This window comes from Eptesicus fuscus, chromosome 6 (assembly GCF_027574615.1).
Source record: "Eptesicus fuscus isolate TK198812 chromosome 6, DD_ASM_mEF_20220401, whole genome shotgun sequence".
In the NCBI taxonomy this organism is placed as follows: domain Eukaryota; kingdom Metazoa; phylum Chordata; class Mammalia; order Chiroptera; family Vespertilionidae; genus Eptesicus; species Eptesicus fuscus.
The window spans coordinates 77,402,986-77,547,164 of NC_072478.1; the positions used below are offsets into that span (position 1 = coordinate 77,402,986).

Consider the following 144,179-nt stretch of genomic DNA (forward strand, 5'->3'; position numbering starts at 1 on the left):
CTACAAGACCTTGGGCCAATTAACCCCTGTGATCCTGTGAAGTGGGCATCCGCAGCCTCGCTGAGTTGCTGTGGGGATTAGCTGGAATGAAAGTGTCCAGCACAGGGCCTGGCACACAGTAAGTGCACATTAAGTGCTTATTAAAACAGTTGTAGCCTGAGCCCTCTTCTCAGGCTGAGTCTCATCTGGGTCTGCTCCACTCTCACTTATAGCACACGCTCAGATAAGTGAATTCATTTCTCTGGGCTTCCCCTCTCTCCAGAGCATGCAAATTCCTACCTGTCTGTCACTTGTGGGGCTGTTATGGGCCTCAGAGTCCTAAAAAGGCTGTGTTCTGTGGAAGCAAAGGGTAAGCGGCACCAGGCCTCTCACTCCCCATTCAGTGCAGTGCGTGGGGTGAAAGACCAGAGGCTATTGCAGGAGGCCGGCCCAGGGGAGCAGGGAGGAGGTGGAGGCGCTGGGAAGTGAAGACATCAGCACCTGACTCCTCCTTACAAGACTTTCTGCCTTCTCTGTAAATATTTCGAGAGGGTCCAAGTGCTGGGCACCATGGATGCAGAGTAATTCAGGCAGCCCACGCCCTTCAGGAGCTCACAATTTACTTTTCCAAGTGCGGGGAGGGATCTGGCCAAACAACTCCTTTCTTCCCTTGGGTCTCTCCAGCTTAAAGCTGTGCCTGACCCCTCTGTGCCGTCCACCTGTCACCTGGAACAGGGCAAAGCCACTGACATCTGGACAGAGACTGGAACTGTCCAGTCTGTTCATCAGAGCGGGAGCCTAGGATCTAAGCAGGCAGATTTGAGAAGCTGCCTTCACAAGAGGCTCACCTCCCACGAGGTGAGGCCTGACCTGACTCCCAGGAACCACAGGCAAGTGGGGGGATGGGAATGGCGGGGTGGGGGGGGGGGGGCGAGTCTGGAAAGGGGCGAGGCAGGGCAGCCAACAGGGAACATCCAGCTCCAAAGGGGCGGTGCCACCTCCCCAGGAGGCTATGGATTAAAGGCCAAGGTACACAGCATTAGCAGGATGTCTGGCACAAATAAGTACATAATCAATGAATGATGATAGTGGCTACTGCTACTATCATCACAGTAACAAATGATTATTTACCAGCAACAGAAGATGGGGACATTTTGGGTCTGAAAACTTGGGCTTCAGTGTTGTTGGTTTTTTCCACCATGTTTGCACTTCCCCGGGGCCCTTGGTGCCTTCCTCTCCTGGGTGCTCCTCAGCACACCCTTCTCCCCTCACCTCAAGGCTGAGTGACAGGATTAAACAGACTGGAGTGGCTCCATCCTTTTGCAGCCATTGCTACCTTAGGCAAGTTGGTTAACCTCTCCGCATTTCATATCTTCATCTGTAAAAAGATAATAGTAACTCAGTAGACTGTGATGGGAACTAAATGCATCGATAATAAGTAAAGCACTTGGAAAAATGCCTGGCACATAGTAAGTGCTCAATTAATTTAGCTATTATTATTATTATGTCATATGTGTTGATATCTTATAAACCAACATAGTTAATAAATAGTTGTATATTTTAATAAAATATATTTGTATATTTAATAATATTTGTATATTTAATAATAAAACATAATACTTATAAAAACCTCTAGGTATGATAACAAACTTTTAAAAATCAATGCTGATTGCTGAATCTCTGTCTCCTCCTCCCTGTGCCTGAGACCAGCACACCCATCTCACAATGATCAGCGGGCAGTTGCCCACACCACCAAGCACCTACTGGAGGGATGGGCCTCGCTGGGCCTGATTAAAGAAGGTCTTTGTGGGTCTGGCCCTGTTCTTGGGCCAGAGAACTGAGACCAAAGGAACCCGGACCCTATCCAGGAGATCTTAAAGAGAAAACACTTTTAATCTGAATACATGTAGGAATTAATCTATCTTTTCCACGTCTGAGACACAGACGAGAGGCTGGACTACAGAAATGAAATACAAGACGGAGAAAGGTTCTCACAGTTCAGCTTTTATTAAAATGAAAGTAACAAAGTGTGGGAAACTAGAACATGATTCCTGTTAAAATAACACATCCGAGGAACTGTTTCTTCGGAGAGCACTGTCACTGATCAAGCATGTGATGAGTGTTCTTTTACAACATAGACAGTCCCTAATGTCCGAGCAGAAAACACCAGACAAGGGTCTTTCCTATGCAATGTATTGGACGGTGTCCGTGGTCAAGTCTGCCTGCCTATGGACAATCACAGACAGAGTGCACCCACACAGACATACACATTCAGTGTCTTGAGTTTCCTTTCAAAGAAAGTATTTTACACATCATATACAAATTAAGTCCAATGAGGGTCCTTTATTGACACTGAAAAGGGAGGGAAATAATTTTAAATTCATAACCAAAGGCAAGAGCATAGCACTAGAGTGATTTGTTTCTCCAAATGCCACAGTCCCGTGTGCTCTTGCCGTGGCTGATCCATGTGAGTCCCATGACGAGGCTGCACAGGCTGCGAGGTGTGATCCTCCGTCGCAGGAAAAGCCTCTCCGTCCCCAGTGCTGGCAGTGCTGCCAGCTCCCCTGCTTGGTCAGTAGGTACCCAGCACAGCTGGGCGTGGGGGCTTAGAACTCTGAATAGTGCAAACACTTAAAGAAAATACATTCCAACCTCCTTGCTTCTCTAAGCAAACACTTGAAAACTCCAGCTGGCTGGAATGAGTTTGTTCAGCCTCCCAACTTGACCCAACAAGGTGCAAATGGGGAGCATGGAGGCAATTCAAATGGCACCTGTCCCAATAGTAATAAAAATAAAGTATTTTTAATGAGGCTAATGGCAGATAAATACACAAAAGAGACCTAGAGTGTAGACACAGCCCAAAAAACAAGTACTTTTATAAGTGTGGTGTGAGCAGCCAGGAAGCACATGCTTGGCTCATTCTTCCTGGGGTCATGAGAGTGACCCGCTGTAAAGTTCACAGGCAACAGGCTTCCAAAGGGGCATCACCTGGCTGCAAGGGCCTTAAGCTGCTGGAAGCTTCAGAGGACTAAGGAGACAGAAGAGAATGAGGATGGGTCTACTGGACCTAGGACACTCCTGGGAGCAGGCGCTGGGGGCAGGCCTTTTACCTGGGGCTTCCCCACGCCACAGTGACCAGGCTGTGCCAGGCAGGGAGAGCCAACCAGCCTCACCACTGCGGGAAGCAAACTCCAAAAGAGCAGACGCAGATGGGTGAGTGCTGAGGAGGCTTAACGTTAGTCCCAAGGGTTTCAGGAAACACCGGTGGTGATTGTGTTTTCTACCTGGAGCCAGAGAACAGAGACCAAAGGAACCCGGATCCTATCCAGGAGATCTTAAAAAGAAAACACTTTTAATCTGAAGACATATAAGAATTCATCTACTGAAAATCCATTTTGGGACATGAGAAACCAAGGGAAGATAGCTATAGGCATGGACTATGTTTAAGAGTGAATGACGGACAGAACGTAACATTTCATTATCGTGGACAACAAACAGCAATTCAAATATCCTGAAAAATTATCTTATAAAAATACCTACATTAAATTTTTGCCTGAAAGCTATAGCTTTGATTTTATAAAAAGGCAGTCTCTGAAAGGATCTGGCTCAGGAATATACGAACATCACACAACAAATATCAAAAGACAGCTCAAAAAGCATCTTAAGGGATGTTGCAACTGGTGTGCCATGAAACAAAATGGAGTATTCTTATTGCATAGAGAAAATGAGGTCACTTTCATTTGCATAATACTGCAACTTTTAGATGGAGAGATGCCATTGGGTATGTATGAGAAATTACTTTGGAATTCAGAGTCTGACTTCTGTGTAGTCCAAATCAGTATCCAAGTGGCATCTAAGCTGTTTCTAACCTTGGGCCACAATTCTATTTCATGGCTGTGATCGGATTTCAGACACACCACTGGCAAAAAGCTGCATTCACAAGTAGTTGTGGCCACCTGAACGGGGGTTGGAGGTTCACCTACCACGTGACCAGCATAGACTTGAAAATAAGTCTGCTTGTCCACAGTGGAGAGAGAATAGTACCTGGTGACAAAGAGGCATCTAGTTTTTATGGCATCTGTGGGCAGTTAGAGCAGTTTGGCTTTTTAGTGATGACATACCAGTGTCCCAGTCCCGAGGAGAAAGGGCACACGGAGAAAATGAACATGGCCTCAGCGGCACCACCAGTAGGGGCGGTGCTTCCTTGGAAGGGAGGCATGAGGGGGAACCAATAGCAAAAGCCCAAAAGCAGGAAAGATGGCTAGCTTTCAGGGAAGGGACCTCTGGGAAGATGACATACAAACAGCAACCTCTCCCACACAAGAGTGGAAGTCCAGCTGCTACGTGTAGGGGAGGGGATGGTATCTGAAACCAGCTGTGGGAACAGCACACATCAGACCCAATCTCACCCTCATTCCCACCACACACACACACACACACACACACACACCAAAACAAAGTCCAAAACCTTCCTCAGAGAGGGAGGAAGAACATTTGGAACAAAAAGCTCATTCCATCAGCTTCCAACCCAGAGCCAGCAGGGCTCTAAAACTAGCCATCTCCATGTCTCTGTGTCTCCATGTCTCTGTGTCTCCATGTCTCCATGTCTCCGTGTCTCCGTGCTGGTGAGAGCAAAGCACTGACTGGAAGTGCTCCCCGACTCCCCTGAAGGCATTTCTCCCGGTCCCACCAAAGCTGGTAGGTCCTCTGGCCTCTTCCCAAGTCTAGAAATTCTGGGTGCCTTGGTCCTCTCCAGATGTCTCATTGAAATGACATCTGCTCAAACATGAGAAGTTTCATCTTCAAGAGAGTCCAGTGTTTAGTGCACAATATACTGTAAATAGACAAAGTGGCCAACTAGCCGGGGAAGATCCTGGGTTTCCAACTGTGAGCATGAGGGGGAGGGAATGCTGGTCTCCTACAACATCTGCTTGGAAGGAGCCCAGATGTATCAGAAGTCCAGTATCAGGCTCATAAGCCCCTCGGCTCCCTCTGCGCGGACCCTGACATCATGGAAGGTTAAACCCCAGACACAAGACCTCCCCCTCCTTATGCCAGAAATCCCAACATTAGCAACTTGCTAATTTAGGAACAGCATAGCTTTAAGGTTCTTTTTAATGCAAATGACTCTGTGCACCCTCAAATACCTCCCTGCAGACTCTTGAAGTTCTGTCTTTAATAACTTTTACCTGTGAACTAGCAAAATTCTCTTTAGCTCCTCTCTTAAAATGCAGGTCCCCCTGAGAGAGATCACACATCCAGAGCCTACCATCTCCTTCTCCACAGGGGAAGTAAGGAGGAGGGGAGTGTTCTGAGGGCTGGAGAGAGGGTACAGAGCACAAGGAAAGGAAGACAAGGACCTGAGACAGACTTGACCACCATCATGAAGTGCCAACGAGCAGCCCAGCCGGTACACTCCTTCCATCATGATCGTCTGAAGCACATGCGACCCCATCCGGTGCAGGACAAACCAGGCTGCGGGTGGGAGGTAGGGTGACCTTTTACTTATCCTCCATATCAGAACACTTTCGATGGTAAAAAGGATGTTGGGAATAATTACTTCTGGATAAGAAATATAATGGGGACTTGCATATCCTGGAGAAATCCAGAAGTAGGCTTCTCTCTGAGACCTTTGTGGGCAGGGACTGAAGCCTTTCCACTTTGGTGTTTTTGTTTTTGCTTTTCATATATTTTTTCCTACTGTGTTACTTGGGGCTTCTCTGAAGAGCTAGCTGAAGAGACACAAACTTCCCAAACCTGGAACTCATGACATCAAAAACCAGTGGTCCAAAGACTGAGCAGCTCTTGTGTGCTTCCTGCAGGAGGGACCAAGGAAGAGCCGCTGAGGGCCAGGGCACCCGCGTGCTCCTAGCTCTAGCATAGAGAGGTCACAGGGCAGCTTTGAGAATGCTCATCTCCTCAGTGCCAGAGTCAAGCCAGCATGTGGGCATGGCCAGAGCACTGCCTCCCTTGCCAGTCATTTCTTGACATCCCTGTCCAACTGGACCTCCTGGAGGCAGAGGCGGTAGTAGTCTCAGGGTGCCCGCAGGAAGAGAGTTTCTGTGATTTGATTTTTAGCACAGCGGAAGGATCAGTAGTACAGAAATCCAGTAGACTGTCACACCCCGCCCCCAACTTAGTGAGATATCATGTTCTAAACACACACATACACAACACTCTCTCTGACGCACACACACATACATACACATTCTCATACACACGTTCTCCCTGTAGCCCAAAGCTATCAGAACCCACTGCTCGGGCAGAGTCCAAACACCCTCAGAGGTGCAGGAGGTGGGGCCCCAGTCTTCACTCCAGACTCCACTCTGCCAAGTCAGAGGAGGGCGGTTCTCACTCCGCTGCAGACTCTCCCAGTGAGTGTGATCCAGCTGACATGACCCCTCTCTTTTGAGTCCCAGGCAGCACCCCTCCCTTACCCCACGTCCTGGAAGTGGGAGTTAGGGGTCACAAGGGCTTGTGAATCACAGCAACACCTAAGATAAAAGGGGGAGAACGTTATCATCTCAGTCTCTCCAAAGAGTCCATGAATATAAAACATCCTAAGCCGCAGCAAGGGAAAACTAAATTGCAGTCCTACCTCTGCCACCGGGTCAAGCTACACTGTCACCTCCTGACCTCTTTAGACTCCATTCCAATATTATTCAGTGTCATCTAACTGAATCCCCCTGCCCCAGTGCTAAGTTCTATCCTCGGATAAACACTCCAGACATGTCTATATGTGGTGCAGTTTTAGCCAAGTTGAACCACACTCAACAGCAAACTTCGTAAATCCATGTATGACCCTGCACCCCTCTGCAATGGATGAAGCCACATAGCAGATACTGTGTAGGTTGGTTCAGCCAACATCCCCCCAAGTTTCTGTCCTCTATACAGAAACCAGCAAGTTAGGAGCCCAGCTTCCCAGACTCTTTCAGCTGGAAGGGCCATGTGACCCAGTCCTGGCCAACACGATTGTGAATGCAAGTCTGCCTGTGCTACGACCTTGGCTTTGTCCCTTGTCCTGCCTCGATTGCTCACCCAAGGCCCAAGGCTGCAGCAGAGGCTACTGATGAAGCTGGCAGGACAGAAAAGAGGAAAGCCTGGCTCTTCAATCACAGTCTGAGCCTCCAGACCTGCCCTTACCTTCTTTCTTCCCCCGAGACAAACATAATCCTTTCATACTTCAACGGGTATCTGTAAACTTTTCTGGTACTTGCAGCTGAACAAAGCCCTAACTTACGTGTAGGGTCTACAGAAATGATGGTACCTGGAGCCTTATTTTAATATATTCCCATGACTATAAAACCTCCCGGTTGAAGGTGAAATTAAGAGAGCATTGCTAAAAGAAACCCCAGTATACCCCAATGGTGAGATTCTGCTAAGAAATCCATTTCATGGTCATTTCTAGACAAAGGTACTGACATAAAAGCTTAGCTGTATCAGAACCAGAGTCCTAAGACCCGATGTGCTGCCTGACCTTGAGGACATCTCGCTGCACCTCATTCTCAATTCTCATTCACAAGGTAGCTTTTTTTTTTTTAAGCAGGGTCCTGTATTGTTTTTTAAATATAAACTTTCTCTTTTTATTATACAAGTAAAATATTCCCATTATGGATAATTTGGAAAGTACAGACGAATACAAAGTAAAAGAACTTTAGTCCCTTCATACAAAGAGAATCACCATTACCTTTTTGGAATATTTCCTGGCTTCTAATATAATCACAATAATTTTCTGAGTGGTTTCCATGTGCTAAGCACTTTCCAACTATAATCGCATTTCATTCTCACAACAGCCCTAAGAGGCTTGGTATAATTTTGTTCTCATTTTACAAATGAGGAAACAGAAGTTCAGTCAGATTGATTACCTTGCCCAGAGCCCCAGGGCAAGGTAGTTCTAAGCACTCACACCTGAGCCTTCCCCTCTGGTTAAGGCGTGCATGGAGCCAAGGAGTGTCCCTCGCGGGCCCCACTGCCTCCTACTAGAAAATGCCCTGCCTATCCCACTGCGACTTCGAGAAAAAATGACAGTCCTGGTTTTAATAATTAACCCTGGGAACAGAATCACTCTACAACAAAAACACCTCTAAAATCTCTTGTACTGAGTAGAGAAAAATCCTAAGTGAGTGGATGAAAGTAAAATAAGTTCACTGCAATTAAAGCCCTGTGTTGACAGACTGTGAGAGGTGAGCCTGCAAGGCCCAATCTTCCTTTGCCCTGAAATCCAAACAAGGAGTGAATGACCTTTCTAGCACAGAAAGGGAATGGGAATACCACCAGCATCGTCCTTAAGTGGACTAAATGAGATTAGGGTCTTCAGATACTTAGGATTATGCCTGGCACATTGTATGTGCTCAATAAGCACATGTTAGCTCTAATTATTCCAGTTTCTGGAGAACCAGATACAAGGCACTGGGCTACATGATGGAAATATGTTTGCTTGTCTACCTATTGACCCCTGACCTCAGCAACACCAACTCTGATCCTGCCCCTGCACCAAACCCATCACACACACTCCCCAGGAATAAGCCTCATGTATTCCTTCCCCCAGTCTTTTGCGTGGAGCTGGGGTCGTACAAGGGGCAAGGTTTGAATTCTGACTTTGCCATTTTTTAGCTGCGTGGTCTTGAGCAGGTTACTCAAACCCTCTAAATCAATTTCATCATCTGTAACATTTGGCCAGAGGGCTGTTGAAAACATCTACACTGCACTAACACACTGCCCGGGGGCACAGGGAGGAGGCACCAGCAAAGGGCTGCTTCCTTCGTGACTGTGATCTGCCCTCAAAGTTAAATCAGCCCCATCTGCTCAGCAGTTATTCCCTGACTCTGCCGTGTCCTAAAGCCTGTATAGTGCATTCCACTTGGAATTTATGTGTGCATCATCTTGTATGTCCTGTTTTGTGTAGGCAGATCTTAACTTCCAATTTCTGGAAAGCAAGAACTGCATCTTATTCCACCTAGAAGACCAGCACAAAACAAACCAGGAATGGCAATAAAATTCAAAAGCCTCTTATAATGACTTAGATCAATTGGAAGAGGCTCTCTGGAGCGCTATGTTAAGACTTCTGCGCAGCCGGTGAAATTCAGCGCCTGCCCAATCACGGCAGGTACTGGCCCAGGAGGCTGCCATAGAAACACTGACTCATGGGCCCTGATCGCCTCTGCTGGGCCTAGGGATAAGTTTGGTTACAGATACAAAAGGGAAAAAAAGAAAGAAAAAGAAAAGACTTCGGAGGATACATTCAGATTTGCTGGGGAAACAAGCGCTAATTATGGGCATCTGTAATGAGCACAGAATGAAGGCGTGGCCATCCCTGGAGGAGGCTCTCAGTTCTAAGTCAGCAAGCTTACCCCCTGCTCCCCAGTACCCCTAGCGTGGGGTGGGGTGGGGTGGGGCACACCGACCTGCGTAGCTCCGCCCCGTGCTCATGTTGGTTGGCAGCAGCGTCCATTTGTCAGTGGCAGGATTGTAGTACTCCACCGAAGCCAGGTTGCAGGATCCGTCATCCCCTCCAACCACATACAGGAGCCCATTCACCGCACAGACCCCTGGGCATCAAACAGAAGCCATGGGAAATACGACAGCAGGAGCACCAAGGAATCAAAATGCACAAGCGACAAATAAATCTGGATTGCCCTGGAGGCTCTTTTTCTCCACTTCATGGCAGCAAAAGGAGAGCTGGCTCCACAGGTCTAAGTTTGTTCAACAACAGTACATACTGAAAACAGCCACTGGCTCTGCGATCCCCTTTCTAACAGGTCACTTCTCTGACTAGGGAGCTTTCAGACTACATGGTCTTGCAATCGTTCCCTGTCCCCGACTCTATAAAGAGGTAGAGCACTAAGGGGACGGGCCCGTCTACTGGAGTGTTACCCACGGGTGCACCCACACCTCCCATGCCCAGCCTGAGCTGCAGGATGACAACTCAGGGGATTTCATGCACCTGCTCCCACTCTTCTTGGAAGCTTTTCCCTGATACACCCTATTAGATTCACACCGTGTGGAGCTCATGGTGGTGTCTCTGATCCCTTCACACTACTGGGGTCTAAGTCTCAGAGGGAGCTGGTTTGGGGGCAGGGTGTCATGAGCGGGAACTCAACATAGAACAATATAATTCTTGCTCATCAAGTCTTTAAAAGGCCATAGTCTAACATACTGTGTATTTTTAAAATTAGAATAAGAGATTGATGATGCTCAAAAAGTAGTAACTATCAGTATTGGTGAAGATCCTCTAAAATACTGCACCTTCTTCCCGGGTGGTGTCGAAAGCACACGTGCCCCCTCTGACTCAAAAATGCACTTCTGGCCTTTTATTCTAAAAAATAATTTTAGATGTATGCATTGATTAACTAGAAGGACAATTTATAATAACCAAATCATTACTTATAGAAAGGGTGGAAATAATCTAAAATGCCCCATAGTGAATTAGTTAAATTATTATATGGGCATTTAAGTAATTTCATGTCAATATATTTATAATAAGATATTCATGAAAGATTATAAAGTGAATTTAAAAGACAGGTTATCAAACACTATTAGAGTGATTCAATTTCTGTCATAAAAAATAGAAATATCTATACGTGAATGTGTGTACTATATACGTTTACATCTAAATTAATTCTCAGACTGCAGATACACTAGCTGTCTTGCGGGTTCTGTAATTCCTCACTCAGGTGGCTTAAAGGACAAGTTATATCACAGCAGGCTTAGACAATGAGCAAATTAATAAACTCTCTGTTTACAGTTTCAACAAGTCAGCTACAAATGGGTTTAACACACAGGTAATTTGAGTTAAAGGAAATAAACCTGCCTGGAAGTCACCTGTTTGTCTTTCTAACCTGGGAAGCTGGGCTAAGCCAACCTTTCATAGAGTAAGGAGGCTTAAAGCAGACATACCAACACAGGACATGGCTCAAAGGGCAAAGTTCTAAAATAAAAGTTTAATAGGGGTATTAGGCTCCAGGAAGAAAAACCTAAACACTCTAAGGAAAGTCATTTCTGTACGAAAGGAAAAGGGTAGGGAAGGGACAGGAAATACAAAGAAGGGAGTAAGGGAAGTGGTTCTATTGGAGAATGAATCATAAATCCTCTCACAGGTACCCCTGAAAGGAAGCAGACTGGTTTCAGGCGGGAAGTGGGAGGTTCTCAGAGCCAAGTCCTGGCAAAGGAAATATAAAACCAAGTGCTATTGTCCAGTATGTCCTCATAGCGTCGACGGCAACCAGAGGGCTCTTCTATGTCCATCTCTGTGCACTGAAAGTCAGCACCCTTCACTGAGAGGGAAGGCACCCTCTGCATCTCAGTGGGGACCCTGTGGCTAGCTTTTGGGGTTCCAAGCTCTCCCTCCCCTAGCCCAGAGCCTACCAGCAAGTGGACACTCCCTGTTCATGAGACAGCTCAGCCCCAGCCTGGGAGCCTTTTAGAGCCAAGGGTTTGCGGAGAAAAGACCCACAACCCCCGAGGGTGAAAGAGAGAGCAGTCGCATTACCTGCATTGCGCCGGCACATGTTCATGTCGGCCACCTGCTTCCAGGTGTTTGTTCCGGGATCATAAACCTCAACGCTCTTCCTCACCAAGGGCCCATCGTGCCCACCTGTGGCATACAGCTGTCCGCTGAGAACCCCAACCCCTGAAAGGCAGAGCACAGTGTCCCCGCCTCAGGCTGGCTGCAGTGACCAGAAACCAGGAGGCCTGGCGTCCAGTCCTGACAGCTAGCACCAGCAGGGTGACAAAACAAATACAATACCCTGCCGCCTCATATGATTGTCAGCCTTTAAACATCAAAATAAAAAGCAAATATGACCCCATTTCTACTTAACAAAACAAAAATATATTTTATATGTGCATATACATAATATGTGTATGCATGTGTAAATAAATGGAGGTTTATATACAAAAAGCGGGGGGGAGGGACTGAAAGAACTCCACAACAGTAAAAGTAGTTATTTCTGAGTGGTAAAACTGTATTCTTTCACCTAGTTTTCCTTCGTTGTTGTATTACTTTCATTACTCAGCCTCTTATCAGCCGTTGGACAGAAAGCGTTAAAGATGGAAACAGTCACACAGCAGGTGTGCTGAGGTCATTATTGCAGATCTCCAAGCTAGTCGGAAGCAGAAGCCCTTCTCCACTCCTCCCCCTCCCCACCCCCGTTCTCCTCTAGATGGCAGAGAAGGGCATCAAATCACTCACAGTGTTGATAGGCCTCAGCTGAGTGCTAGAATTGCATCATTCACAAGTTTTAATATAACCGTTAAAAATCATTTAATATAGCCCTGGCCAGTTTGGGTTAGTGGCTAGAGCAGTGGCCTGCAGACTGAAGGGTTCTGGGTTCAGTTCTGATCAGGCACATGTACCTTGGTTGCAGGCTTAACCCCCACTCCGCCCCGCGCCCCTCCCACCCCCACCCCCACCCCGGGGCCTGGTGCGGGCACGTGGGCACGTGGGCGAGGCAACCAATCCATGTGTCTCTCTCACATTGATGTTTCTGAATCTCCTTCTCCTTCCACTCTCTCTAAAACACAATGGGGGCGGGGGGAATCCTCAGGTGCGGATTATCAAAACAAAACAAAAATCTTTTAATACAAGAAAACCAAAGCCAGAGAGGAGGAGGGTGGCACAGTACTCTAGGAAAAACAACCTGGTGGCTAGGACACCTGGTCCTGGCCAGGTCTCTAACATCCCCTTCCTGGGCTGGGTATCCCATTGTAAGGGGGTTGGACTAGAGCAGTGGTCGGCAAACTCATTAGTCAACAGAGCCAAATATCAACAGTACAACGATTGAAATTTCTTTTGAGAGCCGAAAACCAACTTCTGCGCATGGGCCACGAAGTTTCAATCGCACTGTACGTGCGCACCCGCACGTGGTATTTTGTGGAAGAGCCACACTCAAGGGGGCAAAGAGCTGCATGTGGCTTGCGAGCCGCAGTTTGCCGACTACTGGGACTAGATCATGGTCTAGTGCAGTGGTCGGCAAACTGCGGCTCGCGAGCCACATGCGGCTCTTTGGCCCCTTGAGTTTTTAGCAAAGGCCAGCTTAGGAGTACCCTAATTAAGTTAATAACAATGTACCTACCTATATAGTTTAAGTTTTAAAAATTTGGCTCTCAAAATAAATTTCAATCATTGTACTGTTGATATTTGGCTCTGTTGACTAATGAGTTTGCCGACCACTGGTCTAGTGTCCCACAGACTCCTGCCGACAAGCTGCAGCTGAACCAGCGGACTGCAGGGCTTCACTCCCAGAGACCCTGGCCGGGAATCAGGAAAAGCACCTCACGTGATGGGGAGGTACAGCCAAGTTTTAGACCCACAGACCTAGGTCTTATCACATGTTTCCCTGTGCCTGAAGGTAGGTTTTTAACAAATATTGTTTGAATGACAAAATACATAAAATTTCCTTCAGCAATTATGCTGGTTGGCTAGTGGCTCCTTGCAGTTGCCCTAACCCAACAGCAGATGGTAGTGTTATATCAGCAATGACTATCTAATGGGCTTAGGACAGGGATTTTCAACTGGTGTGCCGCAATAATTTGAAAACACGCATTATTTGACTATTTAGTCAGGAATACTGACCTCTTTCCCCTTAGATTGTCAAATAAAAAATGACAAGAGCCAACACAACAATAGCCATCTAGTGTAAATGAATCAAAACTCTACCTATTTTTTTTGCTGATCAGCAAAAAATATATTTTTTGGTGTGCCATAGAATTTTAGTGATTAGTTTGTGTGTGGTGAGATGAAATGGTTGAAACTGGCTTAGGATAATAAAATTCAGTGTTCCAAAGCTACCTCGCCTTCCCCTCCACACGCAGCAGGAACTGGCACACGCCGGGACCAAAAATGGCCTTTTTCCCACAGCCATCTGCTGGCAGTTGCCCATGCCCGCTGAGGAAGCAGGCAGCCTTCCAGGCTCAGGGCACCACTGCCCTTTTGCCACCGCCTCTGTAAACATTCACGCAGAGCTCCTGGCACCACAAAGGGCCTCAGGCAACCAGAGGTCAGGGCCTCCCGATCCTCAGCCACCAAAGACTACCCACAACCACATGGTGGGTTCCCAACTCCAGAGGTGAGACCAGCGCCTAAGTCAAGGTCACTGCTTCCCCAGAACACAGGCAGCGGCGTTGTAACCATCCAGAGCTCCCAATCAGGTGAGAGGCAGGAGCGGCCCGAGTGACTGCCACTCAGCAGCAACCCTGAGCAGCCTGGCAGGCGGAGCAGTGTGGCCTCCAAGGCAGCTCTGTCCACAGCTGAGCCTGCACTCCTAAGGCAGGTCTGTGTCCACGGCTCCACACGGGCGGCCCTTCTTCACTTTCTGCTTGGGACGTTTCCAAAAGCAACCACACGTTTCAGTGGGTGCTGCTCACCCCTGCTGAGCTGTCCCTACTTCCTTGGGCTTAATTGCTCTCACCCTCAAGTCACTTACCAAGACTCTATAAACCAAAATTACTAAAGGAGCTCTATGAGGCAGAAGAACCATGGGACTGGTGAACTGATTTGGCCCCAATGGAACATGCACTACAGCCCACTCATTTCACATCTCAGGAACCGGAGGCCAGAAGAGAAAAGGACCTGGCCCGAGGTCCACAGCCAGCTGGAGCAGACAGGGCAGGCCCAGCCCAGGCCTCCTGACTTCCATCGTTTGCTGCATGTTCAGGAAGTGCCCGCCGTGGGGATCAGCAGAGAAAAGCTCCCTGAAAACTGCATGCCAGCCATAGCACATCCCGAGTGAAATCACACAGCTTTTCTTTGCTGACCAGCAAAAAAATATTAACATAGCATCATTTTTAAAGAATGCTGAGGAAGTGGTCATATGTTTAGTACTATAAAATGAGATCACAAATCAATCTTCATAAATTCAAAAAAGAGAAAGGCTTAACATTGTGGGGGAAATGCCCAATCATTGCTTCCCTTCCCAGAAGTCACACCACCTTCCCGCCAGGCCCAGGTTGGTCATCGGTCCCCATTCCCCACAGGAACTGGGACAGAAATCCAGTGCCCATGCTCCAGGCCTCTCAAGTCCTCTCCTTTGAGCCTCTCAGATGATGAGGTAGACAAAACAGGAAGAAGGGAATGTTGTTCCACTTCCTGAAAAATCCTGAAGGGCCACACAGCTCCTAGTCTTCCCACAGGAAGTGAAAGTGGGAAGTCCTCCTCCTCCCATGTGGGGGAGGCGTGAAGTAGGGAAAGTGAGCAAGGGCGACCTAAGTTTATCTCCAAGTATGAACTCTAACAGGTTGTTTTTCAGCCCTCAAGACAGACACTAGACAGGCAAGCTTTAGCTTTTCCATTGAAGACAGGATAGCTGTGCTTGTCCTACTACTTTGTAAGAATGAGATGCTAATAATTTGGAGGTCAAAAAAACTAACTTTGAAGTAAGATCGGTCTGAGTGGGAATCCTAACTCTGCCAGTTCCTAAGGATATAACCTTGAGCAAATTACTCAGTCCCCGGCTGGCTTACTTTCTTAATCTATTAAGTGAAATTAATATTGTGTCTACCTCATAGGGTTGTGGTGAGGATTAAATAAATTGAGTCATAGAAAGTGATTAGGACAGAGCCTGGCACATACCAAGCCTTACTTTCAGGGGAGGCAGGCATCCCAACAGAAATGGAAGGGATGAAGGGATGATGATGAAGAGAATATTATCTCATCCATTTTCTAGCAAAGTGATCCCCAGGGAAAGGTTAACTGGGGTTATGTACACTGAAAGGAAAGAAGAGGGAGGTTAAAAGATAGGATGTTAAGTTGCTGGTCTCCAGACCCACCTGTGAGCAGATCAGACAGAGCCTGCGCCCTGAGGCTCCCCCCGTACCTGCGCCACTGCGGCGGGTGCTCATGTCCGCCACGTATGTCCACTCATTGGTCGCTGGGTTGTACTGCTCCACGGTGCTCAGGCACTGGCGGGAAGCCCCATCGTAACCCCCAACAGCATAGAGCTTTCCTGGAACAGACAGAGTAGCTGAGGATGGTGCTTGGGACACTGGCATGAAACCAGAGGGCGACTGCAACTCCTGGGTACCCTCATCTGCATCAGAGCTCAGGACCCCTTCCCTCCATGGGACCAACTTACTCCCCATCCAGGATAAGCATCCTTCACACACATCTCAGACTTCTACTTCTTCATATGTACTGAGCTCCTCACAGCTCAAAGCTATGGCTCAGCACTGCTGGGGCCCAGCATATTCTTACTGGTGCACCATGTTAGGTATTCTCCAGAATGAGGTACTGGAGATGGAAAACAAGAGGGCCCCAGCTACAGGCAGGCAGGCTGGTTCTCTGGCTAAATGCTCACACTGGCAGACAGAACAAATATGGGAAAATATTCTTTGGTGAGAACCCAAACTCTGTCTTAGCCATGGTTTGTGCTCTGTCCACAACTCTCACAGGTGGAGCGTGTGAATGGAGGGCTCCATGTGCATGCTGGGCTGACATGGCTAGAATGAGTCTGCACATGCCTTGTGATCTCTGAGCCCTGAAGCAAAATCACCTACTTGTAAAATAAAAATACCATAAGCTGTTAGCTAAGAGCATCATTTCTGCCTGGGGTGGGGTTGAAGTTGGGAAAAGGAAATTATTTGACTTCTCCCAGAGCAGGGATTGAAACATTTTGGGGTGAACATGTAGTCTTAGAATAAAGTAGGAGGGTCTCGTGTGTGTGTGTGTGTGTGTGTGTGTGTGTGTGTGTGTGTGTGTGTGTGTGAGATGGGGAATTCTGGCTTACCTGGAATCCTAGCTTACCTGTAGACCCCAAACCTATGGGGGACCATGGAGTTGTAACAAAGATCTTAAACACTAACTATAGACTAAATAAACACCACCAGATGAAAATCTACTTAACAGAGTTACTTAAAATATTTTCGTCAATACGTGCTTTCTTAATAGAGAAATACCAAGAGTACAACTACTGAAGTGTGTGAAAATCTGCCATTATTTTATGTTAGAAAGAGATTCTCAGGCTCAAAACGATGCTCTAGCATCAGGACTCTTGCCATATCAGGATTCTACCACCAACTGCCCTGCAGGGACTCAAATATGTTCAATTGTTTTTTCTTCTATCCTTGAGCCTGGTTTTGTTTTCTGCCCCACAGTCCTCCCAACTGGCCCTTCTATAAAAAGGAACACCTCCTCCCCAGTTCTGCCTGAGAGAGAAAACTGACTCAGCAGCTCCTCCGGGGTCCAGGCCACTCTCTCAGTGTGTGCTGGCTCGGACACAACCACCTGCTCACCCAGCTGCCCGCCACTCGTCAAAGCCTAATCTCAGGGAGAGAAAGGCCTGGAGTGTGAGGGAGACGGGAAGCTCTGGAGGGCAACCCCAGGTGAGAGGCAGGAGTGGCCCAAGTGATCTCCTAGAGACCTATTTCTCCAAAACACGTGATCTCCGCTCTGTTGGAACGTTTGCCTAATCTCTGAGCCTCACTGTCCCTTTTCTTCTAAGCAGCCAGTAGCAAATGATCCTGATCTCCATTCTTTGTTTTTTTCTGGTGTCATTCAGCCTGTATAGCCATGGTTAGGGGATGATGAGAGGGAGGAGCCACGTGGAGACCATGTGGAGAGCTGCATTGACAAGGCCACAGTGAAGCCGAGTCCACTATAGATCCTCCCTTTAAGGACTCTGCTGCCCAGGATGACTCACAGCCAAAAGAGCTTCCGACTCAGGATGGACAAGGTGAACAAATGCCCACAGGGCATGAGACAAGACAGCTTTCTTCCACGTAATACAACGCGCTCCCAAAAGCCCTTGTCAAAGGGAGTATTTGAAATGACAGCCATGAAGGTACCTCCTCTAATCCCCATCAACCATTCCAACCCTGTGTCAGCTGAAAAATACCCACTCAAAGTTTCTCCTTGAATCTATTAACAGGGATATGCTATTTAAACCCGTACTCGATTGTTTGATACTCCTGGCTAAGGAACAAGGGGTGAAATGGGAAGGTGGCTAGACAAAGCACTTAGATTTGGCAGACAAATCAATTTCTGTTCCACTAGGAGGATGAGATTGCAAGAAATCATTTATCTTTGCAGAGGATAAAATCCTTGCGCTCGCTAAGATGACCTGTACAGGACTTAGAATAATATGAAAGTTTAAACTACACAATACTATACAGACTGAGAAATGCAATGAGAAAAGAGAATCCTTCTATTGATGTCTAATTCACTGCACATTACACTCTCCACAGAGCACTCTGTGGTTTTGTGTGTGCCTGTGAGAGAGAGAAAAAATGCACATATCTGAATGCCCAGATATTACAGCTCAATCCACCTCAGGACAGCTAATAAACCAGTGTTGTTCTGCAAAGTATAACATTTTAGCCCAAATAATATGCTATGCTTTAATTCACACAGATTTGTAAAACCCCCATTAGCATTTTATAATGGTCTGCAGGAGTAGCACAGTGGAAAGAGCTCTGGGTTAAGGAGTTAGACCTGAGTTCAAGGACTCACTGTGCTATTTATTCACAAGAGGCAAATCACTTACCCCTCTGGGACTCGGTTGGCCAGAATGAAGGGAATCTAAATCTTACCTATCTCCTTCAGAAGGGTTTGGGAGTGGGGGGGGGGGGGGCGGGAGTAATTGGATGTGAAAGCCATTTACAAATTTCAATGTGCTGTCTAACTAAGCTCCATACCTGCCCACTCCCTCCCACATCACCCCACACACCTTTCCTGACTACAGCAGGACTCTACCACCAACCTGCCCTGCAGGGACTAATCAGACCTGGGAAGAGGTGCCCACCTCACTCGGGCTCTGTTAATGTTCATCATGAGGACAAAATTAATTAAAGAGCTAACTCTCACCCCCTCTACATATTGACTCTGAATCCCCCACCCTTCCCCCCTTCCCAACATGTAACAGAGCTATTAACAAGTGGCCAAAGTGATAAGTAGGTATTTCCCTTCTAGGCTCCTCCTAGTTTATTTGCTTATTTGCTTGGGCCAGTAGCTTCACTTTTGAGTCTCCCTTTCCTCGTCTGTTAAATTAGGACTCCAGTACCTGACTCAAAGCAGTAGTGAAAGGATTAGAACCAGAGAACCAAGAGAAGGCCCAGGAAGGGCCAGGCCAGGCCATACCCACTGCTGCTCCTTACCCTCCACGACACCCACACCCACACTGCTCCGCCGTGTATTCATTGGGGCCACGAAGAACCACTCGTTGGTCTTGTAGCTGTAGGCTTCCACCGATGCTAGGCCTGGGAGATAAGAGATTTGTGAGATTTCTATGGTGCCAAGCCTCACCCTGCTGTGCTGGAAAACTGAGGTAGGGAAGAGTGCAGACCTAATTGTATGGCTCAGCACCGCCTCAGCCACACTCTGCGGCCCATGGCACCTGCCCAAAACACATCTGCAAGGTCAGGGATTATAGCTGAACTGCTTTTAAATTGTTAAATCTACAGAATGGAATAAATACCTGAGGCTGCTTCATTCAACACCTACCAATTCCCACACTCCTATTCCCTTTTCATCTACCTTAGAGGCTGAAAAGCTGAACACTTCCCAAACTCCCTTGCAACTAGGCGTAACCAAATCAATATGACCTACCCAGAAGTCTGATGGGGATTTCTGAAATAGCCCTCCTGCTTTTTTGTACCTGGAACACAAACATATTGGCTGTAATGCCCATCTTGTGATCATGAGGATAAGGCCAAGAGTCTCTTAGAGAACTTGGCCACAATATTTTTGAGCAACTGGACCAAGTCAGCCACTGCCAACCTCTAGACTTCTTGTTTCATGAGCAAAACAAAATCTCACAGCATGGATGGAACTGGAGAGCATTATGCTAAGTGAAATAAGCCAGTCAGAGAAACATAAATATCACATGATCTCATTCATTTATGGAATATAATGAACAATATAAACTGATGAACAAAAACAGATCCAGAGACAGAGAAGCATCGATCAGACTGTCAAACCTCAGGGAGAAGGTAGGGGAGGGTGGGGGTAAGGGGAAGAGATCAACCAAAAGACTTGTATGCATTCATATAAGCCTAACCAATGGACACAGACAACAGGGGGGTGAGGGCATGAGTGGGGGGCTGGGGGAGGGGATGGGGGGATAAGGACACATATGTAATACCTTAATCAATAAAGAAATTTTTAAAAATAAAAACAAAATCTCTCGTTTTTAAAACCACAGTTTACTCAGTTTTTCTAATTACAACCAAAAGAAAATCCTAAAAGAATTCTAAAAAACACACACACACAATGTTCTACACCCTTTTGTTCTCTTTATTCCCAGGTCCTGTTACTATGGGCATCCCCGGCAGCACTACAAACCCTGGAGTTACATGAGTGAGGCAAAGAGAAGGCTGGTAAAGGTCACCAACTTGTAAAGATACACATGAAAATTCAGAGAAGTGAAAAATATTGTTGGGGGCCAAAGGATATCATTTTATTTTAATAGAGATATTGCCTACAGAGACTCCACCTGGAGACATGAGGAGAAATGAGATAACTTCTCCAAGTCCGTGTCCACTAATAGTTTCTGATTCTACCTTTGAAGCTAGATAACAACCAGGAGCAAGGGGACATTCCTGCAGTGGCATAACTTGCAAAGACTCAGTGGGGCTTCAGACTGTGTCCTGAGCCAGGTCTCTTCCTATGGCTGAACCTTAGCTCCCTCAACTGTCCAAGAGTGGGTTCAGACTACAGTGCTGAGATGCCTTCTAGGTAAGCACGCTCTCTTTCTAAGTCTCATCTTCTGAATAAATGGTTCCCAGTCACTGGAAAGGAGAAAGGGCCCTCTTCTGTCTATGGGGTCCTTCCTGGAGCCCTAGAAATGACAGCACATGGGCAGTTATATGTTCTTTACATGTTCCAGACCTGGCTCTGGCACCCAAGCTGGGAGAAAGGACAGGTATGTTCTTGGGGAAGTAAGTATGGATGGACAGAAGGGTTGGCCCAAGAACTGGCTGAGCAAACCAGGGTTATGGAGGGTGTGTCCCAGGCTGGGACAGGTGGGGACCGTGTCCAGGACCTACCAGTACTGCCATCAAAGCCCCCCACGGCGTAGAGCAGGTCATTGAGCACGGCTGCCCCCAGTGTGCTCCGGCGTTCCTGCATGCTGGCAATGGACGTCCACTGGTCCTTCACACCGTCATACACATCCACTGTCCGCACACGCAGTGAGCCGTTAAACCCGCCCACAGCATACACGTGGCCAGCCATGAACACCACACCTGAGGCACGGGAAACCAAAACACACTAAGATCGTCTCAGGCATGTGAATAACTCGCCACAGAAGATGATCTCCAACCTTAGACATTTGGAAGTCATTATGGGACTCATTGGATTTCTTTTCATATTTGCTTTTTCTAATTTTGTTTGATTCAAGCAAATACTTGAATTTTAGCTGAAGTCCCTAAACACATAAGAACTGACCCCAGAAGGGCTAGCTAGAAACTGGGCAGGCGGGAAGGAAAAGAAAGAGAGTCTGTAATGCACAGATGTTTGGGGAAACAAAGAGCAAAGCAGGACTCAGGCACCAAGCAGAGGCACGCAGCGAAGGCAGCTGTGCACAGGGAGGTGGTGCTGCTCACCTGCTCTGCACCTCCTGGAAGGAAGCTCAGCAATCTGGTCCCATCGGTCCTCCTCGAAATCATAGCACTCCACGCTGCGGATCGCCTTAGGTGCCTGGCCACCGACCACAATCATGACCTCCAGAAAGACAGGTGAACATTAGCTGGGGCTCCCCAACATCAGATTCATGGGTGACCAATCCCTGGTGCTTCCACATGCTAACTGCCCAGGGTCCATGGGTGACCTGAGATGCCAGTTTACAGAGCCACATATGAAGATGCTGCCTCTAATCACCAACAGGCATGACTATTCAAAAAAGTCTAATAAGCATCTTCCCACAGAAACACAACCATAAGGTCTATGTTTCCCAGATGCCACTGGTAGAGCTATCTATGTTTAGAGTACACGTGGTCAGTAGCATCTTCTGCAATTTCAGTGCCCTCAAGGATTTGGGGCAGGGAGACTAAATCTTATATTAAAACAAAATATTCTAAAATGTATATCAAAGTTTGAGTATATTTTAGAATAGAGTGCAGAATTTGGGTGCATTTTTAAGACAAAATTATTTTTACAATATTTCTGAATGCATAGACTACAGAGAGTACTTATTCATTGCAGTATGGAAAATATTTGTGAAACACTGCTTTGTGGTGGTTAGCACAAAAATGTATGTAACTGATGATGATTTGAAAAACAGTGCTAACAGTACCATTTCAAAGTAAGGTGGTAGCTACCACTGCCAGCCATTGTATGAAATATGTTGTCATTCCCTTGTCACAACTCTGTGAGGTAGATATTATCAACTCCATTGACAGGTGAGAAAAGTAAAGCTCAGAGAACTAAATTGCCCAAGGTCACACAGCTAAGAGTGGCAGAACAGGGACTAAAAGTCAAGTCTACCTGATACAGAGGTGAGGCCAGACCCATCCCTCTCCTGCTCTAGAGACAGGGTCCATGCAAAGATAGCTCACCACATCCATGTTTTTCAAACTGCAAGTCATGTTTCAACAGTGGGCCATGGGATCAATTTAATGGATTGCAACAAGCATACTTTTAATAAACAGCACATAAAATATAGTAAGGGTATTATTGCATGAAGTATTTGTCCTGGTTATACACACATAGGTGTCTCTTGGAGAGCAATTCAAGCATATTTCTTAGTGTAGGGCAGGGGTGGGGAACCTGTTTTCTGCCAAGAGCCATTTGGATATTTATAACATCATTTGCGGGTCATTCAAAATTATCAACTTAAAAATCAGCCTGCTATATTTGGTCAAGCATTTCAATAACTCACCCCTAATGCCTGGGTAGGGCCAGACCAACTTATTTCTCTGGCCTTATGCAGCCCTTGGGCCAGAGGTTCCCCACCCCTGGTGTAAGGTATAATATAAATAAATAAATAAATAAATAAATAATAAATGCCATTCTTCTGACCACAGTAATAGAACTGCAGTACTTAACTGTGGTATCCCTGTTGTGACTTTTGTTACATGTTATAAGAAAAATTAAGGTATCGAAGTTAACAATATGTTAAATATTTTAATAAATTTGTGCATATTCATGACTGTCTTCATAATGACATCACTCTCACTCACAAGACACTATCTTTTTTTAAAAAACACATTTTTTATTGATTTTACAGAAGAGTAAGAGAGATAGAAACATCAATTGCCTCCTGCACGCCCCCTACTGGGATCGAGCCCACAATCCAAGCAGGTACCCTGATCTTAACAAACCAATAACCTACTAGTTCATGGGTTGATGTTTAACCACTGAGCCACACTAGCCGGGCTCCAAGACATTTTCTTAAGAGGAGAGAATGGGGTGGAAGTCATAAGCAACTAATCAATATAAGTCATAGGATTTTCTCATTACCTATAGCCTGTCTTATTTATTCCAGTGGTTCTCAAACTTCAAGGTCCATCAGAATCACCTTGAGGGTTTGTTAAAACACAAATTGCTGGGTCCTACCCAGAGTTTCTAACTCAGTAGGTCTGGAGTAAGACTGAGAATCTGCATTTCTAACAAGTTCCCATTGATGCTGCTGCTGTTCCAAGATTCATACTTTGATAACCATTGTTTTAACCCATAAACCACAGGGATTTCCTGGTGATGTGCCAGTAACAATTTTTGCCATTATGAATTATTGTACTGCTCTTTACTTCTCCACAATTTATTTTTGGGGAGAGAAGTATCACCAAAATCTGTGTGAGTTCACAGAAGTACATCCCTCAGGTGAACATTATCAGCAATATGAGGAGGCAGACAACCACTGCTCAAAATATCAAGCCTGTTTGCCCCAAGATTCCAGATTCAGGCTCACCCACTGCCTGTGTAGGCCATCACTGGTCATCAGAGTTAGTCCACAGCTGTCTGGGGCCAAATGGATGACCGAAGTTCAACAACTTGGAATTTAGTTCTGACTTCTGGAACATCCCAAAGGAACCCAGGACACAATTCAGGCTTAGATCTGCAGCTGCTTCTGGAAATAAACATTCTCCACTTGACTTTCCTTTGTGCCTAGGCACAGAGGGCCCATGCTCTGTGTCAAGAGCAGCCCTTTTTCAGAGGGAAGCTGAATTCTACACTGCTTCCCACCTGTAATTATTCTCTTAGAAAGGCATGTGTGAACAGTTTAAGGGGGTGTTAATGAACAAAGCCTCTCCACAAACTTCAGACGATGCCCAAGCCATCCAGGGCCAAATGACTTGCCCTGCATTCGTAAACATACCTAGAACTTGCGTTGTCCTTCTAGTTTTGAGTTGGTAAAGCTAAAATGAAGTCAAATTATTGCAAAGATTTTCTTTGAAATCTAATTTGGGGAGCTCAGTGAGAATCAGACCAGTGTTAAGGTTTTCCCCCCCAGTGACCTCAGGCACCCAACACACTCACATATGCTGTTCCCACTCTTTGAAACATTCCTACCCCTTCTGATCCCTCTGCTTTCACACGCTTCTTCCAGGTCTCAGTTTACATGTCACTTCTTCCAAAAGGGTCTCTCTGACCTCCAAATCTGAGTTATATGTCCCTTCTTTGAGATCACACATGCCCTGTGTTCTTCCATTAAAACTGCCCATCATTGTACTTTAACTGTCTGGCGACCTTGTCTTCCCTCCTAGACAGTGAGTCCTGCCAGGACAGGAAATTTATCACCTCAGTCACCAAGATAATCCTAGGGCCTTGTGGTGCTATGTCAAAGCAAGAACTCAAATATTTATTTAGAATAGAGAATGAATGAGTAGCAAATAGCACATGCAAAGAGTTTAACGAAAGACATACACAGTTAAAGGGGGAAAATACACAGGCCAGAAATTCATTTTCTTGGGTTAAGACATATTAGGCACCCGATTACAATTTTGGGGACGCTGAAGAAAAACAAAATAAAAAGAGAGAGTTTTTTCCATCTTTTGACTCAATTATCAGACGAAAGGTTTTATTCTTTATACAAGCTGTAAATTAAAAAGGCAAAGCTTTCAGGAAAGCTGACCATCCCCAGAAACCACCTTCCACCAGGGGTACCAGGTGGTACATTCACATTGAAGAGAATCCAGCACCCATCTCTGAGAGTTTTCATAGTACATAGAAACAGAATTATAGAAATACAAAAATTTCAATGTGCCAATCAAACATGAGTAGAAAGACAAAAATAATACAGGATAAGGTTTTCAAAATAAACTTGCCTTTGAGCCCATAAAACCATCCAAAACTTGTACAATGATCTGGAAAGAGTAATTATGAGGTTGTGTGGAATAGGCCATCAGTTTCTGAAAATGTGGAGGTAGCCCAAAGCAGAGAGAAGTATCTTTCTGCTTGTCTCCTAAGTATAAAAAAATCCAGTTTCTATGGCAGCTCTTGCAAAAAGCCATCATACAAGGAACACTACACTCATCATCAAGTAATTGTGCACAATAAAAAGAAAAAAATTCCTGTCTGGAATAATAACGAATGATTGTTTCCATAGATACCTGATCTTAGCAACCAATTAGACAAAAAAGAGTACTCACCAAGGTCTATATGCATTACATCTTGTAACTATAAACCTCTACTTATTTAAGACCACAAGATAGCAGGGCAAGAGAGCCCTGAACCATTCTCTAATTGCAAACCCTCATTTTACATTTTCAGAAAATCTCAGTCCCAAGGAGTTCAACAGACATGTTTGTTTCTTTCCCCAACACCCCTAAATCCCAATTTACTAAATATTTGTAATGCCTTTAATAGCAATTACTGAATCAAATCAGCCTATTTAATGATCCCTACTTTTAACATTTATCCTTCAAGGTAACCCTGAGTTAAGAACTACCAGTGGTCATATGGGAACCGCAATAAACTAAAGAACCGGTTCCAGGCTAATAATTATGATTTAATCATGCTCAAGAATTGCAATGTACGTGGGCGTTTCTCAGGGCACCCCACCCCACCCCTCAGCTGACACTGTGTTGAAGGCTGCAGAAGTTTTGGTGAATGGAGAGTTCTGGTTGACAGAATATGGGTAAGCAGACTCAACTGTGCATTGCGGGGGGGGGGGGGGGGGGCGCGGGGGGGGGGGGGGGGGGAGATGGCTACTGGACAATTCCCAAGGAAAACAAGCTCATTTTGGAAAGTCAAATGGCCATTTACTTTAGGGAGATTAGTGAGTGAGACCATTGAAAGACTACCTGATTCCTTAGGAAGGTCATTTCACTCCCAGCATAACACATTGGTTTTTAAATAAATATAAAATGCTCCCTTTCACATGGATGATTCTGACTTTACCAGTAAGACTGTGGGAGTGAAGGTATGTTGGTCCCTCCTCATGATATGACAGCGACTCTGTGTCTGAGAGCCATTAGTTACCAGAGACCAGTCAGGGAAAGGAGCATTAGGTAAACAGCAGAGCTTTCCAGCACATTGTGGACCAAGACCCTAACCCTAATCCCATAGTCATTAAACACTCCACTAAGATGAGCATAACAACCTGGGCTCTGCACACTTTTTTCATCAGGCAAGAGTAGAGTGTGTGTCCAAACTCTCTTCCATGACCGGTGAGCTGGGCAGAAGGCAGGCCCAGCCAGTCGGTCCCTCGGGCCAGGGCAGGAAATGAGACTCTCTCTTACCCTGGTGCGTGGGGCCGCAGGGCTAACACCAAAAATTCATCCGAAGGAGCATGTCGAGGTGGAGACAGAAGACTTGTCCCAGCAGGTTCCTGAGCAACAGGTGCTCCAGGCAAGGACTGACAGCCAAGGTGCAGAGACAGTCGGGGAGAGAACCAGCAATGGGAGAGAACAAGAGTGGGGAAGAGAGGATGGGAAATGGGCTTTGGAGTCAGACACATCTGGCGTCAAATATCAGCCCAATAGCCAAATAGCTGTGTGACCATGGGCAAGGCACTTACCCTTGCTGAGTCTCACTTTCATTACCTATAATATCAGGATAATAGAATGTCTCTCCTGTGAGTGTCAAAAGGCTTAAATGATATAAAGTACTTAGCACAGTGCTTGGTAAATAGCACACACTAAGTGTCAGCTTTATTACATCAACACCAAAATCATTACTGTTGCCGCTACTATTAAAGCAATTGCTAAAAAACAGACTCCCAATAAATGGTAAAAAGGACACATGATCTATGAATGGGAGAGTGAGCTTCACCACTGATTCCGGGGGTGATGATAGGGCTTTTTCAAGACCTCAGTGTGCTTTCCAGGTGTGGCCTGAGTCCATTTAAAGGGTCAATATGGAAGAGGAGCAGGGCCAACCCAGGGGCCTGGCCCAGGTGAGACGTCATCCTACCCACCATGCCAACAGCCTTGTTTCCAATGCCATTTACTGAAACCAAGACAGCCCACACCCACTTTCAGCCCACATGGCTTTTCGGTGTCTCTTTGGTTTTTTAATCCTCACCAGAGGATGTTTATTAATTTTTATTTATTTTATTATTATTTTTTTTTTAGAGAGAGAGAGGAAGGGGTAGGAAGGGAGGGAGAGAGAAAGAGAGAGACAGGGAGAGAGAGAAACATCAATTGGTTGTCTCTCATATATGCCCCACCCAGGGACCAAACCCACAAAAGTATGTGCCCTGACCAGGAATTGATCCCACAGCCTTTCGGTGTACCAGACAATGCTCTAACTGAGCCACACTGGCCAGAGCATGATGTCATTTTAAATAGAAATGTCAGCTGAACTGAAATTACAGTGAAAAGTGCCAGACTCAGTACATCTCTAAAGGGTACATTTGCATCTTCCTGGAACTTCATTTCTCCACTGCAATCTGTGGAACAAGGCAGAGTAGGAGTGTTTCAAGCAGCTGGGAGACAGCCTCTGGTTGTCCATAGCAACCTAGCCTCAGGGAAAATGCTGGGCAGTGAACGTGTGGGAGCCCAGATGATGCCATTAGCTGTTAGGTGTGAATGTGTCAGTATGATGGGGCATTTATGGTTCAGAAAAAAACATCCTTATTAGCCTCTGCCGCTATCTCAAGGCAGAATCCTTCTTCTTTAAGGGAGAGGGTTTGGCTGGCAAACAGGTTCACTGCTGAGAATTGCTGAGAACAATGCAATCTCTCTCCACCACCTTGTTTCTCAGTCAGCTCTGTCAGCAAACATATCTGGACTGAATTCAGGAAAGCCCAACCTAGGCTGCCCTTGGAATTCCTGTGGCTGTTCTGCCAACTAGCCCAATTATCTCCTAACTCCTCTTCTTTCTCCACTTATTTGGCTACTTATATATTTCTATCTTACTCTCTCAGAGGGACCTCTTAAAATTAAGTTCCCAGAGGACAGGAATTGGGTTTCTTTCCACACAGCATCCAGCTAAAATGCTTTTGTGAAATTTGGAGGTAATATAATAGTACAGTTAAAAAGCACAAGGTCTGTAGTCTGTCATCCTTAGCTTAAATCTCAGCTCAGCTATTTACCAGCTGTGCTTTAAAGATACATCACAAATTCTTTGATACTCCTCCATTCAAGACATATAACTTAATTCCCCTCCCCATGTGTGAGCTAGACTTAGTGACTCATATCTAGCAAATAAAATACAGCAGAAGTGATGGGACATCCCTTTGAGAGTAGGTTACAAAAAGACTACAGCTGCTGTCTCAGGCGTGCTCTCTCAACCTCTTCCTGTAGTAGAATTACTTCCTATGGGGGAAGCCAGCTACCATGTCAATAGGTCATGCAAGCAGCTTATTGAGAGGCCACAGGGTGAGGAACTAAGGCCTAAAAGCAACCACAAGAGTGAGCTTAGAGCCAGATCCTCCCCAAACAAGCCTGTAGGTAACTGCAGCGCTAACCAATAGCTCACTGCACCTTTATAAGAGGCCTTTGTCCAGGACAAACCCAGCTAAGCCACTCTGGGATTCCTGCCCACAGAAACTATGAGATAACAAACATTTGCTGTGTTAAGCCACCAAGGTTAGGGTAATTTGTGATGCAGAAATTGGTAACTAAAACATAATGAATAGGTGACATAACCCAAGATCCAATTTCCTCATGTGTAAATGAAGGTAATTACAATTTTGAAAATCCTATGAGATAATAAATGTAAATCACTTAGCCCAATGCTTGGCACATGCTAAGTGCTCAGCAACTGGGATCTGCTATTATCATCACTGGGCTCAAAAGCATAAGCTTTGAGTCAGCCAGACCTAGATCCAAGCCCTCATGCTGCCACTTAGCTGGGCAAACCATCCAATCTCACTGAATCTCGCTTTTCTCCAACATTAGAACTTCCAAAGTTGTTATCAAGATAAGATAATGTAGCCCTAGCTGGTTTGGCTCAGTGGGTAGAGCATCGGCCTTCGGACTGAAGGGTCCTGGGTTCAATTCCGGTCAAGGGCACATGCCCAGGCTGTGGGCTTGATCCCCAGTAGGAGATGTGTAGGAGGCAGCTGATCAATTATTCTTTCTCATCATTGATGTTTCTATCTGTCACCCTCTTCCTTCCCCTCTGAAATCAATAAAAATATATTAAATATTTAAAAAAAATTTTAAAGGCAAGATAATGTATATAAAGTGCTTTGTCTAAAATACAAGGAAGCTGGATTTAGACAATCCTGCTTATATCATCATTAATGCCTTTGGTGATAGTGACAATGACCCAGGGAAGCACAGTACAAATTACTCTAAGGGCCAACAGATGGTATGAGCCAGTTCTCTCCTGCAGTCATCTAAACCAGTTTCTGGATGTTCACTCCCATGGACAACTTGCATTTGACCTTGGAGACAGCTCAGGGCTCAGCTCCTGCAGAAAGCTTTCCCCAGCCCCTTACCCCTTTCCGTGTTCATAAAGTGTCTTGCCCATACCTCCATGTGGTACTTACAGAGTAACATCTAATGCCTCTCCACCTAGTATGAAGCACCTTGGGGAAGGGACCGGCTCATATTAGTCTTTGTGGCTCTAATACCTAACCCAGTGGCTGGCAATTAGTATGGAAGTGTGTTGGATGAGTGGATTAATAAATTAATGAGTTAATGCATGCATGATAGTTTATGGTTTAATACCAGTGTTGTTTTTTTAATCTAAGTGGTTTACAACATCTAACTCTCTAGAACGACAACTGGATTAATTCAATATTGGACTTGTGGGCTGAACTAAATGTTCTAGGGTCAATCTACATTAGTGATCAAAACAGGATATTGATGTAGGACATATCCTGATAACAATCATGCAAAACCACATGTATAAATGCTGAAAGCATTGGAAAACAACTATGGGTAATAGAAATGGTCAGTATTAAATCTCCACAAGGTTATTTCTTTTTTAAAAATCTCTCTCATTCATGAAAACTTTTCCACTCACCTAGTCTGTGCCACATACAGGCTCTGTGCCAAGGACACAGATGAAGAATGCCTGAAATCATGGAGCCAGTTTAGTGGAGAAGCTAACACCCTAGAGGGGAACCCTAAATACCTCCCTGAAGTGTCAGCCTGAGGCCCTCAGTCACCTTCTGCACATTTTCCAGAAAAGAACGATGCCATCATCAAGCTGACCTCTCTTTCTCCATTAAATAAGGTTTCTCGCCAATTATATTTCTACATATTAACAATAAACTATCAGAAATTTGAATTTTAAAAGAAAATCTTTACAGCATCAAAAAACTATGAAATACCTAGGGTTAAACCTAGCAAGACCTATACACTAAAAACTACAAAACATTGCTAAGAAATTAAAGAAGGCCTGAACAAATGGAGCTATATACTGTGTTCATGAATCAGATTTAGTATTGCTAATATATCAATTGCCCCAATTGATCTAAAAATTCAACACAATCCCTACCAGTCCCCACAAGCTTTTCTGTAGAAATAGACAAGCTGATTCTAAAACTTATATGGGCATGCAAATAACTTACAACAGCCAAAACAACATTGAAGAACAAAATTGGCGGACTCACACTACCTGATTTCAAGACTTACAGTAAAGTTAGTAATTCAGGCAACATGGTATTACTATAAAGATAGACAAACAGATACAAAGAACAGAATAGAGTACATAAATATACCAACACATATATTGTCAATTATTTACAATAAAGGTTTCAATGTAATTCAGTGGAGAAAGGAGAAAGTTTCCAGTAAATGCTATGGGAGAAAACTGGACATTCAAATGCAAAATAAATGAACCTTGACCCCTTCACATACCATTTTTTTATCTCAAAATAGATCATAGACCTAAATGTAAAACCTAAAACTTTGAAATTTCTAGAAGAAAGTATAGAAGAAAATCATTGTGATCTTAGATTACACAAAGATTTTTTTAGATAGAACACAAAATACATAAATTATAACATAAAAAACTTCATAAAATTATAAACTTCAGCTCTCCCAAAGATACTCTAAGAAAATGAAAAGACAAGACATATATTTGCAATACACACACACACACACACACACACACACACACAGAGTAGCCAGATTATTATGATCTCTGAACGCATAATAGTCTGGCCACTCAGTATATATATATATATATATATGAAGCCCAGTGCATGAATTCGTGCATGGGTGGGGTCCAGCCAGCCTGACCAGGGGGAGGGGACATGGGCAGTTGGCCGGCCTGCCTTCTGGTCGAGGGGACAATTTGCATATTAGCCTTTTATTATATAGGACAGTGATGGGCAACCTTTTGAGCTTGGTGTGTCAAACTTCGCCAAAAAACTGAGCATAACTCGGGTAGTATGTCACTTTGAGGAAAAAACATTATTTTGCAAATGTTTTATCCTCAGGAGCAGCAAATGTTTCATCCTCGGCATGCGGCCGCCTCAGCGGCCGCGTGTCATCAGAAATGGCTACGCGTGTCAGTGCTGACACGTGTGTCATAGGTTCGCCATCACTGATATAGGATCTACACTTAGTGGCCAGATTATTATGCGTTCAGAGATCATAATAATCTGGCCACTCAGTGTATATGATAAAAGACTTGTATCTATAATATATAAAGAATTCTTACAAATCAATAAGAATAACCCAATTTTTTAAAGGGGAAAGATCTGAACAGAGACTTTACTAAAGAAGATATACAGATGGCAAATAAGCACATGAAAAGATGCTCAATCTCATTAGTCATTAAAGAAATTCAAATTAAAACCACAGTGAGATATCACTACATATCTACTAGAATGGCTAAAATTTTTTAAAATAGATAATACAAGTAGTGGGGAAACTATAAATTAACTGGAACTCTCGACCATTGCTGATGGAAATACATAATAGTACAGCCATCTTTTAAAAAATGTTTAGCAATTTCTTATAAAGTTAAACATATACTTACCATACAACCTGGGCAATCCTACTCCTGGGTATTTTCCCAAGAGAAATTAAAATATATGTCCACACAAAGATCTATAAACAAATCTGAAAGTATGAGTTCAAAGCAGCTTTATTTGTAATAGCCAAAAACTGGACACCCAAATGTCCATCAACTGATGAATGGATAAATAAATTATAATACATCCATATAATGGAATATTACTTAGCAATAAAAAGGAATGAACTCTTGATAAATGCAACAACATGGATGAATATCACAGCATTATGCTGAGAGAAAGAAGGCAAGTTCAAAAGGCTATCTACAGCATGATTCCATTCATATGCCATTCTAGAAAAGCAAAAGTACAAGGACAGAAATCAGAAATAGTTGCCAGGGGGTTGGGGGTGGAAGAAAGGGCTTGACTACAAAATAGCACAAGGAAACTTTCTGGAGTGATTAAAATATTCTATGTTTTTATTAGAATGGTGATTACATGACTGTATGCATTTGTCAAAATTCATCAAATTGCACCCTTAAAAAGAGTGATTTTAAACATGCATAAAATTATTATTCCTCATAAATCTGAATTTAAAAGAGAATAATATGGGATGTTCAGAATAAGGGTAAGATATGCATGTATCAGGGCAGAGGTGCATGGAAAATCTCTGTACCTTCCCCTTAATCTTGCTGTGAACCTAAAACTGCTCGAAAAATAGACTTAATTTTTAAAAAGAAGCAAATGGCCCAAACCGGTTTGGCTCAGTGGATAGAGTGTCGGCCTGCGGACTGAAGGGTCCCGGGTTCGGTTCTGGTCAAGGGCATGTACCTTGGTTGCGGGCACATCCCCGGTAGGGGGTGTGCAGGAGGCAGCTGGTAGATGTTTCTCTCTCATCGATGTTTCTAGCTTTCTATCCCTCTCCCTTCCTCTCTGTAAAAAATCAATAAAATGAAAAAAATAAAAAGAAGCAAATGTATTGGCAATGCATCTATTAATTAGATTAATTAAATGTTTTAATTAAAGGAAATTTTTATAATTAAAGAGAAAGAATAGAAAGAATCCTTTTCATCTGCCACCAAAACCTGAAAACTTGTCCCTGGAAGGCAGTTTGGTACAAGAAAAAGCACACAGATTTTGGAGTGGAACAGATATTGGTTCAACCCCCAGCCCCGCAATTACTAGTACGTAACTGGGCAAATAACTTAATCTGGATATGCAGATTATTGTAATGATTTAATGACAATCCGAGAGTTTCTCTCACATACTCCATTCCTCAAACCCACAGTGGGGATCCCCCTCATTAATTTAAGAGCTCAAACAATGGTGACAGGAATAGAGTTTGAGAAGCAGGTTGAACAGTCTAACCTTAAATCATTCACGGATTAAAGTCAGGGAACAATGGAGCAAAGAGCAGCAATGCTTTTTTTTTTTTTTTTTTTAATTCCTTCAACAGATTCAAAGAAGTCCTGGTTCAAGTTGCTTGCAGAAGGCTATGTGCCCAGGAATCTAAACATTTTCATTCTGAAAATAAATGGTTCACAGTGGGGAGCACAGGCCACAGGCGGGAACACTGGCCTCATGAAACAAGGGGCAGACTCTTCTCAACTACAGATTCAATGTCTGGGAAGGTGAGGAGTGGGGAGGGGGGGCTCAGCTCGCTTAGTCCAGGTTCAGACACAAAATTGGCTTTGATTTTTTTTAATCCATCTTCTTATGAGTATTGTGGCAAAAGTTAGATGTGGGTCTAGGAAAGGAGAGGTCACTGGGTATGGCCTCCACTAAAAGAAACTGGACCAGCTCTGCAGCATTTCCTTAGCTCCAGAATACCCTACCCAGGAAAAGATGCCATTACACTGATAACAAAGTATGAGAACCTCAATTTCCAAAGAGAAACATCACAAACAAGGAACATCGCAACAAGGCCTGCTAAAAACCCAGGATGGAAAAACCCTCCTCCATGTAAAACAACAGTGCACCTTAGAATCAATAATCTCAAGACACAAAGCTGAGAAATTTACATCAAAATGAAGGTGGTATTCAAATCGATGGGAGAGAGGGAGATTGGTTAATTAAAATAACTTGGAGCATCTGGCTCATTATTTGCACTATAAAGAAAGTTGTATTCCTACCCTCACTCCTTAACACAAATAAACTGTAAGCGCATCGATCAAGTGCATCAAATATAAAACAAAAATCATAAAAGTACTTAAAGAAAACATGGGAATATTCATGTTAATCTCAGAGTAGAGAAAACATTCATAAGCATGATACAAAACCTAAGCTATAAAGTAAAAATTAGATCAATTTGACTGCTTAAAAACTGTTTTGGCCCTAGCCGGTTTGGCTCAGTGGATAGAGCATCGGCCTGCGGACTGAAGGGTCCCAGGTTCGATTCCAGTCAAGGGCACATGCCTGGGTTGCGGGCTCGGTCCAACATGCAGGAGGCAGCCAATCAATGATTCCCTCCTATCATTGATGTTTCTCTCTCTCTCTCTCTCTTCCTCTTCCTCCCTCTCTGAAATCAATAAAAATATATTTATTTTTTAAAAAACTGTTTTGGAGGATTAAAAAACATTATAAATAAGTTTAGAGGCAAACTCCATACTAAGAAAAAAATATGTTTAATATATACAAAGGCCTAACCTCTTTAACAAAAAAAGAGCCCTTAAACCCCTTGATAAAAAAAATACAGTCTAATAGGAAAATGGACAAAGGACATGAATAGAGAATTTAAAAAAAGAAAAGAAATACAAATGCCAATAATCATATGCAACCAAGATTAATCTTACCATTAAAGAAATGCAAACCAAAACAAGATGCCAGCTTTTAAAAGATGTTTGACACAGAAATGTTTATAATATTTAAAAATAGAAATATCTGCAAATTCATCAATACAGGACAGTTAAATAATGGTACATAAATATAATTAAATACCATGTACCTATCACAATTTAAATGCTGATTTTACCTCTACTGATAACACATTTAAAGCAGTCTGTAAAATATGGTTGAATAGGAGGAAAAAAAGATTTTAATCTATATAGCAAGATTCCATTTATCTAAAAGTGTACATTTTTATCTATTTGTGAATAAGTGCACAGAGATATGTCTGAAAGAAAATTCACCAAAATGATCACAATGATTGCCACTGAGTGGAGGGATTTCAGGAGATTTTTAAAATTTATTTCAAAAATTGCAGTATCCTTTTACTAATCTAAAATGAGCACATATTCCTATCATTAAAGAAAACTGTTATTTTCATTTTGAAAAATATGAAGAAGCCTGAGTGAGCTATTTCAACAAAATAAAACAAAAGATTGTCAATGTTCAGTAAGCCAAGTGGCCACTCAGACCAAGGCCCTTGCCCTGTGGCTGCCCCTTGTAACCAGCACTGGACAGCAGGAGGAAGACAGGTACATACATAATCTCAGGTTTACAATGGTGAACCAAGGTGCAGGTTGTCATGGGTTCAGAGAACAGCTTTGGAGGGTGAGAAAGACTCAAGTCAAACACTGGTTCCACCATATTAGCTGGTTTGCGACAGGCCAGTGGGCCAAACAAGTGGAACAGGGAAGCTGAGACAGCTGAACAAGCTGGCAGAGCACTTTACAGCAGATACAGGTCACCTCTCTAGAGAGAACATCTAGGCCTCAGTTGTAGTTCAGCTCCAGGCCCAGAAAAGCAGCAAAACCAGGTGGGCGACACCAGGACCAGCTGCAATGACTAAAGACCCCCTGCCCTGACCCTGACCAATCAGTGGAGACCATGACCCTAAGGGAGCACACCTAAAAAACTGATGAATATTCTGCTGAAGCCCTCCCCTGAAACCTCCCTTAACATTCCTGCCTACATAAGAGAGATAAAAGCCTCAAGACAAAGGACCCAGCTCTTGCTCTCCCTCTGGGGAGTAGCCCACACTATGCTCTTTCCCCTCTCTTCCCCACAGGCACATATCACCTAAATTCTAAGGGACCTCCTGGGCTGGCTGGAACCTTCCCACACTCAGCCGTATGTTAGGATCCTAGGAAGGCTACTCAATGCCAAGCCAGAAAGGATGTTAGAGACCATCTAGTGCAGCATCTTTCATTCAGCAAATAAGGAACCTGAGGACCAGAGAAGGGAGGAGACTTGCAGGGAGGCAAAGCATCCAGAACCCCGCACAGACTCTTGATCATGGGGTCCCCTCCTATGCTCACCCTTTCCTTCCTCTGGCTGCCCCCTCCTGCCCCTCACAATGTCTCATTTCCCATTTCTATTCCCTGCTTCATTACCTATCAGACTTCTTAAGCACCTTCTCCCCTCTGGCAGTCCTAACTGTCCTTTATGGCTCTGTGGTAATGGAAGGAACCAGACTAGAATTGTTCTGACTCAAAGAAGGGCCTAGAAAGAGGATTGTTCTGGCCATCACTAAGTCAAAACCAATACAGCATTCTTCTGCTTTCAAAAGCAACGTAGCCCAAACCGTGGTGTGAAACAAGAGAAGGGTAGAGGGAAGGGCTTTGCGGTATTCTCAATCCGCCCTGGTGACATTGGAGATTACCTTGAAACTCTTAAGAAAGGAAGAGCCCAAAAGAGAGAGGTACCAGCAGATTCAAGAGGAACCAGTAGACTCCATCTCTTTGATCCTAATACAACCAAGGTGCAGGGCAGCCACGGGTGAGGAAAGACTTGGAGGCAGGAACAGAAGGCCACCTTCCCTGGGCGCAGTCCCAACTCTTGGCAGTGACTGGGCTGGGGCTTACCTTGGGTAAACTGACTGGAGTCCTGGGCTTGGTCCTGGGGTTCTTAATCAAGAGTCTCTGATCCAGAGGGAGCAGATGATATTTCATGGCTTCGATGAGGAAGTCCTTACAGGTATTATTATTCTTTATCAAAGCTTCTTCTTCAACTGTCTAGAGGTAATAAACCACAGGTGATCCAGCAGCAGAGCCTGGCCACATCTACCATGCTGTCACCCCAGGCTGAGTCATTCTGTATTCCCACACTCATTCATTCTCACAGCACATCATCTCAGACCTCAAGAGAAAGGTCCACAGAGTTATAACTTGGTGGTCACCTCTTGCATTTCAAGAGTACTGTGGAAAAAAGTGATTAAACTCAGGCATCAAACCAACAAGGATAAAAATTCCAGCTCTACCACTTAATTCTTCTTATCCTCAGTTTTCTCATCTATAAAATCTGCATATTAAAATTACCCACAACCTAATTGTGTCTTCATTTGTTTGTTTTGAAGCTTAAAATGAGATTATGTAAAACAAAGACCATTAGTTGTCCTGAAAGCCTTTTTCCACATTCCACCTGGTTTGAATCTATCACAATGTTTATGCAAATGGTCAAACATTTGAGAGGAGGAAAGTGAGGAAGAGGAAGAGGGTGGGATCCACCAGCCAACCTTTGGAAGCATGAAATAAAACAATGTGACTATCAAGAAGAAGAATTCATATCCATATTCTTAAGAGAAATCCTAAGGATAAAACTGGCCAGTGAGGCACCCTCTAACGGAGCAGAGATATAAGAGTAGAAAAAATGTCCTGCACAAAAGTCCCACCTACTGACCTCACCTTGGACCCCATCTAAGCTGGGACAATAGCTTCTTCACCTCTTATTCCAGAGTTATGGGCGTAAGCAGGTGCTCAGCAAAAATAATCCTAAATGTTTCCTGAGCAAGACCAAGGATGAAATCAGCCTGGTGCTCTTTCAAACCTCTACCGTTTTGGTCCAGATCAGACTGCTATGTGGCATATCTGAAAGGGGCAGTGTGGTCTCCAGAGGCCACTTCATTTCTTTTTTCTTTCTTTCTTTTTTTTTTTTTTTTTTTTGCTGAAGTGCTTGGAATCTGTTGGAAAAGGTCAATTCCATTCAACAGCTAACTGACTGAATGATTCTAGTTGGGCAGCCCAGCACTAGACCCCAGGATGAACAACATAAGGTTTCTGACCCTGAGGTGCTCAAGTCCAGTTGGAGAATGAGAAGGGCCTCCCCACCTCAGTTATCTTCACCTCAAGCTGATCATGCACAAGGCCTGACTGAGCCTCTCCTAGGTGCCCACCTGTAACTAGGAGTGGAAATGTGGCCAGGGCCATCACCTGCTGGGCAGCATTGGATCTGGCAGGGAAAGAAGGATGGGTAAGACAGGGCCTCTGTCACATCTGGCAACTTCCTTCCTCAGAGATGAATCCCAAGAATACTTCCCAAAACACTGTCTTCTGGGAAGGTTTTTTCACCCTCCTGCTGAGGGACTGAACCAGGTTGAGACAGGTCATAAACTTTTAGGGTCAGTTAAAAAAAGTAAAAGGTTGAGAGAGGAGCTCTAAAAAACTTTGGGAGGAAAGAGAAATGCATAAATAGCATTTCTCCCAAAGAACTCATTCAGCTTGCATGAAAAGCTCCCCTAGAGAGTTAGTGCTTCATGGTACAGAGTTTCTTTTTTTTTTTTTTTTTTCTCATTACTGAATATTTATTTATTTATTTATTTATTTTTCTTTTTAAATTTCTTTTTTGATTAAGGTGTCACATATTTGTCCTCATCTCCCCATTCCCATCCCACCCCCCTCCCCACGCATGCCCCAACCCCCTGTTGAACTTAACCATTGGATAGGCTCATATGCATGCACACAAGTCCTTTGGTTGAACTCTCCCCCTCCCCCCACCCTCCCCTATCCTCCCTCTGAGGCCCGATAGTCCGATCGATGCCTCCTTGCTTCTGGTTCTGTTCTTGTTCCTCAGTCTATGTTGTTCATCATTTCCCCTAGATGAGCGAGATCATATGTCACTAGATATATACTTATGAGAACTGAATGTGAGACGAGCAATAATAGTTATGCTGACGGGCAAATGAATCAGTCTGTAGTGAGTTTCTTTCTGGACCAACAGTTCTTTTGAGACCCAATTTCAATGTCCACCAGTTCCTTATGTGTACATGTCAGCACTGACCCCTCAGCTCTGGATGGTGGACAAATGGTGGTAACGGAGGTCCGACTCCCTCTGGTTTGGTCTCGGCCGGACCCAGGGGCACGGCTTCACCCGGACCAAGGGTCACGTGGCCTCACCCATACCCAAGGGGCGCGTGGCCTCACCCGGGCCCGGGACCCAGCCTCACCCGGATGGATCCAGGGGCACACGGCCTCACCCGGACCCAGGATCCGGCTTCACCCGTACCCAGGGGCGCTAGGCCTCACCCGGACCCAGGGGCACATGGCCTCACCCGGACCTGGGGGCGCGTGACCTCTCCCAGACCCAGGGGCACGTGGCCTCACCCGGGCCAGGCGCGCGAGGCCTCACCCGGATCCAGGGACACATGGCCTCACCCGGACCCAGGGGCGCGTGGCCTCTCCCAGACCCAGGGGCACGTGGCCTCACCCGGGCCTAGGTGCGCGAGGCCTCACCCGGATCCAGGGACACATGGTCTCACCCGGACCCAGGGGCGTGTGGCCTCTCCCAGACCCAGGGGCGTGTGGCCTCACCCGGACCTAGGTGCACAAGGCCTCACCCGGATCCAGGGACACATGGTCTCACCCGGACCCAGGGGCGCGTGGCCTCTCCCAGACCCAGGGGCGTGTGGCCTCACCCGGGCCTAGGTGCACAAGGCCTCACCCGGATCCAGGGACACAGAGTTTCAATTTTGGATGATGAATAAGTTGTAGAAATGGATATGGTGATGGTTGTACGGCATGGTGAATGAAATTTATACCACTAAATGATCTACTTAAAATGGTTAAAATGATGAACTTTATGTTATATATTTTATCACAATAAAAACTTATTTTAGAGATATAGCATGTTACATACTTAGAACAGTATTTTTAAATATTTAATGAAAGCCTAATAAATGTTACCTATTGAAAACAAACAAACAAGGAAACACCTCCCCGAGAAGTCCGACAGTGTTGGTGCAGGTCTTCCCAGGGCTTTCCCTTTCTTTCTTTCTTTTTTTTTTTTTTAAATATATTTTATTGATTTTTTACAGAGAGGAAGAGAGAGGGATAGAGAGTTAGAAACATCGATGAGAGAGAAACAGCTGCCTCTTGCACACCCCCTACTGGGGATGTGCCCACAACCAAGGTACATGCCCTTGACCGGAATCGAACCTGGGACCCTTGAGTCCGCAGGCCGACGCTCTATCCACTGAGCCAAACCTGTTTCGGCCAGGGCTTTCCCTTTCTCCTTCTCCTCCTCAACAATCAGCCATCCCCAGTGGGAAACACCAGTTTGAAGTTTCAAGGTCAAATGAGTGTTACTGAAATATCCTCTTCCTCCAGATGTGTTCTGAAAAGAGCCCTTTTTAAAAGGAGGTCTTATACAACAGTTCTCTTGCCCATTGCCTCAGACCCATTCTTCTCCAGATCTGAACCCTACTCCGCCACAATAACCCGGGAACTATGTCCTAATGTCTTTGCTAAGTTTTGGTTGTGGACACTTACTGAAGGATGTGACTAGGGGTCTCTAAGGCCCCTTGAGCTTTCTCTGGAACTCAGGTCCACAGACTGTCCTTCCTCCCTGTGGAAGCAAGACTGTGCTGGAGGCCAAATGTCCACTTCTACCTTTGATAAGTTTCTCACAGGACACTGGGAGGTTTGATTGACACTGCAAGCTCTGGCAGGTTCAATCCCTCTGCTTAAGGGACCTTTTCTACTGGAAGGATATGCTGCCACCAGGTGGCAGTGGTACCATTCAAAGTGCAAAATACAGGGCTCAGCACCTGAGAAGAGGGCTGAGGTTAAGAGTTCAGACTGCAATTCCCTGACATGAGGCCTATGGACTACAGTGTCATGAGCTGAGGACTTTACAAGTGTTTGTGAGGACATATTTCAGCTGGATTCACTGAGCACGGCCGCAGGCTTCACATGGATGGTCTCATTCTATCCTCAAATAATCCTGCACAGGCAGGTGCCATTTTTACCAGAGGAGAGAACACTGAGGTTGAGAAAAGTTGAGTATTTCTCCGGCGTGAGACAGCTGAGAAGTGACAGAGCTAGGTTCCTGGGCTACTGAGCATCCTCTTATCTTTCCTTCACTCTTTCCATTCCTTCCAGAGACTTGTCAGGGATAGCTGAGGGCTGACTTAATGCCTTGGAGTTTCGTTTCATTCATATATTTAAGTTTTAAACTCTCCTACTTGTAAGAGTATGTAATGTTATTTGCTGTACAAAATAAGTCATGTAATAGATAAACAGAATAGAGAGCATTAAAGGTGGTGGCCTGCTTAGTGCAAGGTGTGTGTGATAGAGCCAGAATTTGTAACAAAGGGGGTTATAATCTCTGCTCAGGGGGTTATTATAAGGATTAAATGAAAAAACATATGGTACCCTATTTTCAGAGGAGGTAGATGCAATATGCATTCCAGGCACCTGTGAGAGTTGATTTATCAATCCCAAATTGGACCCCAAGTGGCCTAAAGCTAAGGCAAAAGGGAACAAAGCAACGTTATGGAAATGACCCTTCTGATTGGTCCTCTACAATAAAAGTGGCTAATTTATTGAACATTTGTTTGACCCTGCTCCATGCTAAACACCTAACTTACATATTTACAACTCCTTTGGTCCCACAACAACACTTTTGGGCTCTGTTATAATTTCCTTTCTATGGAAGAAGAAATCAAGACTTTAAGAGGTTAAATAAAAACTCTAAGCTAACAAATAGTAGAGCAGGGACTGATACCTAATTGTCTTCTTTTCAAACCAATGCTCTTATGCTACCACCCCTCACACTTAACTCAATGGGTTAATGCCCTCAACCAGTACAGAAGACCCAGAAAACTCCTCAACCACTCCAGACAACCAGGGTAACCCATGCTAACCCTAGAGGCTTATTCTTCACACAGGACTCACCTGGACTAGGTAATCCCTAGGTAGAAGAGGGAGACGGACATGTTCCATCAGCTTTGCCATGTGCTCTAAACGAGTTTCTTTCTCATAATTGATCCACGAAATCACAGCTTCAAATACCTATAAAGTCAACATAGATAACTTTACCAAAGAGACAATAGCTTTCAAACAACTTCCTCAACCTGAAAAAAGAAAAAAAAAGTTAAAAGTCATCCACAAATGTGTTTAACTTAAAGTTCAATAATTAAAATAAAACAAAAATAGGAAGTCTTTGTTTAGTAGCTGATGTAAGAGAATGATCACACATACACATGTAAGTTATTATAAACTTGTTATCCCAAATGTAGAATCATCAAGTTCACTGCAAAATAAAAATCAGTTCCAATCGTTATTTAAGAGTAGACATACAGAGCAGTCACTCTGAACCAAGTTTTATAAAGACTACTCAAGAGGACCAAAAGCCCTGGCGGCATTGTCATCCATCATCCCATTCACACACACCCTCCCCTCATTAACCTCTCCTCGGTTAAGACAGAATAAAAACAATAAGAAGACCCTCTGCCAAAAGTTGGTGGTAATGGTGAATGTGACATTGAATGACAGAGAATTTCTGACACTGAATAGCAAACATTTCTCCTTTGGTTTGACCTCTCCTTTGAAGAGAGATTTCATTTCTACACAAATCAAAACTGGACTTGGAACCAAAAAGGAGACTCTATGGTTTGGGTGTTTGCCTTACTCAAGGAGAAGTCCAAATTCAAACTCTGCACCACCATAAACACACAGACAGATAAAAATCAATGTTGGTAAGACTGCGGGAAAACCAGAACCGTTTGTGGAAACTTAATTAACAAGGCTCTTTAAAGGAAGGGAAGAATTTGACAGTATCAATAAAAAATTTAAATGTTCATACTCTTTGACCAAAAAAATAAAGCTCTAGCCTACAAAAACACAAAAGTGGTGCAAGAATGTGTTCCAAGATGTTTGCTGCACATTTTCTTAACAGGATAAAGAAGGGAATAACACAATGTTTACTAGTGGAGAAATTATTAAACTAGTAACCATGCCATGGGGTATTTTCAGCTGTTAGAAAGAATAAAACAAAACACGGTGTTGAAAGTGCTCGAAAGTTAAGGGGGACATGACAGATGGCCATAGACAACGCCTACTAGATGTGGTTTTCACTGCCAACATTTAGGGAAATTTAAACATAAAAGAGAATAATGAAGAAATCAGATCAGTGCTGCTTGGGCAAGAAGGGGGTGAAGGTGATGACTGGGAAGAGGCCAAAGGAAACTTTTTGTAGCGATAGATATGTTCTATATCTTGACAGGGTGGCAGTTACATGAACATGTGCATCTGTCAAAACTAATCAATTGTACACTTAATAGCTACACATTTTACTATGTGTAAATCATGCCTCAATTTAAAATATTCTTAGTTCAAACGATAGTAAATGGATGATAATGAATAAAGAAAGAATTCATGAGTCCATAAGAATGCTAAAAACAAAAAAATGTGGGAACGGCTCTTCTTCACAGAAAAATGCCAGCTAATAAAAGTAGGCGGAATGATAGAATTAGAAAAACATCATCTTGCAAACATCAGTGTGATATTTGATTCAGCAAAGATCATCCGTGGATGCTGAAATCATTGTGTGAAGAGTTGTTGGGGAACAAGATATATTCACAGTTCTCAAAGTAGCACCTTGAAAATTATTGATTAATCACATGGGGTGGAGGAGGAGGCCTCAAATGAGGAGATCTGACCAATACCACCTTTAACAAGAGATCAAAATTACCACTACCAATAGTAGGACAAACAAATTATATTCCTGATTGTGAATTATATTCCTGATTGTGATTTAATGGGAAGGACACAGTATCCCCTAAGTCCGTGGTTGTCAAACTGCGGCTCGTGAGCCACATGCGGCTCTTTGGCTCCTTGAGTGTGGCTCTTCCACAAAATACCACGGCCTGGGCGAGTCTATTTTGAAGAAGTGGCTTTAGAAGAAGTTTAAGTTTAAAAAATTTGGCTCTCAAAAGAAATTTCAATCGTTGTACTGTTGATATTTGGCTCTGTTGACTAATGAGTTTGCCAACCACTGCCCTAAGTCATATTCTCCCTAAAATGTTTAACCTGAATCTTATAGCAATCAAACAATTGGACAATTCTGTATTTGGAGCATTCTATAAGACAGCTGGCCTGGATTCTTCAAAACTGCTAATATTATGAAAGGGGGGAGGAAAAGAGTTCTAGATTAAGGAATTTAGTGACAGGAGAACTAAATGCAGTGTATGATCCTTGATTGGATCATGGATTTAAAAGAAACAGTCATAAAGAACTTTTTTGAGACTATAAGGAAATTTGAATACATACTACATATTAGATATTATGATGTATCAGTGTTAAGTTTCTTTAGTATGGTAACGGTTTTATGGCTAGAAAAGGAAGTTTCTATTTAGCATGTTCTTAGGAGGTGCATGCTAAAATATTTAGGGGTGAAGTGTCATGATGTCTGCAATTTATTGTCAAATGGTTCAGCAAAATAAAAAATTAAATATGTAGGGAGAGGAAAAGAAAGCAAATGAAATAGAATGTTAACAACTGGTGAATCCAGGTAAAGAGCATATGAATGTTCATTCTTTCAAACTTTACAATAGGTTTGAAATACTTTTTTTAAAGTGGATGGAAGAAGAAAAGAAATTCTAAGGGAAAGGGGAAAATACTGCAACAAAATTTACAATGTGACATGAAGTTGAAATGAAAACTATATTTCCCCGGGGTTGTGGGAGGAGGGGAGCAAGAGGGGACTCTACTTTTTCTTAACCTAACTATATTTTGTGTGTGTACTGATATGTTGATATTTCCCACATAATTACTTAAGTCAGGCTGGGCATACTTGAACTGATCAAGGAATCAGAATGGACAGGGAAGAGAAATGGAACAGAAGGAGCAGCATGTATGTACGTTTTGCTCCCAGATATGTATAAATAACCCACATATGCACAAACACACACAGATACACCCATGGGAATCCTCCTTGTCTAGTTCATTTTTTAAAATTATTAACCATCATAGAGCAATATTGCTCACCCCCATAGCATTATTTTATGAATAATTGTATTTCTCCAACTAATCCTTAAGATCTATGAGAACAGGGACCTTGTGTTATTTGCTGGCACATAATACGCACACAAATGCTTTGTTAATGAATGAATGGACAAATGAGTTCAGAATGTAAGGAGGCCGTGGAACCTGCCCAGGCTGAAGCAAAGGGCAGGACTGGGAGGTGGGGGCGGGAATCTTGGTGGAGAGGGCAGAGCCAGGACACAGACCAAAGAATGCTGGCGAAATCTGGCATTGCTGGGTTAGGTAGGGAGCAGCCACAGTCCCCCTCTGCCTATGTGGGGATTATCCTTCTACTCCCCTTTACTAGACTGTGAGCTCTTGCATGAGAGTGAGCCTAGCGCCCTGCCAGGCACAGAGCAGGTGGCTGTTTGAGAAAGCTTTGCTAAAGAATGAACCGCAAGTCCTTGAGTAGGTGGCATTTACTGGTCATGCCCTTCCCCATCAACCAGCTTAGTCTTTGTTATAAAAGCTGAAAAGCAAGCTGAGTCTAATGAAGTCGATATTTAACCTTATCTTTATTTTTGGCTTGACTTGTCCAACTCGTTCCACTTAGCTGCACTGTTTACCTACTCAGCTGTGAAAGCTACAGCACTGGGCAACACCAATGACCTTCTCAGCAGCTAGAGAAGGCCACATGTTTTTTTTCATTTAGACTTCATGCTAGAAAAATAAACAAGCAAATAAACTTCCAATTAGCATTAGTCTTCAATATGCCTAAAATTATTCCCAACATCCCCTTCCCGCACCCCCCCCCCCCCCCCCCCGCGCCAAAAAAAAAAAAAAAAAATCAGGGGACTAGCCAAGTCAAGGGGGAACAAGTTAGGGCAGCTGATATTCACCAAGTGCCACCCCTGTGCCCTATTCTTCAGAGACACCGTCTCCCTGGACTCTCATGAGAGCCCAATGAGCCAATACTCCTGCCCCTTATTAAGGGACTCACCCAAGTGCAAAGCCAGAAAGCAGCAGGCCTGGGGTCCGCACACACCCGGCTCCAGTGCTCATGCTCTCGCCATTGTTCTCGCTGCCTCTCCAACGTCTACAACAGCGGTTGGCAGACAAAAGCCAACAGGCCCATTCAGCCTGCCAGCCTGCCACCTGTTTGCGTAAATAAGATTTTGCTGGAACACAGCCACGCTCATTCGTTTGTGTTCTGTCTGTGGCTGCTTTCTCACTGCAACAGCAGAGCTAAATTGAGACTCTATGGCCCACAAAGCCTAAAATATCTACTCCCTGGCTCTTTATAGAAAAATCTGTGGCTTCAGTCATGGAACAGGGTGATAGGTGCTCAGATGAAAATACTTTCCATGGTCCCATGATGAAATAATAAGATGCTACAAGGCAAGCTGAGGGTTTCACTTTTAAACAATGAAATAGCATCATTTCCTCCCTGCTTCGTATTCAAAACCAATTAATTAAGTGTTACAAGACTGCATTGTGGGAAGAGATGGAGAAAATCGGATTTTATCATCCCCTGCTCACTACACCTCTGAGTAAGCACACAAGCCTGGCCAGAGAGCACCAGATGAACTAATCTTCCTACCACCCCCTCCCCCAGTCACACTGGACAGTACCCGCACCCTGCAAGTAAAGCAGGGAGCCTGGGGCACTTACCCCTGCTTTCAAAATGCGTTCTGAGAATCAAGAAGGGGAACTCAAGTTAAAATAGGCAGGGGAGTGACTTGGCAAAACACAAAACAGGGGGGAAAAAGCTAGTTGTGACAACATCACAGAAAAAACTAGGTTCTACACATGCACCTAATTTGTTACTCAAGATTTGAGAAGGACTAACTTGATCATTAGCAGGCACAGTGCTAGGCATTTTACAGGCATGATCACATTTAATCCACCAAAACCCAGTAACGTAGGTATCGTTGTTCACATTTTATAGATGAAGAAATAGCCTCAGAGAGGTTGGCAACTTGTCCAAGGTCACGCTGCCAGGAAGTAGTGAATCTGGGATGTGAATTCACCTCTAACTCCAAAATCCAAATTCTAACATTATACAGTATTGCATCTCAAAGGCACAATTAGTTAAAAAACCTAGGCAGACTGTTTGTTAAGTTGGGAAACTACATTCCTAAACCCATAATCCTAATCACACCCTCTCCACCCTCCCAGGACACCCCCTCTAGGTAATCTTTTCTTTCCTAGGCATTGAGCCAGTAGCATCTGCCACACCCACTGACATGATTTTAAATCAAGAAGGCAGCACTTCTAGACACAAGAATGATTCTGTCAGATTTCTGTTGTTGTTTCTTAAACTAAAGTTTAACAAGTTATGTTAACTACATTCCCACCCCCACCCCCCCACCCCCATCACACACAACACGGGGACAGCTGGCAGCAGCGATGTGCTGCGGCTGGAGCTCGTCCTGTGTGTTTCTTTCCAGCCCAGCATTTAGTGGCATCACACTGGTCGTTTGGAACCAGTCTTGGTGGAAATATTTACAACATGGAAATTAGCAAATGAATCCACAAACAAATCAGGGCTTTTAGAATTTTTCTGGAGAGGCAGTTGTTATTTACCAGCCCACCATTGGCTAGATTTCCTGGTCTGAAGGCTCCCGGATTCTAGAAAATCTAGCTAGTTGCACTCTTGGCTCTGACAGCATCAGCATCTGGAGTTTTTATAGGGCACCGAAGAGCTCTTTCTTATACTTGCTTCATTTCAGACTCACGAGGGCCCTGTGAAGCAGCCAGAGGCCCTCACAAAGGGCAAAGTGAGGCGGAGAGTGAGAAAGTGGTCTGCCCAGCGTTACCCAGCAAATGGGTGACAGGGCAGCAATTAGAACCACTGGCTTTCAGTCCACACTTTCACAGCACCCTGTACGCTTCCACCATAGTGCAATTCCCAGATTGTAGCTATTATTTATTTGTGTACATAGTTGATAAAATCTGTCTCCCTCATGAGACTATGAGTTCCACAAAGACAGGGACCTTGTGTTTATCTGTTTACCAATGTCTCTCCTGTGACTAACATACTATCTGCCACATAGAAAGCACTCAATAAATATTTATTGAGAGAATGAGTAAGTTAACCAAAGCAGGAATGTGCATGGTTCTCTTCCTACAATAGCACACTACCAATGTCTGACTGAACAGAAACAACAAAAACGATGACAGAACAAAAACAGCAGCATTGCCTTGCCTGGAAATTGCTCTTCAGGTTTCCACTGCTGCCTGTAGCCAGCACATGACCCTGAAGCGCTGGTTTGACAGAAATGCCCACAACCTGAGAGGTTACTTCAGGGCCACTAATCCTATAATGGCTGGAGCATGGCACCGGGATGGAGAATGCCTTCCAGTCAATCTGACAGAGGGAGCTGACGTGGAAGGAATCTTCCGCAAAGCTCCAAACACATGAAACTGGACTTCTTACCAAAAAATGAAGATTTGAGCCACACTCAAAAGCAAAAGAGAAATGCCCAAGTGCTTTAAATAAAAAGGAATTCAAGTCTGGGAGCTGAGTAGAAGCTGAGATCAAAATGGCTCACAGGCCCGTACAATGCAGATATGGCTTTGATGTCCGGAACTGGTGTGCCCCAGCTGTAACACTGGAACTGGATTTCCACCCATCTGCTATGGGAAGGGGAAGGAAGCTTGCCATCTCCTGTGGCCTTGGAGGTAAGAAATTTCATCTTCAAGAAATCAGAATCCCAGGCTCAAGCCACATAGAGATGTGGGATTTGAACTGACATTATTCGGTGGAAAAAGGGATACTCAAGACAAAAAAATAATACAAAAAAAATCAACAACATCTATTTCTAAACCAGTAAACCTGCACTATAGGGGCACTTCCACAGGCCAGAGCAACCCAGACTCCCATGGTTATAACACCCTCTGAAGGTGGCCTCACAATAAAAAATTATGGATCAGTAATGAAACAAACTGTCAAAAGGAAAATCAACAGGTGCAGTACATTGTAGAATATTTGGACAACCAAAGAAAGGCGACCTCAAGACTATTTATTCTTCATACGGTGTTCCTGAGAATACTAGGAACCCATTCTGCAGTAAAGGGGTCCTTGGACCAAATGAGCCTGGGGAACACTTCATACACATACATACATACCCCCAAATCCTCTTTAGAGATTACAAAGTTCCTTACCATATAAAAGTTCTGACAAGTCCTGCAGTTTCTTAACCTGGTTCTTCTGTTTAGCCACTGTCTGACGTATCTAACCTGAGAACTTTTTTAACCTCAACACCAATAAATATCTCACAGCAATGTAGTTTTGCAGCACATAGTTCAGTAAACACTGACCTAGAGAATAAAGTCCTCACTCCTAGCCCTCTCCACAGACCCCTACTTCATTCTCAGCCTCATCTTCCAACAGCCTCCCTCAAAGACCCTTGATTCTCATCACACAGGTTACTTTCCCCCAAAGTACAATGTTCTTCCAAACTTCCTACAATCCTTCAACCTGAATAGCTTTCCAAAATCCTACTCTCATTCTCCAAGGTTTGGCTCAAATATTCTCTTTTTTCTAAGTCCTTCCCCACACAATCATCTGGAATAACATACTCCAGGTGCTTTCCTAGAACTCTGATTACAGGCAACTACTTCTCTTAGCCACTTCTCTTAGCCATTATGGATATATGTCTTGGGTCTGTCTGACCACCAAACTCTTAAATAGTAATGGCTAAGTGTCACTCACCTCTGCCTCCCCATCGGGGTGAGTGTGCATTAATAAAGAGCTGGGACCTGGGAAGCAGACACAATCAGCTTCAATCCATGAAGTTATCTATTATTAACATGCCTTAGTTTCTCCTCTGCCTTGTGAGTTCTTGTAAGAATTAGAAATGACGTGTGAAACAGTATGCTGGGAAAAGAAGTCAGCACAAAAACATATACTAGTATACACCAGGGTTCCATTTGTATAAAGTTAAAAACTGCAAAACTAATATATGAGAAGTCAAAATAGTAGTTATGCTTCTTGGGGTGGGTAGTGACTGGGAGTTCTAAGGTTCTGTTTCTTGACCTGGGTGCTAGTTATGTAGTTTTGTAAAAAGTTGAGCTGTGCACTTTTTATTTGTTCACGTATATGTACTTACTTCAATACAAACGCCACATTTTTTTAATGATGTGTGAAATGTACCTGGAGAACAGTGAGCAGTCAAGGTAGCTTTTCAATCATAATGTTGTGGTATTCTACTCCTCAGTGCTTATTGAATTTCTCTCCCAAAAGGAGAAAAGGAAGAGTATTGCTAAGCCAGGCCAGTGTCGCTCAGTGGTTGAGCATTGACCCATGAACCAGGAGGCCACTGTTCGATTCCCAGTCAAAGCAAACAAATATTTGTGTGTGTGTGTGTGTGTGTATACTATGGACCCAATACCACTCTAGCAGTGACCTTAAGACAGACAAAATCCATGGCTAGACTATATTTGGTGCATACATTCTGGTGGGAGATAAAAAGCTTGCCCAAGGTCACTCAGCTTGTCAAAGCACTGGAGCCAGGACTCCAGCTCAGCCACTCTGACTGTAGAACCTATACTTCCAAACTCTCAAACTGCCTGGGGCCAGCGATTATCATTTCTAACCATCAATAACACTAAAATACCACATTTCCTCTATTTTAAGATACACAGTTACTTCACATTTTAATATCTGAAATATGGCTGTATTTTATAATAAACATTGAAAGAAACCATGCTGTAGACAAAGAGGAAAGTGATGGTACAGCTAATATTGCTGTTCAAGTGTGGATTTCGCTGAATACAGGTTATTTGATTACTGACTCAGCTGGGTTTTGCACAAATGGTAACATTAAATGCAGTTGAATTTTAGCTTAAATTAAGATCCCTGATATTACTTCAAATGCACTCCAATAGGTTCCTTATAATGCAATATTGAAAGAAAAAGCTACTGTGCATGCCAGAGATTGCCTATTGTATGCAATATAATGAAAGGGAGTAGAAATTAGCAAATCTCCTGGAACAGGTGACAGAATTTTCAAAGCCTAAAAGGCTAGCATCCAAATGATGAACATCTAATTGTCAAAGGCTTCCAGTCATTTAACTTCCAGCAACATGTGCTCAATTCAGGAGAAATAAAACTATAGGTTTTGCCAAAGAGAAAATGCAAGCCAAATCCCACTATACTTTGATAAGCCTCAAAATTATACTGCCAGCCTTAAAGGTATCAAAGGAATAAAGATCAGAGTAACCTACTTTCTGAAAAGCAGCACAAAACTCTGGAGTTACACAAAACTTCAGAGAACCCAGTAATGATACAAAACTTCATTAATGTGAACAATTCCTATACTCCAAACTCAGGTTATACAGAATGAAGAATTCATATGTAAGCATATGAATCAATAAGAGCTGCTACTGACAGACTTTAAGTGTGTAGATTGAATGTCATCCTTCTTTGTTTCTGGAAATATGCAATTAACTTCATGGCTTATTTTACCGTTCTCAATGGTGCCTCAAAATTATGGTAATCACAATGACAAATGCCACTTATTGAGCACCTGCCAAACACTGTATTTGCTATTTGCTATTTTATACCCATTATGTCTAATCCTCATGAAAACTTTATATTCCCATTTTCCATGTAAGGAAACTAAGGTTCAAAGAGACCAGTGACTTCTCAAGGTCAAAACCAGTGAGCATCAAGCCAAGCATGGAACCAGTTGCCTTTCCCTACTAGCAACCCTGCTCCACCCCTGCCCTGGTACAGCAAGCAGATAAGTCCTCACCTGAAAAAAACTTACTATGATCCCAGGGCAGGAGGAGCCAGCATGAATTCAAAGTAGCAGCGTCCCCCCTCTCAGCCCAAACAACCCCCAAGTTTATCCAAATCCTGCTGTTTTATGACTGCTTCCATTTTTTTCAAACTACGCTTGAGAATATGCTCAAGCAGGCCACAAACTGACCAATTGCCCCAACTTTCACACACCCAATCAATTAAGTAGTTCCTTCCTTCAACTATGACAATTTGGTAGCACAATCCAGAGAAGACATTAAACAGCAAGAAGAGAGGGAGTCAACTCTGTAGCTGAGGCTGGGGCAAGAAGGAGCCTTTGGCCTGGTAGGAGGCATTCTTTTCCTCCAAAGGTGCTATTTCACACCAGATAATGGAAGCAGAGGGCTCCTTGAACCTAAGAAAGAGTCTAGATTACTGTGCCAGCCACCTTCTCTGAAGTTCTGAACTCCTTTTCTTCTTGATCAAACTTCTGCAAGATGGCAGGCAGGGGCTTGTGAATTTCATCCCATTCTCTGGACATACGCTTTTGGACTCAGTCTTATCTCCAAAGTAAAATCCTTTTCGAGGGCTTTTCCTTAAATATTCCCTTGGAAAGGATCTCAAGTTTAGACACTAAGAGTGGACTAGGACAATTCAAGAGACATGTATTGCACATCTCTGAGGATATAGAGATGAATAAAATGTGGCCCCTACCATCAAAAAAACTCAGTTGAGGGAAGGAGGAAAGACCAGGTCAGAACTAAGTACAATGAAAAGCAGAACAAGGTGAGTGTTATCTTGGAACATAGAATAGAAAGGACTTAATTCCAGATGCAAGATCAATAATAAACTCAGCTAACACTGATGGAATACCTACTAGGTACCAGATATGATACCTGGCATTTTACAAACCTTATCCCATTTCCACAACCACCCTATGGAATACATTCTATTAGTATCTTTACTTTATAAATGAGGAAACAGATATAGAAACAACATATCTTACCCAAGGTAACACAAGTAATTTGAAAATACTAGAGATGAGATTTGAACCCAGGTGGCCAACATCAAAGCTTATGTTCCTTTCAGTGCAAAAGACTACATCTCCTGGAATAAAGAAATTCTTCCTGGTAATAGCAGAATCTGAACTGGTTTGGAATTTAACCAGGTGAAGATGGATGGGGAGAATACTCCAATCAGAGGGTCAGTGAGGGGCAAGGCCTTGAAGTAGGAATGATGAGCAGTCACAGGTGAGCTAGAGCAGTGGGCGAAGTCAAGCTTCCAACACAAAGGATGTGTGTGGTCAATGAGTCAGGGGATGGGGTGTCAAGAGCCCTGGGTTCTAGTCCTTGCATGGCCACTGACTAACTGTATGACCTTCAGCAATTCCTATCCCCTATCTTGGCTTCAGTTTCATCATCAGAGAGAATTCCAAACCCCTATTGGAACAGATATTCCCAAAAGGTCTGCTCTGGCATGAATGCTCAATGACATTCACAAGAGGCCATGTGGGACAGTGATTAAGACCAGGTAACAGGTAGATGCTAGCTCTGCAGTGACCTTGGATAAGCTAATTAATTCCAGAGTCTCACTCTTCCTCATCTGTAATGTGGGGACAATAGCAATGCCTGCTTCACAGGGCTGTGGTGAAGGATAGTGGAAAGAAGAACATAAAGCACTTAGCAAAGTGCTTGGCAAACTGTAAATGTTCGGCTGATGAAGGCAGCTTTGTGACCACCACCACTATTTCTTCTTTAACAAAGGGTCTAGAAAATGACGTTAGTGGTCAAGGATCAGAAGACCTTTTTTTAAAAAGTGACAAAAATAAGCTCTCAGAAAAGGTCTCACTAAACCATAAGTCCCTCACACATGAGACTCCTATTTCACCAAGGGGCCACATCATACCTTCTCTTCTGAAGAAACAGTCAGCTTGTCACTGGATATCAAGCTGCACACCTGGTCCAGACTTAGGCTAAGAAATTCTTCCCCCAGCATCACCTCTGGAAAGTGCTGCTCTGTTCCAAAAAAAGAAAAAGAAAAAGAAGGATAGCAGAAGTTCAGAAAACAAAGTTATAAAACACTCCTGCCCTTCCATGACAATATGTAGGATTCAGATTGGAGTCCTAGGGGCTCTGAGGGGAGGGTGGAAGCAGAGGGTGAGACAGAGAGGCAGAGAGAAAGACAGCACGTCCTGGCTGGAGGGAAACTAGCCTTTTAACTCAGCAGCAAAAGCATCCCCCTGTGATCCTCTGTCCAGAACACCGACAGAGATGAAAATGGGGCAGAGAGATATGAGGCTATATTTTTTCCATGCTCCATGAGATCAGTCCTGGTGTTGCAGAAAAGCCTCACTGGGACCTGCCTACTTAACTGAGCTCATTTCCCCTCAAGGCTCAAGCTGGCAGAATTGCAGACAGTGCCCCCAGCAGCTCAGCCAAACTAAAGTGGGTCAGAACTGCGGTGTGGCTGGAAGTCTCGGGGGTTCTGGTAGAAAGTCAACATTAGAAGGCTGGCCGAGGAAGTCATCCTTTGTTGTCCAAAGTCAAGTCTATTATAGTGAGCCTCTGGTTCACAGGGCGGCCCAGCTAAGAATCCGTTCCAGGGTGGTGGCAACACAGCTGGTCCCACTGCCACTGGGAACAATCCAGCACAGCCAGTCGGTGGAGGCCATTAAAATGGAGGGAAATTTGGGGACAGCTAGAACAAGTCAGGCCTAAGGTCCACACAAAGGAAATGCCAAGTACAACTCCTACCCTGGCACTTGCTGGGCCACTATCCTGCTATTACAGAGGCGGTAAAATGTCAGTGAAAGAACATCTATTTCAGAAAGAAGGAAGCTAGACTCAAATCCTGGCCTTGCCATTTACGAACTATTTTCTTGAGCCAATGGCATCACTTCCCTGGGCCTCACCATCCTCATCTGTGAAATGGGGATAAGACCACTTGTCTCGCCTCCCTCCCATGCTCTGGTGGGAAAGGAACTGTTATGAAAGTGGTTTTGCAAGCTATGACAAGGTGAACCGGCCTAAGGGTTGACAATTTCTGGTGCAGCAGGTCCTGGAGGTGGCAGGATCCTTTGTCATTTGGGTCCGTCTTTGCTCCTTTTTCAGCTCTGTCACAACCCTGCACCATCACCTTAAGGAGCATCTGTGCCCCTTGACCTCCAGGCTTCCCTATTTCCTTCTTTGGTGGTCTCTTTCTGGCCTGATAGCCTCTGGAGCGCTACACCTCCAAGTTCCCACTCAGGGCTACACACACTTGGTCTGGCCAGCCCCTCAAGTCAGATTCAGAGACCCTCCACCCTTGAGAGATGCTGAAATATCAAGACTGCTATAGCTGCATAATGAAAAGGAACATCAGACCATGTTAAGTCCCTTTCTCACATTCATTGGCCTCTTAAAAACCAAATATTTAAATCATTTCTTACAAAAAAATCTTCTAAATTTTATGTTGAAATAATTCAGACCCAAAGAATTCCCATATAGCCTTTATTCGGATTCCCTAAATCTTAATATTTTACTCTCAAAGATCAGGTTATAAACAACCTTTTCCATCTTTCACTGGACAAAAGAGTTCCCCACTTGCTCCCCACCAGCCTAATGATATCACTGAGCCCATAATTAAAGCTTGTCCATCCTGAGGTTTAAAAGTCAGATCCTTTATGAAGGGAAGCAACTGTTATAAAGTAAGAAGCTGGTCTTGCTTCTCTATATGTCAACAGAAAAAAGCCTTTAGTTCAAAGCTTAGATTTTAGGTGAGACATGCAAAAGATCTCTCTAACTATGGGAATTTTTAAGACTACATAGTATTACTTTTAAAGTGTCCATTCCTAAAGATTTTAAAATAAAAGCAAGTGAACAATCTTCTTTGGATGATAGGAATCCATTCTTGGCCTGGAGGCTTGGAAAGGTACAAGATTCTCCCCACATGCCTTTCTGGTCCTAGAGTCCTTCATTTGTCGGCAACACCCAAGAAATAGCAAAGAGAAAAGGCCCTCAGCACACCACAACCAAGTGCAGGACATAAAGGCTCAGCTCAGCAAGAGTGTCAGGTGAACCAGCACCAACACCTCTGTGGCCCAGAGCCCCACCCAACCTCTCCACCATTATCTTTGGTTGACCCAAAACCTAACATTTGGAAGAGAGAAGAGGGAAAAGAACAGGAGGTGAGAGAGTAAAATTCTGGGTTGTGAAAAATTCTTCCTTACAACTCATAAAGCTGAAAGTAGATGGCTGGATTTTGAAAAGAAAAAAAATGAAAGTGCAGTGATGCATAGTCCAGGTGGCATAGTGAACAAACCAAAAATTCTCAAAGATAAATCAAGGCAGAAAGCAGTCAGCCCCCACAACTTCCCATCTCTCACCCTCTCAGACACGCAGAATTTGAATCCAGGTACCTCTTTCTGATGCAGGCTGCTGCTTTGCCCATCTGGACCCTCCCACTGAAATCCCTTCAGAAAGCCTCCCAGGAAGCAGTTTTCAGTGGGTAGAGGCAACAGGGGAGTTAATGAGCAGCAGCTGCTGGCTCAGGGCTGGCCCCCAGAACCCAAGAGATTTGCAGGGCATGAGCAAGAAGAGGGGGAGCAAAGAGGGAAACTTCCCTACCTCCCCCCTCAGTCTGAGGAGACAGGGCTAAGCCCCCAGAGTTGGGGAACTAGAGTCCTCTTTCTGTTAGCAACACTCAAGAAACAACAAAATAGAAAAAACAAACAAACAAAAACAGGACAAGGATGCTCTGACCAACTCCCTCTCCTGGGAAACAGGAACTCCCCAGAAGACTTTGCACTCAAGTCAGCCCTCTTCCCAGCTGCTTCCCAGAAAGAACCCCCTCTGCTCCCAGAATATACACATCCCTGAGAATAAGCTTCTACCTTTCACACTGGTTGGTTGGTTGGTTTGGGGATTTTTGTTTGTTTGTTTTGCTTTGTTGTTAATGTATTAAAGGAGAATGTAGTGAAGAGCTTTGGCTAAGAGGCAGAAGACCTGGGCTCAAGTCCTAGCTCTACCTCTTACAGTTACTTCTTTCCAGACTTTGGCTTCATCGTGGATAAAATGGGACCATAATACCTGACCTAGGTCTCATGGTTGTTTTGAAGTCCAAAGATACTGCAGGCTAAGACCAGCAAGTAGTTAGCATAATTATGCAAGAAGTCTGTTAGAAGGTTGATGGACTTTGATATTCAGCAAGGGCTGAAAATCAGCATTGTATTACCCTGCTGCTGGCTGAATGGCTAAAGGCAATCCCCTAACCCAGTGGTCGGCAAACCGAGGCTCGCGAGCCACATGCAGCTCTTTGGCCCTTTGAGTGTGGCTCTTCCACAAAATACCTCGTGTGGGCGCGCACATACAATGAGATTGAAACTTCGTGGCCCATGCGCAGAAGTCAAGTCGGTTTTCGGCCTGGGCGAGTCTATTTTGAAGAAGTGGTTCTAACACCAAGCCACACTCAAGGGGCCAAAGAGCTGCAGGTGGCTCGCGAGCCGCGGTTTGCCAACCACTGCCCTAACCTGATAATCCTTTTATTGTTTGCCAAACTTTACCATTGATATACCTGTTTGCTTTGCTAAAGGGCAAATGTGTATTCTAGTAAATCTCTGAAAGCTGAAGGGTCCAGAGATTCAGGGAGTTTCTCCACTAGAGTGAATCCTCTGCCTGGCTCCCCCATGCCTTCTAGATTTATATTTCTTGTCTAGTATATCCTTTTGTACGCAGCCCCTTCTCCAGACCTTGAACCCTATCAGCAAATGGATGCGGCGTTCACATCTGGTGCCTCGAAACAGGGATCTGAAGAAAAAGATTCGCCAGAGCAGGGGAAAAAAAGGAAATTCACTGGAAAGGTGGGATCACCAGAAAGGTGGGGAGAGTCACTGTGCACAAAGCCTGTACCAGCTTCAGAAGTTGTGATCCATAAGTGGGGAGGAACATCTTTTTATTTCAAGCCAGGCTATAATGGGGAAGGATTCGAGTAAAAGGCAAGATATCATTGTAAATTTTTAGCTTGTATGCTCAAGGATAAAGAAATTAAAATGTCAAAAGGTACTCTCTTAAATCAGGCTCAAGAAAAAGGAGTGCCCTTGTCATCTTTAAATAGGTGGGCTCTTGTTCAAACTGCATTATGCCTAATTCATATTGGGGATCAACAGTCTATAATACCTAAGGCCCCGGATCCTCCGCCTCTAATGTGGGAAGGCTCAACAGCTAGAAAAAATGGGGCTATCAGTCCTCTCACAAAAGGACTCCTTAATGCTTTGTCTGAAAATTACCATATGATGCCTTGGGACTGGAAGATTTTAGCTAAAAATCTTTAGACACCAGTCAATGCTATGAAAAGCAGAATAGAGTAAGACCTGTAAACAACTGACTAACATCTAGGCTGCATTCTGGCTATAAGTGCCAGGCAAATGTAAAACATCTGAAAAAATTCATGAAAAGAACTCTGATTTATTAAGTCTTGTCTATATGTTACAGGTGGTTGTCTGTTGATTGTTGTTTTATCTGCCTTTGTTGTTTATTGTTAGTCTATTAAGCATGCCTTTAATTTAATTTAATAAGTAAAGATACCTAGGTGGCCAGGCCATTTACTGAATTTCCCCAGAGCAAACAGGATGTGGGAGTGGGGAGACACGTGGCCGATGGCACATGTCCTAGAAGACAAAGGGAGGTAGAGATAACTAAAAAGGCCCCAGCCCATTAATTACTAAGTCTTTTGGTGATCCTGTAAAATGGATACCCATTCTCGAGAGTGCTATTAAAAGTCTCATTTTCACCATGTTTTTATTTCCCAGTCCATCATTTGAAATTTGGATAGATGAGACATTTCTCACAATTTAAGGGATACGTCTGGGATTTCTGTACCCAGAAGAGAAAAAGGCTAGCTTAAGAGAAGGTGCGCCCCACCCAATTTTGGGTGGCCTCTTGAGCTCCATCTCTTTATGGATGCTATAGAATACATCCAAGACTGTTTTTCTTTAAAAGATGGCAAAAATGACACAAAGAAAATATACAGGCTGGGTTTAGGCAACAAGAGTAGTGTTTCCAAAATAAAGGGTCATTCTTAAGTAATAATGGACCGCATTCCAAGGTTAACATTAAAGCCACTGAAAGTCAGTAAGTTATCTCTGTTACAGAATTTGCCAAAGAAAATGCCTTGGATAATAATAATTGGCTTTAGAATCTCAAAATTGTTGAAACATGGATGGATGGATGTAGCTAAAATAAAGGATTTGTGGTGGAGCTTTTCAGTGATAATTATAGGTATATTGATGGTGGGGGTCCAGTGGCCCAAGGGGAGACTGGCTGTGCTCTCTGATGGAGGAGGGGGCCGGCCATGTTTCCCTCAGCAGCAACCTTAGATGTTATCTCCAAGGAAGAATGTGGCGGTTTTAAATTTCAAATGGCTACAGGCCTGCTTCCAAAGTCTTTGGCAACATAAAGCTTTGGAGTTTGCTAAATTAAATAATAAAAAATTATTAAATATCTAGGTAATTTAAAATGACAAAATACTGAAATATTAATCTGAGTTTGCCTCATATGAAAAATCTAGAGGATAGATTTGAATCTATTAATTAAATATGTCTTATATTTTATTTGAAATATATCCTTAAAAATGTGAAGGTATTACTAATCTAAGAATTGCTAAGTATTTAACTTGCCACCTAAAATTTAAGGCTTCTAAGAGATTAAAGTTTATAAGCAGGTAAAAGACCTATACGTGGAAAACTACAGGACACTAAAAAAAGAGATAGAGGAAGACATAAACAGATGGAAGAATATACCATGTTCATGGATTGGTAGAATCAACACCATTAAAATGTCCATACTACCCAAAGCAATCTATAGATTCAATGCACTCCCGATTAAAATACCAACGGCATATTTCACAGACCTAGAACGAACTTTCCAAAAATTCATCTGGAATAAAAAAAGCCCCAAATAGCTGCAGCAATCCTGAGAAAGAAGAACAAAGTAGGTGGGATCTCAATACCAGATATCAAGCTGTATTACAAAGCCACTGTTCTCAAAACAGCCTGGTACTGGCACAAGAACAGACATATAGATCAATGGAATAGAATAGAGAACCCAGAAATCGACCCAAGCCACTATGCCCAATTAATATTTGACAAAGGAGGCATGAACATATAATGGAGTCAAGATAGTCTCTTCAATAAATGGTGTTGGAAAAATTGGACAGACACATGAAAAAAAATGAAACTAGACCACCAACTTACACCATACACAAAAATAAACTCAAAATGGATAAAGCACTTAAACATAAGACGGGAAACCATAAAAATACTAGAGGAATCCACAGGCATTAAAATCTCAGACATATGCCGAAGCAATATCTTCACCTATACAGCTTCTAGGGCAATGGAAACTAAAGAGAAAATAAACAAATGGGACTACATCAAAATAAAAAGCTTCTGCACAGCAAAAGAAACCATCAACAAAACAACAAGAAAGCCCACTGCATGGGAGAACATATTTGCCAATGTTATCACCCATAAGGGCTTAATCGCCAACATATACAGGGAACTCATACAACTTAACAAAGGAAGAAAAACAACCCAATGGGCAACGGACCTAAATAGATACTTTTCGAAAGAAGACAGAAGGAAGGTCAAGAAGCATATGAAAACATGCTCAAAGTCACTAATCATCCGAGAGATGCAAATCAAAATGACAATGAGGTACCATCTCACATCTGTCAGAATGGCTATCATCAACAAATCAACAAATGACAAGTGCTGGCGAGGATGCGGAGAAAAAGGAACCCTCATGCGCTGCTGGTGGGAATGCAGACTGGTGCAGCCACTGTGGAGAACAATATGCAGTTTCCTCAAAAAACTAAACATGGAACTCCCATTTGAACCAGTGATCCCACTTCTAGGAATATATCCCAAGAAACTAGAAACACCAATCAGAAAGGATATATGTACCCCTATGTTCATAGCAGCACAATTTACAATAACTAAGATTTGGAAACAGCCTAAGTGCCCATCAGCAGATGAGTGGATTAAAAAACTGTGGTACATCTACACAATGGAATACTATGCTGTGGTAAAAAAGAAGGAATTCTTACCATTTGCAACAGCATGGATGGAACTGGAGAGCATTATGCTAAGTGAAATAAGCCAGTCAGAGAAAGATAAATATCACATGATCTCTCTCATTTATGGAATATAATGAACAACATAAACTGATGAACAAAAATAGATCCAGAGACAGAGAAACATGGATCAGACCATCAGACCTCAGAGGGAAGGTAGGGGAGGGTGGGGGTAAAGGGGAGAGATCAACCAAAGGACTTATATGCATGAATATAAGCCTAACCAATGGACACAGGCAACAGGGGGGTGAGGGCATGAGTGGAGGAGATGGGGGGGTAATGGGGGAATAAGGATACATATGTAACACCTTAATAAATAAAGAAATTTAAATAAATAAATAAATAAATAAAATATAATAAAGATACTGTCATTTTCTGCTCATAAAAAAAGTTTAAAGTTCAAATTAAGTTGGGAGAAATTATATAGTTGTGATAACAAAATGCATAAAGTATAGAAATTTATTTTTGAGAAAAATAATTCTTGTATGTTCTCTAGAGAAATTAGTAGTTCAAAATATATTATAGTCCTTATGTGTACTATGTGTGGTAAAATTTCAACCTAGAATATAATATTTTATATGGTCTAATTAAAAAAGAAGAATTAATTCTATGGTCTGAATCGAATTTTTAATATTAAAACCAGTTTAAATTTAATTAATATCTTTTAGAATAATTACAAAGAGTATATAATATAATCTTTGGGTTATGTATATTTGGTGGTCTTTCCAAGTTAAATGTCAAGACTTTAACCGAGAGATAGCCTTGGGACATTTCAAGGGCCCTGAAATGATTCGAGGATTTACTCTCTTCTTAAAAGAAATATTTTTTAACTAAATTAGGCTGATCTAATATACTTGAAATCATGTGGGAAGCTTTATCAAATAAAAATTAATAACTATATTTTATTTATATACATATATTTTAAATGTTATAAAGATTTCAACCTCTAAGCTTAGCAGGACAAAGTTGCTGAATACTTCTTAAGCAAAACCAGATTATTCAACAATGGAATTTTAAGACAAAAAGCCTCAGACAGCCTGCTCTTTAAATAGGCTAGGGGAGGGGGTGGCATCTGTACTTCATAGGTCAAATGTATAAGTTTGCTTATTTTACTTTTTCAATAAAGATGCCTACTTTAGTTACTTAATAAATTAGCTTTTTACAATATAATCAAGGTCTCATTTAAACTCAGTTATATGAGAAGCCAATATTTTTAAGTAATTGGATCTTAACAAAGGCCAAAGTAAAATATTTGCATACATATGCAAATGAGCACTAGCCAAAAAGAATGCTGTTTAAAAGTAAATTTTAAGCTTAATGAAAAGGAGAAATTTTAAAATCTCTTCCACTGCTATTTACAAAGTAAACTAAAAGTTATTATTCAAGCATTAAATCTCACCATTAATGAGACACCATAAGTAAAAAGAGAATTACTTTTACTTGATATGTCTGCATTACAATATTGGCCAGCTGCTGAAAAGCAATCAAGTTTGTTGCTCTGTTTAAAAGAAAGAAAAAGATTTTGAAAAGAAACTCTCTAAATGAGGCCTAGAAATTACTCTGGGAGAAAAAATAAAGGGAAATGCCCTTCAAATATCTAGAAAACTGTAAAAAAAAACAACAACAACAAAGTATTTGGCCTCAAAAAGAAAAGTAAATAATTTTCATTTTGCCTCCCCAACAAAGCTTATGTCAATATACTCAAAGACTGATAGCAGAAATCCAACTAGTGTCATTTACTGTCCACACCCAAGGACAAATAAAGTTAGAAAATAAGCCTTATTTCAGACTGATTTAAATTGGCAAATTGAAATAAGTGAATATTCAGGGGAACTTAGTTGTACCAGGCAGGAACCTATTCCTGGAGCATTAACTATTTTTTACTGATGGTTCATCTCATAGTAAAGCTGCTTATCATGTAATGAATTCAGACCAAGTCATCCAGACCAGTCATACTTCTGTGCAAAGAATTAAATTAAAAAGCTATCAAGGTTGCATTTCAGGATTTCCAAAAGCCAAAATATTGTACAGCAAGCAAAAAATGTCCTCCTTTCATGTTAAAACAAAAAAGGGGGAATAGTGGAGAAATATCCTGTAAGTAAACTACATCAAGCCTTAATTACTTTAAAATTTTTCACTTTACAAATTTTTTCACTTATAATGCTGATGGCAAGACACCCATGGAATTACACTAGTGTCAGAATAAGCCAAAGGAAAATGGTCTGGTTAAATGGATAGATCCTGAGTCTGGTTTATGGAAGGTTCCCTTTATTAACCTTTGGTCGAGGATATGCTTGTGTATTTCCAGAAAACTCCTCCAAGCCCATGTGGAAACTTCAACAATGGATCCGAGAGAGGTACTGACCAGGCTACTCCAACCACAGATAGCAGTGGCCCCAAGCAACATGCTGATGAGACAGAGGAGAAACAGTCCAGAGATGGGGGATGGTAAAGACGCCTTGCCATGCTAGCAGTCATCAGCTGTGCGTCAGTGCAGGTTGCCCTGGACAAAGCCAAAGAAGGTCGGACCTGCATTGTCATTTCCCACCGTTTGTCCACCATCCAGAACTCGAATATCATTGCTGTCATATCACAGGGGACAGTAACTGAGAAGGGAACCCATAAAGAACTGTTGGCCCAAAAAAAAAAAAAAAAAAAAAAAAAAAGAACTGTTGGCCCAGAAAGGAGCCTACTGCAAACTAGTTCAATAGATGCCTGACAATAATTTTAAAAGGACATGAAAGAACTCAATCCTTTTCATTGAATCTAAAAGTCTTAAAAGGACTCAAGCCCTTCAAATGGCATACATCTTTCTAAATTTATTAAGAAAACAAAAAAGGGGGAAATGCTGGAGGTTAAGACCAACAAGTAGTTAGCATAATTGTAGAGGGCTGCCTGGGAGGCACCTGGGCATTTCCTTAATTATCATCAGCTGAACTCAGGGCGTAGGCCGAGTCACACCCTGGGAACATGCTTCCCCAATCATAGCAGCCCAGGTGTAGGCAGGGGCGGGACTAGATATGTAAATCTAGGCCTTTAAAATAAACGCGCTGCGTGTTGGTCGGCATCATGCTACCTCTCCATCAGAGAGGATGGCAGCCCACCCAGCTCCCAGCTTCATGAATCTATTTCTGCCTCTTGGTCTCTTTCTTTCTTTAATTTCTTAATCCCCAGCTCCTCCACTCAGCAACCGGACCAGAACCTTTTCTGTGATGACGCGGAAAAGAGAGAAAGACCACTACACATAATTATGCAAGAAGTCCATTAGAATGCTGATGGACTTTGATATCCAGCAGGGGCTGAAAATCAGCTTTGTATTACCCTGCTGCTGGCTGAATGGCTGAAGGCAATCTCCTAACCTGATAATCCTTTTATTGTTTATCAAACTTTACCATTGATATGCCTGTGTGCTTTGCTAAAGGGCAAATGTGTATTCTAGTAAATAAAACGCTGAAGGGTCCAGAGATTCAGGGAGCTTCTCCACTAGAGGAAAGGCCTCTGCCTGGCTCCCCAGGCCTTCTAAATTTATATTTCTTGTCTAGTATATCTGTTTGTGCATCAGCCCCTTCTCCAGACCTTGAACCCTGACCGTAAATGGATACGACCGTTCACACAAAGATATTAGTCCATTTTAAAAGCTTTAAGAAACTCTTTAGAAATTAAGGATGAGTATGATCAGCCCCTGTCCCTGCTTTACAAAGTCCAGTCCTCTGGCAGCACTGCTCTCTAACAGTGAAGCAGTTCCTTTGGGTCCTGTGGACAAGCCTGTGGACTTCAAAGGTCTTAGAAACTCACTTTAATTCCACTGAGTTCAGAAAACTCTCTAGGGATATAAGTTATTTAATTTATTAAGGCTGCAGTTTTCTCATCTATTAAGTGAAGCTAACAATAGTACCTATCTCATAAAGGTGTGTGGTCATTAAGTAAGCAAATACAGGAAACTCACATTTACTGAGACCACTGCAAGTGCTCCATAACTGTTAGTGTATGATGTGCCAAATGCAGTGTTTCTTCAAAAATGAAGAAAGCAGAGCTGATGCCTTCATGAACCTTATAAGAGGGGTAAGACAAGGCACTAATAATTCCACCTCAAGTCCACAGAGCCATGACTGGAGGAGGCACTCCAAATACAAAGAACAGCATGGAAGCAGGAAAATTCAGAGCATGTCTAGAGAGTAGCAATAGCTCAGTCCAGCTATAGCCTAGGCAATGTCTTTATTCATTTAACAAATGTTTATTGAATAAACACTAAATATGGGGAGCTGTGCCAGGCCCCAGGAGATGCAATAGAGAGGTAGATGCAGCTAGATCTTGGGGGATAGGTGGGGTGTAGAGGGGGCATAGTATCTTCTAACCATGGACCAGCCCCTTGAAGGGGAACTCTCCAGTAATAACTCTAACTTTTCTGGTGTTTTTGCTTCTTTTTCCTTAAAGAGAAATGGAAACAGAGGGGGGAAAAAAACAAAGGTTCTGGTTAAGAGTCCTAATTAACCAGGCTTTACTATAGTACTGTTTAAGTTTCAAGTTTTGATTAATGAAACACAATGTGTCTGTTCCTGTCCATTGGATGAGAAATTACAGAGAAGAGGAGAGGCACCAGATAACATCAAGCAACAACACACATCTTCCCAATGTTGAAAGGATGACAAAACTTGGATGGTGCATTCCCATGAAAGGACTTGCTCTCAGAGCAGAGTTGGGTCTTTTCAGGAAAGCAGGCCTGGAAAAAGTTGAGAGCTTTACCTAATAGTAGCTAACGTTGTGCTACGCATTTCACATGTACTATATCGCTTCTCCCAAAAGCCCTGGTGAAGTGAATATCACTACCCCCATTTTACAGATGAAGAAATTGAGGCTCAAAAAGTTATTTAGTCATGTGCTTAGAATAACAAAGCATAAATGGTCAAGCTAGGTTTTGAAATCAAGGCTGTCTGATTGCAATAACAAACATGCTAATGACTATCTTAGGCACCAAGATAATATGAGCTTGTCCTAAGTAGGCCATTGGGGTAAAATTCAATATACACATCAGAGTACCCTAAGAATCCCTCTTAGGGGTGTTTCAGAGAGACAAAAAGAATAAATCTAATAACCTATCTTTAAAAAAATAACTTAGAATAGTGGTGTTCTAAACGTTTTAGCATTAGTCTTAACATTCAAATCTCCAACATACCCCTGAATTGATATCTTTCCCTAATCTCTCTGTCTACCAGTTTAGGTGAAGTGATACTGTTCTATGTTCTCAAAGCCCCTAAGACAGGAAATAAAAATTATCATAGCCCTATTCAACCTGTTTTATCCTCTGAGGCCTTTCTCTCACCCGGGGACGGTAGCCCCAGGAGGGCAGGGTCTGCCTTGTTTGAACCTCAATCCTCAGTGTCCAGCACATCTGCAAATACTGAGCTCTCAGATTTTTACTGCACTTCCTTCCATTCTTCAGTACTGCCTAGGGCTCAGGCAACCTCCTAAATTAATCCCAAATTTCTCCTGATGGGAGGAAATAAGCCTAAGCTTTTGATCAGGTTCATCTAAACTACAAGTCCTAAACAAATGGAACTGAAAACCCATCTATGACTTCCTTGACCTTCAGAAATAAAACAAACCCCATTATCCCTGTGGCCCCAGGGAACAGGTCTGAGGGCTCTGAATTAAACCACTGGTTATATGTCTCAGGAAAGATTGGCTGACACAGGTGAACACACAAACAAAATCAATACATTTTAGCAAGGTAAAAAAATAAAACAGAGATGCTTTAAAGCTCTCTCTCCTGCCCCCTATTGCCCTATTTGTGGAGGGCAGAGGTAAGCTTTCGTAGGTCAATATTTGGCTCTCAGGGCCCACAGTTTCCCTGCCCCAAGGAGAAGGCTCAGTTCCCACAGGGAAGTAACAGAGACCTACCTTGACCTCTTCCCACATGGGTCATGACCACCGACCCTCAGACTCTAAATATTACCACCTCCACCTTCCCTGGGGATGATGAGATATGAGCTCTTTACCATACTGACTTAATTCCAGAAATATATATATATATATGTGGTCCCTCCTCCTTTCCCTATAACTCACGTGTATACACGCAGAGAGAGAGAGAGAGAGAGAGAGAGAGAGCGCGCAAAGGACTGTATCAAAACTGCCTAGTCATCAGTGTTATTGATTCAACACCAGAGTTCCCTGTTACCCAGAGAATGGGAGGACTAAGGGAAGCTTCCTAAAATCCCAACAGGGAGACCATCTAACAACACAGACTACCTGTGTCTGCTCTAAGGCTTCATTTGCCACCTTCAAGTTAGAAGCAGAAAATCAGGGGGAGCAGGAATGAGGCTGAACTGGCCTGGTGGATATGAAAATAAGTAGTGCGCTTGGAGCACAGGCCCTGGTTCAGACAGCCTCATCATGAATCTTGCCATTGCCACTTACAAACTAGGTGATCTTGGACAAGTTACTAAACATTCTGGAGTTCCTGTTTCTTCATCTATAAATTGGGAAAATAATAACTACCTCTCATAGTTCTGTGCCTATTAACTGCACAGCACTTAATGACAACCTAGCCAAGTGTTCAGAAATGGCAGAAACTCCTACCATTATCATCATCATCATCATCATCATCATCATCATCATCATCATTTTATGATGCCAAGTTGAAGGCAGCAATTTCATTAAGACAACCCTCACTGAGTCAGAGGTTCGTGTTTTTTAAATGATTTGTCAAAGTTTTTTGCTGCCCTTAGTTTAATCACTTCATTCCATGATCTCAAAAGACTCAATCAATCGAAAAAAAGGCCATTTCTTTCCACAAACGCATTCAATCCCATGGCTGGAGGGTTTCAGCTCAGCTTTGGCAGACTGATGTAAACAACATGCCCAAGGAATTTTTATTGCCATTTCATTAATGGGGTCTCATTAACATCCCTCCCAACCAGCTCTGCTGATGGCCCAGTGCATGGCCGTCCAATTACCAAACAACAACATCCCCATAAACCTGTCCTGGCCTCTGAGGTTAAAGATTAAACTGTCCCTAGAAACAATAATGAGTTATAAGAAACAAGCTGTGCAAAATGCTCAGGTCCCTTTCCCAGCTCCTAGCTACCCAGGAGAACTCTGATACCATCAGCTGGGGACAAGAGTCTGGGTGGTCAGCTTCTAAATACAGGACACCTCCCCACCCCAGAATAATGTATCACAGCGAACACTTGGGAGCATAACCTTGAGGGGAAAACCAGACCCGGGAAAAGATAAGGCCATTCTAAACAGGAAAGCAAACAGGCAGCTGGGTGGACAGGTGGTGCTCCTGCCCCTCAGAGTCCTACTGTTGTCTGTCTCTCGGTGCCTTCATCTAGGAACTAAGGACTAACCATCAGAAGGCAAGAGCTGGCTTTAAAAATGGTTACATTTTTTTAGAGAGCAATTTGGCAATATCTATCAAAAAAATTAATGCATACTCCCTTTGAGCTACTTTATGCCACTAAGATGGTAAACTACAGGTATAATCTTACCATTACTTACATATTAGCAAATGAACTCCAGAATATTATGTAGAAAATTTATCACTCAATATTTTATATAAAAGAAAAAACAGTTAACATTAATGCCCATTAATCAAGGACTGGAGTTAAGTAAATTATAGTTCATCCATATGATACAACAGATAAAAAAGGCTCTATACCAGGTGCTGCCCATGGTTCTCTCTGGGTAGGATTGTGGTGCTTTTCCTGCTCTTTCTGCCTGTCTGCTTTTTCTGTAATAAGTATGGGTGATTTTTTTTATTAGCTAGCAATAACAATAGCAATAATAATTATAACAGCAAAAGAAAGTTTGTCTTGGAGAAGCAAAAGGAACAGAATTCCGAGGCAAAGCTGGGACCACGAACAAGTGAGGGCAGAGGCCAGCTAACCAGAGTCTAGGCAAGGTGGGAAAGCAGGATATACCTGTGCACCTGATACAGAGAAACCAAAATCAGAAGCTCTGGAAACGGTCCTCTCCCCAAAGTGCATGATGTCCACAGCAACAGCAGCGGCGATGACCCAGGGAGTCCCTCTCTCTGCCAAGACCCAGCTCTGAGGCTCTCTCACTGCGGATGGTGAGGCTGGCAGGGAGGCTCCAGAGCATGGCCTTGGGTGGTGCCTACTTCTGCAGGAGGCTCTCCTGCCCAATCCCCAAACCATCCTGAAAACAGCGCAGGATGTATTTCCCCATCATATGGAGAAAACAGGCCTAGGGGTTGCTCCAGTGTTGGCTGATCTGACCCCTACTTCTGATCTGGAGGGTCTCCATGTAGTTGGTTGGCTTAAACCCCCACTAATGTGAGGCAGGGGGCCAGAGAAGCCGGTGACTACAAGGGCCGACACTGCCCCTTTTATGTGACCCACACCTGCACCCTTTCAGTGGGACGAGGCGGCAGCTCTCGAGAGGCAGTGAGGGCAGAGAGTGCCAGATTCCACCTCAAGGGAGGAAGTGCAAGACCAAAGACACACAGCAGCCCACATCAGTGGGTGGATGCAAACCACTGAGGGAGTACACAAAGATAACCCTTATAACACTTCCTTCTCAAACACTGTACAATTTACCCTCACGCTGCTTCTTCTAATGTCTTTTCATCGTGGTCTTACCACCTCTGCATTTCCGTGATTCCCTGTGGGCTGCAAGGAAACCTGTACCAAGGACACGGTCACAGGCTCCAGGGAAGGCCTGTATGACAGGGAGAGGCTCTCAGCCTGAAGTCACACTGACCGAGCAGGGAAAATAGGAGGGCTCACACATGCAGTGAGGGGACCACCTCCCAACATGGAAGAGAAGACATCCACGTCTCACTTCCCCACACGAAGATGACTAAACAGCCCGTGTCTAGCAGAGACAGCTGGTCGTCTGTCTACACTGTCTGGGTGTTGGCATCTGACTATGTGGCACAGGCTTCCAGGCTCACACTTCTAATAGAAAATGCCAGCTCTAGCCACCTATACTCCTCAATTAGCGATCCACAGCGCTGCCTTATGTCCAAATAGGGCCTGCAAGCATAGTGTGCAGCAGTTATAATCACTGGCTCTGGAGTCGAAGTGTGGGGTTTGAAACCTGCCTCTGTCCTCACCAGCTGTGTGACTCCAACAAATAACTTCACCTGCCCATGCCTTAAGTCTCCTTAGCTGTTGTACGCACTAAATGAGATGACACATAAAATGGTGAAGATAGGGTGTGACCCAAAGTGAGAGCTCAATAAATACTAGCTAGAAATAATTCATCAGGATTTCTGCATTCACACGTGTGTGCACACCCTCCCACATACACACTCACACAATGCTGGCAGGTCCCAATCACTGTGACAACATGAGGACTATGGAGCACCAACACAACACTGTGCTCCCAAATGCATCCTCCCCACTCTCCTAGAGATGAGTCTCACCATCAGACGATGAAATGGGGCAAAGGGAGAAAACACAGAGTTTGAAAGTGGAGAAAATCCAGGCCAGAAGGGCGTGGGAGCCTTTGTTAAAGGTGAGGGTTCAGTACACTCCCCAAACCTGAGATGATCCTCTCAGCCAACTAAAATAGGCTGGGATATGTGCTGTGTGTGCAGGCATGCATGCACACACAGTATGGAAGGAGAGGGCTGGGGAGGGACACCAGGAAGGGAGTCAGGGATTCCTGGCATCTAAGTGCTCTTCCTTTGTCACTGCACCAGCAGATGTTCATGAGCTGACCTGGGTCTTGGCCAAGCTCTTGGCTCCTGCTGAAGCAAAGCCTCAAGAAAGTGATCTCTTCAAAGACTGGGCTGGGGAGCCCTCTCCACAGAGAGGAAAGGCTCCTGAGAAAAAGCAGCAAGGCATGGGGAATGTGTAGAGAAAAGAGGGCACAGGAAACACAGCAGAGAAACAGGTGAGTCGAGGTTCAGAGCCAGGAAGAATCAGCAGAATTCAGAATTGGGGCATCTGGAGAATGTCCTTCACAAAAATCATCATCATCAGGATCATCTTAACAACTGGTCCCATTTGTATCTCAGAAATAGTAACATAATTATTACTGCCTTTCTGATTTAAAAAAGTTTTCAGATTTAAAAAACTATGATTATAATACATAACTTAGTTCAGCTGTAGAAATAAGATTGTAGGAATAAAGAGAGGGGAAGGATGTATGTATAAGTGGGAAAAGTCTATGAAAGTTCAATCTTATTCTTCTGTGAGAAGTCAGCAGATAATATCTAAAACTATTCCAACCACAGTGATGTAAACATATTGTTTCGATAAGTGGAGGTAAAGAGTAGATGGAACAGCTTTTAGCTGACTCAGAGCCTGCATTTTCATTCTTTTTAGAATTGAAATGAGTGGCTCTAGAGAGCAAGACTTGTGGAAAGGCAGAGCCAGGGACTCTTCTTTATCATCACAGGCCTTACAGTAGTATTTGCCTGTTAAGCTCCTGTTTAGAGAACACTTTGATCAAAATAGAAATCATCTTGCCCTAACCAGTTTGGCTCAGTGGATAGAGTATTGGCCTGCAGACTGAAGGGTCCCAGGTTTGATTCTGGTCAAGGGCAGTGGGGGGGTGTGCAGGAGGCAGCTGATCGATGTTTCTAACTCTCTATCCCTCTCCCTTCCTCTCTGTAAAATAGTCAATAAAATATATTTTAAAAAATAGAAATCATCTTAAACAACAGAAACGATTTATTTCAAACCTAGCTCAAATTACTCTTAGCCCATGAAGTTTTCTCAGATCTCTTTCCTCTTCTCTCATGAAAATTACTGTCTGTGTCATCCATCTGACAATTAATCATATTATACTTGGCAATGAGCTGAACTCTTCTATTGCTAACGATCTTCCCACCTGTGTCTTGTGACCTTGACTGAATTATAGCTGCTTGACAGCAGAGTGCACTTCTCACAATCTTTGAGGTGTCCACAGCCGACCAGGTTATTCAATCCACAAGGTTGGAGGAGGTATGGCAGCCCAGTCCCCATTACCTGCATAAGCATTGGCCTGCTGCAGAAGGTCGGTGCAGGTGTGCACATCTGCAAACGCGCGGATGCCCAGGCAATTGGTGGGATGCAACTGAGACTGAAGGAAGTCACAGCAGTTCTGCCGAACATCCATGAGCTGCAGCAAGCTGGCTGCTGGGAGCAGCACCTGCAGGAGAAGGGGACATTCTGAGACACTGGATCCCTCCAGCAGGGCCTCTCCTCCCTACCACACTGTTCTAATCATACCACTCCCATGCTCAAGGTCCTGGCATGGCTCTCCACTGCCTGCTCAGGTCAGTCCAAACCACCTGGTCTGGCTGTCAGGGCAGCCCAAGCCTCATTTCCCCCGACTCCACACCTCATGGAGTCTCAGCACTAGCCTATTCTCTGTTTCCCTCAGCCTACAGCAGTGCTTTCCAATCGCTAATGTCTGTATGAATTGGGGGAATCTTATTAAAATGCAGATTCTGATGCAACAGGTCTAGGGTGGAACATGAGAGCCTGCATTTCTAACCGGCTGCACTTTGAGTATCAAGACCCTTAAGAGCCCTAGCTGGATTGGCTCAGTGGATAGAGCTTCGGCCTGCTGACTAAAGGGTCCCAGGTTCGATTCCCATCAAGGGCACATACTCAGTTGCGGGATCGATCCCCCAGTGGGAACATGCAGGAGGCAGCCAATCAATAATTTTCTCTCATCATTGATGTCTCTCTCTCCTGCGCCTCCTTCCTCTCTGAAATCAATAAAAATATATATATTTTTAAAAAGACCCTTAAGAACTGAATGTCTGTGCCCCACCCCCACAATTTATATGTCAAAATCCCAACCCCCAATGTGACTTATTTGGAGACTGGGCCTGTAAAGAAGTAACATGGTTAAATGAGGTCATAAGAGTGGGGCCCTAAGGTGTGCTTGTAAGAAGAGGAAGAAATTTCAGTGTTCTCTCTCTCTCTCTCTCTCTCTCTCTCTCTCTCTCTTTCTCTTTTCCCCCCTCCCCCCAATGTAAGGGCACAGGGAGAAGGTGGCCTTCTGCAAGCCAGGAACTGAATCAGCTAGAATCTCGATTTTGGAATCCTAACTCCCAAAACTGTGACTCCATAAATTTAAGCCACCCGATCTGCGGTGTTTTGTTATGGCAGCCCAAGCAGACTAAGATAGATTGATTCTTGGCTACACGTTAACACCACCTGGAGGATTTTTAAAATATTGATGCCTGGGTCTCACCCCCAAAGATTCTAACCTAAGAGGAATGAAGTGTGGCCTGGACAGTGAGGTGCTTCTACAGGTCCCCGGTTACCTCTAATGAACAGTCATGTTTGAGAATCACTGCCCTACAGCCTTTAGCACACTGTCTTCACACAGAAAGGTACTTACTGAATTGTTCACTAGCTGATTCACCACTTAATTACTGAATGTCTGTGTGCCGGGCTCTGGTCTAGGCTCTAAGATTCAGTGGTAAGCATGATAAGCCAGACCCCTGCTCTAATGAAGAATATAATCTACTGGAACAAGGGAGTCACCCCCAAGTCCCTCAGGGCTCAGATAAACACACTTTATTCTCCCATCCAACAAATAAAGAGAACGTCTTTAGCTACATTCTCAGAGAAAGGAGAGCCGAGTTCCCTTTTAAAAGGTCACAAGACACATGAGTATTCACACTATTTCCTGGAAGACAGAAAAATTTCCTGCTCAGGTGTGTTGCATGTGTTTTTCCTAAAAGCCAGGAAAAACTGGCTTGAGCAGGCCAGATGGGTGCTCAGACTGCCAACCCCTCTCAAGTTCCCTAGGCCTTTCCCACACTGCCCAGCCTGCCCTCTGGATCAAATATCCTGGACCCATGGCCAGAGTCCTACCTGACCCCAGCTCTGCTTCTCTTTCCCCCCTGCCCTGTGGAGGAGGTCAACAGTGTGAGCATGTCCTTCAAAAAAGAAATTAAGAAAAGAAAAAAAACAACAACACAGAACAATTTGATTTGAGGCTGCTTAGCTCAGGGCCCACGACATCTATTTCACCCCCAAACAACTGCCACGTCCTGGGCTTGCTCGCCCGGCTCGCAGGGAATGTCTGGACCAGCCAGGTTCCAGCTGTTCCCATCCACGAGGGTGTGCCCAGGAAGCCAAGGGCTGCAGATACATTTCTTTTCTTGACTCAGGCCTCTACAAAAGTCTTTTTCTTTCCCCCAGAGATTTAAATTCTGGACCCTGACCATCTCCCAAAATAGTTCTGAGCCTTAGCTCCAGCTCTCCTCACCAGCCAGTGCTCAGGCCCCACTCTGCCCATTGCCTTGGGCCTTGTCCCTACACTAGGGCACCCAGTCATCCAGGTTTGCCGAGGACCAAGGGGTTTCCAGGACACAAGGCTTTCTATGTTTACACTGGGACAGTGGGTCGCCCTTTCTCATCCCTGTCCACATACAGAAACCACCAAGAGCCTCCACCATCAGAGGCCCTACTCCCAAGCTACCTGCTTGCTCTCAACATGGAAAGCCCTTCCGACTACAAGCTTATTAACCTCCTCACAAGGCTGAATTCTAGAAAACATGCTCCTCTTCCCTTCCTCTCTCTTCCCCTCTCCTATGTCCCTAGCAGGACAGCAGTAAATTAGCATTGTGTCCTTAGTATTTTCCAAACCCTGATTCATTCCAGAGAAGGAAAAAGATAAAAATCACCCACTCCCAAGGGGGGAAAAACATCACTCACTCTTGAGTTTTAGATCATAAGTGGACACAGCCAAGCTCCAAATCTGACCACTTAAGCTCCATTCTCACTAGGCAGCCACTGTCCCCACTAAGCAACCATAAACTGAGAAACTCAATTAAGCTGTGAGCTTGCTCAGCCTAGCCAAACAGATTCCAAACCAGATTAGTCTCTGCCTGCTAGTTAAGGAGAGAACCATTAACCATTCTTGTTGAATACATACCAGGAATGGAAGGCTCTGCTCCAAATTCCCAAATGACCTCCATGACAACCCCTACCAGCACCAGCTGCCAACCCTACAGTTAGGGCCATAGGTTGACCAACCATCCTGGTTTGCTGTGAATGTGTCAGCTTTAGCACTAAAAGTCCTATGTCCCAGGGTCAGGTGTTCACCTCTGCAGGGGAACTTCTAACCAGTTACCCTAAGCAGCCCTGGTGGAGAGGAGCAATCAAATGCTGTGGCAAGCCTCAAGGGGTGACCAGAGGCAGGTATGGGATAGCAGCCCTTTAACTCCAAAGACAAGGATTTCTGAGAAGTGCTATCTGCCTCCAAGATTGCATTCCCAGCCAAACCAAAATGAGATCATGCCAGGGACACTCACCTCCTCCCCGCCACCCCCTTGCCCTCTTCTTCACCAAGAGGGCAGCAGCACAATTTGGTGCTTAAATTCTTAAGATCATGACAACCAGCCAAAAAAATAAGATAATAAATATTTCCTGAACACACTCCTTAGGTTATGAATTTCAGTTTTTAAAACTTCCCTGGACAGAGCTACCCACAAAGCTTTCAACTTCCCTACTGTTCACAAAACCCACATAGTAAGCAAAAATTATAAGGCTTTTCACCTCTCGATGTGCCTCTCCCCACGCCCCCACCCCCTATCCCCATCCTGTTTGGGTCCTCTCCTGCTGAAAAGCATTCCCAAACTGACTTCCTAAAATAAATGGGGCTGGTGGTTTCTCTAATTGCTCCTTCCCTCTCTTTGATGTTACACTGAGATTAGCTATGAGTCAAAGGCCCTTTTCTTCCCACTATTTGCTTTATACAGGAAGGCGTGAAGGAGAGGAAAGGAAGTCAGAATTCTGAGGGGGGTTGGAGACTGGGAGATGTATCACTGCTTAGCCTCTGAGTCTCAGGGATAAACTGGGCCCCAGTCCAATGGGGTTCTGGGGGTACACATGAGAACAAACATCCCCAGAGACTGTGAAAGAAAAGAGAGCATACATCCAGGAAGGGCTGTCTTCACCTCCCTCACCACATCAACAAGAGCTTTCAGAGGATTTCCTCTTCTCTTATCTTGCCTGCAACTCGACTCCCTCAAGTGGCAGCAGTAACAAGATTGTGAACAAGAGGCCAAGCCTGGGTCCTCAGCTTTGAAGCAAGACTGTCCTGGTGGAATCACTAGGGCAGTTCTGGTGGCCTCTGGACGGAGGAGGCCGAGACGGGAGGAGTGGCTGGCTGGAACCACCACAGGGATGGAAGATGACCCCAAGTTGAAAGCCTTAGTTTGTCTCTCTTTGACCTTCAGCAAAGAGTTTATAGTCTCCCCTCCAGCTTGCAAATGGCCTCCCTCCATTTTTCATGTGTAGGCCTGTTTTGTTTTTTCTCGCCCTCAGATAACATGAAAACACAGCAGAGGATATCCCGTCACAGAGTTTACTTCCTTTAACAAAAACAAAAGGAAATGCCCTGCCTCAGAAAGCACCTACTCCTGGAATTTCAGGGAGGCAGGGCCATGGGCAAAGGGAGGGCACCAGCCAGTGGGCCAGGTGATACTGTGGGTCTGTCCTCCTAGCACCAGGCATGAAACCTGGCAGAGAAACAGTGTTAAATTAAAAATCTGTTGAGAAAAAGAAGAAACGGGAAAGGGCAAAGAGGAAAAGAAAAGGGAGGTAGGGGGAGGGAGGGGAAATGGGTATAGGTGAACAAGAGAGCTAGCAGAATAGCACTGTGATTAAAAGTCTCGCTTGGATTTTGACTTCACTTACCAGTTATGTGGCTAAAGGCAAATTACTTAACCACTCTGTGTCTCTGTCTCAACAATAAAAGGAAGATAATAATGGTACTGTCTTAAAGACTTGTTATGAGGGTCAAATGAGATAGTACTTTTAAAGCGGTTAACAGTACTCAGTTAAATTAGTTTTTATAATTATTAATTCTGAGCTGAAGTCAAGATTCTGATCATTTAATAAGAAACTCAAGTTCACCACATCAACAAAGCACAATGAGTTGGAGAGAGCTGGTTTCAAATCCCAATTCTGTCCTTCACTACCTAATTGACCGTGGGTATGACTCATGTAACCCCTTTGGGCATCAGTTTCTTCAACTATAAAAGAAGGATCATAGATGAACGTCCCATTGGTGTTTACAAGAACTAAATGAAATAATGCATGTAAAATGATCAACACATGTTTGGCTTACTGTGAGCATTACTGTGCAAGTTATGACAATTGTTACCTCTACCCCAGGAGGGCAACTCAGTATCTTCAAAGTATGTGTGGCTGGGAAGAGATTAGGGAGATAGCTCTCCCAGCCATTTAACCAAGCCCCAAATTTCTGACCCTTGTTTCTAAGACTTTCAGGAAATCCCCAATGCCTCCATGCTCACCTTCTCAATGCACCAAATCTTCAAATACTGACGTCACAGACAGCTGTGAGCAACAGCCTCAGAAGACACATAACAGCATGAAGAAGCAGCCACATTTTGATCCAAACTTTCTCTTTTCAACCTTTTTTGTTTTGTTTTTCCCCAAGGTCAAACCACAATTTAAAGTGGAGAGGAAAAGGGAAAACAGTATATCTCATTGATTCCAAACAATGAAGTTCCCTGAAGGTTCCATATTGTCTTTCCCAGGGGAGCCCTTGCACAGGCTGGCCCCTCCTACTCTACACACAAGAGATGAATAGCAGGCCCATCTAGGACACACACACCAGTGAGGATGCAGACTGGTGGGCAGAGGCGGCAGGCCTGACCTCCCAGTTTTCCTTCAAGATCTGGCCCAAACAATGTTTCTTCAGTGAGGCCTACTCTAACCATCCTCATCAAGGTGGTGATGACCATTGCCTGCTTACTGGGTACCTCCGCCCTCACCCCTACCAGTATATAGGACACCCATGCTTAACCATGGTCCAGCTTCAGACCATGTGCTCCTTGGTAAAAGGGCTTCTATGCTCACAGTGCTCTCTGTGCCCATATTGTCTCCTGGCACACAGGGCAGCATATTCACTGACTCCTTTTTTCCAACTCCAGATGCTGAAGATGAGGGCAGGGCTGTGAAAGGAGGAAAAGGCAGAGGCAACACATATCACAGCCAACGCCCCTGCTGAGACTTGGGCCTGATGCTTGACACCCTACATGTGCAGAGGCATTCAATTGACTAACGTTGAAACAGGAAAACATTTTTAACAACCTTACAATCAAATACTCAAAATCCCTGCGATGAGATGATGACTGGGAAGAAGCAGAGTCACCCAGGCTTTTAATTCTTCCTTCACCCAGAGTTTGAACCAACAGGAGTTAAAGACTTTCTGCTCTGAGGTCTTATGGCCTCATGGTGAAGAATGTGGGTGCTGTGGTCAGGCAGGCATGAGTTTGAGGGTCGTTCATCCACCTACTGGTCTTGTGACTCAGGCAAATCGCCTAACCTCTTTGGAACTTTGGTTTCCTCTCCAGTTACCAACTAAGTTGTGAGGGTTAAATGAAAGGATGCTATAAAATGGTGGGCCCGGAGTGTGCCATACACTGAGCTAGTAGATGGGTCTGAGTTTACCTGGACGTTTTCTTCAGTCACCTCAATTTCAGCCGTATAGATATAGTCAATCAGCTTACTCAGTGTTTGCCCATCCACGTCCTTGATTTCAATTTTCTTGGCTTTACTCTCAGACATGTCACCTACAGTTCAAAACAAAACAAAATGAACATGAACTTGGCACCTAGAGTATGCTTAACTTTCTCACATGCCTCCTGCCCCATCTGGGTAACATAAAGCACTTGCCTGCGCTCTGGAAGGTCATCCAGCTGACATCAGGTCACGTCAACTTTGGGTCTGTGGTCATCCACAAACCCGACTTTAAGCATCCCCCACTCTATCTGTTGCCCATTTCCATTTTGAAGGCAAATCTGTGTGCAATAATTCATTCAACCACCATTTACTGTAAACTTCTACACAGTAGACCAGAAGAAGTGAAAAAAGTATGCACCTGTCCTCAAAGAACACATGTTCTAGTCTAGTAGAGCAGACTTATAAAAATACATCTAAGAGCAAGCAGAGGTTTAGCAAAGTAACCATAACAACAAAAACAACAATTTTAAAAAGTAATATTTACTGCTAACTATGGCCAAGCACTGTCTAAGGCACTTTTCCTATGATGTTTATTAATATTATCCCCATTTTACAGATGAAGAAACGGAGGCAAATCTAGAAAGGGGCCAGGCTGGGATTGAAACCAAGGATTCTGACTCTAGAGCCTATTCTTGTAATCAATATACTATACTAAATCCCAAGAATGCAGAAGATAGAACAAGAAACCCTGCCCAGGGAATCCAGGAAGGCATCCAAGTAGGTCACTCTTGAGCTGGGTATTAGAGAATAGTGTGTTCCACAGGCACCAAAGGTGAGAAAGATGAGCTGGATGCAGCAACCATAAGTGTAAAGATAGGAAAATGCCAAAGAAAAATATTGGGAGCAGTAAGAGGCTGGTATGGCTTGTACCTAGGGTAACAGTGAGGAAGGAAGCTGAAGAACTAGGTAGGAGCCAGGACTTGTAACTTACAGAACCCTGTAAGCAATGCAAATGAATTTTGACTTTATGCTAAGAGTAGTGCCATTAGAAGGTTTTAAGGAGGGGCATGACATCAATAGATGGATGTTTCTGAATGAAACTTGGGATGCATTGTTGAAGCTGGATCAGGGGCAGGGAGAACAGTTGGAAGACCCTCATAATAATCCACGAGAGAGAGCCTAGGCCTGTGAACTAGGGCAGCGGCAGCACCACATTTGCACAGTCCTGAGGCCCTTTACTTTGGCCTGCCCTCCATACAGCACAGAGCTCTGTCTAGAACCAGGGTCATCCCACAAGGGCTGCTGGTTTCAGAAAGAAAAAGCAGGCAAGACGTGTGTCTTTGTAGAATAAAATAAAGGGCAATCTGACTGCAAGAAACAGGGATTCAGAAGCCCTCATGAGAGTATGAAAACAGAGCTGGGAGGTTGTTTTTTCTCTGTGGAATTTGTACACTGGAGCCAAGACAATAAGTACAGTACAGCATTTGCGTATTGACACCTACCTCCATGCTGCATAGGCTGCACAGGAATCCTACCCCAATGCAGTTCCCACCCTGACAGAGTTCTAGATATGAATGACTTTGGAACAGGGAGGGAATGGGGAAACCATTCCAAAACCTGCCTGCTCCCTTCACTGCCAGATCAGGCAGACCGGAGACCCTCCACGTTGTTCTCTCTTCTCTCTGACTGCTTGTGGAAGCCAGTCAAAAGGCCTCAGCACCAAGAGCCCTGAGGCAGGGCAAAGAGACAAAGAGGAAATGGAAAAGATTATGGCTTTCTCCTCTACGCATAAGATAGGTGCTCACAATCTCTCTGGAGTTTACTCCTGCACAAGACTTGACTGGGGCAGGGATGAACCTGCACCCAAGATACGTGCCCTTGACTAGGAATCAAACCTCAACCCTTCGGTCCATGGGCTGATGCTCTAACCACTGAGCCAGTGCAAGAGCAACCTATTTTTAGACAAGACTACTGTACCCCTCATCCTCAAATCTGGGTCTCCTAAGCCAGAAGAGGATGCCTGGCTTTGATGTGATTTGTTAAGGACAGGAAAAAGAAACCCTATGTCACTGTAAGCTTCAGCCTAGAGGAAATGACTAAAAGACAGGTCACATGGAAGATAAGGCCATTCCTCCTTAATCCCAAGCAGCCTCTGATGCCTCCAATCTTTTTTTCTGAGCTATTCTACCTAATCCCTGACTCCTCAGGGGCAAAACCCTCAGGAACAGACCCTATCTACTACAACTACTACTACACTACTACTACTACTACTACTACTACTACTACTACTACTGCTCTACAACTTCACTCTAGTCTTCTTTGTCCAAGGGAAGGATTCAGTTCCCTAGTGCTCCCTCCCTCCTAGTCACACTGCCTTGGATTAAGTCTTGTTGAGCTGCATGTTACCATGAAGATCTTCAAAGGCATCAATACATCATGCAAACAGAACACCGACAAGGGTCAGGGCTGGCAGAGTCTGGCAGATGAAAGGATGGAAACAGAGGTTCTGTGGAATGTGTGCATGCCTGGGAGGTGAGTAAGGGAGCTGGGCCATCATTGTTCTGCTTTGTGATGGTCTGTGTCCACTCAAATTCTAAGCCCTTGCCTCTTACTCCAGCACATTCCTGTCTCTCCTCCCTATTTCTACTCACCAAAGACACTAGCTAAACATCAGCCTACATCTAGTAAAAACTGGATGGCAACTCTTCTTTAAAAAACAAAATCAGCCCAGCTGGTGTTGCTCAGTGGTTAAGCATGGGCCTATGAACCAGGAGGTCACGGTTTGATTCCCGGTCAGGGCACATGCCCAGGTTGGGGGCTCAATCCCCAGTATGGGGCGTGTGGGAGGCACCCAATCAATGATTCTCTCTCATAATTGATGTTTCTATCTCTTTCTCCCTCTTCCTTCCTCTCTAAAATCAATTAGAATATATATATAAAACAAAAATAATCTATAATCAGCCTCTGCATATAGAACCAGGACAGGACAGCTCACTCCACAAGCAGTCACTCCAGGGGCTTCGTTTGGGATGGGAGCCCAAATGTCTTGCAGCTGTGATGATGGGTGCAAGACCCTGAGCCCGAGGTCTTTAGATCTCAGGTCCTTTAACACCATAAAATGGAGTTGTTTTTAAAGTATTTAGATGATTATATGGAGTACAAATACCCATAGTCAATAGAACCCATAGTAAAGGGCATGATAAAAAGAGGGGGAAAAAACTAACTAGGCTGTTTTGGGGAAATGAGCTTCCCCTGGGATAGAGGTCCTAGATGGGGAGGTGGATGGAAGGACGCAGATCTTAAAGATTCCATACTCACAGGGAAAAGATGGGCAGAATACAGCACTACTGGCCTCTCCAATCACACTATTCAAAAGAAGTAGAGGACCATTAAGCTGCCCATCCCAGATCTTTCCACAGACGGGTTGCCTTTGGACACTTCTGTGGGCATTCAGACCTGTTTCACATTTATGCAAAACTAGAGGCCTGATACACGAAGATTCGTGCAAGAATGGGCCTTCCTTCCCCTGGCTGCCGGCACTGCCTTCGCTCCGCCTGAGCCTCATTTCCACCTTCCCACATTGCACAGAGACACGGAGCGGCTGGGGTGGTGCGGAATGCCTGCGTCATCGCCATGGCAAGCATCCCGCCCTGCCCCCTGCCACTGGGCACCTGTATATGCAAACTAACCTGCCATCTTTGTTGGATTAATTTGTATACTCGCTCCTGATTGGCTGGTGGGCATCGCAAAGGTATGGTCAATTTGCACATTTCACTTTTATTAGTGTAGATTATTGTGAGCAGGACATGGTCAAGGAGTAGAGTTGGTATTGGAACTATCACAGGACAGTTGGGCAATATAAACTCAGAGGACAAAAAATAAAATAAAAAAATTTTAAGCCTGAATAAAAGATTATAATCACATTAATCAAGTCAGAAGAAAGTCACACGTATTTTATTTTCTTTTTAGCCTTAAAGATGATGACAGAAATGGATTCTGCATGAGTCAGCTGGGCCTTTTCATTATTAATTTTATGCATTTTAAAGCTGAACCTAATAATTACAACAAAATTTTGCAATGTTACTTTTTTTGTACCTGTTTACCAAGCTTTAAGCAAAACCAGCCTCAAAAAAATACACAAATCTCATTTTTGCTGATGAAGCATAAGCTGGTTCAACTGTCCTAGAGTTGTAGAGTTGCAGAATGCCTCACAAGTCTTCCAAATGTGGATACCCTTCAACCAAATATTTCTTATTCTTGGGATATATTCTAAGGAAATAATCAGGAATACAAATAAACATTAAGATGCAAGGATACCCATTATGGTATTTACAGCAGCAAAACATTAGAAAGAACTATAATTTCCTACCAGTAAGGAAATGCATTTTCAATTAGGATACTTATGATGGAATCTTAAGATGCCATTAAAATTATGAGATAGATGTGATTTAACTAACATGAAAAGATATTCACAAAATTCTATTAAGTTCAATTAAGCAAAGTTTCATTGAGCACTTGCTATATAGAAGATTGTGCTAGGCAGTGAGGATATAGCAGTTAATTTAAAAGGTACAGTTCTTACCCTCATAAAACTTATAACTGAACTAGGAAGTCAAATATTGAAGAAATAATGAGATTAGTAATACTAAAGAGAAGCATAGGGTACCACAAGTAAACCAAAGGGATTTAACCTAATCCAAGGGGATCATGGGAGGCCTTCCTGAGGAAATGATGCTAAAGTGGTAATGAAGGATGAATAGGAGTTAGTCAGGCAAAGAGGCAGGGAAGAGGAACATTTCAGGAAGGTGAACACACATCAAGAAAGGCAATTCAACTCTGTATATATAAAATGAACTCATAAAATATATTTTGTATCTATGTATTCATAAATACATATATATATATATATATATATATATATATATATAAATACATATACATATATATATATATTTATAAATACAAAATCTGAAAGAATATAAATTACTAGAGGCCTAGTGCATGAAATTTGTGCATGGAGGGTGGGGGGTGTCCCTTAGCCCAGCCTGCACCCTCTCCAATCTGGGACCCCTCGAGGGATGTCTGACTGCCCATTTAGGCCCGATCAGGATCAGGCCTAAACGGGCAGTCGGACATCCCTCTCACAATCCAGGACTGCTGGCTCCCAACTGCTCACCTGCCTGCCTTCCTGATTGCCCCTAACCGCTTCTGCCTGCCAGCCTGATCACCCCCTAACCACTCCCCTGCCAGCCTGATTGATGCCTAACTGCTTCCCTGCCAGCCTGTTTGGCCCTAACTGCCCTCTCCTACAGGCCTGGTCACACCTAACTGCCCTCCCCTGCAGGCCTGGTCCCCCCAAACTGCTCTCCCCTGCAGGGGTCCCCCCAAACTGCTCTCCCTGCAGGTCTGGGTCCCCCCCAACTGCCCTTCCCTGCAGGCCCGGTCGCCCACAACTGCCCTCCCTTGCAGGCCTAACTGCCCTCCCCTGGGGCCATCTTGTGGTGGCCATCTTGTGTCCACATGGGGACAGCCATCTTGTGTGTTGGAGTGATGGTCAATTTGCATATTACTCTTATCAGGATAATAAGATAATTATCTTAGATAGGATAATCTTATCTAGATGTGGTATTACATGTAATATTTAATTATTCTACTTGCTCACATTTTCTAATTTTTTTTTCTTCAATGAACATATGTGATTATTAGGTGGATAGATAAATGGATAGATGGATGGCAATCAGATTCAATGAAAGGCTTTGACTGGCATTAGATTACTTTCTTCTCTTTGTTATTATTATTTTTAATCCCCACCCAAGGACATGCTTCCATTGATTTGAAAGAGAGAGGAAAAAAGAGGGAGGGAGGGAGGAAGAGAGGGAGAGAAAAAAAAGAGGGAGGGAGGGAGGGAGAGAGGGAGAGAGAGAGAGAGATGAAAGTGAAACATCGATTGACTGGTTGCCTCCTACACATACCCTGACCTAGAATTGAACCCGCAATCCTTCGGTGTATAGGACAACTCTCTAACCAACTGAGTCATACCAGCCAGGGCAATTGCTTTCTTCTCTGATTCTTTCCTCCCATTCAATTATTAGAATCTAAGACTACCCCAAAAGTATCTTTCCTGTCCATTTCTAAAATCATTTTCATTTTGCTTAGGCACTTTCACTACCCGAGAGCAAGTTCATTAGCAAAAAGTGGAGCCAACTTTAAAGTTATGCAATTCCCAAAAGATTCTTATCACAACACTGGACTTTCCAAACCACACACACACACAAAGAATGACTGACAGATATTTATTGAAATTTTGGCTAAATATTTATTGCAGACAAAATGAATTATATTTTAAAAAGGAGATTGATGAAAGAGAAGGGAAAAAATTATAACATTACTACTAGGGTTTAAGATTACTCTAAAAGGAATGTGGCTCAAAATGTCCAGGTAATGAAATTATCTGGTTTTGCAGGCTACACTGTGAAATTCATAGCCTAAGGTTCAAAGTGAGGTAAGAGTGGCTTGGCCCACTTAGCAGAGACATAGCTCTGAGCTGAGACCAGCTCCTTCACATGATGAGCCATGGGGGACACACATGTGAGGAACTCTCAAAATGTTAAGTGCCAAGTTTTCCCCAACAGGAACCACTCTTGCCCAGGAGAGGCTGTGTACTGTATTGGGGAAAGGTCAGAGCCTATTCAAGCAAAAATGTGCCTGCACGCACCCATTCTTAGCAAACCTTTCATTCTTTTGATCATTACTTATGAACTGTGTCAGGCCCTATGGTTGGCACTGAGGATTCAACAGTGACAAGACATGGTCCCCAGTGTACAAAGCTCACAATCAAATGTGAGAGACATTTCATTCATTCATTTAAAAAAACATGAGTCCTACTGTGTACCAGGTACTCAGGATATAGTAACAAGTCCAACAAGATCCCTAACTTTGTGGAGTTTATAGTCTACTGAGGAGAGAGCGGGGAAAAAACTATAAACAACTAACCAACATGATTTTCAGATAGTGATAAATGTTATAAAAAAAATAGAGTTAAGTTATGGGATAGAAAAGAGACTTAATGGGGAACTATAGCTAGGGTGGTCAGAGGAGACCTCCAGGAAGCAGAGACGTTTGAGCTGTAAACTGGAGGATGAGGAGCAGCCAACATACGAGATGCCAAAACACAGGCACTGCAGACACCAGGAAACAGATGCACTCAGAGGAAGCACAGAGTACTTGGCGAGCGTCGGGGAGGGACACTGATCCAGTCCCTGTCTCACCCAGCCCCATGGGCCTTCAGTCAGCAGTGATCTACAAAGCACTACACATACCTAGTTCAGGGAAGGTGCTGTGTGGCTCTACACACCAGAAGCTCGACACATGGGTTCAAGGAATTCTATTTCAGAAGTAACACATGTGAACAGTTGGGCAAGGCTACTTGGCATGCTCAGGGAAGAGGCACTCCCTGGAAAATTGGCAAAGATGCTGAGAATGAATGACCGATAGTGTATATTCCTGTCTTACTCTCCCCAGGCCCCACTATCACCTCTCGCAGAGAAGGCCCATGACAGCATTGGGCCAGCCATCAAGAAGCCAAGTTGCACTCATTCTCTGGGTAACCTTGGGCAAGTCCCTTCCCTTCTTCCCGCTTCAGTGTTCCCCATCTGCAAAATGAGAGGTCAGAAGGCCTAGAGATGAGCCCATAAGTTTATGTTTTTCACAAGCTTCCCACATGATTATGATTCATGCCAAAGTTTGAGAACTAATGGATTACAGGAATTCTACTCTTTGCCTCATGGTGGACAAGGGGCTGCATGTTCAACTGGCCTGGCTGAGATTATGTTTTCAACAAGTCCTCCATGGTGCAAAGCACAGTATCTGGCACACAGAAGTTCATGGTGGGTATCACAGCCTTCTCTTTCCTCCCTCCCCTCATGCCATCACCCTCAATTTTGTCCCAACTACTGTGGGTTATTGTTTCCCTTCACCATACCTGTGAACATTGCACAGAAGTAGGGGCTGCAGGCTGCCAGGACCACGCGGTGGGCTTCTATCTCGACATCTTCTGCCACAATCATCACATCACACAACAGCTTCTTACTGTAAGACACCAGTGAGGGGACAAGATGAATCGCAGCACCAACACCCACCCCTGTCATACAAGGGTATTTTTCCTCCCACCCATTTCCATGCTATCACCATATAAGGCTGTCATAGAGACCTGCCCTATCTTGAGTTAAGCAGCGGGATGGACTCATCGACTTTTCCAAGTCCCCGATAAGCCTGACATTCATGCGTTCCGAAGGCACACAGAGTGATCCAACTAGTCTGGGGCTGCAAATTCAGAGTTCTTTCATGTGTCTTCACTTCTCTGCTCCCCACTCCATCAGCCTGGACTGAGACAGGAGTACGGCAGCTCAGGGGGCAGTGGGAAAAGCCTGGGGCTGTCAGTCAAGTGACTGAGTGAATGCCGAGGGGCATAGCATGCCACTGTGGTGTGCCACCAGCGAGAACAAGTATTAACAATTCCCCAAGAAATCCACTGCCTGAGTAATACTGTTAAGAGGCCAGCCAGATCTGGAGGACTCGCATATTTCTCCTCCCACTCAGATTCAACACTATCACCAAGAAGACTCTGCCTGCATACTATGCTCCCTAAAGACCCTGCGCAAATGCTAATCATTGCAATTATTAAGAACTAGAGGCCCGGTGCACGAAATTCGTGCACGGAGGGGGGGTGTCCCTCAGCCCAGCCTGCACCCTCTCCAATCTGGGATCCCTCTCACAATCCAGGACTGCTGGCTCCCAACTGCTCTCCTGCCTGCCTTCCTGATTGCCCCTAAATCGCTTCTGACTGCCAGCCTGATCACCCCCTAACCACTCCCATGCCAGCCTGATTGATGTCTAACTGCTCCCCTGCCAGCCTGTTTGCCCCCAACTTCCCTCCTCTGCCAGCCTGGTCACCCCTAACTGCCATCCCCTGCAGGGTTGATTGCCTCCAACTGCCCTCCCTTGCAGGCCTGGTGCCTCCCAACTGTCCTCCCCTGCTGGCCATCTTGTGGTGGCCATCTTGTGTCCACATGGGGGCAGGATCTTTGACCACATAGGGGCAGCTATCTTGATCTTGTGTGTTGGAGTGATGGTCAATCTGCATATTACTCTTTTATTAGATAGGATACTGTAACTACCTTTTTACTTATTTGTCACTCCCACTACACTGTGGACTCTGAAAGGGACGTGTCTTAGTAACTCTTAGACACCTGGTTGCATGCCTAGCCCACAGTAGGCCCTAAATTTTTACCAAATAAATGAATGAATTTTGAAATGGGATCAATCCACATTCATAAATAGAATAGATGTTTGGCTACTTTGGAGGCTAAAAGGATACCACAAGGCCCTGTCAACTGAAGAATTTTTCCTCTACCAGTCTTCCAACTTCTTACCATGCCTATCTTACCTAATAATAGACAAACATGTAAATTGACCGTACCTCCACTATGCCCACAGCCAATCAGAATGAGTATGCAAATTAGAAGGCCAAAGATGGCAGCCGCCCAGCTGCTCCAGGTGCGGAGTGGCCAGGCAGGGCAGGACGCCTGTTATGAGAGGGAGGGCGGGGGGCAAAGGGATCTACAGGAGTGGAGTGCGGCAGCAAAGACAAGACTGCAGACTCTGGAGTCTGCAGGAAGATGAAGATGGCAGACTCCAGCTGGAGTCTGCAGCAAAGACTAAGAAGACAGACTCTGGCCAGAGCAAAGGCCTGGGTCCCGGGTGCCGGAGGAAACCCGGTGCTGGAAGCCAAGGGAAGGAAGGCCTATTGCACGAATCTCTTCGTGCAACGGGCCTCTAGTTATTAATATAATGGTTAACAATAATGGAGTTATAGGTGCCAGACACTGTTCTAAGCACTTTTTTAGATGTATTGCTTTATTTAGTCCTCTACAACCATATGAGGTAGGACTATTGTTATGCTCCACATTGTAAACAACAACACTGAGGCCCAGAGAAAGTAAGTAACTTTCCCAAATTCACACAGAAAGAGAGCAGTGGAGATATGAATGCAGGCAGCTGAGCCCCAGAACCCATGCTCCTAACGTCTATGGCATCTGTCACCACTAGTCCCTCCTTTACACTGAAGCACTATAGGTGGGAGGAAAGACAGGCAGGACAAACATATTTCAACTGTGATCCATTGGTCACAGTTAATTAGAACACTGTAGTGGATTGAGAAATCTGTCATGACTGGGTTCCATGTGAGAGTGATGAATGTAGTGAATTTGCCATGGTTGATAAATGGAAGAGAAGGCACATACTTGTCATCCCTGATGTATCATATTAAACCATTGACAACCTCTAGGATATTAGTCCAGGTTCACTTATCAGAGAAATAGAATCATAAAGCCTGAAAAGGTTGCAGCTGCAAATGGGCTTAGAGAAGTGGCCCAAAGCTACAAAAGCCCGAATCTTAAATCCAGATACAATACCACAATGTCTCATGACTGGGTGACACTTGTATGGAAAAAGATAGAAATAGGTTAACTCCAATAGGGAAAAGTGGTCAGGAAAGGTTTAACATATGAAATAGTGTATCAGTGAGGGGACTTCTGGGAAGGTTTAACATATGAAATAGTGTATTAGTGAGGGGACTTCTGGGAAGGTTTAACATATGAAATAGTGTATCAGTGAGCACCAAGAGGCAAAACCTGGGGGCAGGACCTCACCCTGAAGTGGTCAGCACACCTCTACCTCACACCACATGTAGAAATTAACTCATAATGGATCAAAGATCTAAATTTAAGAGCTAAAATATAAAACTCTTAGAAAACATAGGGATATTCATGACTTTGGATAAGACACCAAAAGCACAACGAAAAACAAACAGATAAATTAGACATCAAAATTTACAACTTTTGCTAAGTGAAATAAGCCAGTCCATGAAAGAAAAATACCACATGATCTCACTCATCTATGGACAATGAAGAAAATTATAAGCTGTTGAACAAAAAGGTAGATACAGAGACAGTAAAGCATCAAACAGAAGGTCAAATTACAGCGGGAAGGTTAGGGAGAGGTGGGGGAGATAAGAGATCAACCGAAGAACTTGTATGCATGCATATAAGCATAACCAATGGATGCAAAACTCTGGGGGGTGAGGGCATATATGGGAGTGGGGTGGGGGTTGGCAATGGTAAGATACGTACACATATAATTCCTTACATATAATTCCTTAATGAAAAAAATGAAAAAGAAAAAAAAATTACAACTTTTGTGCTCCAAAGGACACAAGTAAGACATCAAGAAAGTGAAAAGACAACCCACAGAATGAAAGAAAAATTTTTCAAATCATATATCGAATAAGAGGCTTGTATATAAAATATATAAAGAAGTTGAACACTATAACTCAATAACAAGTAAACATACAATTTTAAATGGGCAATGGATCTAAAGAGGCATTTCTCTAAATAAGATATAGCAATGCCAATGATCACATGAAAAGATGCTCAACATTAGTCATCAGAAAAATGCAAATCAAAACCACATTGAGATACTACCTCACACATACTGGATGGCTATAATCAAAATAACAAGTGTTAGTGAGGATATAGAGAAATTGAAACTTTCCTACAGAAAGTTTAGAATTGTAAAATGGTGCAATTGCTTTGGAAAACAGTCTGACAGTTCCTCAAAAGGTTATACATATAGTTATACGATCCAAAAATCTCACTCCTAGGTATATACCCAAGAGAAATGAAAACATACATCCACACAAAAACTTGTACATGAGCTTTCACAGCAGTATTATTCATAACTGCCAAAAGCCAAATGTGGTCTATCCATATTATCAAATCTTATGGAGCAATAAAAAGGAATGAAATACTAAGACATATGATAACATAATAAACCTTAAAAAGATTATGCTAAGTGAAAGAAGCCAGTCACCAAAACCCACATATTGTATGATTCCAAAATGGGCAAATCTATAAAGACAGAAAGTAGGTTAGCAATTGCCTAAGGTTGGGGGAGAGGGGAAGGAGAAAATGGGGATATTACACAGGATTTGAGGGGGTGATAAAAATGTTCTAAAATTGATTGTTAGATGCATGACCATGAATATACTAAAATCCATTAAATTGTGCACTTTAAATGTGTGAATTGTATGGCATATAAATTATATCTTGCTAAAACTGGTACCAAAAAGGAGAAAGAAATCAATGTGCTAAGATGGTTATTACAAATTCTAAAGGCATAGTGGCAGACCACACACACACACACACACACACACACACACACACACACACAAAGATGAGGACAGAGAACTGTTTGCAATGGTGAAATGAGAGATTAGAATTGTCAAGATGACCTAGATCTCCTTTTCAGATCTGGTCAGGGTGTGCTATTCCAAAAAAGACTACATCCCCTCTTGCTAGCTGGATGGTCAGGACCCAAAGAGCCATTAGTGCTCCAGAAGCAGCTGCTGGTCTGACCAGAACAGAGCTATGAAGGAGGAAGACTGGGGGGTTACTATGTAAAAAGTCCATTCTCCACTATGGAAGTAAAAAGAATAGGAAACTCATGAACTGTGTGATTCATAAATGGCAAAGAACATGTGTGCTTGAACTAAAATAACTTAAAATTGAGAGAGGGGAATGTGAAAACAATGCAGAAATAACCCTAGACCCCTGGAACATCGTGTAACATTTCCTTAGCTAAATCCCTGTATGGTGAGATGCTTTACCCAGGTTTTCATCAAAATAAAGTATGCCTCTCTTCAGTTCCCATTAAACTCACACAGATCAATAAAGTATCCAGGCCCTTCTGTCTGCCTCACCCATTCCACTCTAGTTTTTAAAATGAGCCATTTAAATACAAAGATTATTCACTTAAATTTCAGTAAAGCACTAGTGTTTTCCAAAACAAATTTCATGAAACAGTCAGTCTATACATAATAACAATCACCAAAGTGGGTTCCGTAGTCAAACACATGTGGGAAACCCTCACTTAGACAAATTTTTTGTAGGACTTCTCAGAGCCCGTATGCATTATGAATTTCAGAGTGGGGCACAGCAGTTTTATATCTCATTTTTCAAACTTATTTGAGTTCCGAGCTCTTTTTTTCCCACAGAGCATCTTGAGAAAATGTTCACTGGAAAATGCTAAAATATACAAGAGGAGAGGAAGCAGGACTGTTGGAGGATATTAAATCCAAGTAGATGCATTTAGGGAAAGATGCAAAAACGTGGTAACTTGCAAAAGAAGAAATAAGAACATAGCATGATGAGTTTCTTAAGTTATTTAAGAAATAAATTTTAAATACTAGTAATGAAAGGTGAGGGGGGAGTCTATGTACATATCTATTCCCTGAGCTCTACCTTTTAGCAGTGACTAGAGTTGGCTACACCTGGCAAAATAAGGTCTAATGAAAGACCTGGAATTTCTTTTTCTTTTTTTCAGTTTTATTGAGATACTAGTGGCCCAGTGCACAAAATTCATGCAGGGGCGAGGTGTGTTCCTCAGCCCAGCCTGCACCCTCTCCAATCTGGGACCCCTCGAACAATGTCCTACTGCTGGTTTACAGGGATCAGGCCTAAACTGGCAGTCGGACATCCCTCTCACAATCCGGGACTGCTGGCTCCAGCCACTCACCTGCCTGCCTGCCTGATTGCCCCTAACCACTCTGCCTGCTGGCCTGCTTGCCCCCAACTGCCCCCTGCCACTGGCCTGCTCGCCCCCAAATGCCCCCCTGCCAGCCTGCTCACCCCCAACTGCCCCCACTGCTGGCCTGCTCATCCCCACTTTCCCTCCCCACTGGCCTGCTCACCCCCAACTGGACCCCCTGCTGGTCTGCTTACCCCCAACAGCCCCTGCCATCCCATCCTGGCCTGATCACCCCCCCAGCGACCCAAGGTCCGAAGCCCCTCCCTTTTTTCTTTTTCTTTTTTTTTTTTTCAGCGCCTCCTTGAGCGGAGGCCAGGGCCAGCCAGGAAGCTTGGCTTCCTCCATCACCGGGGGCAACCCAAGCCTCCTGCTTGCTCCAGCTCCGTGGCCACCGCCATTTTTGTTGGGATTTATTTATCTTCTATAATTGAAACTTTGTAGCCTTGAGCAGAGGCTAGGGCCAGCCAGGGCGGGCGGGAAGCTTGGCTTCCTCCATTGCTGGGGCAACCCAAGCCTCCTGCTTGCTCCAGCTCTGTGGCCGGCTGCCATCTTGGTTGGGTTAATTTGCATACTTGCTCTTGATTGGCTGGTGGGCGTGGCTTGGCATAGCGGAGTGATGGTTAATTTGCATGTTTCTCTTTTATTAGTGTAGATAATTGACATATAAAACTGTATAAGTTTAAGATATACAATGTAATGATATAATATACATTTATATTCTAAAATGATTACCACAGTTAGGTTGTTAATACATATATACCTCACACAACACCTATTTTTTATGGTCAGAAGACTTAAGATCTACTCTCTATGCAACTTTCAAGCATACAGCACAGTATTGCTAACTATAGTCACCATGTTGTACATTAGATCCCCAGAACTTACTCATTTTATAACTGGAAGTTTGTACCTGTTGACAACATCTCTCCATTTCCCACCCTCAGCCCTCCCAGGACCCTGGCAAACACCAATCTACTCTCTGTCTCTATGAGTTCAGCTTGTTTAGATTCCACATACAACTGAGGTCATACAGTATTTGTCTTTCTCTGTCTGACTTATTTCATTAGCATAATGCCCTCAAGGTTCATCCATGTTGTTACAAATGGCAGTTTCCTTCTTTTTTTTTTCCCTTCAGATATATAACCAGAAGTAGGATTGCTAGATCATATGATAGTTAAATTTTTAATTAAAAAAAAAAATATATATATATATATATACACACACATGTATATATATATTATTGATTTCAGAGAGGAAGGGAGAGGAAGAGAAAGATAGAAATATCAATGATGAGAGAATCATTAATTGGCTGCCTCCTGTACATCCCCAATGGGGATTGGGCCCACAACCCTGGCACGTGCCCTTGACTGGAATCAAATCTGGGACCCTTCAGTCCTCAGGTCGATGTTTTATCCACTATGCCAAACCAGCCAGGGCTAAATTTTTAATTTTTTGAGGAACCAATACTGTTTTCATTAGTAGCTGTACAATTTACATTCTTAACAACAGTGCACAAGGGTTCTCTTTCTCCACATCCTTGCCATAATTTATTTCCTTATTTTTTTTATAATAGCCATTCTAATAGATATAAAATGCTATCTCATTACAGTTTTGATTTGCATTTCTCTGCTAATTAGTGATATTGAGCCCCTTTTCATGTATCTGTTGGCCACCTGGATGTCTTCTTTAAACAAATGTCTATTCATGTCCTTTGACTAGTTTATAATAGAGTATTTCGGTTTTTTTGCTATTGAATTGTATGAGTTCCGTATATATTTTGGATATTAGTCAAATATATGATCTCCCAATATTTTCTCCCATTCTGTAGTTTGCCTTTTCATTTGTTATAGTTTCCTTTGCTATGCAGAAGCTTTTCATTTTGATGTAGTGCCACTTGTCTATTTTGCTTTTGTTGCTTATGCTTCTGGTGAAAAAAATGTCAGTGCCAAAACTAATGACAAGGAGCTTCTTCCCTGTTTTTCTCTAGGAGTTGTATGGTATCAGGTCTTAACACTTAAGTATTTAATCCATTTTGAGTTAATTTTTGTGAGTGGGGTCCAATATCAATCATTTTCATGTCCAGTTTTCCTAACACCATTTATTGAAGAGACTACCCATTGAGTAGTCTTAGCTCCTTTGTCAAAAATTAGTTGACCATATATACCTGGGTTTATTTCTGGGCTCTCAATTCCATTCCATTGATCTATGTGTCTCTACCATACTGTTCTGATTACTGCAGCATTGCAATACAGTTTAAAATCAGGAAGTGCGATGTCTCTAGCTTTGCTCTTCTTTTACAAGACTGCTTTGGCTATTCAGGGTCTTTTGTGGTTCCATACAAGTTTTAGGATTATTTTTCTATTTCTGTGAAAAATGCCATTGGAATTTTGATAGAGATTACACTGAATCTATAGATGGTTTTGGGTCAAGGCATTATAACAATACTAATTCTTCCAATACATGAACACATAATATATTTCCATTTATGTGTCTTCCTCAATCTCTTTTATTGGTGTCTTATAGTTTTCAGTATACAGATCACTTACCTCCTTGGTAAAATTTATCCCTAAGTATTTTATTGGGGGTTTTTATGTTATTGTAAATAGGATTGTTTTCTTTCTTTCTTAGTTTGTTGTGAGTGTATAGAAATACAACTGACTTTGTATGTTGATTTTATATCCTACAACTTTACCAAATTTATTTATTAGTTCTAACACTTTTTGGTGGAGTCTTTGGGTTTTTCTATGTCATCTGCAAACAGAGACAATTTTATTACTTTGGTTTTTATTTCTTTTTCTTGCCTAATTGCTCTGTCTAGCACTTCTAGTACTATGTTCAATAGGATGGTGAGAGTGGTTACCCTTATCTTGTTCTTGACCTCAAAGGAAAAGCTTTCAACCATCCTATATAATAAAATCCTAATATGCAAATCAACCAAACAGCGTAACGACCAACGGAACGACCGGTTGCTATGACACGCACTAACCACCAGGGGGCCAGACACTCAATGTAGAAGCTGCCCCCTGGTGGTCAGTGCACTCCTATAGGGGGAGCGCCGCTCAGCCAGAAGCCAGGATCATGGCTAGCGAGTGCAGCGGCATTGGCTGGAGCCTCTTCCACCTCCATGGCAGCACTAAGGAGCAGCAAGCCGAGCAGTAAGGAACAGTCAGCAGGCAGGCAGTAAGGAGCGAGGGGTCCTGGACTGCAAGAGGGATCCCAGACTGTGAGAGGGTTGTCCTACTGCTGGCTTAGGCCCGATCCCCGTGGGGAGCAGGCATAAGACGGCAGGCAGACATCCCCAAGGGGTCCCAGACTGCGAGAAGGCACTCCCCACACCCAGTGCATGAATTTGAATTTCGTGCACCAGGCCTATAGTTGAGTATAATGTTAGCTATGGGTTTGTCATATATGGCTTTTATTATATTAAGGGATGTTCCTTCTATACCCAATTTGTTGGGATTTTTTATCATGAACAAGCATTGAGACATTTTTTCTGCATCTATTGAGAGAATCATATGATCTTTCTATTAATTTGGTTTCTCACATTTACTGACTTACATATCTTGAACCATCCTGTATCCTAAGGATAAACCCCACTTGATAATGGTATATGATCTTTTTAATGTGCTGTTGAAATCAGTTTGCTAGTAATTTTTTTTTATTCCTCACCTAAGGATTTTTTTTTCCATTGATTTTTTAGAGTGTGGAACGGAGGGAGGGAGGAAGAGAGAGAAACATTGATGTGAGAGAGACACATTGATTTGTTGCCTCCTGCATGCACCCCAACTGGGGCCAGGGATCAAACCTGCAATCAGGTGCCTGGGCTGAGGCTCTAACCACTCAGCACACCAACCAGGGCCAGTTTGCTAGTATTTTGTTGAGAATTTTTGCATCACTATTCATCAGGGATATTGACATGTACTTTTATTTTCTTGTAGTATCCTTATCTGGCTTTGGTATCAGGGTAATTCTGGTCTTGTTAAAAGAAATTTGAGAATGTTCCCTCCTCTTCAAGTTTTTGGAAAAGTTTGAGAAGGATTGGCATTAATACTTCTTTGACTGGTAGAATGCACCAGTGATATCATCTGGTCATGGGCTTTTCTTTGTTGGGAGATTTTTGATTACTGATTCAGTCTCCTTAATCATGACTGGTCTGTTAAGACTTTCTATTTCTTTTTTATTCAGTCTTGAAAGGTAGTATGTTTCAAACATTTATCCATTTATTCTAGGTTATCCAATTTATTGGCATATAATTATTCATTGTGGCCTCTTATGATCAAGTGTATTTTTGTAGTATCAGTTGTAATGTCTCTTATTTATAACTAGAGGTCCAGTACACAAATTCGTGTATGGGTGGGGTCTCTCGGCCTGGCCAGGGATCGGGACCAATCAGGGCCGATCAGGGCTGGCCGGCCGGGGGGAGGAATCATGGGAGGTTGGCCAGCCGCGGGAGGTTGACTGTGGGAGCACACTGACCACCAGGGGCAGCTCCTGTATTGAGCATCTGCCCCCTGGTGGTCAGTGTGCATCATAGCAACCGGTCAACCGGTCGTTCGGTCGCTTAGGCTTTTATATATAGAGATTTTGAGTCCTCTTTCTATTGTCTTGGTTAGTTTAGCTGGGTTTGTGAATTTTGTTGATCTTTTTTAACCCTTTGCACTCGCTTGCTTTTTTCTCGATTCCTTTATTCTAATGCTAACTGTGTCTAGTCACACTCGACATCTGAGTGCAAAAGGTTAAAAACCAACTCAGTTTTATTGATTTTTTTTCTATTATCTTTCTAGTCTCTATTTCATTTAGCTCTGCTCTATCTTTATTATTTCCTTCCTTCTGCTAACTTTAGGCTTAGTTTTTTCTTCTTTTTCTAATTCCATAGGATGTAAAGTTAGGTTGTTTATTTGGAAACCTGGAGTCTTAAATTAGCCAACTCTAGGGAACTACATGAAGAATTTCAATAGAGTCTAGGGAACACAACACAAATTCTTCAGTGACAAGAGAACCATACACATAGGCACAAACATCAGCATTGCCTACTGCCAAAGACAAATATGAACAGAGCTCCCAGGAAATTTGGCAGGAGTCCTAATAAAAATTGAGCAATAGGGCATAAGATAAATTTAATTCAACTTGGTTTTTATGCCAAAGACTGGACCCTGCAAAAAGGAAAAATGAGGAAATAAATATAGAATCAGATAGAACTTTTTTAAAAAGTAGTTCAACCCCTTACTCAACAAATATATCTTCAGCTATATATGCTTATGCTCATGACATTTTCTCTGCTTGGAAGACTTATTCCTATCCATTTATCATTCTTTAACTCTTACTTGTCCTTCAAAATTTACCTCAAGCATCATCCCTTTCAAGAAGTGTTCTCCAAATTTGCAGTTTGGCATACTTGCTTCCTTAGCACCTTCACAAAACACCTATTTCTACTACAGAATATAATTTTCATTGACCTATATATTTATTTAACTTTTTACCCCACTCACCCATCCCAGAGTCTAGCTACTGCCTCAGTTCCTACAAAGTACTAGGTGCTAGACATCAAAACAATTCAGAAGTTGCCCCTGCCTCAGGAAACTCATGAGCTACATAGAAAAGAGGAAATAAACAATTACAGCTCACAACAGGATGAATAATGGCATGGGCAAAAAAAAAAAAGCTTCTGAGTTCTCTAGAAAGGAAGAGATTGTGTGCACAAGCTTTGTACAGAAAAGCATGTTCAGTGTCCTGAACCTGTCTTGCAACAAGCTCATCAAACATGCACACTGGCTTTACAAATAGCCTGCACACCCATCACCATTTAGCTAAGTGAGGATGAGTGCATTTGCATTTCATTTATTTCTTTATGGAGTTAAATTGCATTTTAGAAGCTAGGTCTTTTTCCATTCATGTGGCTGTCTAACAAGCTAAGTTCAGACCAAAGAATGAGAGGGAGGCCAAAAGAAAATGCATGGCATCCACAATCTTTAATCTGCAATTGTGTGTAGGTGTTGTAATCATTCTATTATTGTACTTCAAACAGCTGGTTCAGTTGGAAACCAAGTCCATGAACAGAACTTCTGTAACCATACAGGATTTCTCCCCTGTGATTAAGTACTAAAATGATAGGTGTTAAATACAAAGGAAAGAGAGAGATTTCTGAAAGATATCTATCTCAATCAGAGTTTGAAAGGGGAAGCCACGTGACTGAGAGTGGGTGGGGAAGAGTCAGAATTCACTAGGAGGTAGTGTCCTGACTTAATAGAACCTGATAACGCTCACCAGGCAAGTTGCTTCCAAAAGGGCAAAGGCAAAATAGGAAATGTACCTCCTCAGTTCATTCATAACCTTGAACGCCTTCCCCATGTGGGCAGGATTGACAGTGATAGTCCTCTGGTTCTTCTCATCATCCCCAGCCTGTATCGGGGACTGGGAGCTCAGCTTGGTGCTGTGAACAGGAAGGGAGTGGGAGGGAGGAAAAAGAGGATCACATGTTGATAAACCCATTCACCCAACTGCACAAGTGCATGCATTTGCCCACCCACCAGGGGCATCCCTGTCAGCCTGTTCTCTTAACCACAAACCCAACAGGGAAGGAATGCATTGGGTCAGGCATTTCTGCAAAATCTCCCAATACAAAGTGCATTCCTCTGGTGGAAGATGGGTCCTATCTCAGCTTATTCCACCAAGCACTTTTGTGACTTTGTAGGAGTGCTTAACTTCCATCTCTCCAGATGGGGAAAGTGAGGGGAAACTAAGCACTATACCATTCAATTCATAGGGATGTTTGTTCATTCAACAAACATCTAATGGAGCCTACTGTGTGCCAGGCACTGTATTGAAATTTAAGGGAAACACAACAATAAACAAGGAACAGATCCTGCTCTCACAAAATTTTGAGTTCAGTGGAGGAGAAAGCCAAGTAAACATTTAACCATTGTGTCTTAAGTACTATAATTCAACTAGAGGCCGGGTGCATGAAATTCATGCACTTGTGGGGGGGGGGCCGTCCCTCAGCCCAGCCTGCACCCTCTTGAAGTCTGGGAGCCCTCGGGGGATGTCCAACTGACAGACATCCTTAGCGTTACTACGGAGGCAGGAGAGGCCCCCGCCATCGCCATTGCGCTTGCCAGCAATGAGCCCAGTTCAGGGCTTCTGGCTGAGCGGCATTCCCCCTGTGGGAGTGCACTGACCACCAGGAGGCAGCTCCTGCGTTGAGCATCTGCCCCCTGGTGGTCAGTGTGCTTCATAGCAACCAGTCGTTCCGCCATTTGGTCAATTTGCATATTAGCCTTTTATTACATGGGGTAAGAGTTACAGAAACACACAATTGGGGGAAAGGAGACATATGTAATTCTTTAAACAATAATAAAAAAAAAAAAGGTTAGAGAAACACAAAGGATAGGCAACTATCCCAATGCTGGTATGATGAGGGGAAAACTTCCTAGAAGCTGAGCAAGAGCATACATTAACCAGGTAAAAAAGAAAGATGGAAAGTATTCAGACAGAGGGCAGTATGCACAGAGACCTGGAGAAAAAATCAAGTGTGTTCAGTAAAACTAGAGGAGAGTATCAAGAAAAAAAGGCTATTAGACTGAACAATATGGTGTAATATAAGCAAAGCTGAAGAGTTTGGATTTCATTCTGAAACCATGAGAAGCCATCAAAAGGTTTTAAGCAGAGAAGTGGGGCAGGAAGCAGGTGAACACATTTGTGCTTCAGAAAGATCACATTGACTACAGTATAGAGAATGGTGACACAAGTGAAAGATTTTGGGAAACCATAATCCCAAACAAAGACAAGAGATTGTAATTTGTTATGAAAAGAAAGGCTGTCTATGTGAGCTAAATGAGCAGGTGGTTCTAGCAAGTCACTCATAATCTCAAAACCTCCTGTCCCAAAGACAAAACACTTAAATCCTTGTGAAATCCCACCCAGAATCCCAACTACTCCTAAGCAACATGTCTAAACTTTATGGGGGCTGAGAAAGAACCAAAAGAATGAGTAAGGAAAGCACTCTCTCCCTAGACTAATGAAACTACTTAGCTCCATGGTCAAGTCTGGAACCTTGGAGTTACCTCGGTTTGGACAAGGCTAAGCTTTGCTTTGCTAGTAGGGAAACAGTATCTTCTCCACTTGAGTAGATTTAGGGACCCACAGTTTACTCCAACTCTAGGACAACAGTACTTTCTTTTGCCTTTCCCTTTGCCTCTGTCCATGCTACTACCCAGCTCTGAAAACTCTTGAGAAAGGGAATGATGAATGTTAAGAGAATGTTCCAGAGACCTGAGAGTCTATAGATCTCACACTGGGATTTGTTAACATTTAAATACAATCAAACATGCCCCAGACCCTTAGTTCATCTGACTCCTCCTTTGGCTTCTTTCCCTACCTTCAGTTCAGCATGTAAATGTAAGCCACAGGCATCTGAACTGTGGGACTGTTTGGATTCTGAGTGCAAAGAAATTAACTGAGCTGAGCACAGGACAATAAATATAAAGAGATGCACAAAGGCAGATGATTAGAGTCATGTGTTTAAGGAGATAAAGAAAATCTCTAAACTGAAAATGTGATCAGGAAGAGGGAGTACCCAGTAAAGATGAAAAACTTCATGTAAGAAAACCCACAAGCATAGTTTATTGTTAGTGTCCTTCCTTCCCTACTCCAAGGCCAGAAAGATAGTTTTTATTTTCTACTAACATTTTTACTTTTGATATTTAATACCTTATATTATCTGATGTTGATTTTTGTGTCATGATGTGAAAAAGGGATCTAATTTTTCCCATAAGTTCCACTTATTGATTACTTCTTATATTTCCCACTCGCCTGTCATTGTCATGCCACCTTAGTTCCATATCAAAGTTCCAAACATACAAGGAACTATTTCTTGACACTATCCTATTCCGTTGGTCAGTTACCTGCCTCTGTACCCGTGATACATTATTTCTGTAGCTCCATAATAAGGCCTGATATCTGATAGAGCAAGTCCCCAATCTTATTATTATGTTTCAGATGTGTTTTGATCATTCCAGTCTCTTTACTTGTTCATACAAATTTTAGTATCAGTTTGTCAAGTTCTATGAAAGACTCTGGTGGGATTTTGATAGAAACTGCATTGAATTTATAGATCAATTTGAATAGAACTGACATCTTTCTGATATTGTATCTTCCAATCAATGAACATGAAATATCTCTCCATTTACTTAGGTCCTCTTTAATGTCATTCAAACTTTTATATTTTTCTGCATGTGGAACCTTATATCATTATATTTATTCACTTTATGATTTTTGTTGCTATTTTATAATGGAAATTGTGTCATTTTAAATTATATTTTCTGATTATTATGGTTTACAAAATGCAACTGATTTTTGCAAATTGATCTTATATCTAGCCACCTTACCAACTGTTTCTATTATTTCTAACTATTGGTCTGAAGATTTAATTAGGTGATCTTTATTAACAACCTCATTGCCTGCATATACTACAAGAGGTTTTTTTCCTCTTTTCCAATTCTGAGGGCTTTAGTTTCTTTTTGCAAGAAATTCTCCACTGGCTAGGATGGTCACATAATGTTGAACAGAAAGTGTGCTAATGAATATTTTTCTCATCCTCCTGATGTTAAAGATGCTTCTAATGTTTCCCTATTGTGTATGTTTGCTGTAGGATTTTTATAGATACCCTTTCTTAATCAAATTAAGAAAATTTCCATGTATATTACTGTTCTTTAATCATAAAGTATACTGGATTTTATAAAATGTTTTTGTAAATCTAATGAGATGATTATACGGATTTTTCTTTTTATTATTTTAATGTGGTAAATAATATTAATATATTTTCTAATACTAAACCATACTTGCATTCCTGGGATAAATTTAAAAACTATAAAACACTGCACAAGTATTCATTATAATTTTCAAATTGTAGAGAGACTTAAAAGCCAGGAAGAGAAATTATCATTTGGTATCGATCAGGGAACCATTGAAGGTTTTTAACAGGAACTAATAAAAGCCCAGTGGACAAACATTTTAGTTCTATTTCACATACATGGAGTGGGTGTAGACCAAATAGAGACAAGGATGGCTCGCTCTTCCTTGTTCTGTTGCTCTTTACACTTTCCAGCCTTCCAGAATGGCCTAATAATGATATATCCCTGTTAAAAATAATGTGTTTACCAAAGTTCTCAAACATAGATTGTCTATTATCAGAGGACTTAATTTCAACAAAATGCAATTCACACTGAAGCTTCCCTAAAAGAACAACTTGATGATTACAGGGCTGGCTAAGGAAATGACATCTGGTTTCCCCATTCTACCCTTGATGCCAAAGCAAGTCTTGACATCAGAAGGAACCAAATCATTCCTTGGTCTCTATCATCCCTTGCTCCCCTTGGGTGTGAAGACACAGGAAGTCTAGAGTGGTATCTCTCGTTTCTGGAAAATACTAGCTTCTTGGCAACTCACTGGTCTTCCAAAGAGTAGGAAGTTAAGTAACTTCTTAAGTAAAGAGATGATCTAAGGACTCAGAGGAGTTAAAAAATCTTGTACAAGATCACAGATAATAAGTGGCAGAGATGGGATCTGAGCTCAGGTGTCCTTGACTTGAATCAGTCCAAGTTATTTCCACCACAACCCACGCCCTCCAGCAATATAGTACATAAATATATACACACGCGTGCGTGCATGCACACGCACACGCACACACACACACACACACACACACATGTGCCTCAGCCTAGGATCACATGCTCAGAGTTGCTAGATCCCACCATTCCCTCCCTTATACCTTTCTCCCTCCATTCATACCAGATCTTAACTAATTAATCCCCAACAGACAGCCCAATTCCACTTTCTCAAGGCCCAATCTCCAGCATGCTCAGTTCTTGATACCAGACAAGTCTGGTGGATTCCCCCTCTCCACCAGTGAAACACAACCATACTGCGGTATATTCTCCTCTCTTGCCCATACTTTTCACCCTATCCAGACCCAGCCAAAATCACACACACTTCTTTGGGCAAACTCCGTCTACTCCTTACCTTCTCTCAAGCCTATTCTTCTTTCTGTGTTTTCTATCACCAAGGCATAACCAACAACCCACTCACCTACCCAAGGCAGAAACTGGGATGTCATCCTTGATATCTCCTCCCTCTCTCTCTCTCTCGCACACCCCTCACATACAGCCATAGTCCTATCAAATCTATGTCCTTTAATATCTTTCCACGCCATTCCCTTCTCACAGTCATTGTTACTACAACCTCCATCTAAGCCATCATGATCTCTTGTTTTATTACTATGATAACCTCCTCCCAGACTCCAGAGTGATATTCACAGAATGTCAGTGTAAGCATGGCATGTTCTATCTAGAACAAGTCTCAGAGACCTAGCCTGGCCCTTCATAATCCATCATTTCCCTGAAGACTTCTTGTTACTGTAGTACTAAAATACTTGCAACTGCCTAAATACTAGTATACCAGGCTCTTTTGCCCTATCCCCCTTCTCCCCGATGTCTAGCTCATTCCTTTCAGCCCTTCAAGCCTCTTGCTGGGATCTTCCTATCATCCTCCACTACCCACTAGATTGATTTCCCTTCCTATCTGTTCCCTTGGTACTCTGTGCCTCCCTCTATATAATAATGTAATTACCTCTTACTTCTCTATCTCCCCCGCACAGTATGTGCTGGAAATGTTTAACAGATGGTTTCAAGGAAGGGAGCCCTGGTTTTTAACATTTGCCAATTTCCATGGTGTAAATACTCCCACCACAGCATATTTCAATCTACCAACACAATGTCACTGAGTATATGGAGGTGGGAATAAATGTGCAGTAAGCACATCATTATATCACCATATAGTATTTCCACTATACAGATATAAGAGACATAGTCTAGGACAATGGTCGCCAATCTTTCGGACCTCATGGATCACCAGTGGTCCGCGGACCACTGGTTGGCGACCGCTGGTCTAGGAGACATAGATCATAGTAAAATAAATGGGAAGTGATGAGTTTTGAGTGTTTATTACACTTGTTTTTAATATAATTAAGTTACATAATTTAATTTTTAATGAAAGTTGTATTTAAAAATTGAGTCATAAAATTCCTAAAAATAAGCAGCTCTTGCAAGTGGATGATTGTTGGCTCAAGCACAACCCTGCTCACCCAACTTTAAGCTCCATGAAAAACAGGATGGTGTCTTATTTCCCTCTCTATTCTTAGCCTCTGGCACATGACAGGTGCTCAATAAATGATTATTTGAGTAAATGAAGGAATGGGTAAGTAAATGAGGTATAACTACCAACTATTCCATCTTTCTTCACTTCCCCTTATAAAAATAATTATGGCTTTATCCCTCTAACTTCCCCATGAGGAATTTGAGGAATTATTTCTTAGCTGTCTAGTTCCCTGCATTGGTGATACAGAATCAGGAGGATGGGGGGCAGAGAAAGCCAGCATCAACTAGAAAAAGGGAAGCAGCAAGAATGGTTGCTATTGCTGCTTACTGCATTCATTCTTAGGCTCTTTCCATCACTGAGGAAAATTCAGGCAATGAATGGAAAGGAAAAGGCACTGGATAGCATGTCAGCAAAGTAGGAAACAGGAAAGCCTCTGAGCAGCTGACTGTGCAGAGGTACTTGGGGGATCTGTCAGATGAGGAGCTCCAGAGCATGCAGGGTGTGAAAGAGGAGAGGAAAGGGTAGCCTTAGAAATGCTGCTGAAGCTAGGAACTACATAGCCTGTAAAAGGCTTCAAGAGGTGCAAATAAAGTTTAGGCAGAGTGGGTTGATACTGGGCAACATACACAGAGCCCAGGCACATTATATTCAAGCTACAGATGAGACAGAAAAAAGGCAAAGTCGCTTAAAGAAGGGGGGGAAATAGCCTGGCTGGTGTCACTAGTAGTTGAAAGTTGACCCATGAACCAGGAGGACATGATTCAATTCCCAGTCAGGGTACATGCATGGGTTATGGGCTCAATCCCCAGTAGGGGGCGTGCAGGAAGCAGCCAATCAATGATTTACTCTCATCATTGATGCTTCTTTCTCTTTCCCCTTCTCCCTTCCTCCCTATAAAATCAATAAAGACATGTTTTTTGAAAAAATAAAGCTGTGCCAAATCATTAAAATCCCTCATTTTAAAAAAATGTACACTTTAGAAACGGAAACCAAAAAATAAGAATCAGAGAGAGAAAGCCCTTGGTCCCACTCATCCCACACTATCCAGGAAAGAAAATGACTTAATTATCAGACATAGTCATTTGGTTCAGCCTCAGGTCAGATCCCTGTTGTGAAGCTTAAGTGCCATAACTTAGCTCCTAGTTTACGATGCAGCCTTTTGATCAAATTAGCCTCCCCCACGGTTCTCCTTCAGGAAGCAAGAAAAGTGGTGGCAGGCCCTCAAGAACTTCTTGCCCAGTAACTGTTTTCACAGCAAATTAACAAACTATTGTACGCCAGGTTCTTGTGAGTTCATCAGCTTGACTCTGCTTCTCCAAGTCTGGGCAGCAATAGAATGCTGACAAGATAGGATTTTGGAACCTACAGGGCTCTGGGCAAACTGCAGATCTAGCATGTTTCCCAATGCTAAAGTTCAAGGAATGTCCACTGACTTGGGATAATGTGCACAGCCTATAAGGCCAAGGGGGTTCATTTGTTATGTCCTACTCTCTGAGGTTCTTCACTGTGCGGCCAAACCAGCCCAAATGAAAAAAGACTGGATCCTCTAGGACCTGTGACACAGCGCTACTTCACCCCACGGGCTGCGGGAAACTGCAGCACTTACTGGAGTCAATATTATTCATTGTATTGAATTTGGAATTTTCACACAAGGCCATCATAATTCATCAAAGCCAACCAGCAGCTGTTGCCATTCTTATAATCAGGCTCAAGAACAGGTATGTTACTAATCACATTCCTAAGGGTCCAATTCACAGACCACTTCCTTCAAAACCCAGGGGTTAAAATCTCTTAAGTGGGCTGCGTAAAAATGTGAAACACAAGAGAAACGCTTGAATTCAGACAGAATTAGACAAGGAGCAAGAAAGACTAAAAGAAAGCACACCCCTTGTTATGTAGTATTCTGGAAGCCAAACTTCTGTTTGGTTTGAATAGGAAAACTGAGCTTTTCCATGTGTATAGTTTTGATAAAGGCTACAATAGATATTCATAAGTTAAAAAGAAAAGTCCAGGAAAATTGTGCTGAGACTCTAAAAATCCTTATAAATTATAAAAAGTTACAGATACCTAGCTTGAGAACCACTGAACTTATTTAATTGGGGGGGGGGGGGGGGGGCGTGCGGATCTGAGAACAAAGAATGTTCAAGTTATTTTTTATACAGCTTATTAATGTTCTTTTCAGGCTAACCTAGTTCTAGGGTTCACCTAGCAATTGAAAAAAAAGTAGGTCAGTTCTATAATGGCAAATTTCATCAAATAAAGAACTTGCTTTGGAAAAGCTATCCAACAATGTTTTTGTCTGGATCTGGAATAACAATCTAAAACCTAGCAAGCAAGATCCTAAAAACCCAAACCTGAGTATGGGGAAACTAAGTGGTTTCTGTCACTGATTATTTTTTTGTTTTGTTTTGTTTTTTGGGGGGGATTTTGCAGTTGAAAATCTTACTTCACCAAAAAGTTTTTCCAAAATGGAAAATTGTATTTCAATTATCATGGATGAAATGCACATCTGCTTCAGGCAACAGTGATGTCCAAACATTTCTTTAAAAGTTCCTACCCATGACTTCTGAGGCAGGAGAGGACTCAGCTATGTGCTGTGGGAAGAGAGAAAAAGCTAAAGCACTGCACTCAACACTTGTTCTTCCCTGGATCTTGACTGCATTTTTTACCTGGCATCGAAAAACCCAGCCTTTAGAAAGCATCAGTTCTCTAAGTTGTGTCTTCTCAGAAAATATGATCTATCTATTCCTGGATCAAGGGCAAAGAGATATGCTCCGTCTAGTTCCAAAGCTCCCCAAGGTCCAGGAGCAGGCTCTCCTCAGTAAAGATGAGCTATTCTCCCTCTGAGGACTGTTCACACAAATTCATGGCATAATCTTGGGTGCCTGGGGCCCACCTCAAACAGGGGCATCCTGATGCTTCTGATGAAGGAAACCACAATTTAAAGAAAAATGGACAACCAACTTCCCCTTTTTATGATGTTTCTTCCAAAAGTTGTGGTTCTCTGCAACTCTTGCAGATATGCCAGAGACTAGGCCTGAAAATAAATTTTTAATTATGGCAAAATATATGTAACATGAAATTTACTATTTTAACCATCTTTTACTGTACATTTCAGCAGCATTAAGTGCTGGGAACCAATTCCAGCATGTAATAATTACAAGAGTTTCACCAAAAGGTTGGTGAAGCTTGGGCGACTCAACAAGGGTGAGCCACATATGTAGTTTACCTGTTGAAACTTTCCCCAAACCTGAATAGAATTGTTAACTGCCAGACAGCTCAGGGCATTTTATTGCCTCCTGTTGGCCAAACACCTGAACAGCTGTAGGCTATTCCTCAAACTGACAATGCTTCTGTACCCTTTGATACCTTGCCCTTTGAAGTGGATATCTCCGCCTTGCCTTGGGACAAATTGTGTTGAATAAAAGCACAGGGTCCTTGGTCAAGGAGGGAGTCTTTAGCTCCTTCGGCTGAAGATCCTCTGACCCCCAATGCCTTTCAAACTTATCTTTTGTCTCCGGACTCCTTAATCATCTACGTGCAGCCCCTTTCTCCAGAATGCTGAACCCTCTGTAAGGCTGGGAAAAGAACCCCAGCAATTAAGTACATTTATGTTGTTGTGCAACCATCACCACCATCCATCTCCAGAACATTTTCATTTTCTCAAACTGAAACTCTACCCATTAAACAATAACTCCCCATTCCTCCCTCTCCCCAACCATTAGCAACCACCATTATACTTTCTGTCTCTATTAATTTGACTACTCTAGGTATCTCATATAAGTTAGAAATTTATTTTAATTCATCCATAAGTCTGATTTCCAGAACTGAAATAAAATCCCAATAGCAAGAGCAACTGCCATTTTCAATGTCCATCTGCTCTACGCACACACAAATACATACACACACACATGCTATCAATGTAGTAACTGAGAGCCTTTTCCTTTGCAAAATAGAAGACAGAATCATCTTCTCTGACAAACCAAGCCACAGCGATTCTTCACACAGAGAGATGGGAAACAGCTTCAGAAGGACATACAGCTGGAGATCTGGCAGGATACAACAAAAATGAGTGTAAATTCACAGGTTCTTCTTAATATTTTGGCCTGAACAAAGGTGTATTCGGTGGTTCCAAATCTCAGGGTGTCTATAAAAAAGAAGACTGAAGTAGGTCTTGTTGAAACCTAGAAGAAAAAATGCCAACCCCTGTATCTGACTACGAGAAGATAGTTTAGGTAAAAAATCCTGGCCTGATAAGCTCTCCCTCATTTTCTCATGGGAATGGTCCCACATAATCTGCTTTGGATGACAAATATAGGAAGGACCTAAAATAAGCGATGTTAGTGTCATGGGGTTCAGCAGGGCAATAAATGAATACCAATCATAACAGCAACTACCATTTCCTGAGTATTTCCTTTGTGCCAGAAAAACTTGACTAGGTGCTTTCTACATCTTTTCTCATTTGATCTTCACAACAACTCCATGAGGTATAAATACTAGTACTCCTTTTGCACCAAAAAGAAAAATTATTTCTGAAGAAATGTGACAAACTCAAGGTCACACAGTTTATGAAGTAGATTCACTGCAGGATCTCTGTTACTCCAAAGCCCATGCTTTCAATTAATGGCCTTTAAAGGTAGAAGTTATTTTCATACCCTTATGGCAAAGAAAGAAAATTGTTCATTAAAAATCTCTTGGCTGAAAATGTTTAATGCTTAAAAACAGCCCCAATTAAGCTTCATCAGGTTAAGTGTGGAACAAGCCCCACATTCAGGATTCCTCCAGTCTCTGGAGGTTTGACATGTGATACTAAGCCAGTCACTCAGCTTCTCTGACCCTGAGTTTCTCAGGGAACTTGTAAAACAAGACCAATTCCCCACTTCTCCCCTACCTCAAAGCATTCCATAGGGTCAATTACCCGTACTGAGATAATAAGGCCGATATCCAAGGATGAACCTATTGGCCAAAAGTTTTAAATCTCCTCTCTAACCAATTTGCTTTTTAATTATCAGAGCTTCCCACAAAAGTTATCAACTAATCATCAAATTATTATCCAGGACCTACTATGCACACAGTCACAGAGCAGTCACTGAGGACTATTCAGAGGTATAGACACCATCCTTGTCCTTGAGGACCTGTCTCCAAATTTGGGGAGTTATAAGATATAAAAAACAAAAGCACAAAAATTCTGGTGGCTGGATCTATTATTCAGTACCCAACTATGAGATACCTAGAGATAATGGAATTCAAAAGAGCATCAGATGGGACCAGAAAAGCTGAGGTTTCCCGGATAGAGTGGAATTTAAAAACTTTTGGGAAAAAGGAAGGGAAAAGTATTCCAGGCAAAAGGAACACCTGAAGGTAAGGACCTGAGTCTGGATGGAATACAGGATGAGCAATCACAAAAGACACCAATAGATCCCTTGGTGGGCATATGGGTGAGCAATAGAAATGGAGACTGGAGCCAGATTTCAGAAGACAAATGTCTGGTATGGTAAGTTGATCCTGGAGTAGAAACAAAATATAGTGAGCTGAGTGACCTGAAGAATGTTGGAAGATGCTCAGTTTGTATTTCTCGCTACTCTCTGTGTCCAATACGGGAAAAGCAGAAGAACATATGCAAAAACCAGGTGTTATAAAGCAAACGACATCAGCCATGCCAGCTGAAAGGCACCGAATACTGAAGTACAAGAGAGTTCCTTGAGGGCACGGACCCATTACATTTCTTAATACAATCCTGGGAACACATTAGGTGCCCAAAAATGCTTGGGAAGCAGTCCTGCAATCTGCTGCTGCTAGTCTCACATGGACCTTTCAGCCCATTATACCATGAGTCAAGAAAATAGGCCTGGTCCAGAACCTCTAACCTCCATTCACATCACCCCCTCTCTACTGCTAGATACCATACAATAGAAAGGTGAAGACACTGCCCACCTCAGCCCCAAGTCTAGGAAACAGGTTACATGGAGTCCAACACTATACTTCTGCTGCAAAGAGCATCCAAGGGACAGACTGCACCAGCAGCATACTCTGTCCAAAAAGTCCCAGACTCTTTAAGTCACATCAAGAAACACAGTCCTGCCCTGGCAGATGTGGCTCAGTGATTGGAACACTGGCCATGTACTGAAGGGTCATGGGTTCAATTCCCAGTCAAGGGCATGTACCTGGGTTGGAGGTTCAAATCCCAGCCCTGGTTGGGGCCTGTGCAAGAGGCAACCAATCAATGTATCTCTCTCATATTAATGTTTCTCCCTCCCTCCCTCTTCCTTCCTCCCTCCTTCTTCCTCCTCTCCCTCCCTCCCTTCCACTTTCTCCAAAAATCAATGGGAAAAATATTCTCAGGTGAGGATTAACAAAAAGAAAAAAAGAAAGAAACACAACCCCTGAGTCCTGTTCAGAAAAGAGGACTCCCAGCAATCATGTCAGGCCTGATGAGGTCTAGAGATGTTTAATGACATCACTCTGCACCATGAGGTACAAGAGTTGGGGCAATCTGTGCAAAGGGAGTGTTTATTGCGGTACTCACCAGACAGTGTGGATTTAATTAAACCTGTTATCATTTAACCAGCAGGTTACCATCTGCATCAAACTGGCAACTCAAAGCAGCAGCCCTCCCCTCAGTGGTGCACTTGTATGGCCTTACCCCTCCCTGCTGCCATCTCAACTAGAGGAAAATGACAAGCCTTCTCTACCAGCTGCAGATGCACAGAATGAAGAGGCTGGCACAACAAGATGTTTTGGCACACAGAGGAATGACCCGCCGTGCATTGCACTGGGCACCTTCACAGTGAAAGAATCAGATCCCCAGATAAGAGTTTAAAATTTATAAACATGTGCTCGCCAGGAAATAAACCCTTACTAGTTAGATCCTGCTCGACAAATTGCTGATTCCTATTTCATAAGAAACCCCTGGTGAAAGAAGCAAGAGTGCCTCTTAAGAACACACCTTCCAGTATCATTTATAAACTTTTCAATGCAAATGAAAGTCAGATCAGAGCGAGTGTCATCTGATAGGTTTCGCTCCTTACCTGAATTTGTGTGCGTATACAGGCACACAAGCAGGCACGCACGCACGCTCACACACACACACACACACACACACACACACACACACACACACACTTTTAGGAACGACATTACCATAACATGGTTGCTGAAGATTTGAGCACTTCAGTGTGAAAATACAATCACTCTATGCCTGGCCAGCCCTGCTATAACATTAAAAAAAAAAAACACCAAAGAAAAAACACCCGGGGGAAAGAAAGTATCCAGGAAAGGGAAATGCCTTGAGAAAGGCAATCCTGATTCAGCCCATGCTGAAACTATTCCCAAACACCAGCCAGGAAGTCCTCTCTCGGGGTGCTCCGCTGCCCAGCGAATCCAGACCTGCCTTTATGGAAGCTAATCTCTGGAGAAAGGGGCTTCCCTGCTCTATTCGGCCTCCCGCTGGGAGCCATCAATGGCCAGGTCTTCCTTCCGACCCTGCCTAGCTAATGCAAACACAAAAGCTGGTGGCTGCCGCAGGAGCACACATTCACTTACACACACACACAACACACTTGCACATACATACCTTTCAGCCTCCATTGTGCAAGGCCCAGCGGGGGTGGCAGCTGCTGAATTGTGCATGCACCCAGAGATCCTAGCTCTGTTCTCAGTTCTCTCAGCCAACCAGCAGATCTGATCAGCAACAGTGATTCAGCATGGCTGCAAATGAAGCCTCCTCCCTCTCGATCCTCCTTCCTCTGACTTACTAGCGGCAGCTTCTACCGCAGAAGCAGCAGCAACAGAAAATGTCTTACCCAGAGCTCCCTGCAGTCCTTTCAGCAGCTAAAAGCAGCAACCCACTTGCTCCCCCTCCCCCGCAAGCTTGCTGCTCCTCCGTCTCCTAGGAACAGCGCAGCTCCAGCAACCCAACTGCGGTGCCACCTTTCCAACTGCCTCCACATCTGCCCAGGCATCCCCAGCCCAGGCGACTCGCCCACCCCAAGGACTCGCGTCTTCTCTGCCTAGACTGCAATGACTCAGGCAGCTATTCACTAGCCCAAGAAATCCTGGCCCCCACCTCCTCCCCTGCCCCCATAAGCTCTGAGTCTGTCAGCCTGGCCAGATTGCTGGAATGAGGAGGCCCCTCCCTCTGAGGCTTGCAGTGGAGTTTATCCACCTGGGGAAATTGACTTGTAGGTCACAGCTCATGTTCCAATTCCTTCTCCTAAAATCTACAGTAGCTCTGGGAGTCTGATAGATAGGGAATAGTTAGGGGGAAAGAGCCTGATAGAACTGAGAAGAATGCACAGAGAAATTAGAAAAGAAAACTGGCAGATATAGGTGAAAATGAAACAAACCCCATTTTACTGCAAGAGGCCAAATTTCATAGCACAAACCTAAAATATCTTCCTAAAGTCTGTCGTATTGAAATTTGACTAAGCTGTGCTCTAACTACTAAGTCTCCCATCTCCAGCCTAAGTATCTCACACCCTGTTAACTCCAGCTGTTGAGACTCAGTTTAGACTAATTTAACTCTAAAACATAATCTTGGGGAGGCAGGAGGCCAGTCTGTGTCCTAGCCACAGCCCAGAGGCTTAGAGGTAACTAAGGCAATCAGCCACTGATGATTGACTCTGCACAAAAATGGGTTTAGAAGCTTCCCTGATGCCTCAGGAAATCACACATGGGCATCTCTATTCTGGGACACCCCCCCATGTCACACCTGTGCTTCTCAGGATCCGCACTACCACTAGCTATCTGAGTGACTTTCAGCAAGTCTTTTCTTCACTGTGGACCTCAGTCCCTCATCTCAGAATGAGACCAGACAATCTCAAGAGTCCCTTTCACCTCTAAAATCACAATGAGTGTAAAAAATGTCTTAATGTTCAATTTTTCTTCTCATTAGAGTAACCCATGAGATTGTTTTAAGGAGAAAATCTTACTGGACTCTAATTTTTTGTAGGATGCTTCAGGGAAAGTATGAGAGATGCTCAATAAATCTATTATTGTTATAATTTAGGCCTTTTTTCACTGCTACAAAGCTCTGAAACCAAGTGGGAAGGAGGGGCACTGAGGTAATACAAACTAAGAGTAACTTAAATTTAATTTAGTCTGTTGAACTCAAACTGGCTAGGATGTTATTCTCAAAGATTATCTCTGATATGTCAGGGCCTTCTTAGATTAGGCCATTACCCAAATTCATTCTTTCTCAAATAAGAAACCTAGGTGGTCTTATTTACACCCATCAGCCCTGTATCACCACTTCTTCTCACAATACTCCTCTCATCTTTTGCCCGTTCTGTCTCTTCCTCCTCTAATCAGTCTTATGGCTCTACTCCACATATTTCCTCTTGAAGTAAAGCACACAGACCAGGAGTAGCTAACATCACAAATAAGGAAACTGAATCCCAGAATCCGTGCCAAAGTGCAGACATCCACCAGGAAGACAACTGGGTGATTCATAAAAAAAGACATAAAAATAAGAGGAGTCTCTCTTTTACAACTTCATACCCTCATTCACAACTTCACCATTCAGGAAAAGAGGAAAACGTCACATCTAACAAACCAGAGAGAGAGAGAGAGAGAAGAGAGAGAGAGAAGGCCAGGAAAGGAAATATACAAGGGCTGAACATATTCTGGTTTCAATATTACAACTATTGAGGGGCAGTTTAAAACTTTACAGAATTTTCTTTGCAATCTACTTTTGCCATGCTAACTCACTACAATGTATGTGTTGAAACCATACTACTACCATCTACACTGCTCACTCTATCCACAAGAAGTACACAGGACAGAGACAATTCAGAGAAGGTAATCAAGAAAAAACTATCTAGTAAAACCAGGGCCAAAGCTAAGTCAAGAATTAGTCTCCAGACTGCTGGCACAAAGTTCCTGCCCTAATCGTCTCTAGTGTGGGCTCCAGGGTTTACATTTTCTACCTCATTATCCAAATGTTTTCTGGGCCACAACCTGAACCTGTTTGCTCTAGGGTAACCTTCCTGAATGGACTTCAGATTAAGAAAAGTTGCTAATGAATTCCTGCAATGGAGGAAAGTTAAAAGAACCAAAGTAGTGTCTGCCTAGAGGAAGAGGTCCCATCCTTGGAAGCCTAGCAATAGTGCCTTACCCCCTTCTTAGCTCACCTTCCCATACTCAAGCCTCCTCCCACGGCTTACCAATAGTGGCCTCACCTTTCCATCCAAAGCAACTTTGTTCAGGATCCTTCAGCTCTATGCAGCTCAGGAAGAACCATGTTAGAAGAAATTTTGTTGTTGTGGATTTGGTCTAGAAAGTTCTCTGCTATACACTCGATCTCGCCACAAGTAGTCAGTACAGCATAATTTATCTGGAGACAATTAGAAGACCCATCATTCTTAAATTTTTAATTGAATTTATTGGGGTGACATTGGTTAATAAAATTATATAGGTTTCGTGGGTACAATTCTATAACACATCATCTGCATTTGTATTGTGTGTCCACCACCCCGAGTCAAGTCTTTCCATCACTATTTATCCCCCCTTTACCCTCTTCTACCTCCCCACCCCATTCCCTCTGGTAATCACTATACTGTTGTTGTTTTTGAGGTTTTTGGTTTGTTTTTTGCTTAATCCCTTCACCTTTTCTACCCAGTCCTCCAACCCCTCCCCTCTGACAGCTGTCAGTTTGTTATCTATGAGTCTGTTTCTCTTTTGTTTCATTTTATTCATTAGATTCTACATATAAGTGAAATCATATGGTTATTTGTCTTTTTCTGGCTGGCTTGTTTCACTTAGCATAATACTCTCCTGGTCTCATTCTTCCTTTTAAGTATATTTTTTCTTCTTTTCTTGCTTTTATCCTCCTCCAGGACTTCAGTTCCCCACATGCGCAGGCACCTTAACACAGTACAGTGGTCCCACACCTAACTGTGCAGCAGAACGATCTGCCCAGCTGATAAATATTGTAGGCATCAGAGAATCAAAAGGCACAAGAGCCGAAACCTGTTTGGCTCAGTGGATGGAGCGTCGGCCTATGGACTGAAGGATCCCAGGTTTGATTCCAGTCAAGGGCATGTACCTTGGTTGTGGGCACATCCCCAGTGGGGAGTGTGCAGGAGGCAGCTGATCGATGTTTCTCTCTCATCGATGTTTCTAACTCTCTCTCCCTCTCTATAAAAAATCAATAAAATATTTTTTTTAAAAAAGGCACAAGAAACTCTTTTTTTTTAATTTAATAAATCTTTATTGTTCAGATTATTACAATTGTTCCTCTTTTTTCCCCTATAGCTCCCCTCCACCCGGTTCCCACCCCACCCTCTGCCCTTACCACGCCCCCCCCAATGTCCTCATCCATAAGTATACGATTTTTGTCCAGTCTCTTCCCGCACCCCCACACCCCTTTCCCCCGAGAATTGTCAGTCCACTCCCTTTCTATGCCCCTGATTCTATTATATTCACCAGTTTATTCTTGTTCATCAGATTTTTTTATTCACTTGATTTTTAGATTCACTTGTTGATAGATATGTATTTGTTGTTCATAATTTTTACCTTTACCTTTTTCTTCTTCTTCCTCTTCTTAAAGAATACCTTTCAGCATTTCATATAATACTGGTTTGGTGGTGATGAACTCCTTTAGCTTTTTCTTATCTGTGAAGCTCTTTATCTGACCTTCAATTTTGAATGATAGCTTTGCTGGGTAGAGTAATCTTTGTTGTAGGTTCTTGCTATTCATCACTCTGAATATTTCTTGCCATTCCCATCTGGCCTGCATAGTTTCTGTTGAGAAATCAGCTGACAGTCGTATAGGTGTTCCCTTGTAGGTAACTAACTGCTTTTCTCTTGCTGCTTTTAATATTCTCTCTTTGTCTTTTGCCCTTGGCATTTTAATTATGATGTGTCTTGGTGTGGTCCTCTTTGGATTCCTTTTGTTTGGGGTTCTGTGCGCTTCCTGAACTTGTAAGTCTATTTCTTTCACCAGGTGGGGTAAGTTTTTGGTCATTATTTCTTCAAATAGGTTTTCAGTATCTTGCTCTCTCTCTTCTTCTGGCACCCCCATAATTCTGATGTTGGTACGCTTGAAGTTGTCCAGAGGCTCCTTACACTATCTTCAACTTTTTTTATTCTTTTTTTTTTGCTTTTCTGGTTGAGTGTTTTTTGCTTCTTTGTATTTCAAATCTTTGACTTGATTCTTGCAATCCCTAGTCTGCTGTTAGATCTCTGTAGAATATTTTTTATTTCAGTCAGTGTATGCTTAATTTCTAGTTGGTCCTTTTTCATATCCTCGAGGGTCTTGCTAAATTTATTGGCCTTTTCTAGAAAATTCTTGAAAAACCTTATAACCGTGGTTTTGAACTCTATATCCAGTCGTTTGCTTTCCTCCATTTCTTTCATTTGTGATCTGTTCCTTTGTCTCTGCATTTTGGCTGCTTCCCTGAGTTGATAGAGTGGCTTGGTGTGCTAGGTGTCCTATAGGGCCCAGTGGCTCAGCCTCCCCAGTTACCTGAGGTGGACACTCTTGGTGCCCCCCTTTGTGGGCTGTGTGCACAGTCTTGTTGTAGTTAAGCCTTGATTGTTGTTGGTATCACTGGGAGGAATTGACCTCCAGGCCAATTGGCTGTGAGGATCAGCTGTGTCTACTCTGGGAGAACTTCTGTGCTGGAGACACCCTTATGAGACAGGACTTGCAAAAGCCTCTGTGCTCAGCTTGGATGGGGCGGAGTCTCAGGGCGGAGCAGACAGCAGTGGCTTCCCGTCAGCCCTGCCCTAAGAGGCCCCTGTGTCTCAGTGTCCTGTGGTAATCGCTGCAAGCACCTCTGAGAGAAAGCTGCCCTCGAGTTCCACCCACTGCCAGACAGTCCAGTTGCTCCCTCAATGAGTCTGGGTCCCCAGAGTCTTGACTGGAACTGGAGTTCAGAGCAGTCAGGAGCTTTTGTCTCCCTCCCGCTTGAGAAAGCCAGCTGCGCACTCAGTTGCCAGTCCTCTCCACGCGCATCTCAGTACCTCTGCCTCCTGCAGCTCCTCTGAGTCTCAGTGTGCTTTTCTCTTTCCTTCTAGTTGTAGAATTTCCACTCAGCCAGCCTTCCTGTGGTTCTGGATGATGTCTGTTTTATCTTTTAGTTGTAGTTTTGAAATTGTTGTGCGAGACAGCAGTTTAGGTGTTTACCTATGCCGCCATCTTGGATTCTTGGCACAAGAAACTCTTTACAGTTACGGAAAGGTTTCATATCCTGACTGTGCTGATACTTACACAATTATATACAACTATTACATTTCATCAAACTAGATGAATGGGCAGTTGGGGGTGACCAGACCGGCAGAGGGGGGTAGTTGGGGCAACCAGGCCAACAGGGGGGGCAGTAAGAGGTGACCAGGCTGGCGGGGGGCGGGGGAGGGCAGTTAGGAACAACCAGGCAGGCAGGCAGTGAGCAATTAGGAGCCAGTGGTCCAGGATTGTGAGATAGATGTCCAGATGTCCGACTGCCAGTTTAGGCCTGATTCCCAGAATCCCAAGGGGTCCCAGATTGGAGAGGGTGCAGGCTGAGCTGAGGGGACCACCCCCCCCCATGCATGAATTTTGTGCAACGGGCCTCTAGTATATCTGATAAGGGGCTAATAACTAAAATACATAAAGAATGCCTACAACTCAACAGCAGGAATACTAATACAATTAAGAAATGGGCAAAGACCTGAATAGACATTTTTCAAAAAAAGATATTCAAATGGCCAACAGGTACATAAAAAGATGCTCAACATCATTAATCATCAGGAAAATGCAAGTCAAAACCAGGAGATATCACCTAACACCTGCCAGAATGGCTATTAGCAAAAAATAAGTAACAGGTGTTAACGAGGATGCAGATTGTTGTTGGGAATGTAAATTGATGTAGCCACTATTGAAACATTGTGGAGGTTCCTCAAAATATCAAAAATAGAACTACTATGTTATCCAGCAACTCCACTTCTGGTATTTATGCGAAGAAAATGAAAACACTAACTTGAAAAGATATATGCACCCCCATGTTCATTGCAGCATTATTTACAATGGCCAAGTTATGGAAACAACTTAAGTGTCTGCCAATGGATGAATGGATAAAGAAATTAATACACACACACACACACACACACACACACAATGTAATATTATTCAGGCATAAAAAAAGAATGAAATCTTGCTATTTATAACAACATGAATGGAACTTGAGGGCATTATACTCAGACAGAGAAAAGGCAAATACCATATGATCTCTCTTATATGTGGAATCTTAAAAAAATAAAAAATTTTAAATACATTTTTTAATTGATTTCAGAGAGGAAGGGGAAGGAAGAGAGAGAAACATTAATAATGAGAGCGAATCATTGATCGGCTGCCTCCTGCCCTCCCCACACTGGGGATCGAGCCCACAGCCTGGGCATGTGCCCTGACCGGGAATCAAACTGTGACCTCCTGATTCATAGGTCAACGCTCATCCGTGGAGCCACACGGCTGGGCTAAAAAAATTTTAATTAGAAAGTAACACAAGACTGGTGAAGCTCCATCTGAACAAAAATAAATGTGAGAAAACTGAGGTTCTTAGAGTTAAATGACTTAACCATGGCCCCATAGGTTTGAAACCAGGTCCACTTGACCTCAGAGCCCACCATTAACTACCCCTATATTACTACCTTCATTTTAGAGATAAGCCAATGAGGTTGAAAGAGATGCCTAAACTAATGCCCTTCCCACCTTACCTGTAGCACCTTTAAAGATGTCCACACAGACTGTCACCCAAGACTTCCAAATACCTACTATTATAAAGTCCTTCTCCATGGTTCCTCTGGTCCCTTAGCTTACCAACCAGGCCTAGGCACAGATTGCTCTTAGAAAAAGCTGGAGACACACCACTGGACCCCAAGTGAATCAAAGAAAAGCCAGACCAACTATAGCAGCAAGCAGGGTGCTTTACAGAGGCCAACACATTGCAAAGTTCCTCTTCAAGGATCTTCATAAGAATTCCTTCCTCTGCCCTGGCCAGTGTTCTCAGTGGTTAGAACCTCGGCCTGTGCACCAGTGGGTCTCGGGTTCATCCTGGTCAAGAGCATGTGCCTGGATTGTGGGTTCAGTCCCCACACCCCCATATCCCCCCTCCACCTATCCTGTCCAGCATGCGCCGGAGGCAACCAATCCATGTGCCTCTCTCACATCAATGTTTCTCTCTCTCCCTCCCTCCCTGCTCCCTTCCACTCTCTCAGAGAATCAATACAAAAAACATTTTCACTCCTTGAGTGAGAATTAAATAAAAAAAAAATTCCTTCCACTCTCAAATCTTCGACCTGCAATTGGTGCCCTCTGCTGGTAAATATGTGCATCTCTTCATAATAAAAACAAAATCTAGTTTCACCTGTGGCTTAGGGAGGGGGGAAAATCTGCTTTCCCCATGAACAGAACATTCAAGAATGAGCATTAATTCTTACTTACAACTTTTCATAGGTACTTTCAACTTTAAATTGATCCTCTACCTGCTAGCCCTGTCTCACCTCTCTATTTCTTTCCTTTCTGGATACAAAGAAAACTGGACTATCCTATATAATAAAAGGCTAATATGCAAATCGAACCATGGACCGGCCAGTCGCTATGATGCACACTGACCACCAGCGGGTAGATGCTCAATGCAGGAGCTGCCCCCTGATGGTCAGTGTGCTCCCACAGGGGGAGCGCTGCTCAACCAGAAGCTGGGCTCACGGCTGGCGAGCAGCGCAGCGACTGTGGCAGGAGCCTCTCCTGCCTCTGTGGCAGTCGGACATCCCCCGAGGGCTCCTGGACTGCAAGAGGGCCAAGCTGAGGGACACCCCCCCCCAGTGCACAAATTTCGTGCACTGGGCCTCTAGTTTTATATAAAAAGGTAAAAAATAGATGAGACAGAGCCCCAAAGTCAAGAATACAATGCTGTGTGTGTGGGTGAGATCAGGTCTGCACATATAGCAGGTTCAAAGAATTGAGGCAGGCACATGATTAATGTAAAACTCATGAGCAAGAATGCCCAAACATTCTGTCACTCTCTACCTTCAAATAACTGCATGCTTATAATTCAGTCTCACTGAATATCATACTCTATGTAAAAGGCTATTCCAGGGAGCTACAACATACATCCTACATGAATAAAATGTCAACGAGCTTACAAAATTAGTTGGAGAAATTACACAGGGGCTCATATAAATAGTGATGAAAAACAAACAAAAAAATAAGAGTCTCAGAAGAAGTGCAGAAAAGTTACTATGGAAACTTAGTGAAGAAAGAGATACCTTTCAGTTTGGAGAACAAGGGAGTAGGACACAAGAAATAAAAATAAAGTTGCAAATTGGGTAAATAATTCTGTGAAGCTTTAAAAAGGGTATTCATAATTATAAGTAGTGGCAACTAGGTAATTTCAATGTCTCATGCTTCATTTACATAGAGGAGATAAATGGTGATATAAAATGGTTAAAAATAATTTAAAAGGCTTAATTGTTTACCTCCTCTACTTTAATACACTTACATGTTGTATTACATTAAATAATATATATTAAATACTTTAATATATATATATATATAATTTTTATTGTGGTAGAATATACATAAAATTTAATATTTTAATTATTTTTAAGTGCACAAAGAAGTGGCATTAAGTACACTAATAATGTTGTGCACCATCACCATATCCATCTCCAGAACATTTTCATCAGCCCCAAAGAAACTCTTTATCCATTAAATAGTAACTTTTCATTCTCCCCTCCTCCAAATCCCTGATAACCTCTAATTGTACTTTCTGTCTCTATGAACTTGCCTAGATACCTCATGTAAGTACAATCATACAATATTTGTCATTTTTTGGTGTCAGGTCTATTTCACTAAGCATAATGTTTTGTTTTTATTTTTTATTTCAGAGAGGAAAGGAGAGGGAGAGAGAGATTGAAACATCAATGATGTGAGAGAATCATTAATTGGCCGCCTCCTGCACACCCCCTACTGGGGATCAAGCCCGCCAAATGCCCATGACCGGAATCAAACCTGGGACCCTTCAGTCCACAGGCCAATGCTCTATCCCCTGAGCCAAACCGGCTAGGGCATAGCCTAATGTTTTTAAGGTTCATCCATGTGGTAGCAGGTATCAAAATTTCATTTTTTTTGGCTGGATATTCCATTGTATGCATATATCACACTTTGTTTATCCAGCCATCTGTTGATAAAAAACATTTTTTTTGTATTTTACCTTTTCACAGAGCACAATTTAGTAAACATTTCCCTGATGCATTTATAGTTTCCAATCTCTTGCTACAGATAATGTTATAATGACTGCCTTTGTGCAAACTCTGTTTTTCCGTTTATTGAATTGTTTTTTAGGTTAAATTCCTAGTACTAAAGTCCTAGAGTCAAAGGATATGAATACTTTATTGGTTCTTACTAAATAAATCCATATTTATCCTCCTCGTTCATCATCTTTCCCAGCCTGACGATGAAATTAGTATCTGCAATTTGATATAAAAATATAAAACTTTGATTAGAATCAATTGGCAGGTACAAACAGTTCCACCAATTGAAAATAAAAGCTTCAAGTTTATGGATATATGGACCCAGAAATTTGAGGGGAACTTTCTGTGACTCTGATGTTAGGAATAAAGAAATTGAGAAGAGATGTCAAATGGGCATTTTAGTCACAATCTCTCTTCTATGTGACCCAAGTCTCATCTTATCTGTATCAAACTCTTAATACAAGAGTTTGGCTCAGTGGATAGAGCATCAGCCGGAGGACCTCAGTTGCAGGCTCAATCCCCAGCCCCGGTCGGGGCATGTGTGGGAGACAACCAATGGATGTGGCTCTCTCACATCAATGTTTCTCTTTTGCAACAGCAAAGATGGACCTGAGGATTATTATGCTAAGTGAAATAAGCTGGTCAGAGAAATGCAAATATCATATGATTTCACTTGTATGTGGAATATAATGAACAAAATTAAAAAAAAAAAAAACACAGACTCATAGATACAGAGAAGAGACTGACAGCTGTCAGAGGGAAGGGGGATTAGGGACTAGCTAAAAAAGGTGAAGGGATTAAGAAAAAAACAATAAATCATAGATACAGACAACAGTATGGTGACTAGGAAAGGGAGGTAGAAGAGGGCCAAGGGGTATAAATGGTGATGGAAGGAGACTTGACTTTGGGTGGTGAACACACTACAATATACAGGTGATGTATTGTAGAATTGTACATTTGAAACAATGTCACCCCAATAAATTCATAATAAATAAGTAAGTATCAGCTCCATTGACGGCAGGGACTTTTTAAATATACATTTATATGTTTTATATATGTTTTTATATATGTTTTAAACTGTGTTTTTATTGACTTTAGAGAGAGAGGAAGGGAGAGGGAGAGAAAAACATTGATATAAGGGAGAAACATAAATCAGCTGCCTCCCATACACACCCCAACCAGGTGGCCAGGGCACTGCTCTATTTCCAGCTGAATCACCAAGCATAAGAGTCATAAATTTAACCTGACATCAGAGGAAAACAGGGAGACAATTTCAAATAATAAGAGAAAATTTATGATAGGTGAGGAGAGTAACATAGTGCAAATAAGTCTTCTTCAGATATGGTGGTGCCTGGGAGATCAAGTCATTAGAAAAATGTGGAGGGGATTAAAATTTTTTGCACTGAAGAGATTACAACTGTTGGCACATTCAAAAGAATTGCTGAAATCTTAATAGAAGTAACTATTTACAAGAGTGTGGGCACAGTCAAGGAAACAACACTGGAGAACCATCTGGGGGCCAGCAACAGGGAGCCTGAAGTAGCAATAGGATGGAGTAGTTAACAAAAGCCAGAAACGACATAGAGCTGTGAAAGCCACTGGAGCAAAAATGTGGCCACTGATAACCTGTTTGCTGAATATATTTGGGGACAGGAAACAAATATCTTGATGTCACCTTTCTCCCTCTCCAAATCTCCTGCCAGTTACTCCCACCTTCCAAACCCAAAATGAAGCCAGAGAAAATAGTGCCCAGTTCTTAACACAGAGTAAGGAATAGGAAGGTGGAGAGTGGCTCAGGAAGAAAAAAGACAATCTTCATCATAGAAACCACTTTGTAAAGCTATCTCCAAAAGAAATAATTCTTTGGACCTGGCTGGGTGACTCAGTTGGAGCATCATCCCATGAAACAAAAGGCGGCAGGTTCCATCCCGGTCAGGGCACAAACCTAGGTTTGGGTTCAATCCCCAGCTGGATCAATATTTCTCTCTCACATCCATGTTTCTCTCTCTCAAAATCAATAAACATATTCTTGGATGAGGATTTAAAGAAACAATGCTTCAATGTGCTTACCAGCATCGTCAACTATGTCCAAACTTTCCTTCTAAATCTCTTCTCATTCTCCATGGCATCACCACCCTTCTATTCACACAATAATTGATTCAACTCCTCCTCCTCCTTTATTCCCCACATATCCAATCATTTGCCAATTATACTTTCACAACTTCCCTCAAATTCCCTTTCAGTCTATTTCCAGTTCTGCCTGTTTGTACATGCTTTCATTTTCTTACCTGGTTAATATCAGTTGTTAGTTAACTTAGCCGCCTTGCCACCTAAAACATTCAAATGACACCTATTTTACTCAATGCTACGGGATTAATCTAAATTAGTTTCACTACCACTATTGTTGCTCAAAAACCTTTAGTGACACCTGGCTGGTATGGCTCAGTGGTTGAGTGTTGACCTATGAACCAGGAGGTTATGGTTCAATTGCCAGTCACTGCACATGCTCAGGTTGTGGGCTTGTTCTCCTGGGGTGAGGGTGGGGGCGGGGGGTGGGGTGGAGAAGCAGCCAACCATCGTTGATGTTTCTAACTCCCCCTCTCCCTTCTTCTCCAAAATCAATAAAAATATATTTAAAAAAGAAACTTGAAACCTTTAGTGATTTCCACTGCCTGCCAGATAAAATCCAAATTCCTTAGCATACTACTCAAAGACCTAAGTAAGCAGTTCCAGCTTTTCCCAATTTATTTCCCACAACTCTCCTTTATCTTTAGTACAGATTAGCCACTTGTATTTGGGAGCAAATGAAGGTTACTGGAAAGTGTACGACCATAGAAATTGGTCAGACTTGGATTCAACTCCCAGCTCAATCACTTCACCAACTGGTGGCCTTGGGAAAGTTACCTCCCCTTTCTGAGATAAGCTTTAGGTACCTAATCTGTGAAAAAGAGGATTATTGAATGGAACCAATGAGAACATTTGTAAATGTACTTAGTGTTTAGCACACAGGAGGCATACTTCTCTGTATAAGTTCCATGTCTCTGCCTTTTTGTCCATCTACTTGAAATTATCTCTTCCCCACCCCCCCTTTTAGTGGCCAATTTTTTTAGGTCAAATGCTCTTATCTATCCAGTGCTTCTCTTAATCTTTCTTACTACCTGGAAGTCACCTGTCCTCAACCTTCACATTATTTTTATCTTCCTTATAGTAGCAAGTACTTAAACACAGATAGCTAAAATGGTTGATATCTCCACTAAAGTTGAAGCAGCAGAGGTATGGGGGTCCCCACATCCAAGTTAACCCAGCAAGTCTTCAAGGGTAAAGCCTAGATTAAAAACCAAATCTAATTAATAATCTAGTTACTAAGACTGCTATATGGACTACATATGCTTATATCACTACTCTTTTCAAGTTATTCAAATACTATGTGATTGGGATGAGGATGAGGTGTGCTAGTCAATCACACCTCTTCTTATCAGAGGTTCTAATGTTAGCAATACTATGCATCAGTGACAATAGTATTTATATGCATTTTCACTGAATCTGTTCAACCCTGTGACACAGACATCACTAGTAGTCTCTCCTTTTTAAAGGAAAAAAACTGAGATTCAGGCCAATTTGTTCAAGATCATAGAGCTAGAAAGTGACAGGGTCAGGAATGGAACCTGATCCCTTTTTTTTAACATCAATCGGTAGCTTCCCATATGTGCCCCAACCAGGGATCAAACCCACAACCTAAGTATGTGCCCTGACTGGGAACCGAACCCATAACCTTTCCCTATATGGGATGACGCTCCAATTGAGCCACACCGCCACACCAGTCAAGGTGGAACCTGGTCTATTGATGCTAAAATGTATGTCCTTAAGGATTATAAAATATTAAATCAGGTGCCTACTCTGAGGCAAATTACTTTACAATATATGCATCAAAGAAAAAAATGCATCGTTCATGTTATCCGAACAAGTAACCAATGAACGAGTGAAGCCTTAATTTTAATCAGAAAAGTACACTAAATGACAAGACTAACTCTTAATTTGTTTGCATGATGTGACAATATGAGATGGTGCTACAACGCTGAAAAGGAACGGATACATAATTTCAAAAGAAATAGAATTCCAACCAGAATGCAAGCTATTTTAAGACAGGAACCCACTGCTATGTATTTCTGGATCCCAGATGTGTTTTGCACTAAGAAGATAATCAATACCTGATGAAATAGATGGTAACCACCGGGAAATAGGCATACTATTTAAATGGTACAAGTCCATATCAGAGAATTTTAGAGCAGGATATGGACACAAACCTATTTCAGGTAATTTTCTTTTTTTTTAAATATATTTTATTGATTTTTTACAGAGAGGAAGAGAGAGGGATAGAGAGAAACATAGATGATAGAGAAACATCGATCAGCTGCCTCCTGCACAACCCCCACTGGGGATGTGCCCGCAACCAAGGTACATGCCCCTGACTGGAATCGAACCCGGGACCCCTCAGTCCGCAGGCCGATGCTCTATTCACTGAGCCAAACCGGTTTCGGCTAATTTTCTTTTTTTAAGCAAACCATATAAAGTGGTAGAAAAATCAATGGAGCCAAAGAAAATCTGCTTGAGTAGAAAAGAAAGCACACAACTATGAATAGAATGCCTGGCAAGGTATCTTCTTAAATCCTTTCCCTCTCTGAATATTCAAATCTTCCAGGTCCAAGTGCAAGTAAAAAAGTAGGTGGTAACAGTACATAACTCAATTGCCCTTTCTAGCCTTCCAAGTTTGGGATTCCTATTTATTTATTTATTTATTATTTATTTATTGGGGGGGAGGGTCCTTTTTAAAAGCAGCTTTCAAGTATCTCCTTTTTAAGATAAATATTTTATCTGCAACATTTATATTATCATTTAGGGAGAACTCAAAGTTCACCCAAAGCCAGTTCCAATGCCAAAGACTAATTTTCCCAAACCAGTTGTGTGCTTCTCTTTGAAATGAGCAATAAATTATATTTCCCAAGTAAGACACTTCCACACATATTTAGTAAAAAACTAAATTTAAGCATCAAGAACATTCATGATGTGCTAAATTCAAATTCAACTTGAGGCTAATAATTCATGTCCACTAATTTTTCAAACTAACCCCACCTCCCCCAAAACTATACAACTGTTAACTTTATTATTTTTTAAATCCTCACCCAAGGATATTTTTCCATTGATTTCTTAGAGAATAGAAGAGAGAGGGAAAGACAGAAATACTGGTGTGAGAGAAACACATCAATGGGTTGCCTCCTGCACATGCCCTGACCAGGGCCTGGGCCAGGGAGGATCCTGCAACTGAGGTACATGACCTTGACCAGAATCGAACCGGGGACCCTTCGGTCCTTAGGGTGACTCCATCCACTGAGCCAAACCGGCTAGGGCTGTAAACTTTATTTTTAAAGTAAAATTTAGGACACATATAAATCTTTCAATTATAGCAAATGCAGTTACTTTTTCTTCAGAAACTGTGTTAATTACTGCAGAAGTTATTTTCTAACAAAACTGTATTTTAAGAAAAAAAAAAGTATTTTAAAATCAGCTAAGTCAAAATATAGCAAAGACATAAGACAATGCAAGGATGGTGAGCATAATGCTAATAGTGGCCTACTATATAATTAATATACTAGAGGCCCAGTACATGAAGTTTGTGCACAGGTAAGGTCCCTAGGCTGGCCGGCCTTCCTTCCCTGGCTGCTGGCTGGGGTCTTCCTTCCCCAGCTGCCAACTGGGGCCTTCCTTCATTCCACACTGCCTCCTGGTGTTCAGTGCACATGATAGGGAGCGATCAAACTCCTGGTCTCCTGGTCAAACTCCCAAGGGGACACTTTGCATATTAGCCTTTTATATATATAATGATTATCATTTTCCAACTTAAGATCTCAACTGATTAAGTTGTCTCCCTTAAGGTGATTTTGTTAATACTTACCAAAAATCATGAATCATAAAATAATGCAAAATAAAAATGGATGATGTGCTTTTAAAGGTCTTTGTGGTATACCAATTTAAAAAAAAATAAAGGAGCCCAATACATTATGCTATGAGCTTTGCCATAAGCTGTGGAATGAATGCCCTTCCATTCAAATTTCAAAGCTAGTCCAAATGTCTCTTTAACATTTTCCTTGATCCACATAGAAAGTCACCACTATGGCTCATACATCTCTGACTAAAATGCCCACTCTATCACAATTCCTTAAATTCCACCACAAACTAAATTGTGGGTACCTTGTGAGCAAGGGCTGTTCCTTATTTATTGTTTAGCTAAGTCATGCTCAATAAGTTTTCAAATATTCAAATCAGAACTAGTCTAAGGGTTCCTCTTAAATGCTTTTACTGAATAATAACCAAATATGATAAAAAGAATAACATTACAAGTGATTATAGTCTTCATTCACATCATAGGAAAATGAAATCCGAATAACTTAATTTACCAAGGTTAAATAGTAAGGTCTGAATTCACATTTCAATTGGATTATTGCCCAACTAGGACCCAGAGCAAAGCTTTCCCAGGATACCCTTTCCATTGTTATTTCTCCTCTTTAGCTTCTTGAGAAAGTATTTAGTAAATCATTTAAAATTCAACTAAAGTCAATTTCTATAGTAAAAATCCTCTATTAACACACAACTGAAATATGATGCTGCAAGTTTTAAGTAGGATAAACCAGAGAAGAGCAATAAATGGCGTATTTATTGCTACAAAATAATCCCAAAACTCAATGTATCTAGCACCTTCAGAATATAGTAAAGGGCACTTAGGCTTTTTGTTGTTTGATTGGTTGGTGTTTTGTTTTTGTTAATCCTCACCAGAGGATATTTTTCCAGTGATTTTTTAGGGAAAGTGGAAGAGAGAAGGAAAGACAGAAATATCAATGTGAGAGAAACACATCTATTGATTGCCTCCTACAGGAGCCCTGACCATGGTCCAGTCCAGGGAGGAGACTGCACGTGCCCTTGATAGGATCAAACCCTGGACCCTTTGGTTCGCAGGCTGACCAAACTGGCTAGGGCAGCCTTGTTTTTAATAGATGAATTACTTATTTTTTAACCAAGTCTTTCTCATAAGAAACTAAAACAAAAATCGGAAGAAAAAACCGACAAAGCAAAATTGGGATTTTAACTGTAAAATATCCAGCAAATCCTTGCAGGGCCCCAGCAGATTTCTTAAGAGGACTAGCTGGACATCTATATAACCAATGTCTTTAGCCAGGCTCCTATACTTTTGTTCCTCTTTGACATGTTATAAATGGCAAAACAAGACCTGCAGAAGTTGTTTTAAATTATGAGAAGAAAAACTGGAAATGTGTTATCAATTATGGTATTCATGCAAATAAAAAGATCTAGAAGTACCCAGAGATAACCTAATATAGGTTTATAGGGTACTGGGAGAAAACAAGGAAGAGGTTTTTTTGTTTTTTACCTTACAATGTGCCTTTTAAATGCAAGCAAAGATGCCCATTTCTTGTTCTCAACAGCTACATGATCTTACACAAATTATTTCAATTAGGTAAGCCTGTAGCTATTATGCAACATACAGACATTAGGATCTCATCATAGAATTATTCTGAGAACTAAGATAAATGAAATGATGCTTACAAAGTGCTTAACAGTGCAAAGCATATAGCCAACACAGTAAATAATGCTATCTAAGTCTTATGTGCAGACATCATATGGAAAAACTGGGAAATATCTCTGCAGTAAAGCTATTGGAGAATACAAAAAGGGAAGACAAAAGTCATTAACTGTGTTATATATAATCTAGCTTTGACAATTTTCAGTAAAATGTTTTAATTGAATTTACCCTAAAGCTTTAAAAAAGCCACCAATGAGTATGTTCCTTTTTCTACATGTATACTGAGAACTGAAAAATACTTACACCAGACAACTGCTGCATTATCTAGTACATTTAACCGAGGTAGCTATTTCATCAACCAAGTATATATTTGATGATAATCACTGCATTATTCCTAACAGCAATGGAAGAAAACTCATATTAATCAATAAAGGAATCTTCTAAGTTGTGGTATAGCTATATTATGCAACAGTATACAGACATATATGGGAGAATACACATAAACTGGACTACATAAACTTATTTTTTAAAAATTAACGTTAAGTGCACACAAAAATATCTAGCTGGCCTGGCCAGGTGGCCGGTTGCGGGTTAAATTCCTAGTCAGAACACATACCTAAGTTGTGGGTTCGAAGGGTATGTACGGGGACAACTGATCCATATTTTTCTCTCCCCCTTCCTCTCTAAAAAATAAAAACACATCCTTAGGTGAGGATTAAAAAAAAGATCTAGCTGAATATGTATACCTATTAACAAAAATTATCCTAGAGAAGTAGGTTTGCTCACATAGGTAGGATTTTTATTCACTTCTTTAATTTGGTTTATAAGCAATTAATTCTAAGTTATTTTCAAAAATACACCAGAGCCCCAAGATTCAGTAAGATTTTTGAATTTCCTATTTCCTTGTAATACTGGTATTTTCTGTGACTTAAAGTATAATCCAAATGTTATGCAACACTTATAGCATATAGCAGAATGTTTCTTAGCTTTATTATTTCAAGGGACTTTTTAATTGGAAAAAATGTACAATTTTTGTATATCTACTCTTAATAAAAAGTATGAGACAAAGGCACATTAAATTAACCTTTAGTAAAACACTAGGAAAAAGCAAAAAAAGCATTGTCCTCCCTTGGTTTAGAGGTGATCTTTGTTGCTTTTTCAGAAGAAAACAAAATAGGGCATTTGAAATTGAAATAGTAGCAATTTTTCCCAGTGATCAAAATCTTCACTGACTCAGAAAATTGGTTAAAATGGAAGAGACTTACCCTAAGTACAAATGTTGCTTTTTTAGGTAATATGCATAATGTCTAGATGCAGTTCTGTTCAAATCAACCCAACATCCAAACATCCATTTTCAATCAGCAAAAACACAGGCATTTTTAAATGCAAATTCCTAAATTTCAGAAAATTTAGCAGTTAAAAAGTAAATAAGGCTACAAAGCAAGTAACTAACACTGTCACTTCTGCTCTTGAGAGAAGTAATCATAAATACCAAATTCTCAAGTATCCTCAATCTTTTAACCTTGTTTAAAAACAAAAATGTATGGTGAAGTAGATTTAAATATGAAATCTTGGTCCAAATCACTAATTATTAGGAAACAATCCATTATCATCCTAATTTGATAGTTACCACTATGAATAATTACCACTTGCAAGCTTTAAATGTGAAATTACTACCGATTTTTAAAGACCCTTTTAAACCACTTTTAACTAATGATTACCACTGAATTTATACTAAAAATACTGTATATGCAAGTTTTTCACAATAGAGAAACAAATTGTATTCATAAATGAAAGAAATCAAAACATACAACTGGTTGCCCCCTCTCCCAATAAAAGTCCCACATGCCAAAAATGCTTGCATAAAAATTGACAAAAGGAATTCTGAAAAGAGGAAATACCAGTCCAAATTACAGAAATTTGTAAAGGTACACACATGACAATATAGCTAAGTATTAATATACCTTAAACAGAACATTAAGTCGCTTTTCTAGCAAACAGAAGTTACTTTTACATAATTTTAGAAGTCTCTATATTGGAATTCAAAATGACAATCTTATCCCTTTGAAAACCCTCCAAAAGATGGTCTATTCCCAGAAAAAAAAAAAGATCTTCCACTAAAACTGAGTTAAAGATGAACAATGACAATTATAACAAAAAAATTTAAGCATATCATTCTCTGTACCCTACAGAACCCCAAAACACTGGACCAAATTACTAAATAAAGCCCACATGTAGGATTTCACTAAAAGCGAAAAAAAATTAAGTAAACTGTAGAACCATTTGAGAGCAAAATACCTTGTGTTTACTCTATGTACAAAAACATCTATCCCATTTGCCATAAAAGTACACTTAGATATTTGTACCAAGCATCAGCTACCCTTTGTTAAAGTGACAACTGAACAGCCATAACCTAGCTTAGCAATCTTGACCTTTCTTCCCCTTGAGAGTAGAGCCCTAATAATTAAGGGGGGGAAAATTTGGCAAGCATCTTAAAAAATATAGTGACAAGAACTAAAAGAGAAAAGGGGTCAGATGTTAAAATATCCCTTTAAGTCCAATAATCTCCTTCAGAAAGCTTCTTAGCACGGCTTTCTGCAGCAAAATTGAAGCCAAATATTTTATAACATTCAATTAAATGTACTAGATTAACAGGTATTCTGAACCCACCCACCAGGTTATACATACTCTCACTCAATCGTGTAAAGAATTCTTTATTTGTTATTCCATAAACGTTGCTATTCTCTATTTCTATCCAGGAAGATAATTTTCACCTATATCGTTGTTTTGTTTTTTATAAACAACAACTTGAAATCTATTGCATGAAAGGGCTACAAATATACATTTGTTAACCAAGCAGAATACAGATATTTTGCTTTACAACTTGCATCTAAGATACCAGTACAGTAGCTGGTTCATTAGTTGTCATAGCAATTTGGGGCCATTGCCCAAGCTATGCATAGCAGTTTACATTTTCAAATCTCATGTAAAAAGGGCAATTGTGATATGGACTCATAACTACATTCCTGTAAAGCCCACCTTAGTTACAAGTAAATGTGTAACCAAGTCTGCACAGATTTTTGATGGCAAAACTAAATCTGATGCAATTGTCCTAAACTCAAATTTTTAAACAAATTTTGCCCATATAATGGCATCCTGCCAGTAGATGGCGCTACAAACACTGGGGGAAGGATTTCCATGAGGCCAGCAGCTACAGGAAAAAAACGTTTAAACCTGCTCTGAAAATACAAAAATGCATTTTTAGAGGGTAAAATATAACCCTTATTGTAACCATTCATTTACATACAAACCAATAAGAGGGATGAAACTAGGCCATCTGAAAATTTTTAAACAGTTTATATGAATGAAAACACATGCTTAACACAAAATATTTTAGAACTGCACAGTACATACTTTGAAGTAAATTCTCATAGAAAGAAGTAACCAATCATGTCAAGATGATATGCAAATCCTTTAAGTACAAGAGATGGATGCACAGAAATTTTAAAGATTCTAAAAAGCCGCATCCACCATTTCAAAAGTTTTGCCTGTAAAGGGATAAAATTCAACACGTCACTAGCAGGGCAACAGAAAAAAATAAAAACCACAGGACCTTTTAAAAGTTTGTCTAAGTACACATCAAAATTAAGAATTAACACGAAAAATTTTCAACTAATATCCCTTAAAACGGTACGGAATGGATCCTAGAAAAAAAAATGTTAGACATGTACGGTCAAACACAATGATTTATTAAAAATAAAACGTAAAAATGATTTTTGTACATATGCTTCCAAATTTCAGGCATGGGATCCAAGTAGATTTCATAGAAAACGCTGTAGCCAGGTATCAAGTCCTTACAACAAAGTAAACTAACCCCCCACCCCAACCCCCACCCAGGTGTTGCTACAGAATCAGCAAGTTCACTCCCTCCCTCCCCAAAAAACACAAATTAAAACAAGACATTTTGCTAGTATAAAAACGACCAAGGTCCAAGTAATAATAAAAAAATAGAGTCCATCAATAACTAACACAAAAATGTGTATGTGGGGCAGAGTCCATCTTCAAAGGGAGAGACGAGAGGTGGCAGGCAAATAGGGCAATACCCCTAAGGGTAAGCAGCCTTAGAAGCGGCTCCCCCAAGGGCAAAATGGGGAAGGCGGTGGGAGGGAAAGGAACTCAGGAGTTGACCCTAGGGTTGTTGAAAACAGCTACCCCTAAAGTCAATCCCAGACATTAAAATTTTTTTTAGAAGGAACTGCCTCCATAACCACCCCCACCGCCATAGCCACCTCTGTAAGGTCCACTGTTACTGCGACCGCCCCAGCTGCTGCCTCCGCCGCCGCCGCCGCCACTCTTCATGGGCCCATAGGAGGACTGATGCTGGCTGTAGCTGCCGAAGCCACCGAAGCCGTTACCGTAGTCGCTTCCACCGTAGGACGAGCCGCCGCCGCCGCCTCCGTAGGCATTGTAGCCGCCGCCGCCGCCGCCGTAACCACCGTAGCTGTTGTAACCGCCGCCGCCGCCCTTAGACAGGCCGTTCTGGTCACGACCACCGCCGCGACCCCGGCCGCCCCGGCCGCCTCGGCCCGACCGGGAGCCGCCTCCACCTCCACCGGAGTGGATATCCTCCTTGGGGACGGCCTTTTTCACCTCCACGCGATGGCCCTGGATCGGATGGAACTTGACCACTGCGGCCTTGTCTGCCGCGTCGTGATTCTGGAAATACACGAAGCCGAAGCCACGCTTTTTGCCAGACTGCTTGTCGGCAATAATCTCGGCTTTTTCCACGGTGCCAAACTGCGAGAAGTGCTCGATCAGGTCGCCCTCGGCCACGTCTCCTTTAAGGCCACCGACAAAGAGCTTCTTAACCTTGGCGTGGGCACCGGGCCGCGCCGAATCCTCCCGGGACACCGCCCGCTTCAGCTCCACCGTGTTGCCGTCTACGGCATGGGGAGAAGCGGCCATGGCGGCATCGGCCTCCTCCACATTGGAGTAGGTCACGAAGCCAAAGCAACGGGAGCGCTTGGTCTGGGGGTTCACTACCACCACGCAGTCCGTCAGGGTCCCAAAGGCCTCAAAGTGGCCGCGCAGGCCCGACTCACTCGTCTGCACATTGAGGCCGCCGATGAACAGCTTACACAACTGGGAATTCTCCATCTCCAAGGCCCGGGCCTTCCCCCCGCCCTGCGAGCTCCGAGGTTTCGCCGTCGCCGTTATCGTTGGCTAAGGCCTCTTCACAGACCGGGCCCAGCCGTTGCTGGTGCCGCCACCGCCGATCACCGACGGGGAAGGGAAGGAGGGAAGGGGAGGGAAGGAGGAAAAGAGGAAGGGGGAGGGAAGGGGAGAGATGCCGGCTAGAGGGCGAGCCGAGGAGACTGGAAGACAACAAGGCCGCAGCTACCGCCACAGGCACCGCCACCTCCGATCCCCTATCAGGGCACCACACAAAGAGGCCGCTGAACGCGCGCGCACCCTCCCCGAGACGTGCGTCACCGCCGACGTACGGCAGCCCAGGGCTACCCGCCAATCCCCGCCTTGTTCCCCTTAGTCCCGCCTACCGCGCCGCAGCGCCGCTCTTGGTCACAGACTCCCCGCCCTCCGCGGTCTAATCAAGCTCACGGCCTGCTCCGTTCCTGCCTTGCCTCTACCGTCCCGCTTTTACTTCCGAGCTCTCCAGTGTGCCCTGACGAGAGACAACCCTGCACTCCCCGCACCTCCGCGATTCATTTGCCCCCAGCACCGCGGCTGTTCCCAGTGATTTTACCCCTCCCCTTGCCGTGTCCCCTCGCCCAACTCCGCAGTGGCGTTCGCGCCAGCCCCTTGAGAGACATGTCAATTCAGCCAATCACCGTAATCCGCTCGCACCCACTTCCGTTTTCTGCAGCCGCTGGACGGGCGCGCACCCCGGAGCGCGCCGGCCCCGACGCCCCCGACGTGCGGAGCCTGCCAGCAACCTCACACCTCCTCCCGCCCTGGGCTCGCAGGGGGTTGGGAGGGGCGATGAGCGGAGGCACTCTGGGGGCCGTTCCCAACGGATGCGGCCTGGGGCGCCACGCGCGGGTTTTTTAAAACTTGACTGTTGGGACTGGGGGCCGGGATGTATTCGCGCTACACCTGGCGCCCTTGCCCCTCCCGTCCGCACAAAGATGGGAGGTAGAGGCCTGGCCGGGGAAGGCGGTTATTGGCCGTTTACAGTGGGCCCGATGCGCAATTAAACTAAACATTGGCACGTGGCCCTGCGCGGAAGCGAGCCCGAGGCGCTGTGAAGGAGAGCGATGTGCCAAAAGGGCTTCAGACTGTACAGCCGAGGCCACCCTTGGGCCGTCCGTGAAGCCCTCCCGCGACGCCCTTCTCTGCCTCCCTTCGCGCACTCCCACAGCAGACGTTTTCATTTTATTTAAGTGAAGACATTTTATATGTTTAGTTTACGTTATATATACATTGCTTTCTTCCTTTCTAAAACGTTACCTTCTTAAAGGTGTTTAATACCAGACTGGAAGCTGAGGTTGTTAAACACATGAACATTATATACAAATATCACGCACCCCTGATACTTGCCTTACAGATCCTCACTAAGGTGGGAATGCAAGAAAATTATAATGGCTTCTATTTATTGAACCTTTGTGTGCCAAACAAGATACATTGAGTGGGACATAAGCTGAAGCATTATGTGACCAAGAGCCCCCCCCCCCCTCAACCATGTGGTAAATACTGAAGAAGAGGAATGATTTGTGAAAGAGGTGGAAGTTGCATTGAATTTCAGAGTCAACGACTAAAGATTTCTATAGGGAGTTTATCTGAGCAAATGCCAGAGGAGACAAAGCTACATAAGTTTCAAGGGGACCAGTTTGGAGCAGGTTTTGATACAAGATAGAGGGCCCTTGATATTATGAATGTCTGGAATTTTATATTGAGTTTAAATATTATTCCAAGTGTATATAGAAAGGCTATCTACATTTGGAATAAGGTTTGGGGACAAAGAGCCCAGTACCTGCCTGGCACATAGTAAGGGCTCAGTTTATCTAACAAATACTATACCAGGTGTTGAGAATATTGCAGTAAACAATAGACAAAAATCTCTGCCATCAAGGAGTTTATGTTCTAGCAGGAAGAGCCAGACAATAAAGAATGGTATATAGCATGTTAGGAAAGTATAAGTGTCACTAGAAAAGAGAGAAGGACAATAGGAAACTATTACCTTGTTTTAAAAAAAAAAAAAAGTCAGATATATGTCAGGATTGCTAAATGATTAATGATAAAGAATGAGGGGAATAAAAAGCATTCCAGTGATTGGAATCTGGAAGCCTAAAATACAGCAACGGTACAACTAGAAAATCTAAGACAATAAACTATTTTGGAGGGAGTGGGGAAGATGATGAACATAGTTGTAAATGTTTAAGGGGACACTGATATTCATGGTGCAATGTTTTCTGGGATACCCAAGACTATTGCAAAGATGAGAGATTACATTTTAGAATCATCCAAAAAAATGTTAAAACAGTAAAAGATGAATTCTGAAGAAAAGAAAATAAGGCCATAACTTATTTTCCCATGTAATCTGTAAATTCTAAAGTAACAGCATTGGCCTGCTGACCTGAAGAGTCCCAGGTTTGATTCCAGTCAAGGGCACATGCCTGGATTGCTGTCTCAATCACCAGTAGGGGGCATGCAGGAGGCAGCCGATCAATGATTCACGTCATTGATGTCTATCTCTCCCTCTCCCTTTCTCTGAAATGAATAAAAAAAATATATAACAAATAAATAAAAATAAAGTAACAGTTTTCTCCTACATTGTTTAAAAATAATCCTCCATATCACCTAATTGGGGATCCATTATGGGTTAATTTATCTTGAGTAGGAAAGCTTCACAGAGGTGTATGTCTGGTATAAGCCTTACATATAGAAGAGATATTCAGGAAGCCAGGATAAATATAAGATAATTGAATGTTAGATTCTTTTCAGAGATTAGATTGGTAAAGGTAGGGACACTTAAATGATGAAGTCAGTTTTCTTCCCCTCAGATCACTCAGGGAGACAAACTTGTTTTTACCTACTTTACCTTTTAAATCATTGCCTGAGTTTGTTTCTTGACTTTACTTTGCTTATAGGTGTGTCAGCCTTCCAACACACACACACACACACACACACACACACACACACAAATGTAAAAATTAACTGACATTTAGACAACCTTTGGTTTTCATCCTTCCTGCAAGATTGATACAATTATTTTTTTAATCAATGTTTTAAACATCCAAGAATGTTTGTTTTGTTTTTGCATTTAGGGCCCTGCTATGGACTGAACTGTGTTTCCCTTCCCCCAAATTCTAATGAATGTAACTGTAATTGAAGATAAAGTATCTGAAGAGACCATTAGGGTATGACCTGAATCCAATAGGACTGGTGTCCTTGTAAGAAAAGGGTGAGACTAATACAATATAATATTGAATGTAAACTGCAACTGAAAAAAAAAATTTAAATAAACTCCCATGTAGAAGGAGAAGGAGGAGGGAGGAGGAGGGAGGAGGAGGGAGGAGGAGGGGGGAGGAGGGAGGAGGAGGAGGGAGGAGGGAGGAGGGAAGAGGAGGGGGGAGGAGGAGGGAGGAGGGAGGAGGGAGGAGGAGGGGGGGGAGGAGGGAGGAGGGAGGAGGAAGAAGGGGGGGAGGAGGAGGAGGAGGAAGAAGAGGAAGAAGAAGAAGAGGAAGAAGAAGAAGAAGAAGAAGAAGAAGAAGAAGAAGAAGAAGAGGAAGAAGAAGAAGAAGAAGAAGAAGAAGAAGAAGAAGAAGAAGAAGAAGAGGAAGAAGAAGAAGAAGAAGAAGAAGAAGAAGAAGAAGAAGAAGAAGAAGAAGAAGAAGAAGAAGAAGAAGAAGAGGAAGAAGAAGAAGAAGAAGAAGAAGAAGAAGAAGAAGAAGAAGAAGAAGAAGAAGAAGAAGAAGAAGAAGAAAAAGAAAAGAGGTTTGGCCATTTGCAGGCCAAGGACAGAGGTCTCAGAAGAATCCCTGCTGGCACTTTTTATCTTGAACTTTGAACCTCCAGAACGTTTAAGCCACCAGTCTGTGGTACTTTGTTATGACAGTGCTGGCAAGCTATTACATCCACCTAGAAAAGAAGTGCTTTCAGTATCCATATTCAGAGGTATGAGACCTCACTGGATTTCTTTAGGCAAGATTACACCAGATTTTATCTATGAATTTCATAACAGGGTGACAGAATTACATTCCTTAAAGTTACATAAATTAATGTAATACTTTAAACAATAATTTTTTAAAAATTTAAATTACATAAATTAACTTTTGGTTTGAATTTTATGGCTTTCATTTGTTTTTTGTTTGTTTTTAGTGCATTGTTTTTACTTAGTCCAATAAGAACTTCAAATTTTTTGAGTATTTTCTTCAGCAAATCAATGTGAAAATCAAGTTTTTCATCTTGTTTTACCTGTTAAGTCCATTTTCAATTTCTTGTTTCAGCCTATAGTTTAGTTGGGCATGTGAGTAACAATTTACAAAGCTTCTCTTCCTAACTTACAACAGAAAAGAGAAAAAAATCACATTGATTGAGATCAAATTTCCATCAACCTAAAAAATGGCAACTCAGAATGAGATTTAATTTGTGAAGTGTTCTATACTCCTATCTGTGAGTGAAGCAACATTCATACTACCATATACATCTTGAGTCCTCAGGAATCTGGTCCTTCCTCATTTCTAAGTACATACTGAACAGAGGAAAGAACAGGTTAGTCTTATTCAGTAAGCTTCAAGAGTAGTATTTAGTTGTAGTTGTTCAGTGAGTTCAGATTATGTATAAAGCCTTTCTGAATCACACAGGATCTAAACATTTTAAGTTAAATTATATTTACTATAATTTTAGCACATTAATGAGAAAGAAAATTATGCACATCTTTTTTCCAACTAAAAGTAGGAAAACAATAGAAAAAATAGCCAAGATTTATATGAGCAAGTATAATGATGAGATTATCAGCTACAAAACCAAGAATCACATGCTTTTTGAGAAACCTATTCTATATGATAATCACTGGCTGGAATCACTCAGTATATATAGAAGTGGTTTGGGATTGGCTATATACACACCCTAATTTACCTGAAATCTATTTTATTTTGCTGCCAGAATTCTGTACTATTAAACACTAGTACAAATAACTTTTTTTCCTGAAAAGTTGTAAGTAAATTGCCATCTGATGCCCCAGTGCCCATACTAAAACTTTAGTCAATAAGTGCTACAAGTAAGGACATAACCACAATACCACCATCACAAGCAGAAAATTGATCCATTACTATCAACTAATACACTAGTCCTATTCAAGTTTGATAATGGCCCCAAGAATGTAAAAGGATCTAGTTCAGGATAACATGTTACATTTAGTTGTCTTGTCTCTTTAGTTTTCTTAAACTATAATAGTATATCAATCTTTCCTTGACTCAGATGAACTTGACTCTTTTGAAGATTATAAAACCATAATCTCTCTCAATCTGTATACTTGATATCTCCTCATTAGATTAAGATTATGTGCTTTTGGCAGGAAAGTCACTAAAATGATATTACATTCTTTCAGATGACACATGATTTCTATTTGTTTCATTACTGTTTTGTCAGGAGGTATTTTGAGATTACATAATACCTCTTTCCTCATCAATCTTTCATCCACTAGTTTTTAGTATTCATTGATGTTTCTTGGCTGAATTAATTATTACTATTACGTTTTGAAATAGTAAAAGTTTCTAAATCAATCATTCCTTCCACCTTTATTAATTATCTTTCCCCCAATTATTTGTCCATTTTTTATATCAATATGGACTCATGGATTTCTACTTTTTAATGGGTTGTAATTTGCTATTATCGTTATTTTGATGCTGTAAGTAGCCCATATTTGGCCACTGGGAACTCATCCAAGCTGACTTCTCTGTTCTTTTGACATGTCCCTGTAATTCACTGAGCACTTTTTGCTTGCTGGCCTAACGAGATATTTCATGTTCATCTTGGACTTTCCCTGCCCTGGAATTAGCTATTTTTCCAAGGAGTCTTGGTTCCTTTTAGTGAATAATGGTACTTAGAAACCAATTTATGGGCACTAGATGTGTTCATTACTATTTGTTGCTGCTCCCAGTCAGAGAAAGAGAATATATGTATGTACACATATATACGGTACATTATGTATACATGTACATTACATGTATATAATCTACACATTTACATCTACATTTATTTTTACATCTATCTACCTATCAATCAATCAAACCACTGGTTCACACCACTACCTCCAATTCCAATCCAATACCACAGAATTCATTCTAGTTTGTATCCATTTCCATATTTATATCTTTTTTCTGACAGTCAAAAACCTGGTTGCCATTATTCTAAATATATTTACTTATTAGCTCAGTCCTGCCTGTGTGGAATCAATTTTCTGCCCTGCCCACCACCCTCTCACAAAGATGTCCTCCTTACTCTGCTCAGACATAATTATAGTGTTGGCCCATCATTATTGCTGGAGTTCCCTCTCATGTGGATACCTTTCTCATCCTGCTGAGCTTTAATAGCCCAGGCCAGGCCAGTACCACCCTTGTGTAGAGATTCCTTCCCCACCCCAATCAAGCTCTGACACCTGGTGCAAGGCCAGCAAGCACTCTCCTTCCTCCTCTTAGGCTCCAACATGTATCACTGAACTAGGACTCCACCCCAACTTAGATGCCCTCTTCACTTCATTCATGTTCCATCAACCTCGTGCCAGCCTTCTACTATCACCACAATCTTGTGCAGAAAACCTTCTCACCTCGCTCAAGCTCCCAAAGAACATATAGGCTGCTACCATCCTCCCCCTGATACATACCCTCTCACTCCACTCAGCTCTGATACCCCATGCCAGGCAGCCTTCCCACCCCTATCCTCCACATTCCAATGTAGTTGCTCAGCCCTACCTAATGGTTTTTTATTGCATTGTTTTGGGAGAAAGGGAGAGAGAGAGGAATGAGTCCAGTTTTATATTAAAAATGGCCATATGCAATTCCTGATCAAGATTTTTAATGATAATCTCTTCAATTTTTAACATTTACCATCCTCAAGAAATTTTATTCATGCTTAGGTGGATGAAAACTTAATATATTTTAATAATTTTAAAATAAATCACAATTGAATTTATACACTAAAAATATACCTCTGCCTTTTCTTTTCTTTTTTTTTTTTTTTAAATATATTTTATTGATTTTTTACAGAGAGAAAGAGAGAGGGATAGAGAAGTTAGAAACATTGATCAGCTGCTTCTTGCACACCCCCTACTGGGGATGTGCCCGCAACCAAGGTACATGCCCTTGACCGGAATCGAACCTGGGACCCTTGAGTCTGCAGGCCGACGCTCTATCCACTGAGCCAAATCGGTTTTGGCTCTGCCTTTTCTTTTACTGGTAATTTAACACATTCTAGGCAGAGGGAACAGCTAGTGTGAAGGTTCTAAGGAAGAAAGAAGTCCAGTGGGTGGAGATTACTGACAGAGGAGGAGAATGGTAAAAATTTCTTGTGTCAATACAAAGGGATTTCAAATTCAAAAAAATTTTTCATTATCAAGAATTTTAAAATAATGAAGAGGCTCTTATTTGCAGACTATCTACACTAATAAAAGAGAAACATGCAAATTGACCATCCCTCTGCTACGCCCACCAGCCAATCAGAGTGAGTATGCAAATTAACCCAACAAATATGGCAGTTAATTTGCATACGCAGACGCAGAAGACTGAAGACTGAAGCATAGAAGGAAGTCAAGCGCTGCAGAAGGGAGCGAAGCTGTGGAGATGGTAGGGGAGCGAGGCAACAGAGATGGGCCTCCCTTCTCTGCTTCGCTCCAGCCGCAGGAAGCCCTATTCTTGCAGGAATCTTCCTGCAACGGGCCTCTAGTCCTATATAATAAAGAGGTAATATGCAAATTTACCCTCATGCTGTCACAAGATGGATGTGCCCACAGTGGAGGCAGGGTTCCCATAACAAGCCATAATGAGCTATCAGCAGGGACCTGAGGCTGTGTGGCACTGGGCTGGGGTAGGGGACGTGAGGCCACACCCCCAGCCCTGGCACCAGGCCGGGGGACCGGAGGGTGCGCAGGGGGACCTGAGGCTGCACCCCCCACCCGGCTGGGTCTGGGTCTTGCGCAATTTTGAGGCACACGTGTGTGGGTGGGGACTTGACTTTGGGTCCCACAGCATGCCCCAGACTCTGACAGGAGAAAGATTTTCATATACATTTTACTAATTTTCTTTCATCTCTGACACTTCTATTATAGAGAAAGGGCAAATAGCAATATTAAAATATTTCCTCTAATTAATTCCCTTTTAATGTGCATGAATTTCGTGCACAGGACCGCAAGTACTATAATAGTTACCTTGTAATTATCCTTATATCCCACCAAAAGTGTCTCTCAGCTGCAGAGACAAAAGTACCTGATATACAGTAATTCAGGGCTATTGCCCCAAGCTGTTCCCACCAGGAACCTCTGCCAGCCTCTCTGCTTCATCTTCCAGACCAGGCATACACTATACCGTATTTTCCGGCGTATAAGACGACTGGGCATATAGAAGATTTTCCTGGGTTAAAAAGTCGTCTTATTCGCCGGAAAATACAGTACTTATGGTACTCTTGGATCATTATGTGTTCCATTGATTCCACTCTCCCTTGTCCTCAATAGGCAGCAGCTGACTCCTGATAGATGACTTACTTGGCCTACACTCAGCACCTTGCCTCAGAGCAGCAAATGCCAGCTATCCTTCAAAATATTTGCTATTTGCAGGGATGATGGGGCTTGTGGTCAGATACTGCTCCATTACGAATGCCCTCTGAGGAGTTCAGTACAGAGATGGTTGCTTGCGGTGTTGCTAGTTGAGGATATCAAGAACTGAGGGGAGCCGAAACCGGTTTGGCTCAGTGGATAGAGCATCGGCCTGCAGACTGAAGGGTTCAAGGTTCGATTCCGGTCAAGGGCATGCACCTTGGTTGTGGGCACATCCCCAGTAGGGGGTGTGCAGGAGGCAGCTGATCGATGTTTCTCTCTCATCGATGTTTCTAACTCTCTATTCCTCTCCCTTCCTCTCTGTAAAAAATCAATAAAATATATTTTAAAAAAGAAAGAAAAAGTCAATGTAGATATATAGACAACTGACAAAAGAATCCTAAAAAAAAAAAAAAAGAAGAACTGAGGGGATTAACATCTCCTGCATACCTATAATCCATTTGAAACACACTGATTGGATATTTCTGGCTCCTTTTTCTTCCTCTCATTGCCTAGATCAGTCTTATCCTGATTCAGAATTCTGTTTTGACATGAGTTCAAAATCATTCACTCATTCAATTAACAAATATTTAGAAAGAAATTAAAACAATCCCATTTAAAATTGCACCAAAAGAATAAAATACCTAGGAATAAATTTAACAAAGGAAGTAAATGATCTGTACATTGAAAACTATAAGCTATTTTTGAAAGAAACTGAAGCACAAATAAATGGAAAGATATTCTGTGCTCATGACTGGAAGAATTAGTATTATTAATATGCCCATAATGTCCATAGCAACCTATAGATTCAATGCAATCCCTATCAAAATTCCAATGATATTTTTAACAGAAGTAGAATAAACAATCCTAAAATGTGTATGAAACAAAAAAAGACCACCAATAACCAAAGCAATCTTAAGAAAGAAGAATAAAGCTGGAGACATCACAATTCCTGATTTCAAACTGTATCACAAAGCTACAGTGATCAAAACTGTATGATACTGGCATAAAAACAAATCCATAGATCAATGGAACAGAATAGAGAGTCCACAAATAAAGTCATGCATATTGTCAATTAATTTACAACAAAGAAACCAAGAATATACAATAGAAAAAGGACAATTTCTTCAGTAAATGGTATTGGGAAAACTGGATAGCCATCTACAAAAGAATGAAACTGGACCTAAATGCCTTCTGAAATTTTAAGTATAATGTGACTCCATAGTACAATAAACATGTATTTGAAAACTTAAAGAAAAAAGAAAAGAAACTGGACTACTTACTATCTTACACCATACACAAAAAAATAACTCAAAATGGATTAAAGACTTGAATGTAAGACCTGAAACCATAAAACTCCAAGGAGAAAGCATACTGAGTAAGCTCCCTGACACCTATCTTGACAATGAATT

At 42.7% G+C, this 144,179-nt stretch overlaps 2 protein-coding genes and 2 non-coding genes across 4 annotated transcripts; 1 reads left to right on the plus strand and 3 right to left on the minus strand.

Annotated features, from left to right (window-relative positions):
* Positions 1-1,340: 1,340 nt before the first annotated feature.
* Positions 1,341-112,019, minus strand: KLHL3 (kelch like family member 3). Its single transcript, XM_054717881.1, has 17 exons — positions 111,750-112,019; positions 98,337-98,456; positions 86,364-86,470; positions 78,371-78,492; positions 71,909-72,071; positions 70,045-70,047; positions 53,763-53,872; positions 42,041-42,157; positions 36,956-37,105; positions 21,514-21,631; positions 20,956-21,153; positions 19,066-19,167; positions 15,792-15,920; positions 11,468-11,608; positions 9,384-9,527; positions 6,417-6,473; positions 1,341-1,357 (listed from the first exon to the last, which is right to left on the minus strand). Exons 1-16 carry the CDS (start codon positions 111,803-111,805, stop codon positions 6,445-6,447), a joined length of 1,809 nt encoding a protein of 602 aa, XP_054573856.1. The 5' UTR covers positions 111,806-112,019; the 3' UTR covers positions 1,341-1,357; positions 6,417-6,444.
* Positions 9,047-9,176, plus strand: LOC114233538 (small nucleolar RNA SNORA5). Its single transcript, XR_003619684.2, has one exon. It is a non-coding gene; the product is annotated as a small nucleolar RNA SNORA5 (small nucleolar RNA).
* MIR874 (microRNA mir-874) lies at positions 26,536-26,617 on the minus strand. The gene has a single exon (NR_129176.2). It is a non-coding gene; the product is annotated as a microRNA mir-874 (primary transcript).
* Positions 112,020-132,727: 20,708 nt separating the features above from the next.
* Positions 132,728-134,470, minus strand: HNRNPA0 (heterogeneous nuclear ribonucleoprotein A0). Its single transcript, XM_008141908.3, has one exon. The coding sequence runs from the start codon at positions 134,154-134,156 to the stop codon at positions 133,245-133,247; it is 912 nt and encodes a 303-aa protein (XP_008140130.1). The 5' UTR covers positions 134,157-134,470; the 3' UTR covers positions 132,728-133,244.
* Positions 134,471-144,179: the final 9,709 nt, after the last annotated feature.

What these genes read in the sequence shown, in the direction of transcription:
- KLHL3 (XM_054717881.1), bottom strand. Translation starts at nt 111,805, where the DNA reads ATGCACAATTCAGCAGCTGCCACCCCCGCTGGGCCTTGCACAATGGAG. An exon ending in TGCACAATGGAGGCTGAAAG is followed by an intron (nt 98,457 to 111,749) that starts GTATGTATGTGC and finishes TCCTGTTCACAG; the next exon opens with CACCAAGCTGAGCTCCCAGT. An exon ending in CTCCAGTCAGTTTACCCAAG is followed by an intron (nt 21,632 to 36,955) that starts GTAAGCCCCAGC and finishes GTCTTTCTGGAG; the next exon opens with GTCATGATTGTGGTCGGTGG.
- HNRNPA0 (XM_008141908.3), bottom strand. Translation starts at nt 134,156, where the DNA reads ATGGAGAATTCCCAGTTGTGTAAGCTGTTCATCGGCGGCCTCAATGTG.